The sequence below is a fragment of the Miniopterus natalensis genome, chromosome 2 (assembly GCF_054644295.1).
Source record: "Miniopterus natalensis isolate mMinNat1 chromosome 2, mMinNat1.hap1, whole genome shotgun sequence".
In the NCBI taxonomy this organism is placed as follows: domain Eukaryota; kingdom Metazoa; phylum Chordata; class Mammalia; order Chiroptera; family Miniopteridae; genus Miniopterus; species Miniopterus natalensis.
Window position 1 is genome coordinate 180,677,160 of NC_142082.1, and position 123,836 is coordinate 180,800,995.

Genomic DNA, 123,836 nt, shown 5'->3' on the forward strand with positions numbered 1-123,836 from the left:
TCATTTACTGGATCCTGTCCTCTCTCCCTGGGGTCACCTGGCCCAAAGTAGGTGCTCAAGACATGAGAAGTGGGATTTAATTCTCAGTCGGATGGAAGGGCCATCAGCAAACAGGCTGCAGCTGGGGAGGTGGGAAGGCGAGCTCCTCCACCCCCTTGCCACTAGTCACCTGCCTTGAAACTCCTCTGAAACCCGGTGAGAAACGGGATGGGTGGAGGCGGGGAAAGGTCGTGACCGGGGCAGGAGGTCAAGGCCAGTGCAACCCACCTCTCCCCGGTTCCTGGCATCAACCCAGACCTCGCCGCTCCGGACAGACGGAAAGACAGAGCTCGCCAGCTGCTGGGAATTCGCGGGAACCCGGTCGTGGACAAGGTGCTGAGCGCGCGGGGTCAAAGCAGCTGGCGCAGGACACACAGACTTCCGCGGAGCGGGACAGACGGGCGGACAGCGCCAGCGGAGGGCGCGGGCCAGGCTTACCGCGGGGCAGAGGTCCGGCGAGTGTCCGGGAGGCAGGGAGCCGGCGCTACATCCCACGGAGCGGTCGGGCGGCGTCCCCACCGGGAGGGGGAGTCCCGCAGCCCCCTCCCCGCAAGCCCGGCGGGCCGGGCCCGGCCCCTTCCCCGCCCGTCGGTGGGTACGTCCGTGGGCCTCCGGGCCTCCGGGTCGCGGCGCCGCCGCACGGTCCCGGGCCGCTCCCGCCGGCCGCCCAACTTTCAGCGCCGCCCCGCGCCGCGCCCTCGGCGCCGCCTGGCTGTCAGCATCGTCGGGCCCCGGGCCCGGGCTCAGAGCGCGGGGCTCCGGGGGCCCATGGCTCTCGTCGCCCGCGCTCGCCCCCCGCCCCGCCACGGGCGCCTGTCCCCCAGCTGTCCCCCAGCTGTCCTCCGCTCTCCGCGGCCCCTCGCCCCGCGCGCCACTCCCTGCCCCGCTGCGCTCGCCTTCGGCCCCGAGGCCCCCTCGGCCGACCGGCCGGGGCTCCGCCGCCGCCTGCCCCGCCCGCCCCCGGGTCTGCCCCTGTCGGTCTGTCCCTCCCGCCGTCCCTCCAGCCGGGTCTGTCTCCGTCCGCTCGTCCCCCCAGTCTCCCCTCCGCTCCCTCTCCCTCTGCCCCGCGTCTCTCCGCTGCGCGTCTCAAATCGTCTCCCGCCCCGTCTCTGTCCTTCTCCGTCGCTCTCTCCCCGCGCACCCTCGGTGCGGCCCCCGCTGTCTCGGACCCAGGCCCCCGCCCCGGCCGCGTCCCCGGCTCGCCCGGGAGCCCGAGCTCCCGCCGCCCGCGGCGCGCCGAGAACTCCCAACTCGGCTCACGCCGCCCCGCTTTGCGAGACTTTCGCCCCTCCTCACACGTGACCCGCGCCCCGCTGCGGGGGCCGCGCCGCCGGCTCCACCGCCGCGCCGCCGGCCCCGCAGCCCCGGGCGGCCCGCGGGGCCCAGACCGCCCCGTCCCCGCCGCGGCGCGGGGGCGTCGAACCCCCTCGCTCCAGCCGGTCGCGCGGGGCTGGGGGCTGCGTGGCCCCGCTCCTTCCCAGATCCTGCCCGGGTTTTCCTCGCGTCTCCAGGAGCGCTCCTCCCAGAACCCATTCCTGCACCCCGCGCCCGGGTTTTCCAGGCCCCCTGGGGCAGGTGGCCGGGGTTCCTCCGGCGGCGAGGGGAGTGGGTGCGAGAGGGTCGGTGCCGGGCTCCCTGGCGCCGGGCCGCTCCCTCCACCGCCCGCTTCCCCTCCCGAAGCACGGCGGTTAAGGACCCTGCGCACCAGCTCCTGCTGGAGGGACCCTCACAATCACCTAGGGCAGCGCCGTCCCATTTTACAGACTGGGAGACTGAGTACCGAGGGTCACAAGCCTGCCCGAAGTCACCCAGAGGTGGCAGAGATGGTCCAAACCCCACTCTCTTGTTTTCTGCATCCCTATTATTTCACAATGTCTTTATATGGGAGGGTCACGCTGTTCTTACTGCCCTGTGCCCCAGGTCTGGGCTCCACACACTCTGGACTGTGGGGGGAAGGCCCCAGCACCCCACGGCCCCTGGAGAGCCAGCTACTTCCGTGGCCATTGTGCCACCTCACCCCAACCCTCTGAAAAAGTAGGTGGGAAAGGGCTCCTCCTCCAGGGCAATAGGATGAAAGAACACCTGCAGTTAGACAGCCAGAAGGACTTCCCAGGGAGCCTGGCCATCTCTGATTACCCCCAGTTAAGAGAGGGAGAGGCTGAGGTTCCCCAAAGTCGGACTGAGAACTCATCACATATGAAATCTCCAGCTCCTTCAAGCTGATTCCCGGAACAGTGACTGCTTCCCTTCCCCTCAGACCCTCCCCACCTGAAAGGACCTAGTCCCAACTCCTTGGGGTGATGTACAGTCAGGCCCCACCTTACCCCACACCCCTTATACCTACACATACACCCTGATTCCCACAGATTCCAGAACACTCCAGATGCTTCCACACCTTTCTGCCTTTGCATGTGCTGTTCTTCCTGCATGAAATTCCCTTCTTCCTTCTCTGCCCAGAGATTTTCTGCTGTTCTTCAAGTCCAGCCTCCATGCTACCTCCCCTGGGAAGGTCTCCTGACACCCCCTGCAGAAGCCATTCATCACCCACTCATTCATTCATGCAGCACTGGGCACAAGTTTGGTTCTTGTTGAGTGAGCTTGGAGTCAGGCTAACCTGGGCTCAAAAACACTTAGGAACCACATGACCTTGAGCAAGTATTTTATTAACCTGTCTGTAAAATGGGGCCCTAACAGTCCCTCTCCTCACAGGAGCAGATCAAGTGAGGTAGATGCACAAGAATGCATAGCTCATAGTAGATGCTCGATAAGTGACTATCCCTCCTAGGTCCTCCCTTCACCACTGTGCAGACCTCCACAGTGCATGTCCCCTCCCATGCCTGTCTCCCTCATTACCCGGCTGTGCCCTCGCAGCCAGGCAGCCAGGACTGAAGTTCTGTTGCATAAATCTTGGTGTGTGAATGAACGGGGGAACTCAAGCCATCCGAATGCTGCTGGTTCAGCTGCAGACATGTGCCTGGTACCTACCACACCTTTCCATGGATTGAGAGTAGGAGGTTGCAGGTAAGGCAAATGACCTGTGGTCTCTTCACCTGGCCAGAGGCCTGGCTGGGTAGTGGCCCTGAGAGTGTTGGATGCAGGGGCAGGAGGAGGGGCAGGAAGAAGGGAGAGATAGAGCCAGGGGTGTCTGTAGACCCAGAGCATGTGTTCCTGATACTAGGTCAGTGGGCACAAGTTTAAAGAAGAGGTGGGGACTTGAGGCCAGTGACTTTTGGGAGAAGAGAAGAGGCCTGGTGGCTGTGATGTCACAGGGGTTGAGAAGAAAGGTGATGGCCACCTTGCTAGGCCTGGGGCTGCAGCCTGGCCCCCATTGCTCATCTCCTGTAAGGAGGGTCTTATGGAGGCCGAGGGTAGACTGGGAGTAGGTGGGGAGAGGCAAAAAGGGCAGTTCCAGGCAGGTAAAATATCATGGACCCCAGGAAAAAGAATCCCTTCTCCACCATCCAACACTTATGTGACTGGGCAGCTCACCTCTCCTCTTCCTCTCCGGGCCTCGGTTTCTTCATATGTAAAGTGAGAGGATAATACCCACTTTAAGGGGCTGTCCTGAGGATGATTAAAGTCTCAAAGGGGAATGCACATTGTTCATCCCACGTTCTAGTAGCTTCTAGTAGGCAGGGGTAGGGAAGTGAGACAGGTGTGCAGAGGCTGGGGGGGGTAGGGGTAGGCTTGGCTCTCAGAACCTGGGTGACCCCGGGAAAGTTGCTCATCCCCTCTGGGCCTCAGAGTAACATCTAACACAGAAGCACCCCCTGGATGGAGTCGGGGGACAAACACTCACTGAGTGCACAGCATCGCCCAGCACTATTCTAAGCTTTCACAGTCACTGTGTCCTTTCACCCTTACCAGAGCTCTGCAATACAGGAAATGTTGCCAATGGGAAACCGAGGCAAGGGTTGTTAATGTTACAAGTGGTGTGGCCTGGGTGGCCAAGGACAACTCTGTAAGGGTGAGACTTGCTCTGAAGGTTGATGGAGATCAACGGTAAAACCTTTGTCTCTTTGGCCAAGCATCCTGTTCATTCTTCATTCTCATCTGGGCCTCACAACAAGCCTGTGAGGCAGAGACTGTGACTAGCCCTAGTTCACAGGGGAGGACACTGAACCCAGACATGGAGAAAGGAAGTGCCTTGCCCAGGGTCACTCAGGAAGTAAGCACCTGTCTGACCCAGGATTTGAACCAGCTGCTAGTTTCTGGGGAAAGATCATTCCGGGCCAACAGAGCACTCGCTAATGGGCTCATTCTAAGAGCCCAGTCAGGCCTCTCTGGTCCTACAGGAGCCCTGGGAGCGTGTGCCAAGGGCTGGGAGGACTGGAGAAGAGAGGCCAGGAAGGTGGGACAACTGGGGAGGGAAGGGAAATGGCCTATTCAAAATGCCAGAGTCACAGGGTTTAAAGAGTTTTGGCCTAGAGGGTCCCTTAAAGTCCGGCCAGCCTATTCTACCGATGGGACAAACTGAGACAGCCCAGCTGCTTAGATTAGAAATCAGACCAGGACACAGCTGGCTTGTCTCAGGAGTCTAAAGTCTGAGCAGCCTTGAGGGGTGAGGACCAGAGGTAGGGAAAGGCGATGGGGGGTCCAGAGGGTCAGGATCCACCCCAGCAGACTGTGCCCTGGGGATAAAGGACTGTAGGGGTCTCTCCCACCCTCCGCTTCCACCCTCACCCACCCCCCAGTACTTAGTAGTCACCAGGGTGGAATATTTTAGCACCTATAGGAAAACTGCCACAGACGGCCTGTGGCAGCTGTTGCTAAGGAGACGCTCCCAAAATAGCCCCCCTCCGCCAACCTTTCCCGCTGCTGCTCCTGCTGCGGGGAGGGGAGGATGGCACACAAGTCCTGGCCCCAGATTCACCCACCCACCCTGGCCCCTGGTGCCTACATCTGCCAAAAACCTGGGCAAGCCAAAGACCTGGGCAGCCTCAGGACTGCAGGGGGGACAGGAGCTAGCCTGAGCATGCCTGTGGCCTCAGCCAGGGGAAGGTCACCCAATTGAAGGGAGATGGGAGAGAAAAGAGTCCTGCAACCAAGCCCCCCAGCACGTGCCTACACATGCACAATCAGACCTCACAATTTTACACATCCACTGTGCACACAAGTACAAACTCACAAATGCCCACCTAGATGTGCATATATACCATCAAAGATACAAATAGATGCAGGGGTAAACACATATGCCACAGATACACAACACAGACCTGCAAGCACATCACGCAGCCATAAACACACATATTTACATACACGTACACAAATATGTGTCTTAAGTACACACGCACATATACCCTCCAACATATGCATGCCTGGCACATACACACACTCCAGTGTATACACAGACTCAGCCCATGAACACACAGCGGTCCAGACATGCCCAGCATGTGGCATTCAAAGGGAATTAAGTGGTACTACCCATATGTCCGGGGTCATATCCTGGGTCTCCAGACATCCTCACTTAGTGGGGAACCTCTATGATCCAGCCACAGGGTGGCAGATTAGGAAGAGGTATACAGGAGGGTGTGTGTGTGGGGGGAGGGGTAATGTCCCTGTGAACCCCTCTAAGTGGATGGTCTCGGGACCAAAGGATCCCTGGTGCCCAGGAGAGCTGCCCTGGGCCCATTCCTTGGCAACTGAAAAGTGTGGGGGAGGGAATTCTCACCTGCAGACTGGAAACCTCTGGGCATGGAGAGTCTGAGCCCCAGGTTCACTGTGCAGCTGGTTGACAATGAGGCTGCAGTTGGGGCTGGGGTGATGCGGGCAAGAAGGCAACAGGGTGGCCACGGTGATGGTCCTTGACACGTGCAAAACACTTCACAGTTTGTAAGCCACTTTTACACGTTATTTCACATACTTGGTAAAAGCTACTCTGAGTGGTATTGTTCGCATCTCTGAGACCAAGACAGGAGAGGGGATTTTGAAGACCACACAGCAAATTACTAGCGGAGGCACCAGCACCCAGCCCCGCGTGCCTTCCGCGCGGCTGCGCTGTACCAGCTGGAGGGCTTTGCCCCTGATTCGCCCTGGGATATCGGCAGCCAAGCCAAGTCCTTCGTCTCCCCACCTGAAAAGCTGAGAGTGAATCCCCAGGGGGGTGTTCAAGCAGCAGTTTGTGGCCACAGGAGGGGCTGGGGGGGGGGTGCCTGCTGAATGCCCTCGGAATGCCCGCGCAAGGGCGCAGAGCGCCGAACCGCTCCCCTCCGCACTCGGCCAGCCGCCGTCTCTTCCAGCCCGGCTCCGCGGCTCCGGTTCGTGCATCCGCGTTCCGGGTCTTCGCTGGCGCCTCGTCACTGGGGAGACGCGGCCAGCGGCAAGCGGTTGCCGTGGGAACCTCGCCCGGAGCCCGCCGCCGAGCGCACCGCTCCCAGCGGAGGGCGCAGGGCCTGCGCCGCGCCCCGAGAGTGGCTTTTGGGATCTAGCAGACACCTGTGGCCAGCGGCCAGAGGAGGGGGCGCTGTGGTTAGGGTTGTTACGTTTTTCTATTTCTTTTAATTAAGGAGCAGCTTAATACATACATGTTGAGAGTACAGATGGATGATTTTTACGTCTAAATAAAACCCGCGTAACCACCACTCGAATCAAGATACAAAACACTTCCAGCGCCCCAGAAGGCTTCCTCGGGCCCAGAGGTTATTTTTAATTGTCTTTTTTGCACTTCTCCGGGAATAAACCGGCGAGGGAGTGATTGCCTTCCAAGGACACAAAATTTCCGTTTCTTCTCCAGCCTTCCATGGGCTTCGATGTCGCGAGGCTTACTCCTTGCAAAGCGCTTTAGATGCTGAGCTAACCTAATACCCTATGAAGTCAGCACGACTTGGTTTATATCCAGGTTTTCGATAAGAACACTATGACTTGGAGAGGTTGAATAAATTGCGTAAATGGTGGAGCCTGAGACTCCAACGAAGGTCTTCCCCACCTTGACGTCTATCTCCACGTCCCCTCCCTCCCCCTTTTCCCTGGTCGTTGGCCTCTTTTAAAGAGCTACACAAATAAAATGAACTGGGAGCCCTGGCCGGGTGGCTCAGTTGGTTGGAGCGTCCTCCCATGCAGCAAAAAGTTGAGGGTTTGATTCCTGGTCAGGGCACATACCTAGGTTACTGGTTCGATTCCCGGTGGGGGCGCGTGCAGGAGGCAACCAATGGATGTTTCTCTCTCACATCGATCTTCCTCTCTTTAAAAATCAATAAAGACATTTTTTGAAAAAAATAAACAGAAGCATATCCTCAGGTGAGGATCTAAGAAAACGCACTGGGAGAGTGGATCGTATCATATATCTGCACAGTTGTGTGTGTAATTCCTTTCACTTGGAACTCTACTCTCTTCCCCCAGGTTTTGTCCCTGAGGCAAGCAAGCTCCTAATCATCCTTCAAAACCCACACGGGCATCTCTGAAGGTTTACTAACTGAAATCCTCCCTCATCGCTCCCCCCAACCCAGGGTAAGACTCTCTCCACTGTGCTCCGTCCAACACATGCACAAGCACCTACCTCCCACAGCGGTCTCAAGGGTTCCTCGAGGCTGCCTCTAAGCTAAACCTGCGAGGAGCCAGGCACACAGCTGGTCTTCAACAAATGTGTTTGGAACTGAAAGTGGAGAAGAGGTTTTGGATCCTTGATTTTGCCGCTCTGCAAAAATGGGGCCTGCAGTGGCCCTGCCTCATGTCACTCAAAGGGTATTGATTGGGGAAAGAGCTTCACGACCACCTGGGGCAGAAAGAGAAAAGCTGGATTCAGTTACAGAATGGGCTCGTCTGCGCCTCCCAGGCCAGACCTCGGGGCTGCGTGGGAAGAGTTCATTCCTTCCACCGGGGAGCGTCCACTCGCCCAGGCCAGAAGAACCTATAGTGGCCCCTAGGGACCCGAAGGGAGCCCCAGGAGCCCCAGCCCATACCTCCACCTTCCCTCCAGGGCCCTGCCCAGCGAGAGAGACACCGATTAAGTGGTAGCGTGTCCTCAGGATGGTGATTTTTACGTTACATCCACACTTCCCTTCCACACAATTGGAGGCAGTTGACAGGATATTCGATACAGTGGGGAAATACACCAAAGGGCTACGACCAGGAAGGAAAAAAGATTACGTATGCTTCTCTGGGTTTTTATAGTTAAACAACTCCCCCATTCTCTGCTCCATAAGTCTGACTTTGAACATACGTTTTGCTTTGCTAATGACAAAAAAAAAGAATCCGTGCCTTTGAGCTGAAGGAAATTTCCCTCCTGGCTTCCCTTCAATCCCGTTTTTTACAGCAGACACATTTTAAGTGTCAGGAAAGTGAGGAGCTGACGGGTTAGGGACTTGCCTGGAACCACCTGGCACCAGGAAAGTGTCTGATGGTGCAGGTGGCCAGTGTGCTGGCATGGGCTACAGCCAAGGGTTTTTAATGAGTAGGATTTTCCCTCTTCTCCAACGGTGGGGTGGTGGGGGATGGGGGGTGGACGGGTGTTCAAAAAATGCTCCACCTTGGAGATGGGCTAGATATGAAAAAGGCAGGGCTGATTACTGAGGACAGAGTGGTTGAACTTTGGGGAGAGGAGATCCATGGGATCTGGGGAAGCAAGAGACAAGTCTGAGTTTCAGTTTCCTCATCTGTAAAACAGGGGAAATGAGCTCCCTGTCTTAAGACATAGGGAGTGTCAACTTCATAGGAAAGACTAGATACAAAGAAGGCCAAGTAACCAGTCAGCAATACTTCTGTCTTAATTATCCCCATTAACAGATGGGAAAGCTGAGGCCCAGACAGGGGACATGGCAGGCTCAAGGCCACTGTGGCGATGACAAGATCTTGACCCAGGAGTCATTCGGCCAGACTTCTTTCCCCTCCACTGATGTAGTGATCGCTCCTCAGACCTCCCCTTGCCTTGGCCAGTTCCCCGTGGCCCGCCTTGGAGAATCAGAGGGAAGAGGAGCCTTACTTCAGCCCCCACTGGCAGTTGGAATCGCTTCTCAGGACAGATGTTTCACCAAATGGCAAATGCACGTGCTTTTCCCTGGCTTGGGGAGGAGGTGGGCGCTGAGAAGGAGATGCCAGCTGGTTGGGCAGAGAGAACTATAGCCACACCTGAGGTATTTAAATAGCCACCGCCTTCTCTGGGCACCAGCTGGAGGGGAGACATCTGGGAGGGGAAGGGGGGTGCAGGGAACAGAGCAGCCCATTCACAACCTGTCACCCAGGCTGAGTGCCTGGCTCCTCCTCCCAGAGGGACCTGGACCACCCACCTCACCTCTTGAGGCCTCAATGGCCATCACCTGCAAGATAAGGATTTGAAGCCTGCTCACAGGGAGCCTGCTGAGGCTGAATGGAGAGAACCTGACTAACGTGTCTGACCTGGGCTGACACCCCGTAGATGCTCACTACCTGATCGCTATTGTTATCCCAGCCTCCGTGCCAGCGCAGGAGTCCCCACTGCAGCATCCCTGACAAATGGGCCCTCACCCCCTGCTCCCCCACTTCTCATGACAGGGAGCTCAGCACCTCTCATGAAAACCCACAGTGTAATGTAATGAGTTAATTGCATGAGCCCTGAAGTCAAACTATGCTCTACTATTTAGTGTCTGTGTGACCTTAAGCAAACTATTTAACCTCTTCATGCCTCAGTTTCCCCAGTGTAAAATGGGAATAATAACAGTACCTCCCTGGTAGTGTTGTTTAGATCAGTGCCTCTCGAGCTTTCATATGCACATGAATCACCCAGGGATCTTGTTTAACCAGAGATTCGGATTAAGTAGGTCTGAGGTGGGGCCTGGGATTCTGTGTTCCCAGCAGGTGAAGCAGATGCTGCTGGTGGTTGGAACACAGTTTGAGTCTCCAAGAACTGCCTTGTCCCGGAAGTCATGATGAGGGGGCCATGCAGGGTCATGAGTAGAGAGGATGGGGTGGGAGGCCAGGAATTTAGGGAGAGATTAAGGTCCCGAGGGGGAAAAGGGAAAAGGGGTGTGGTAAGGCCCCTTGGCTCAGGTGGTCCACTCCTACAGATGCAGAGACCAAGGCCCAGAGAGGGTGGCTGACCCTCTCAGGCCACACAGCACTGGGAGGACTCCTGCCCACCTGTGGCCCTTCACCCTTCCCTTCCTGCCTCCCAGCTTTCCCGCCAACAACCCCCAGCCTCCTGGAGTGTCTTCTGGCCTGTGCTCCAGTTTTACATCTTGTCATACCAAGAAGAGGGAAACATTAGCGAGGTCAACCTGACTCCAACCTAGGAGTCCTTAGATACCACTGTCCCCCTCCAACAGGTCAGGTTGGGACAGGGTGGCTATTTAAATAAACATGAGGCCGTGTGTGTGTGTGTGTGAGGCTCCAGCTGTTCTCACCCCATTAAGCCCAAGGAGGAGGCTTCAGACCCCCAGGATGACAATAGCAGTGGGTCACCATGCACAGGGCGCTTCCAACCTGCTAGGCTCATGCCACCAGTGGCAGGCAGGACTCCACCTCGGCACCGGGGTTATGAGGGGCCATTGGCTTGCCCAAGGCCACCCGCTGGAGGACCCCCGGTTCCGAGGAGGGGAGGCAGAGCCCAGACTCCGGCGGCCACCTCTGGGGGCACTGGCGGAGCTGGACCGCGAGCCCCTCCCCGGCCCCGGGGGCCCCGGGCGGCAGCCCCCCTCCCGCCAGGCCGCCCCCCGCGGGGGCCGCGGCTCGGGGGGCGGGGCCGGGGGCGGGCCCTGGGCGGCGGCGCTTCCCCGCTCGGGGCGGCGGCCCGCCCGCCACGTCACCCCGGCCGGGCGCGCGCCGGCGGCGTGCGGAGCGCGGGGGCGCGGACGGGGCGCGGACGCGGCCGGGCGGGGACGTGGCAGCCGCCGCGCCCGCCGGAAAGTTTCCCGGGAGTTGGCTGCGCGGAGCGGGAGCGGGCGGGCGCGCTGGACATGAACGTGTTCCGGATCCTCGGCGACCTGAGCCACCTCCTGGCCATGATCTTGCTGCTGGCCAAGATCTGGAGGTCCAAGTGCTGCGCAGGTGAGGGACCCCGAGGGGGGCGGAGCACCCGAGGGCCCGGGCCACCGGCCTCTGCTGGCCTGCCCCTGCCCCTGCCCCTGCCCCTGCCCCTGCCCCTGCCCCTGCCCCTGCCCCTGCCCCTGCCCCTGCCCCTGCCCCTGCCTGCAGGGCTCGGGGGGCCTCCTGGTGTCTGTTCGGGGTGGGGACATCCGCTGGGGGTGAAACAGTTTTCACAGCTCAGCTTGCAAAGAAAATAGAAAGTTGTGCTATATCAAAGAAGGAGACGCTGGAGACTAAGGAGGGCGGGCGGGCTCGGGCCTTTCACAGCCGCCCCCCTCGCCGCTGCTGATTGGGAGGGGAGGGGGGAGGGGGAGGTGACACCCCTCTTCCTCCGGGCATCCCCTCTGCTCCGCGGGGCGGCACCGACTGAGGCCCATTGTTCTCTGTACTCTCACCCAGGCCCAGGGGGGAAGGGGAGGTGGGGGGCAGAGGAGGTATGAACGCAGTGGCCCCCAACTCTGCCTTCTCTTTCCTTCCCCCTACTCCTGCTCCCTCCACCTACTCCAAGGATGCCCCCCTCGCCTCCCCCCCTTGCCTGTGTGTGGCACAGGCATCTGTGATGTGGCAGGAGGGGCCAAGCCCAGCCCAGGTGGGCATGGAACTGCCCCTGAGCAGAAGCCGGGGGAGGGCGGGAGGGGTGGGTCTTTTGCCCAGTAGTCTGGCTGCCCTGGTGGGGGTTTGGAGGAGTTTCAGGGCTTGACTGGTGGTGGTCAAACAGGCCCAGTGCCTTAAGAGGCTGCCCGGGCCTCCTGCGGCCATCTTTGTCTGCTGGGGTCCTGCAGGTGCCACCTTGTTCTTGGCACTGGGTTGAGGAGATACAGAGGTGAGTGTAGGCTTCTTGCGGGGGCCAAGGAGGCAGAGCGCCAGCCCCTGAAGGCTTCTTGAAGGGTGCAGCTCTGTGCTGGGTCCTGGAGGTGGGCAGGGTGTTACCCAGGAAGGTGTGCTGTGTGAGGACACGGGATGCAACAGTCCAGAGGTTATAGAGGGCAGGGCATGTCCCTGGAAGGGTGAGCAGCCCTATTTCGGGGTGGTCTGGAAGGGAAGTGAATCTGGGGAGAGGGCTGTCCAAATGTGACAGGAAGCTAGGGAGTTGGGACTGTAGAGCCATGGGAGGTTTGGGAGCAAGGGAGGGGGCTCAGAAGGGGACCTGAAAGCTGTGCGGAGGGTCCGAGAGTGGAGGCAGAGAGCAGTGTGGAGGCCACCAGCCGGGGAGGCTTGGTGGGGAGGAGGGGTAGGTGCTGATGAGAGGGTCATTGCAGAGGGAGTGCTTCTGGACTGGGAGGCCATTCGGGTTTGGGGTTTCTGGAGAGACATGCACTCACGGTTCCCACTCAGGGGAAGGGGGCCAGGGACGCTGAGCGGGGAGATTGGGGGCAGAAGGACCCTGGGCTGGGTGTGCAGCCATGACCAAGAGGGGACTCTGTTCCCCAGTCCATTCTGTCAGGCGCTGTACTAGACTCCTGGCATATAACACGGGCGGCACAGGCAGGATCCCGGGCTGCGGAAGCGGACTTTCTAGCAGTGGGACACCACCAACAAACAGTGGTAGCGACTGAGTAAATGACATAGTTTGAGGCCCTAGGTGCTGTGGGAAGAGAAAGGATAGCCTGTGAGTTCTTGCCATGCTGGTAGGAAAGCTGGCACAGGCCTGATTGGAGTGTGTGAGGGTGAGGTGCCTGGATGCCAGCCCCGTCGGCCCTAAGGAGCAGGGCCTGGTATGACCCTGCTGACTCAGCCCTGAAGGCAGCAGGAGACTGGAGCTTTGTTCTTGCTCTGCCCCTGACTCAATGTGTGACCTTGGACCTCAGTTTTCCCATCCGTCAATTGGGAGGAAGGGATGCACCTGGTCGGTGGTCCCATATGTTGCTTAGGAGCCCTCAAGGACTCTGGCCAGGTACTGACTCATGTTCTCTTCCATGCTCTGGGTCTCCATGCTCAGCTTGCTCTGGTGGAAATTATTCATTGCTTTCAAAGGAGTGTGAAAAACATTACACTCCAGATCCCCAGGGCTCCTCATCACTGAGTAAAGTGTAAGTAAAGCCCAGGAGCCTGGCAGACTGAGGATGGAGAGGGGAGGGGAGAGGTGGGGGAAGGCTGTGTGAGAGGGGTTGCCAGGCATCCCCCACCAGGGCTGCTTCCTGACCCTCCTAAATGGGGCTGAGGCCTCCCAGCAAGGCCTCCACGAGGGCTCAGTGAGATGGTGCAGCAACAGGCACAGCCCAGAGCTGGTCAGTATCACCTCCCCCAGGGGGCTCATTCCCATTCCTGCTGCAGTGCCAGACCCCCAGGGAGGCACTCACCTTCCCATTGAGTCCTCTTTAGCCCTCACATCAGTCCTGCCCCGTATGTGTGAAGAGGCCCATTTTACAGATGAGGACTGTGAGGCTCAGGCTTGCCATGCTGGTAGGAAAGCCGGCACACGGACCCAGCACTCTCCGGAATGTGAGAGGCTCCAGTGGTGTTCATCCTCAGTCATTAAATCTCTCTCTCTCCCCAAAATGTCTGTCACCAGAGGAATAGTCACATAAGGCACAGTTGAGGCGCATGAAGGAACCAGGCCCTGAATCAGATAATTCCACTTCTCAGTGCTCAACTCCCCAGTTGTTCCATTACATTTAGGATAAAATCCAGACGTGTCAATGGCTGGAGTGAGGGAGTGAGGAGAGTGATCTGACCCAGGCAGGCCCTCAGGAGCGTGATAAGGATTTGATTTTTTATTTTAAGGGTGCTTGGGAGCTGCTTAAGGGTTTTAAGCAGAATTTATTTTACAAATAGCCCATTGGTTGCTGGTGGTGGCTAATAGCCCGTTGGAGGAGTGGTGGGTGGGAAGCAAGGAGGAACTTGGGAAGACCTGCTGGGGATCGTTGAGGTGGGATGGCTCGGCCGAGTGGGAGCTGTGGAGCTGAGAAGCAGGTTGGGGGACTCCAGGATGGCTCTGGATTTTCTGGCTTGAGCACAGAGGGGATGTGGTGGCATTTGTGAAGGGGAGACAGAAGAAGAGGGTTTTAAGGGAGATGATGAACTTGGAGGGGAGTCCGAAGCTGGAGTGTCCCTGGCATGTGGGCTGAGATGGCAAAGGGACAGAGGGAGAAGAGAGGTTTAGGTGGCGAGGAGGACAGGAGCAGCCGGAGGAGGGGAGGAACCAGCGGTGTGGACAGTGGTTCATGGTAGACATGGTTCGGGATAGACTGGGAGAGCGAGGATAGACTTGACCTTTGGAGGCGGAAACGCGGGCGCATTGATGGGTATGGTTTGGCGGTCTCCAGACTGGTGTGGGCTTGAGGAAACGAGAAAACGGAGGCAGGGCCTCTGCTCCCCTCGTTCTGGAACCATCTCCATGACGTATCAGAAGTGGCCCACAGGAGACCAGGAAGCATGCCAGCTGAACGCAGCTTCAGTTCCTGGACTGGATCCTGGAACAGAGGAAGGGTGTCGGTGCGAAAAGTGCTGAAATCCAAATAAAGCCTGGAGTTTAGTCAGTAGTGCTATACTGATGTTAATTCTTAGTTTTGGTAGATGTTCTGTGCTTATGCAAGATGTAAATAGTGGAGGAAGCCGGGCGAAGGGTACATGGGAACTCTCTGCACTGTCTTTACAACTCTGTAAATCTAAAGATATTCTTAAAATAAAACGCTAAAAAGGTCAAAGCAGGTGAGGAAATAGCATAGAAAGTAGACTCTAGTTTTGTCATCTTGATGCATCCATACGTGTCATATGTGTGCACATGTGTCATGTGTCGGATGAGCCAACAAAGATTTGGAAGGATGCAGATTGAGGCTTTGGGATTCGGGTGATGGCTGCTTTCTAATTTACAGCTTTATGTATTTTCTGATTTTTGTTTTACAAAGAGTAAAAATAGTCATAATGTTTATGACTAGAAAAAAAGGCTTTTTTACTTTTTAAAATCTGGAAAAATAAAATAGAATGTTCCCCTGGCCCTGTGCCTTCCCCACCTGCTCTGGTCTCCCCAGTGAGTCAACCTCATCAAGTCAATGAGCTGTTCTCCAGAAGACCTAGCTTTGGGGATTGTCGGTGGGGCTCTGCGAGTGGAGCACAGAGAAGCCTCAGGGACACCCCCAGTCCCCATCATACCACCCGACACCCTTTCCAGAGCAAGAACTGAGGCGGGCACACGCGGGGTGCTGGGAACTCAGTGTTCCTTCTCTATTTGGAGACTGGGAGACAGATTGCAGCCTGGTGAAAGGAACAGACTCCAGTGACCATGAGGAGGGGTGTTTCCTGTTCCCCGGGAGCTACAGTGCCTGGACGGGGGTCTTCATTAAGGGCAGTTGGACACTTTAAAGCCTTTCCAGCTCAGGCTCGGGGGCCTGGGAGTCTGTGTTCTCATTGTCTCCTGTCCCCCTCTGGCCATAGGCATCTCTGGGAAGAGCCAGATCCTTTTCGCTCTCGTCTTCACCACCAGGTACCTGGACCTGTTCACCAACTTCATCTCCATCTACAACACAGTCATGAAGGTGGGTGAGGGGGATGGGAGCCCGTGGGGAGGGCCTGCTGAGGCCCCCACACCATGGGACATTACACTTGGGAACTCGGGCTGTGGAGCCAGGCACACCTGGTTTGAGTCCCGTCTTTAGGGAAGAAAGGCTGCATGGGAGGGAATCCTACCTATCTTGCAGGGCCAGCGAGGATTCCATGAGATAAGATATGTAAAGTGCCTAATACCCACAAGATATTTAACCAAAGCGAGCTCTCTTTCTTCTCCACATCAGAGATGTCCCTTTGAGACTCCAGGCGTCTTGTCTCTAGGGTTGGTGGGAGGGTGCTGTTGTTACCTGTGGGGTGTGAACTTCAGTCAGGTCCCAAAATCAGTCTAGTTAAATTCCACACGCAAGTGGCGCACAGCACCTGCTTGCTCAGCTCACTCCCTGCCCGAGGGCCTGGCTTGCGCACTGCAGACCCAGCCCCGGGCTTGATGGAAGGTCTAGGAACAGCCAAGAGGTCGGTTTCCACATCTTTCCACTTCGATTCACTCACTCATCGCTGGGCCCTGAGTTCGGGGCTGGGAATTCAGAAGTGAACAGAACATGGTCCCTCTTATAGGAATCCCCTCATCGGGGAGACATTATTACACAATTTACAGAACATGTGACCATGGGTAGCAGTGAGATTCTTACATAGGGCGCCATGGTGACAGAGTATGTGTGCCTCATTCTGGTGAGAAAAGACTTCGAGGAAATAATCTATAACTTGAGTTTTTAAGTACAAATAATTATTTAGGCCAGTGTAGACCCAGACCAGCAGCATTAGCATCACATAGAAACTTGCTAGAAATTTAAATCCTCAGGCCTGCTCAGACCTACTGCAGCAGAAACTGGGGGCAGGGCAAGCGGCAGTCACCTATGTGATTGTGATGCACATTCAAGTTTGAGAACCTCTGGCCTAGAAAGTGTGAGAGGCCAGATCTACAATCATACGCTGAAAGGCAGCTATTAATTAGAAAAAGAGAGCTTTTCTGAAGGAGCAGTGATCAACTGATTCAAGGGGTGTTAGTCCTTGCAGAAGGATGCTCACAAGTCACTGATGTGAACCTAGGAAATTGAGGTTTTAAAAGTGCCCTGGGTGCGGCCGGTGGTGCTCAGTGGTTGCGTGTGGATCCATTCATGGAAAGGTTGCTGGTTCATTTCCTGGTCAGGGCACATGCCCGGGTTGCGGGCTTGATCTCCAGTAGGGGGCGTACAGGAGGCAGACACTTGATGTTTCTCTCTCCCCCTTCTCCCTCTCCCTTCCTAAAAATCAATAAAAACATATTTTTAAAAATTAAATAAAGTGCCCTGGAATGCCACTGCTAAATCCTGCCACGAAGACTAAGCCTGGCCTTTTGCCTAATGCTTTACTGGGCACCTTTGAGTCCTCACGGCAGCACTATCATCCCAATTAGAAGCACAATTACTTAACAAAGGGGCATCAGCTTCAGGTTCTAGACTACTGGACCTAAGAGAAACTGCGAACACGGTTCACCTCTTCCCCCTTACGGCAGGCAGAGCACTAGCCATCAGGCTTGGTAGGTCCCAACTCAGGGTGGCTTTGAAGCCCAGTAAATAGGTTGGGAAAAGGCTTCATCAACTCCCAAGTGTCTGTCTTTTTAGGTGGTTTTTCTCCTCTGCGCCTATGTCACAGTGTACATGATCTACGGGAAATTTCGGAAAACGTTTGACAGTGAGAATGATACGTTCCGCCTGGAGTTTCTTCTGGTCCCAGTCATTGGCCTCTCCTTCCTTGAGAACTATAGTTTCACTCCCCTGGAGGTAAGGAAAGGGCCCCAGGAGACTAATTCTCAAAGGCGAACATGCTCCCTAACATCATGCCCTGTGGACCTCGTAATGTCTGGGCTTCTTTGTTACAACCGTGACTGCCACTCATATTGTTCAGCTAGTTTAGAAATGAGCAACAAGCTGTCCATGCTGCTCCAGTTGAAAACGGGCACACCTGAACAGTGATGTTCATGCGCAAAGTGTCACGGCACCACTTAGGCTCCTGAGACCTGTCCAACAGGTGATTAGCGGACACCAGAGCGCAGTCCAGGCTGATTTCAACTCGGTAGGTCTGAGCTGTGGCCCAACAGTCTGTGGGGCGACAAGCACCTCAGGAGATTCTGATGCTAGTGTTCTCGGACTGTATTTTGAAAAACCATGGCCTCAATTAAGGCGAGTTTATACAATAAAACTCTGCAATTAAAAATGCGTTGTAGAAATGTTCATGCTGTTGTGAAAATAGCATGCTTCTTTAGAGGTGGAATGATATTCAGATTAAAATAGTAAAAATTGCCTGGCCGAGTGTGGCTCAGCAGTTGAGCATCAACCTAGGATGCAGGCAATTGGGGTTCGATACCCTGTCAGGGCACATGCCCGGGTTGCAGGCCCGATCCCTTGTGGGGGACGTACAGGGAGCAGCTGATCGACGACTCTCTCATCATTGATGTCTCTCTCCCCCCATCTCCTTTCCTCTCTGAAGTCAATATATATTTTAAAATAAAATAAAAATTAAGAACATTTTTACTTCACTGTATTCTCTCCAGTGAACACGTTTTAGTGATTCTTTTAAACAAATGGACCCTTCTTGATCTTGACCAACCTCCTCTGACCACTTATCTCCTTGGCTCAGATCCTCTGGACTTTCTCCATCTACCTGGAATCAGTGGCCATCCTGCCCCAGCTCTTCATGATCAGCAAGACAGGAGAGGCCGAGACCATTACTACTCACTACCTGTTCTTTCTGGGGCTGTACCGGGCACTCTACCTAGCCAACTGGATCAGGCGGTACCAGACTGAGAATTTCTACGACCAAATTGCAGTGGTATCTGGAGTGGTACAAACCATCTTCTACTGTGACTTCTTCTACTTGTATGTGACCAAAGGTAGGTGCTGGGAGGACAGTGTTGTTGGCACCAGTCCAGAGGCACTTACCCGTTTAATATTTGAGGGCAAACGGCAGTGTGAACAAAGGCAAATCTCTGCCCCTCATGGGGCTTATTCTAATGGCAAAAGACAAACCCAAGTATTTTCAGGAAATGGTGCTATATAGTCCAAATGGGACGTACTATATGCACAATGCTCACATTGTGCACAGGGAAGGCCGATATGAGGTAACACAATTTAGGGAAATAGAAACCACTCCAGAGAAGGGCCTACATGTAAGCCCTAAGGCAGGCAGCAGCTTGGTGTGGACAAAAAGGCTGGCGTGGTCCACATCTATGAACAGATGCTGGAGGCCGAGCAGGGCGGTATAGGCCAGGGTGAGGGGTCTGCAGTGCGCTCTGATCGCAAGGGCTGCCGTTGGAAATCATTTATACAACAAACCCACCAACAGCCAAAGCGTAGTTACAGGGGAGTCGCAGTGGTTCGGAAGAGGTCATCAGTGGAGAGAGGTGGACAGATCTCTTGGGGGCAGAGTTGAGGGACTGCTGAAGGACTGCCTGAGGTGTGGGCTAAAGGAATCGGGTGCTAAACTTAAGGCCTAAGGGGGCCGTGGTGGTGATAGCAGCAACCAAGATGGGGTCAAGTGAGTCTGTAGTTAACTTGTGAAGTTTCCCCTTTGGCTTTTTCATCTGAACAGCTCTGAACTGGGCATTAAACTATTTGCACAAAGTTATAAAGGAGTCCTCTCTTCAGTACAGTTAACTTTTTTTTTTTCCTAAAGAATTTTAATATTCTGTATCTCTATTTTCTTCTAGTCCTAAAAGGAAAGAAGTTAAGTCTTCCAATGCCAATTTGAGGGCCCTCAGGGAACAAGGACATGAAGCCAACTGAGATGTTCTACTGAGCGGCTTATACGTGACTCAGACCAGTGTTAAAATTAAAGCCAGAAAAATGCTCAGTGTGGATGGATTTCGGCAAAGCACTGGTCATTTTATCTAGAAGACCTCACCAATATCTCCTTTATAGAGGTATTGAAAAATCCGGGCCAATTACACAAAAATGGTGCCATACAGCATCAACAGGAGCATTAAGAAACCTTAGGTGCCTAACTCACGAATGGGTCAAATAAACTACTGTTCCCTAAGGCCCTAGCGTGAGACTGCGCCAAAGCCAATCCCAGTTGGGAAGGATGTCCTTCTGAGTACAAGGCAAACAAGTCACCAGCTCCGGCAAGACTTAAGCAGTCTCACGCCTGACCTTTAAAATCAACTCGAGTCTTACTGTGGCTCAGAGTAGTTCCACACTCAGTACTTTAAGTAACAATCCTAGGTGAGTACCATTAGCATGATGACCATTTTACTGATGAGAAAACATACCCAAGCCTTTACCTACTAGGTCGTTTTACTGCTTTGTGACTTGATTTTTTTGTATTAACATCAATCAGTCCCAACTCCTTTTCACATTTTTAGGTGCTAACTAAGGCAATTTCCAACATCCCCAACCCTGATCTTGAAGCAAATAAGAACCTTATGTAAGAGGACTACCATTGGACTACAGTCAGAATTTTTAAGTAATAAAAAGCTCACACCTTATTGTCAACAGTGTTTATTTATACCTACAAAAGAAAACAAGATGGTATCAAAAAGGACAACTTACAAACTAAGAATAGTAACATAGCTCTTAGCATCCTGTGCCTGAACATCACACATCTACAAATCTTTCAAGTCTTAATGCAACAGGAATGTGTTCAGAGACCAGCAAGGACATGAATAGAGAGCACTGATCCCAAGCAAAAGCCACCAACCTTTCAGATGAGAGAAGTCCACACAATGAATTGTTGGGGAGGGACTGGGGTGAAGTAGCCCCATAGCTTAATATTGAAATCCTTTCCCTAAATGAGTTTTAACCATGACCGCAATACTTAGCATCAAATGAGATCTCATTTGCTCATGTTCTGAAGTAAAGACAGAACCTGAATTATGAGCGACAGACATGGAGGCAGAAGTGTTACTCTAGAGCTATAGAAAAAACTCTGCTAGATTCCAGCTGTGCTCAGGCCACAACAGCTTTTGAGATTTGGAACATGCTGTTATTTTGACTATGTGATTACAACATCCCTGGTGGAAAAAGGGAGGCAAGCAGCAAACTATTGCTTGCTTGCCCAGAGACCTTTCCTAAAAGGGGACGCTTCTCAGACCTGCAAGTGAGTATGACAGCCCCTCTGGTGGCACCTGTTTAAAAAAAATAAATAAATCAGAATTTTGGTGTAGAAGTGTCCACAATGGACTGGTCAGTACTTAAACAAAAAATAATTTTTCTGGGGGGAGAGAACACTTTGGTTTAAAAGCACAGAGCAGTTTTGCCACATTTTTCCTGTGCCTACTTTACTCTTTCAGCCTCAACTTCTATAAGGGGAAAAAAAGAAGTTAAGAAAGAAGAAGGGGGAGGATGTCAAAGTTCTCACATGCACATATTTCAACTTATGCTGACAACCTACCTGTATGTTGCACAGTCAACCATACTTTCAGAACCCCTCAGAAACAATCCCTTCTCTCTCCCTAAGAATTTCAAAAGGAAAACAAAAAAACCTCAAGTATTTAGATATTTGGATCTTACAAACCAGTAAACACCTTAGCCAAAGAATGCAGTGGAGCCTTCCCCCTTTAACTACATTGTGAATGAACAATACTGATGACATTAAGTCTCACACTAGATATGGCAGAAGTTTCTGAGTCTGTCTGATCTCCCTGTCCTGTTCCAGTGAACATGAGAGCAGAAAATCCTTTCGAGGCCTGTTATAGGTACAACAGTCAACATTACTATGAAGGGGACAAACTCACCTACCTTCAGATGGAGGAAAAGTAAAAGGACTTATGGTTTAGTCCTCTAACTTTTCTTAAGCACTACCTACCTGTAAAAAGCTGAGTGCAAAAGGATGCAGGAAAACTTGCACCCAAAAGCTGTTACAAAGCACTGCAGAGAACACAGTATGAAGAAAGAGGTCTTTCTTAATAAACCCTTAAGATTCTTTATTCAAGATAACTTGGCCAAAAGGGCTTAGCGGGCAGAGTTGCTTTTATTGACCTCTACAGAGTTAAAAAAAAAAAAATTGCCCATTGAGTATATTGCTTATAATTAAAGGTGGTTTTTACACTGCAGGTGAATGCAATTAACTGGTTAATAAAAGTAAATTTTCAGTGAGCATTTATGTTCATTCTGCTCACAGCTGTCCTATTGAAAAATGAATTTCACAGATGGTCCCTGTTTGTACGGGGAAGAAAAATAGGCAGCTTCCACCCAGATGCTGAGATGCTACATTTAACCATTGCAATAAACACTTGGGGTTTTCAATTTAAAATACTCAAACTTGGCAATTCAATTTCTAACCTGACACTAAAATGATTATTTTTCAGTCACTGGGAAGGGGGAGGGCAGAGTGTAAAGAAAACCAATAAGGAATTTTTCAAAACTGCGAATGCACTCAAAAAGCTAATCAGCCAAAACAACAATGGCAAAGCACTGTCTTAAAAACTCATCAGGCCTGTTCCAGCTTGGGAAACATTAGAAAAGCATTATAGAAAATGTGCAGGGAACTCCCTTGGTTTTCTAACTCAGTAATGAGAGCAACTGAAAGCACAGATGCCATCTTCTTCTGCAGAGTCCAACCCTTTACCCTCCCCACCCACTCCCAACTCAGGACAACGAAAGGGCTCCCCCATGGGGCCTAATACCTTGCTTTTCCTTTAAAGATGAAAAATAGCTCAAATATCCTCAACATGCAAGAAATCGGGGAGAGAAAAACCTCTGCCAGTCGGCTATATATATATTTTTTACAAAATCTATTATTACAGACTGGATCAATTTGGCGGGAAGAAGAAACCTGGCAGTGAATTCTAACTAATCTGCATAAAAGACAAACCACAATGGTTGGGGAGGGAAATTAAAAAAGAGGGGGGGAACAGAAAAAAAGGGAAAGACAGCGTTCCTTTAAATGTAGTAAGTCTGCACAAGTCACTACCACTCGAGTGGTTTCATTTACGTGAAGGGGGAGGGGGAGGGGGAGGAGGGGGGTATTGGTAGGCAGTCTGCCCCATGTAACCTATCATACTGGTAGCTCCGGGAGGCTGTGCAAACTGTTGTGACATCAGTGGCTGTGGTTGCTGCCCAGACCGGCCTATCCCACTAAACTGCTGGCTAGAGCTCTGTGAACTTCTCCCAGTTGAGGTGGTGCTACTAGCCCCGTAAGTGCCAGCGGCATATTCCTGGGCTGTATAGCCACTGGTGCCATAAGCAGCTGCACCATAGGTGCCTTGACCATAGGTGTATTGGCCTGCTTGTGCTCCAAAGGCAGAATTTGGACTTCCATAGCCACTGCCATTAGCGTAACCAGCTCTATCGGTTTCACTACGATCCCGATAGCTTGCAGAGTCTCTCCGGCCACCATCTTTGACTCCTCGAAGCCTCCGGTCACACTCATCCTGATACATCAGATTGGGATTATTGGCTGAAGAAGTGGTCCGGTATCGAGAACGACCTCCTGACAAAGGATACGATGAATTTTTAATGCCAGACTTATGATGCAAACATAACCAGCCATATGTAAATATTCTACTAGGTACAAAAGTATTCAATGTTCTTTCTCGATCAAAAAACATACCTATAATTTGAACCTTTAACAGAACTTATTCAAAAGAATGGTAAACATAAAGGATACTCAACTTCCTACCCACTTAGGACCTGTCTTGGCTAAGAGGTATGTGATTTAGCATAGGCTTTAAAAAAAAAAAAAAAAAAAGACAAGCGGCTAAACTCACAACATCGTGAAAGACCTACTAGTGCAAGTGGTACACAGGTGTTGCTTTGTGGTCCTAACTGCCTCAGAATCCTCCCACAAGCTTTAAGGAAAAATGTTCACGCTCCTAGCTCAATTCTAAACCCAAAAAACCTGTATATATAAAACCTCTCAGGTAATTCCACTGTAGAGCTTAAACATGCATGCAGTAAGTTGGAGAAAAGGAAATACCAAAATGGTAGTCAGGAGGTGTAGATCCTAGTGTATTTTGCAACTAATTTTTAGATCTAATAGCTGTGCCTGTTCTACTACCATAAAATGGTGTAAAATTAGGTATTAAAGTAACCATAATTCAGCTTAATTTTGAATATGCACCATGTACTTCAAAATACAAAGGTCAGTTTTACATTATCTACGGAAATAATATGCTGCAAAAGTAAGACAATCACATTGTCTTACTCAGAAGAGATTATGAAAACCATTAAGCACTGTCCTTTGTTACTAAGCAACATACTTAATAAAAGCCTACACAGAATTAAAAAATAAGGCACAATGAATACAAAGAGATACCTTGGCAGTACCTGGAAAACTCCAGGACTTACCCTTACCCCCTCCTCCGCCGCCTCCTCTGTGGTCCACCAGCTGCATCAGCTTGGGGTTGATAGCCTGATTGGCTTCTTCCAGCACTTTGATCAACTCTCTGGCCTGCTTGAGGTTTCCTGGGGTGAAGAAGGTGTAGGCGGTGCCCTTGTTGGTGCTACGGGCTGTTCGGCCAATGCGGTGCACATAATCCTCTGAGCTGTTTGGATAGTCATAGTTGATCACAAACTTGACATCTTCCACATCTTCAAAGCCAACGACGAGTCAGTGTGTAGGTTGACGTGGCAGGGAAAGAGAAGGTAAAGGACATGCCAACAACAGGTGGAAAGCACAAATGCAGATGACAGCAAGAGGAGAGAAGATTAAGTTAGTGACCACTCTGAACAGGAACAAAAAAAGACTCATCCCAACAGAGTAAAAGAGGATTAATGATTCCTGGGACATGCATAGGAAGTGCATCTTTATCAGCTGTAAAATCCTAAGGGAATCCCATCCAACCAGCCAAACTCCTGCCTCTTCTGTATTTTAACCAATATACTGACAGGAGTTATACCCAATTCCAGCTCTATCCTTTCCAAAACTGGAACGAAGAAAGCGGTAGCACCGTTACGTTATATGGCCAAATCACTTCTACTCTGTTGGGAGAAGCCTGGCAAGATCTACCAGAAATATAACAAACTTACCTTTAAACCAGTCACAGAGCAAAATGAAAAAAGAAACTCCATATACTTTATTACTACATTTTAAGGAGACTTAATCAAAACATTTAAATTTTGCTCTTATATTTTAAAAAACCATCCAGAGCCCAAGTACACATCTAATTTCCTTTGCAGAACATCCAAATTATCTCTCCCCTTTCAATTACAAGAGCACATTACACTAAAATTTCACTGTACTACCAAGCCCAGCTCTGCCAAATGAAGACTTTTGCTCAACTCAAGGTTATTTTAACTCAGTACTTGCTTCAATGATCAGATTGTCTATATAACCTGGGAAATTAAATAGCCAAAGAGTGTGGGAAAAACCATGAAACCTTGAGACACAAGTTTAATGTTCTGTCCACTGCTGGGAATAGGGTTGAATAACCTCCTAATGCTTAAAGTATGTAAATGTTAGTGTAATGCTTTCAGCTAAATGTATCTTTTTTACCTACTTAAACAAACAAATTTAAGAATATAACAAAGAATCCTAATGTTTTGTGGAAAAAAATCTGCATTTTACAAAGAATATTCAGAAAATATCCTAGATAAAACACAGATTTTTGTGATATAAAGAATTAAAAAACATTCTCTGTTTGTTACCAGACCGATGCACGCTCCCTCCTCCTTTGGGAAACCGCTGCAGCCGATCCCGTCTCTTTGCCTTTTATTTTTGGCGGCCTCCTTTCGAAAACTCCGCCTTCTGACACGGGACCACTGGAGCGCGGGGAGCATGCATCAAGGGTCCGTGGCAGTGAGAAGTCCCCACACACGCTCGCTCTGTGAACTGGCTTAGATGCTTCTCTGTAGCCCCATTTGGTTGCCAAGCGCCGGAGAACCTGGGTTCGGGTAAAAATTTCAGGTCCTCCAACGCCTCCCCCAAGGATAATTGGGGTGATTGTAGAAAAAAATAATTAATAAAAAAATATAAGTTACATCCAAAGGGTCAGACTGCATCTATTGCCCAGACTGGATTAATTTCAGGGGGAAAGGGGTGAAGATTAAAAAAAAAAAAAAAAAAAAAAATCAGCTATTGTTAACGGGCCTGCGAAGAAAGGGGCATTATGTCTGTTTCTTATTACAATAAAGGCTCCTCAGTCTTTACTGACCCCTAAAGTCCTGAAATCACACCAGAAAGACGAGAAGGCAGTCATCACAGGGGGCAGCGTGAGTCTCCGGCTAGGGTCGTTGATGCAATAAAGGAAAAACAAAAATTTACAGGGCCAGGATGGATGTGAGATGGGGGGATGGGAAATTATGTTCCATGATCACATCTTCAGAGATTGGATAATGCTCCTTAGTCAATCCCATTGTGTATGACCATGGGCAGCAGAGCAAGCTGAACCACTGCACTGGATGTCCAGACGTGTGCTTTCCTAGCAGAAAGCACTAGGGACCGAAGTCAACGGTTCAGATACTAATACTTGGGAGTATTTCTGGAGGGGCTCAATAGGGGCAGACATGGTGCAAGTTCTTCATACTAGAAAGGTGTCCTGTGTGTGCACACAGAGCTGGCTGAGGACACGTAAGAGCAAGCGCAGAATTTGATTTTCTCCAGTCAAGCCTGCCCTGATGTTACTTGTGCACGGCCACAGTATTATCTTGCTGCCTTTAGAGAAGATGCTGTAGCAGGGTGAGAAATTGAAAAGTTAATGTTTTGGCCAGCTGCCTAGGGTAACAACTTTTTGTCTGACAAGCCCTGTAACATGGCCTGAATCTCCAATCACTAATTGGGAGGGACAGACTAGCCAATAGGCTCATCTAGAGCTGCTTCGGGCCAATGTAGATTTGCCTCAGCCATGTACTGAGTGATCTGCAGCTGATATCAAAGCTTCTGTTAAAAAACAAAACAAAATAAATTCAATACTTTTAGCTTAACAGCATGTAGTTTAAACAAAAAAAATGGAAAAATCAAAAATATCCCAGTGGAAAGGGAGTAATAGTGATTTCCTAAGGGTGACTATTATAACATTACGGGAATCAAAAGAACTTACCTGAAGGGAACATTTAAGAGGCCATCGCTCGACAGGAAGTGAAAAAAGGCCTGGTGACTCAGCTGAAAATTGCACCCCTGTCTATGAGGTAGAAGCCTTCACTTTCCAGGATCTTGTAGGACCTTGGTCAGCATTCTGCCATTTTGGTGGGTTTTCCCCCTCCTTTTGATTTTTACAAGGCAGCAAACAAAGGGGCCCAAAACAAGCACTGATGTTGAGTAACAAGAAACAGACTCGGGTATCTTCCCTCTCCCCGCACTTGGATGAGTGGGGGTGGGATGAAGAGTCTTAAGTTATTCTAATGGTAGCCAATTGATTGGGTTTAGAAATGCAGGGGGCCATGGAACAAATATTTTTAATTGTCTAGGCAAGATGCACAAAGAAGCTACCAGCACATAGCAAGCCTGTTTAAAAACCACCATCACTGAAAGCTTTTATGTAAACTGCTTTCAGGCCTCAGCCTCTTCTCCCAACAGGCCCAAGTTCTAACTGCACAGATCCAGACATGACCTCAGAGGGCAGAGACAGTTTTCAGCCATGGCTGCAGGTCACCACCTCTGAAGGAGGGAATGATGAGTGCAATGTAGTCTTCGTTACATTTGTACTCCAGTTGTCTGAATAGTTGCTCTCTTTATGTCAAATATAAGAAAATATGGTACTTCTCATCTTACTGGGCAAGAAATTAAGTACCTGTCAATAATTTAAAGATCTCTGTGATAGAAATATCACCTTTTTAAATATAAGTTTTGACTTACCCCTGTTTAAGCTTAGAATAGGCTTAAGTACAACAAAGTATCTCTGTATATCTTAAATCATAAGTCAAAAACTCTAGAACACTACCAGCCTCAAATTAAGATTTTGAATTGGAAGATAGCATTTTGATGACATGAGTATGGGTAGAGGGGATGAATGAGTACCCATGATAATTTTACTTCAGTAAATAAAGTTGGGCAATGCAGACTTATTTGCAGAATGATACCGTGTCTATAGACTTATTAAATTGCAAGAATATATTGTCTGAGCATTCATGGCATTGGACCTCTCTCTATATATAGCACAGACTGGTATAAAGAAAAGAGTAACTGAAAAACTAGTTCCTAACAGCTAGGTGCAATCAGGCTCATTCTATCAAGACAGGTAATAGAAGTTGAGCTGTTTAACTGAAGGTCTCCTCTCCCTCTAACTGTATGAACAGTCATGCCTAGGCCTTGCTGCAGACCAAAGTCTGTCTGTTAGGAGCAGGAAGAGACTTTGAAAAAAAAATAAAAAAAAAATGTCAAGGTTAAAAAAAATTGTGGGGGGGTAAAACAAGAAAACAAAAACACACTTTGTATTCTTCTCTTTTAAATATTTACCTAAACACACATATGTAGAACTCTAATTTGAAATGACAAACAAATTTTTAAACCAAAAGATACGTATACCATGGACAGAGACACCTATCTATACAAACCTAGCCCACGGGAGGCTACATCTGTGGCAATGAGGATGGGAGCCTTTCCAGAACGGAACTCTGCAAAACAAGAGCGATACTATGAAAACCAAGCTATGCAAGGCTAAGTGGTATATCTTTAAAAAAAATGACCAAGTAAACATTCCTAGCCTTTACCACACCAAAGTAAAATTTCAAGTAATGGTATCAGAGCATGCCAAGGTCTTTTAAATTTAAGGGAAATAGTAACTCTTTTGAAAATCTTTATTATATTCTCTTTTAGCAGATGAGCCAGAGCAGCAATAGACAAAAAGGTACCTCTAATAAGGGATGGCGCGCGCGCGCGCACACACACACACACACACACACACACACACACCCACACACCCACCCACCCACCACCACCACCACCACCACCACCACCACCACCACCACCACCACCACCACCACCCCCCCCCGCCATGATTAGAAGCTTGGAACTCTCCCCCCCCACCTCCACCCCCCCCCCCAGCCCATCCTTGGAGAAGGGGAGAGAGGCTGGAGATTTGAGTCAATGATCAATCATGCCTACACAAAACCTCCATAAAAATCCAAAAAAATACGAGGTTTGGAAAGCTTCTGGGCTGCTAAGCATATCCATAAAGGCAAGAACTTATGTCCCACTGGCGTGGCTCAGCGGTTGAACATCAACCTAGGATCCAGGAGGTCACAGTTTGATTTCCGATCAGGGAATATGATCGGGTTTTGGGCTCGATCCCCGCAGGGGGCGTGTAGGAGGCAGCCTGTCAATGACTCTCTTTCATCATTGCTGTTTCTAGCTCTCTCCCTTTCCCTTCCTCTCTCTGAAATCAAGACATTAAAAAAAAAATTTAAAAAAAAGACAAGAACTTATTACTTAAAGGGTGGCGTGGTTTGCGAAAAAGTGTAAAGAGCCAGCATTACTGACCTTAAAGGACAACAGAGATATGCCAAAAATGCCCCCAATATATTCCATTAACTAAAGCAATGCTAGGCAAACTCCAGCTTGCAGGTCAAATCTGACACAATGCCTACTTTTACAAATAAAGTCTTGTTGGACACAGCCACGCTGTTTCTCTACATACTGTCCATGACCATTTTTGTGCTACAACAGCAGAATTGAACAGTTGTGACACAAACCACTATACAGCCTGCAAAGCCTAAAATATTTACTGCCTGGTCCTTTTATAGAAAGTGTGTCAATCCCTGAAATAGAGTATGAACAATGCTTAGTTGTGAACTCACCATTAAGTACCCAATCTCTTTCTGGTTGACTCTTGTCTCCATGGATACACATAGCTGGCCAACTGTAAGAAGTGACCAACATTTTAGAAATCTATTTTAACGAAGGAGGAAAACCAAGCTTTAAAAAGAAGTGCAGCCATATGGAATTATGAAGGTTTGTCATAGACTACACAAATGTATTACTGTCCATTTAAGAAGCAAAGGCATTATTGGCCATTATTAAAACATTATACAACATTCACAATACCAATTTAGAAATACCCACTGAACTATGAAACCTGAAACTAACCAATTCCTTCAGTGCTGCACTCACCCATCTCTGCGCATCCTTCGAGTGAGGTCATCACAGCGTCTTTTTGTCTCTACAAATATTATTGTCTTATTTTCCTTTTCAGCCATTATTTCCTCCATGAGCTGGATCAATCTGAAAACAAGACCAGCAACAATGCAACCATTCAGAGTCCTACACATTATGCAGAAGCTGTATCTGCAACATCAACTCCCCACAGCACTATCTTTTCACATTACTTTTCTATACAGCTGGTAATTATCAGAGCTGGAATTTAAATCCAAGGATCCAGAATCCTTTGTCTTTAACCACAATGTTCTGATAAATGATATGAAAGATGGATTGTTGGAAAGGTAGCAATGCTTTTAGTGTTTTCAGACCCCAAAAAAGGTAGTTTCTCCAATGCCTTAATTTTGGAGGATTATTAAGGAAAGGTTTATGAGCATTATCAAAACAGTGAAATCATTCATACTTGTGGTCTTTTTCACTTTCCATGCAGACATCCACAATCTGGAGGATGTTGTGGTTGGCACTCAACTCCAGATTGCCTACATTGATCTGGGTATAATCACGAAGGAAGTCCTCTGCAAGCTGTCTTACTTCTTTTGGCCAGGTTGCACTCCACATCAATGTCTGCCTATCAGGCTGTAAAGAAAGGAAAGGATTTCTTTTAGGCTAAGGAACTGCAACAGGCAAAGGGTATTATTTAGAGCATACTACCAGCTTTACATACCCTGATTTGGTCAACAATTTTACGGATCTGGGGTTCAAACCCCATATCAAGCATTCTGTCAGCCTCATCCAGCACAAGGTAAGTACATCGGCGAAGATTTGTCTTTCCTGATTCCAGGAAATCTATCAGGCGGCCAGGAGTAGCTATACAGATCTCAACACCTGTAAAACAAAACCGAAAATCTAGCAACTAAGAACTTTTTGTAAAAATATCCTCACCCAAGGATGCAACTGGGTTTTTAAAAATTGATTTTCAGAGAGGAGACTAGGGAGAAACATCAATGTGAGAAACACTGGTTGGTTGCCTCTGTAAGCGCCCCAACTGGGGATTAAACCTGAAACCTTTTGGTGTACGGCATGATGCACCGACTGTGTCATCTGACCAAGACAATTAAGAATCTTTACACACTGTCCAAGCCTCGTCACACTAAGAAGCACTGGCTCTGGTGGTTGAACTCCATGCTGCAGAGAACTAACTACATTTTAATACAGCACTTGGGAAAGCACGATGTAAGAACTTACACATAATCATCAAATCTTCACAGAGTATAAGTCTCTAGCCATGATGAACATTCTGAAAGTAGCATTTTAACCATACCTGAGAAATTTTTAAGCTGCTGTAATACTGAATTTTTTCACAAGAACCCATTATTTTCCTCTTAAATGTCATTCACAGAAATTGGCAAAATGAGATAATTCTTATAAGCTAATTTTAAAAAATTACCTCGCTCCAAGTCTCGAATCTGGGGACCTTTAGGAGCACCTCCATAAATGCAAGTACTCTTCAATCTTGAACACTTGCCATAGTCATCGGCCACCTGCTGTACCTGCTGGGCAAGCTCTCTCGTGGGAGCCAGAACTAGACACTGAAACAAAACACATATCCCAAGTTTTAAAACAAGTACAAAAGGCCATCTAATTATTTTTCTCCTGTCTAATTTGGTACTTCACACTTCTTTTGTATCCCCCAGAGAATCACTGAGCAATTAAGAACTGCACTTGAATTAATGCATATGAAGGTAGTATGCATAGTGGTTAACAGTAATACTGATTCCAATTCAAGCTCAGTTATTTAACAGCTGTATGACCTTAGGTAAGTCATTTAATTGCACTAAAATTTATTAGTAAGATGGGGATAATACCACTTCCAGAAATGAAAGATAGAGTTGACAGTGAAATCTGAAAAAGTATGTAAAGCACAGTGCCTAAAACACAGTAATCCTTAAACTGCAGTTATTCTTAGAATTCTAAGCAAACGGAAACACACTTACGATTGGACCATCTCCCCTTTCCAAGTATGGCTGGTGGTTAATATGAACAATTGCAGGCAGCAAATACTGAAGGGAAAAAACAATGACAATCTTATAAGAAAATTAAGTCATTATCTTAACAGTTATAAATTATCACAATAATTGATTATGACTAACTAGGAAAATGAAAAAGAGTACTCACAACTGTGACAAATACATGCAATGTGAATTTAAACATGAAATGTTTCCATCTATTTCATATAGGTAATAAAGCTAAAATATTACTTATACAACATGAATTAAAATTTTATAAAGAACTGAGGAATATATATGGATAATTAGAATAGCAAAATAAGTTACCAAAATGTTAAAAATCTTCCCATGCTGGTACATACCGCTAATGTCTTCCCAGAGCCAGTCTGGGCAATGCCCACCATATCACGGCCACTAAGAGCCAATGGAAATCCCTGGCACTGAATTGGAGTTGGTTCTGTGAAATGCTGATCCATCAACACGTCCATTACGTATTCTGTAAGAGAGTATTACTGCTTTTAAGTAAAGCTAAGAACACAGCCAGAATTCTAAAAAACTATTTTTGGCAGGATTTGCCCAGCTTTACCTCTCCATGAAAAGTGTGGTTTTTTTCTTTAGTTACTAAATCTCTGACTACCTCTCAGAGGACTGCTCCAATAGCCATTTACCCTTCCCTTCAAAAACCTGAAAACCACTGCACTCAAGTATCTAACAGGGCACTGGCACATGGTAGTCACTTACTGTTAACCAAATTCAAATTATATCCAGCTAGAAAGCAATTCCATTCTGCTGTTTTCTAAAAGATAGAGGCAAAACCCCTAGGGCAGTGATTTTCAATGAGTACGCAGCAAGAATTTTTAAAACATGCAATACCTGAGTATCTAGTCAGGGGCACTGAACTCTGTTCCCTTAGATTGTTAAATAAAAAATGGCAATAGCCAACACAATAATAACCATCCAGTGTGAATGAATCAAAATTCTACTTATTTTTTGGTGAGCTTGGCAAAAAATGTATTTTTTGGTGTGCCACAAAGTTTGAATAATTAGTTTGTGTGTGCCATGAGATGAAAAAGGTTGAAAATCACTGCCCTGGGGAAGAGGAAACACTCAAAAAAAAAAAAAAAGTTCTAAAACAGATGAGCATAAAAAAAAATCTTATGCAACAATATATTATTTACTTCTAGCCTCGAGTAAGTTTTTAAAAGTAAAAAAATTTACATAATTACCTTTGTGAAAGGTATTCTACTTGGGTTTTCAACAAAATCCTGAGTATAGTTCAGAACCTTTAAAAAGATCTATTACCCATTTTTATCATTCAGCCCAAATTAACAATGAAGATCCTGGTGAGAACGCTTACGTGGGAAGTTCGCATGATGGAAGGCAAACACAGGTTTAGGACAAACATCTCCCCCTCTCACTGTAATCTCCTTCTTACGGCGTAGTTCATCAACCTCATACTATGGGAGAAAATGAAGGAAGACAAATTAGTAAAAAGGTTATTTTAAACATGCAAAAAACCATATGTAGCAAGTCAGTTGAACAATTATTATCCAATCCAAAATTAAAATGGAAAACGTGCGAGGAGCCTCCCAACTTTGTGAGTCAATAAAGCAGGTGGTAAGAGTTCCATTATTCACAGAGAAAACAGATCCTCAGACATGTTAAGTAGCTTGTGCAAGGTCAGAACTATGAAGAGGGAGAAAATGTAGAACTTGGGACCAAGTGTTCTTTCCACTATACTTTCTTCTGAACAAGTAGAGTGCAAAATAATGAGGTTAAAAAACCAGGAGTACACAATGACAGTATTTTAAACTTATTTAACTTACTTCATAGATGAAAATACATGACCTCATAGAGTTAAAACCATATGACAAATTGACTGGAAGCATAAACAACAAATGAGAACCAAGCAATCAAAACATGAGGTATGTATTTAAACTGGTTCCTCTTATGAGTACTAGCAGTGTTAAGAATTGAAGTACCACAGCACTAGAGTAAAACATGTAACAGCAATAGCACTGTATGTGTAAATTCTGGCTATGTCTACTTGGTTCATTACTGTGTATTAAAAAGGTAAATAAATAAACACCACCCCCCCCTCACCGGAGTCAGCCTTGCCACTTCTGGATGTTCCACATAAAAGTTCTTCTCAAACTTGGGCAGCTCACTCAAATCCCACTTCTTTTTACGTAAACGCTCCCCAGGATTACCAAATTTCTTCGGGGGAAGGCCACCACCTCCTCTTGCTCCAAATCTAGAAATAGCAAAAATTTTAGCTATTAGTATTTTCTTATTTGAAGGTATGGAGAAGTTCATACAACTTTATTATCCAACAATACTGTTACAGGTATGGTTACACTAGGTGAAAAATAAAAACTCTTAATATATCATGAGGATTACAACCAGATTCTGGAATCCAAAAAGGTTTGAATTTTAATTCTGCCACTAACAGTATGATTTTGAGCAATTTCTTATGCAAAGTAGAAATAATATTATCACCTACTTCAGAAATCGTTGTAAAGATAAGATGAGTAGCCCTAGCTAGTTCTGATCAGTGGTCAGAGTGCAGCTGGAGGACTGAAGGGTCATGGGTTCAAATCTGACCAAGGGCAAGTATTTGTTGCAGGCTCAGTCCCGGATGCTGGTCAGGGCATGTGCAGGAAGCAACCAATTGATGTGTCTCTACATTGATATTTCTCTCTCTTTGAAAAGCAATGGAAAAAGTATCCTCCAGTTGAAGATTTAAAAAGAAAAAAGATGAAATGAGTATATGTAAAGTGCTTAAAACAGTATCTGGTATAGTAAGCAGTCAGTACAATTCAGCATTCGACAAATACTTCCTGGGTATCAACTATATACCAGGTACTGTTTTAAGTGGTCAAGACACTCAAGTGAATAAAAAAGAAGTCTCTACTCTTATGTAATTGATATTCACACAATTAGGTAATGGAAGACATTAATTTAAGCTTAAGGGCAAGACTGTGACAGGTAGAAAAATATACTTTAAGAGAGTAGCCCCATAGTTGGAATAACTTCCTAGACCCCTTTACCCCTTTATATAGTGGCAATCACTCCTTTGTCCGCTGATCTGCTAAGGAAAACTACTAGGACCCCTAAAAAAGCTAAGCAGTACTATTAACTGAACCATAACTTTAGCCAAGAAACCACAAGTAAGTCTTATCTAAGGTTTTTAAAACTCAGGTTTAAGACCTCTGATTTCGCTTTATCTTTCACAATGGACAAGTTCAGCTGGAACACAAATATGATCACCAGCAGAACCTGAAATGTTCTCCTAGAAGAGCCCTAATACTGAGATGGTCTACAGCATGTTTCCATTCTATTTCCTCACTCCTGACAACACTATACTGAACTTAATTTCCCTTTTCCATCCTAACCCACTCAAATCATGAACTTGCAGATGGTTCCACTTTATACTTGACAGGCAGTAGTTGTACTATTTTAAAGGACCTTAATTTCCTGGATTTCAAACCATTCTTAAAACTCTGGCTTAAAGACCTAGCTAGACATTTCTCTAAATACAAGCCAATTTAATTGATGACAAGAAATTTTCTTGGGATTACTGATAGGCAGAACTGATTCAATTTCATTTATGCTACTGCTCAACTAGTAAGAGAAATTAGGAACCAAAACAGGAAAAGCATACTGCATACAGATACATATATCAAAAATATAATATCCTTGACATTTTCAGTATGCCCTCAGGTCCAAAGCTCAATATTGACCCCACCAAAACCACCTCTCCCCCTCACTTATAAATGTATCAACCAACATCATTTTAGATTATGGAAAAGATACTGAAGTGAGTCTTGTAAAGAAAGTAAAAATGACCAAAGACCAATTTTTAGACTGTCAGTATAGTTCATATAAATTTACATGGTTCTTAGAAGGTGCCATTTCAATGCTGCTGCTGCATCCCAAAGCTGCCCAGACCTTAAACGATCTAAGAAAACAGAACTTTTCAAAGTAAGGTTCCTTTTTAAGATTTATGAAAAAGTAGCCCTTTTTTCAGTTTTCCTTTCTTCCTATTGCATTGGCAAATTATCCAAGATACAATTTGAAACATGCAGTTCTTTAAAGGATGCTGTCTTCCACCTTTAAAAGTAATGCTGATTTCAATATATATATATTCAAGAGAGCCTTTTACTCTTCCATAATTTCTTAGCACATTGGTACTACCCTTTAAAGATGCATGTGTCCTAATTCCCGTGGCATACTATGCTGCTCATTAAATGCTTTACTGAGCACAAAGTTTAATTTGGCTTTACACTAAATGCAGCTTTGAAGATTTATATACTAACATGCAAAATCATGCTAGTTTAAATGAACAATGCATACTTTGGACTGTACATGTACACTAACTTCACTCATTCCCTTTTCAAAATAATCCATCTCAGCTCTGTAACAGTTACGGACAAAATAGCAATTCAAAACAAAACAATTTTTTCATAGTAAATGTAGTTAGAGTACAGACTTCGAGTGTCACTTCGCTTGAATAATTTTTAAAGCTTTTTAAAAAAATGCTGATACTGAAGAGTTGATATGGGATAAACTAAATATGGATCAGTAATTCACTTTTTCCCCTTTTCAAGTTTTTATTATTAAAGCATGTATATGATGCAATGAACTATTAAGTCAAACACCCATGGTAAAGAAATGGATATGACCTGTACGTTGGTAGCTTCTATATACCTATTTCAAATTTACCACCCCTATCATAACTATCCCGAATTTTTAAAAATCCCTTGCTTTTTATAGTCTTATCATATTTGTAGGTATCCTTACATGCATTGTCTTACCACAACTTGGCTTTTTTACTGTTATATTCTACTGTATGAATACCCACAATTTATCCAGACATTTGAGTTGTTTCCAGTATTTTCGTGAATGATGCTGGTGTAAACATCTTCGTAGATGAATACTGGAGCATGTACAAGGGCTTCTCTAGACCTTAGAGTTTAGGGTATAAAGCTTGAGAGGAATTATTGGACCATTTAACTTTAGTAGGTAATGTTCTTTTTCCTAAGCGGTTGTACTGCAATTCACTTCCACGTTTAGCTATACTGTGAAACACACAGAAAACGGTCCACTTCTGGTCCTCCAAACTCAGATAAAATATATTTTCCTTCCTAACAACGTATAAATAAAAAGAATCCGTTTTTATTTTGTAAATTAAGTGATAACTGAGGTGCTTGTGACTAGTAGATCTGACCCTTGTGTATTGGAACCACAAAAGACAAGTTTGGAGAAAACAATTAACAGCACACCTACCACAGAGAGACAATTACATGCAATATTTCAATTCCCGAGAACAATGCAAAGTAAAGGCAACTTTTATTACAAAAAAGAAAAAGCACAAATCAGCATGGATTTATCTCTTACGCTACCTTTTTGTTTAGTCAACAGTAAGATTTGAATTTCGGTTATCTGGGAGGATTTTGGTTTTTACCCTGTTAACTTCCAACCCGGTAGCCGTGGCCTTACTACATGGAAAACTTTCTAGCTAGGCCGAGAAGCTAATGCTCCAGTCCAATTATAGAAAATAAGGCCAAAATATGGAAAAGTAAAAAAAAAACCTGCAAAGCTCCCTCTCCCCCAACCCTCCCTTCGAAAACACGGCCACCTAGATGGCAATTCCATTGCTTTATATTCCAATGTGAGTCCTTCCGATTACTTAAATACGACTAATGGTGATTCTTGAAAACTAGAAGGCAGCCTTTTTAGCCTCTAGTTTCAGACCAGGTTTCCAGTTCCGTTAACAGTTATCTCTGGCGACAGATAGCACAAGGGAAGCCATTTCGCGTTAAGATTTTCCTAGGCTGAACTTCGAGATCTCATTCTGTCCTCAACGAGAACATCCGTGTCGCACAGATGAACGCCGAGGCCCGGAGAGATCAAATGACTTGCCCAAATGGGTCGGGCTCGAAAGCCGGGAAGCGAGGCGAGGCCCGCGCAGGGTCTGCGACGGCCAGGCCGCCGCTCCCGTTCCCCGCGGGGCTGAGGCTGGGGCCGGGCCGCGCCACGACGGCGTCCGCAAGGAGTTGGGGCGCCGCCAAGCCACCGCCCCTTTGCCAGGTCATCAGCGACCCCGGGCCCAGGCCCACCCAGAGGCCCGTGCACCAAATCGCTATGTTCGAATGCCTCGCTTCCCGGAGTCGGGAGCGTTGCTCACAGGCCTGCAGTTCCTCTCAAAGTCTCCCGCTAGACCGCAGGCTGCGGTCTCCCAGGGAGGCAACCACCCCACCCCCACGGACACACAAGGCCTTCCCTCGTTTCCTCCCCCCTTACCCTCCACGGTCACGATCCCGGTCCCGGTCCCCAAAGCCGCCTCCGCGCATGGTCCCAAATGGGTAGAGATCTGGGAGCGGGGCACGGATGGCCGGGCTCGGGAGGGCCTGAGGCTCCGGTCTGGTGACGACCGATGGCGGCGGCGCCTCCGCTGTTGGGGCGGCGGCAGGCGCGGCGCTCTCTCGCTCCGACGCGCTGTCTCCCGTCGCAGACGCCACCGTCGCCGCCTCTCTCGTCGGAGACGGGAGCAAAACACAGAGAATCGGGGTTATAAAGTCAGTGGGTAGGTTTGGCTACGCTCAAACCCGGCAGCGCCGCGGTTTAGGCGTCTCCTTCCTTCCCGGCGACTGCACAAAATGGCGGCCGGCGCTGAGACTGCTCCGGCTCAATGCTACGTACGTCGGAGACGATACGTAAACAACGTGTCGGAATAGCCCCCGGGCTTCGTGGAGTACTACGGATATTCTTGGAAGCATTTTACGTCAGTTGCGGAGATGGACGCATTTTGCGGTCGGTAGCCGGAAAACAAAATACGGAGTGGGCGTAGCGTTCTCGCGCCGCCTGAACTAGAACGGGGGTGGGGGTGGGGAGGTGGGGGAAGAGCCTCCGGTGCGACGTAACATTCTTTGCGTCGTTAGCCGGCCCACTGTTGCGAAGATGCGCAGTGTGCGTAACACATTCTGTTTGAAGAATAGAGGCTTTTGCCGGGTTCGACCGCGGGAAGGAAGCCGGGCCTCCGTTTGCAAGTTGTTGTGCAGAGACAATAGCAGCCCTCCACATAAAGTCGTCAGGCTTCGGGGACTCGGGTGCCAGAAGCCCCGGAGGGCCTTCAGGGTCCCTGGCTGGCGCTCCTGCACCGCCCCGCGGCCCTGGGCCTGCCGAGACTGCCGCGCCTCCCGGCGCCATTTCCTTTCGGCTGCCTCTCGCCGAGCTGTCGCCGGCAGCCACGACGGAGGCGCCCCGTCCGTTCTTTCCGGCGGCGGTCGGGCAGCGACGGCCCAGCTGGGTTAAAGCACTTTCCGCTGCACTAGGGTCACGCCGAAGCTCAGGTCGTCAGGGGAATGTTTACACTGCCCGCGGCCGAGCGCAGCGACGAACAAAGAACCTGATGTGGGTGGAGCCCCTCTTAAGGCGGCCGCCAGGGTCCCTCGGCCGCCTCCAAATGGCGCTGCCTCCGAGCCGCCTCGGCCGCCGGTAGGCCGGCCCGCGGGCTGCTTCGGACGGACCATCTCCGGCCCTTCGCGCTCTCCCGAGGGGAGCGGTTTGCAAGCTGGTCTCACACACGCGCAGGGTGGAGGGATGTCCTGTTTCTAACCCGCCCGGGCCGCGGTCTCAGTTCCCTCCAGGCTGGCTTCCCTTTCCCTCCGGCTTCCTTCTCCCTCGGACTGCACTTGAAAGCCTCCCCCGCTTGGCCAGATACAGCCACAGAATTGTCGAGCTCTTATTTCTGTAGTTGGGTGCAAGTGGGGAGACTGAGGCCCCTGATTGTGGGGGCTGACTGATGTCTCTTACTCTGTTAAGTGTTTAATCTAAAGTTATTACGAGAGCAGCATGAGGAAAGGAGCTCCGTGACAAGCCGGCCAGATGTCTCCTGGGCCACGGGCGCAGATGAGTGATTGGATTCATTGGACGAGTGTTGGATGCCCAAAGGGCCAGCGCTGTGCCGGGAACTGGGGCGTAGCAGTGAGCAAGTGAGTTCCAGCACTCATGGAGTTACAGCGGGGGAGATGGACAAGGGTTTATGTCGGGGTGGCTAACTAAAAGAAAAAAAAAGCAGGGAAAAGGGATGGAGTGTCTGCTGGTGACATAGTGTTACATAGGGTGTCCTGGGAATGGCTGAAGTGACACTTGAGCAGAGACCTGAAGTGAAGGAGTTAGCCTTACTGACATAGAGGAAGGAGCAAGTGCCAAGGCCCTGAGGCACAATGTGGCCGGATTAGGACAAGGAGGAAAAACAGGAGAGAGCCAGATTATGAAGGGCTCCTTGGCTACCGTAAGGACTTTGTTTTTTCCTTTCAGTAAATTGGAAATCTCTATAAGGTTTTAAGCAGGTTGACGTAATAAAAGGACCCCTATGGCTGCAGTATGGGAAATAAATTGAGAGTAAGCTAGGGCACAAACAGGCAGATTAATTCATTAGGAGGCTGGTGTAGTAATCCAGGCAAAAGATGGTGGGGCTTAGTGCAGGTTAATAGCAACCAGTAAGGGAGAAATGGTCTGAGTGAAAAGTGAGCTAATGATTTGCTGATGGTTGGAGTATGAAAGAAGAGTCAAGGATGAGTCTTGTAGGAATTGGCCAACAATTAAGCTCCTACTGGGATTTACATTGTATAGGCACTGAAAGAGTTTTCTGGACAGGTTTGCCTATCATATATGCTGAGTAATTAAATCTGAGGCTCTCTATGTAATAATAAATAATTTATAAAGTAAGGTAGACCCAGTGAAATCCTCCCTACATTTTGCCAGGGGAAAAAATTCATATTTAGCTACTAGATCAGATCCTTTTTTTACAGCATGTCATAACTACTTTGTCTTCATAAAGCTTTTCACAGTATGTAACCATATATTTCTGCCATTTTTTTGCCCTCCAAAAAAATTAAACTTTTAGTCTTCCTCTGGCCGATAAATTTCTGATTATAAAGTGAATCCATAGCATGCATTTCTCATTCTTGATATATCTCTGTGTTTCTCTGCAAATGATAGTTGAAGCTTATTATGTTTTTCTAAATACAGAGGAAGATTTTCATTAAGTTGGACTGTCAGAGAACCTAGGAATTTCATCAGTAACAGGCAAGACCGTTGGTAAAAATTAAAATATGCTTTTCTTCATCCTCTTTTTGAAAACCTAAGCATACCTTACCATGCCATCCCATCCACCAATCACACTCATTGGCATTTACCAAAAGATTTGAAAACTTATGTCCACGCAAACACTTGCAGAAGGATGGTTATAGCAGCTTTATTCATAATTGCCAAAACTCGGAAGCAATCAAAATATCCTTTAGTCAGTGAATGGATAAACTGTGGTACATCCAGACAATGAAATATTATTTAGCGTTAAAAAGAAATTAGCTATTAAGCCATGAAAAGACATGGAGGAACCTTAAATGCATTGTTACTAAGTGAAAGGAGCCAATCTGAAAAGGCTACCTATTGTGTGATTCCAACTATATGACATTCTGGAAAAAGCAAAGCTATGGAGACAGTGAAAAGATCAATGGTTATCAGGAGTTGAAGGGAGGAAGGCAGGTAGAGCACAGAGGATTTTTAGGGCAGTGAAAACTATTTTGTATGGTATCATAATGGTAGATACATGTCATTATACATTTTCCAAACACATAGACTGTACACCACCAAGAGTGAACCCTAATGTAAACTATGGACTTTGGGTGATTATGTGTCAATGTAGTTTCATTGATTGAACCAATGGGATGTTGATAGTGGGGGAAGCTGTGCATGTGTGGAGGCAGAGGATATATGGAAACTCTGTACTTTCCACCCAATTTTGCTGTGAGCAAAAAATACTCTTAAAAAAATACCTAAGAACTGACAGATGCTGCATGCTCATGCTCACTGTGTTCCAGGCCTGTGCTATGAGCTTATATCCTCATCTGTAAGTGAGATACCAGTAAAAATAAAGATATGCATGGAACTGTTTGACAACAAATTCAGAAAAATGAATAATTCAGTAAGAAAGGAAAGAGATTCAATCCTAGATGATATTCGGGGATTTTCAATTTATTGGTAATGTTTCATTTCTCAAGAATTGATTGTATTATTGTTATACCTTTTTATCTTAAATACTTCATGATACATTTAAAATATGAATGAATGAGAATAAATGCAATTTGAGCTTCACATGAACTTGCTTACTGAGAAACTGGTTGTTAGATCACTCTTTACATCTGGTCTGCTTGACAGTGTATTTTATTCCTCAGTGTTACTGGTGTCCAGTTATACTCTCCTTGTGTAGTTAGTCACACTAAGGCATCTTTCTAGAAATTAATCAATACTGGGGGGCTAAACATATTGAAGACCAAGGCTGAAGGCCTGACCCTGAGGCATGGACCATTCACACCATATGAGACCTTTTGAGGAAAATCCAACTAGCCTTCCCAAGCTGAACCTGTCTCTTTGCCTGCATTCAGACTTAGTCTTAAAAATATTAAATACAGTGGTACCTCGGTTTTCGAATGTGATGTGTTCTGGAAGCCCGTTTGAGTTTTGAAACATTCGAAAACTGAGGGATCCGCAGCTGACAGCTAGGCCTCATGATCTTGCCCTCAGCGGAAGCCACGTGGCATGTTTGAATTCCGAGGCATGTTCGAAAACCAAAGCATTTCCTTCAGGGTTTACGGCGTTCGTAAATCGAAATGTTCGTCAATGGACACATTTGAAAACTGAGGTACCACTGTATTTAAATCTTGTGTTGCTATTTTACTTCCCAAAAGTTTGTGTCTCATATCCCTGACCATATCCTAAGCTCTTGAAGATAAACTCTTCCTACCCCAAAGGTCCCAACATAGAAGACGCTCATACTGATGACCTCCAAGGAACCATGCCTCCTGGTATACAAAAGCCTGTGTAATCGCCTCCCACAATGACTCTGGGCTTAGTGCCTGACTTGCTTTGGCCAATAGGGCATTAGCAAAGCATGAGGCAAGTAGAGGCTTGATAAGCACTTGCCCTTTTGGAACCCAGTTGCCACATAAAGAATCTCAGGCTAGACTACTGAATGATGACAGAGAAGTCCTAGCCTTGCAATGATCCCTGCCAAGACCCAAGATACATGGGTGAAGCCATCTTAAACCCACCAGCTAACCCACGAGTTGCATGAGAGCTGTTTCCTTGCTCTGAAAGGAATGCTTCATCTTTTTCTAGGTGTTGTCATGTTAGGATGTGAAGGTAGAATTGCTATAGCCATCTTTCGACCATGAGTGGAACTTCTGGAGAAACAAAACCAGCACACTGAGGATGGGAAAGTGGAGAGAAAGAACCTGGGTCCATGATGACATTATAGGGTTGCTGAATTAACTATGGAGCTAGTTGACCTCTGGACTTTTTATTATATAAGAGAGCATATTTCCTCCTCTTTTTTTTTTTTTTAAAAGAGAGAGTCCAAGGGAGAGAGAGACAGAGACAGAGACAGAAATATCCATGTGAGACACATTGATAGGTTGCCTCCCTCATGGACTGGGGCCCCAGCCCACGTATGTGCCTTAACCTGAATCAAACCCCAGACCCTTCAGTCCCAGGGCCTATGCTCTAGCCCGTGAGCAAGAAGCTATATCTTAAATGGCCTTGCAGAATATAGAAAATTTGCTCCTAGATGATATCATCTTTGTTTATTCAAAGAAGCAGTTCTGTGGTTTAAGAAACGTAAAATGAAGGGCGGAAAAAAAGCTCTCATTTCTCAGTACCCCGCGCTGTGAACAGTTCCGGTTGGTCTCTTCTTTGCAAATCACAGCTTCTAAACTTTGCACAAGCCGTCCTGCGGGTTACGCTTGCCTCTCCCAGTTTTGGAGCCCTGCAGTCCAAGACCACACTACTGACTAATCATTTGCCCTCTTATTCTTTCATAAATATTAGTCTTTTCTCTTAACTAGTGTACACATACTTTGAGAGCAGAAATCATAGTCTTCCTGTATATTGTTTATCACTTGACATTCAATATCCAATTAGTGAGTGAATGACTTAATGATCAATTATCTTTTGTAACAAATGGTACTCTCAATGCTTGGATTTTTATAAAAGTTGTTGCAATATAAGATTAAATCTTTTTGAAGTTTATAAAGATCGTCATTGTAAATATTTTAATTTTTAAATATTTTTATGTACACATTTTGAAAACTAAATTTTATTTTTGCTTAATTAGAAAAAATAATACACTTACACATTTGTAAATTAGTATTTGGAAAATTTTACATTCGAATTAACTTTAACATTTAAAAAGATTTTGAATTCTCTACCCAAAACTTTAAAAAGTCATGCTAACTTTAATCACCCCAAATTGTAAAGTTCCTTATTACTGTCCTCTTTATCTTTCCGATAAAATATGTATATTTCAAAATTACACTCTTTAAAAGTATTTCAACTTGTCAAAAAGTCAAATGATTTAAAATCTAGCTTAATGTTTCTTTTCTGTTGCTATAAAGCTGAGTGTACTGTTTGATACTGTAAGTTAAAAAAAAGCTTTTTGTGTGTGTCCTGTAAATTTTTCTTCCTCAGATGTCTCCCTCCTTTGGAAATGTACCCTCTGTAAGTGTTCGAGGGGAACCTGCAAGAGAGGAACAGTTCTGAGCTCTCAGCCTTCCCTTCCGCCCAGCGGTTCACTTTAAAAAGCTAAAAGGAGAGGGGGTGGGGCGGGCGGGGCGGGGCGCCTGCGCCTGCGCGTCTTCTAGTAGTCGACGTCACGGCGCCGGCGTCGGCGGACTGTACGTGCGCTACGGCCGCCGCAGCCATTTACTCAACCGGGCTGCTGTCTCTGTAGTCGCTGCTGCCGCTGCTGCCGCGTCTGCCGCCATGGCTCAGTACAAGGGCGCCGCGAGCGAGGCGGGCCGCGCCATGCACCTGATGAAGAAGCGGGAGAAGCAGCGCGAGCAGATGGAGCAGATGAAGCAGCGGATCGCGGAGGAGAACATAATGAAATCCAACATCGACAAGAAGTTCTCGGCACACTATGATGCCGTGGAGGCGGAGCTCAAGTCCAGCACCGTGGGCCTTGTGACCCTGAATGACATGAAGGCCAAGCAGGAGGCACTGGTGAAGGAGCGGGAGAAGCAGCTGGCCAAGAAGGAGCAGTCGAAGGAGCTGCAGCTGAAGCTGGAGAAGCTGCGAGAGAAGGAGCGCAAGAAGGAGGCCAAGCGGAAGATCTCCTGTCTTTCCTTCACGGTGGGTGAGGAGGAGGAGGCGGGCGAGGAGCAGGAGGAGGCGGCCACGTTTGAGGAGGAGTTGGAAAGGGAAGAGATGGCCGCGAAGAGGAGGAAATTGGGGAAGAACCCAGATGTGGACACGAGCTTTTTGCCTGACCGGGACCGCGAGGAGGAGGAGAATCGGCTCCGGGAAGAGCTGCGGCAAGAGTGGGAGGCCAAGCAGGAGAAGATCAAGAGCGAGGAGATTGAAATCACCTTCAGTTACTGGGATGGCTCCGGGCACCGGCGGACAGTCAAGATGAAAAAAGGTAACACCATGCAGCAGTTCCTGCAGAAGGCGCTTGAGATCCTGCGCAAAGACTTCAGTGAGCTCAGGTCAGCGGGGGTGGAGCAGCTCATGTACATCAAGGAGGACCTAATCATACCCCACCACCACAGCTTCTATGATTTCATCGTCACCAAGGCACGAGGGAAGAGTGGGCCCCTCTTTAATTTCGACGTTCACGATGATGTGCGGCTGCTCAGTGACGCCACTGTGGAGAAGGATGAGTCGCATGCGGGCAAGGTGGTGCTGAGGAGCTGGTACGAGAAGAACAAGCACATCTTCCCCGCCAGCCGCTGGGAACCCTATGACCCCGAGAAGAAGTGGGACAAGTACACAATCCGGTGAATGCAGAGCTGGAGTAGGCTTGCTCCCCGGTTCCTTCCAGGCTCCCCACTCCCCGCATCTCCAGGATTCCAGACGCCCGGCTTCACCCCTCCTGTGATGTGACTGATCATCCCCTGCCCCTGATGCTGTCATTTACTGCTTTTTTCTTTTACATAAAGAAATGCACATGTTAGAGTCAGAGCGTTGTGTTTTATTGTAAAAAATATTTTTGAGATAAAATTCACATAAGAAAGTTCACCGTTTTGGCCATATGCAAGTGTACAAATTCAGGGGTATTTAGTACATTGAAAATGTTGTGCAACCATCACCTCTATCTAGTTCCAGAGTATTTCCAGTACCCCAAAAGGAAACCTCTATACCCATTAGCAGTCTCTCCCTCAGGCCCTGGCACCCTCTAGCTTCCTTTCTGTCTATATGGATTTGCCTATTCTGGGATTTTCACATAAATGGAATTATACAATTGAAAAACAGCTAAAGTGAGAGACTCAGGTACCCCTTCCCCAACTATTTTCAATAGGTTCATTCATTCATTCATATACATAGATATATTCCTGAATTTACATACAATGTCAAGTTATAAATCAGGGACTTTTAAGATAAATAAAAGATTTAAATCTCTGCCAACTTTCCTTTAATAACATGGGGGAAAAATAAACTCTTAAGATCTGAAATGTGAGACTTTTTCTATTTTTTCATCCCCTAATAAGCACTAACAAGCAATTTGCATCAATTCACCACCTACTCCTTGGCATCCCCAATTCCTCCAGCAGTTATTGCGAAGGTGGCTTCATTTTCAGGCATCTCAGGGCTAACAGAATGCAAGGGAACAGAAGTTTATAAAAAGCTCTATTTCTAAAAATACTATATTCATGCCACAGGCATCATATTCCTATTGAGTTTCCAGAGACATCTCAGAGTTGGTACAGCTAAATGTGGACTACAGAATTTACAAGTATCAACCCTCACAAACATTGAACAACTTTTTTTCTTTAATTCTTAAAAAGTTTATTTGAACCAAACTGAGGATATGCTGGGAAGCAAGATATCAAATGCTCCTGAACAACTATATGCAAGATTCTGAATGTCAAGAAAAACTTAGAAATAGGCACAAAGAATAACTGTTTTGTGTAGCAGTCCCTAGGGGCTTATCTGATTCTAAAGGGGTGTGCACTTTTATTGACTAGACCAATGTAGGGAGAAACTGAAAGACTGAAATGAACTAAAAGATTACTAAAGTACCTTCAGTGGAAATACAGGTTGGCTAGCACATCTTTCCAGGTTATCCAACTCTTATGAGGACTCTGTGCTTTTCATTGTCTTTGAGCTATTATTTATAACTATAAGTTGTATAAAACTATGAGTAATATAAATTATTCTTGTCCACAGAAATGTAAATTGTGTGAGGAGGCATGTAACTGATTATTGTTCTATGGATACCGTGACCTGTTTTTGATCAGTTTATAATTCATTTCAGCATTCCTTATCTGACTACATATGTGTGGTAATCTGATTTTTCTTTTCATCTAGTTACAAAATCTTATTGGTTACTGCATTAATGAGTTGAATAAACTCTTTGACATTTTATATTTGTACATGAGTCTTTATATGCTCTTTAAAATTTTAGCTTTTAATTCTACAACTCTGTAGAGTTAATTTGTAGGACACTAATAGCAATGCAGATTATTCCAGTCTATAGCAATGGAAATGAACTTCATTTCCATTAAATTGTGTAGAGAAGCTACTGATTTCCCTTCAGTAGAAAAGACAAGTTCATTTATTGATTTATTGATTTTTTTAGAAAAAGGGAAATATCAATTTGTTGTTCCACTTATGTATGCATTCCTTGGTTATTCTTGTACATGCTCTGACTGGAGATCGAACCCACAGCCTTGGTGTATCTGGACAACACTAACCGACAGAGCTACCCAGCAAGGATCAAAAAAGACAACTTCAAATATTACAATTTATTGCCTGGTAGGATATTAACCAATTCTGCATTTACTAGCAAATTTATTTCAGCATTCCTTTGACTGACTACATAAACCTCTCAAATTATCCTTTGAATTGGTGGTTTCCTCATTAATTGCTTAGTTGAATAAAATCTATGATGACTTTCATTTTATATTTATTTGCAATAAAGTAATGTTTTTAACTTTTTGAGAATCATACTTTAGCATATACTAGACCCTACAGATTTTACAAAAATGAGACAGAGTCCTTCCTCTCAAGTCAACAGGTGAGCTATGACATATGACAAATAAGCTGTTCAATAAAGTCAGTATATATGTTATAGAATTCTAAAGAAAGGAGACATTATGCCAGGTAGGTTGATTAAGAAACATTTGAAGGGCCTTTGAGGCAGAAATGGGAGTAATCCAGGTAGAGGAAATAGCATAAATTAAAAACTGGAAATAGAGAGCTTGTTTCATGTATAGGAAAGGGGAGAAGAACAAGTTATGCTTAGATATGTTGCACTTGAGGTACTTCTGGAACATTCATGCAGAAGAGTTCTGCAAGCAGTTAAGAGAAAAATGTACACTTGAGGGCCAGCTATAGCTGCTTACAGGAGCAGTTGCTATGGTGACATTTTAGGAAATGGGCTGGGTTCCTTTTTGTAGTCATTCCTGTACACCTGGGAATTCTGAGAATCCTTTTCTGCTCAATTCTTGGGGAATTCTTTGTTTTCTTTTAGCAAATGTCTTACCTGTGTATAATGTGATAGTTGAAGACATGAGGGTAGCTATGGTAGACTAGCTATGACTACCCTAAAAAGATCATCCCTAATACACTAAGAAATAGTGTAATGATTGAAAGTGCAGACCCTAGGTTTAGACAGCATCGATTCTAATCCTGATTCCATACTTTATTAGTTGTGTGGTTTAGGCAAGTCCATTCATTTACTCATTAAGAAAATATTTATTGAGCATCTGTTATATCCCTGTTGTACAGACTTGAGATCTGTAAGTGAAAAAAATAAATACTCCTGCCCTTGTGGAATTTACATTTGGGGAGAAGGAGAGACAGACAATAAATAATGGACATAATAAATATATTATGCAATATGTTGGAAAATGATGTGAGGTAAGAAAAAGTAGAGCTGGATAAGGGAAACTGGAAGTATGGAAACTGGAAGGAGGCTAGTTGCAATTTTAAATAGGCAGATCACGATAAGCATTGTTGAAAAGGGAACATTTGATCAAATTCTTGAAGTAGGTGAGGGAGATAACCAGAGGAAGGGTAACGGGAAAGATTAGTCCACTCGGGGAACAATAAGCGCAAGAGCCCTCAGGTAGGTGTGTGCCTGAGGTGTGTATAGAACACCAAGGTGCCCACTGAGGTCGCAGCACTGTGAGCAAGGGGAGAGCAGGAGGAACAGGAACAAGGCGATTCATGCAGTGCTCTGTAAGCCACTGTAGAGACCTGGGCTTTTATTATGAGTTAAGATGGGGAGCCGCTGGAAGATTTTAAGCAGAGAATAAATATGATCTTAATTTCATAAAGGATTGCTCTGACTTCAGTGTTTAAAATAGACTATAGAGGAGCAATGGTTACCTAACTGCTTGGGGCCTTGGTTTCTTCGTGTGTAAAATGGGGATAATGACCTCTATCTCTTAGGGTTGTTGTTATAAACAATGAAATACATTAAAGCACTTGGTGTAGGCCTAGCACATAGTGGCACTCAATTGGTGTTAGCTCTCACTATTAGCAGCAGCATCTTCTCTACCAAAAGTTGACATCAAGGAGAACTCTTTGTGAGAGATCTTTAGGGACCAGAAAGAAGAGAGTATGTGCTACGCACACTAGAAACTTAGAAAACTAAGTTTTGACATTTTAAACTCTGACCTAGTTTTGCTGTTTTTATTCAAATTTATGAAACCATGACATAACTGATCTCTGTGATAACTTTATCCTTTATTGAGTCTGCAGAACCCTAGTATTCTCTTAGGACTGTAAGAAATGCAAAAGCTGTCTGTTCACGCACAGTTTGGAGGGCTTGATGAAATATACAAATGATTGAACATGGAAGTCCATTCATTTGTTAATTTTACAAATAGTGACTGAGTTCCTACCATGTGCCAAATAGCTTGCTAGGTACTAGGGACATTAAAGAAACAAACAGTCCCTGTTGTGGGGGAGATGTACGTGTAATCAGTTGATTACAATTCAGAGTGAAAAGTATTCAGAAAGTTCTAAGCAAGCAATCTGTCCAAGATATAGACAAATTTTAGTAAAAATATGAAACAATTCTACTATCTATTTAACAAAAAAACATTTGTAGCAAATTTCTAGAGCTTGTTGAAGCTCCATAAAACACAGCATTTGAATATTATAGTCTTCTACAGGACAGGTAATGGAAAGCAAAATGGTCTGAATGAAAACCATACAGATGTGGGAACTGATTACTTAATATTTATTCAATGACAATATATAATAAGTACTGTGATTCATTAAAAAAAACAGATTAAGCACTTGTCTGATTTCTTTTTCACTGATTCTTCCCTCCCTAGAGTAAAGAGTTATTATACATCTTTGCCTTGTTGCTCAGGGTTGGCTAATCAATCAGTCACAAATATTGCACATCTATGATATCCCAGGCAGTGTCCCTTAAGGATTTTAATGTCCAGCAAGGATGACATATGCTATACTATAAATCGATACCAATGGATTTAAGCTCCATGAGGACAGGGCCTTGTTTTTCTGTTTTGTTCACTGATCTATCCCTAGAACCAAGACCAGCTGATATGTAGTAGGTTCTCTTTAAAATTTATTGTTTATAATTCTTAATTATAAATTAAAGTACTGTGAAAATATATAAGGTGTGACATAGGGTACAGCCTAGGCTGCAAGGGTCAGGGGAAGTGACGTTTAAACTGAAACCTGAAAAGAAAACTGGCAGAAAGAAAGGAGGAGAACATATCCCTGCCATGCCCTATACTTCTCCTGCACTTACCACACTTCAGCTGGAATTGATTATTTCAGCATCTAGCTTCAGTATAAGCTTTGGAAGGTCAAGGACCAAGCCTGTTTGTCAACAGAATCTCTGAATCCCTACTAGTACACAGTAAGAACTTCTCAATTTCTTGACTAATTTTTGAGAAGGAAATTTGAACAATGTAGTCCATTCCAGTGACATAATTACAGCCTTTCAGGAGAGGCAAGTTTATTTAATACCATATGTACAAGAATCTGATTAAGAATAAGAAAATATTTACCTGTCATAAATCTTGGCAATTCTCAGTTCCCCTCTTCCCTTCCGCAAGCTTATCCTTGTTGTTGAAGCATGCGCCAGGATGTGTCCCCCGATGGGTTTTTTGGGGTCTGCCTGAAAACTGAATTAAAAACACCTTTTCAGGTTACATTATACAGACTATATAGAGCAATATCTGCAATTTCAAGGCAACCTCTCTGTGGAGGATGGCAGGGGATGGAATAGGTGTGTATGTATCCTGAACAAGCAGAGTTTATTAACTTTGGAGTGAGGTAGGGTTTGGAGCCATCCAGCTCAGGTTTCTGAGATTCCTGTGATAAACAGTTCATGTTTTTTGTTTGTTTGTTTTTTTAATAGAAAAAAACGCAAATAAAACATTACTCACTATCTTAAGATAACTCTTGGGGTTAAGCAATTATTCTTCTTTGCAAAATACAATTTATTTATTCATGCATATATTTATTGGAAATTTTATTAACAGCCTACTATGTGCCAAGTACTACTGTAGCCTAATGAGTAAGAAACACTCAGCCCTCCTTCAGGATGCCATGATGTAAACGAGAGCAGACGGAGAACATCCTTCTTATGCGTTAACTGTATGTTGGAAGCCCTCAATATTGTACAGGTTATGAACTTGCCATGAGAATAATCTCAGATATGGAAGTTATAAAATATCAAGGAGAATATTGGGCTGTAGAAAGACTGAAGCTACCACAGAAGGTAGACCAGTTAGAAGGTTCTATCAAGGGGAGACAAAAGAGGGTAGTCAGAGTTAGCTACATGGGCAGAGAAGTTTTCACAGCTGTGTTGCAGATGGCCTCTCAATACTGCCTGGTACTTCTCCTATATGAGCAGAGTTAGCTTCACCTCCCCTTTGCAAAACGTCAGCAGTCTCCTTAAGTCCCCTTCTGTATTCTTGTCCCCTCATCTTTGACACCACCACCTGCTTCTTCACAAAGAAAATGAGGGCTCAGGAAGAAGCTCCCTCAACTCCACCTTCTTTCTATCTGCCACCCACGTGCTTATTTACAGTTGTAGTCATTCTTCCTCCCTCCCTCTCAAACTTTTTTCTTATTTCGCAACTCTTTCACCTCGATGCCTTTGCACACAGGGTTCCCTCTGAAACGGAAGCCTCTTTCCCACTGTTGTCAACCCTTCTTGGGAGCCTTGCCTGATACCCTGAAATATTGTGTAGAGCCTGCCCCCTCTGTGCTCTCAAACTACTGTAGTAGTATTCTTCTGTTAAAGCACACTACATTGTAATTTTTTTTAATTCTCCCCTGAGGATACTTTTTCCACTGCTTTTCAGAGAGAGTGGAAGGGAGAGAGAGAGAAAAACATCGATGTGAGAGAGAGACATCAATTGGTTGCCTCCCACACGTGCCCCAACCAGGGCCCAGGATCGAGCCTGCAACCGAGGAACATACCCTTGGCTGAATCAAACCCGGGACCCTTCAGTCCGAGGCCCGAAGCTCTAACCACTAAGCCAAACTGGCCAGGGCTACATTGTAATTTTTAATTCATGGGTTTCACTCCCCCTATATTCTAAATCCTTGTTTGTCTTTGTAACTCCAGTGCTTAGAAAAGTGCCTATATATTATAGAAGGTACTCAATAATATTGTTGAATGAATAAAGAGAATTTGGGTCTCCTTGGTCCAGATAATTTTGGACACAGATTTGTGTCATATCTTTGAAGAATCTATAATTCAAGGAACTTTTGAAGGGTATTCTGACAGAAAGGCAAATGTAAAAGGAGATAGAATTTCTCCCTAATTGAAGTAATCTCTCCCAACCCCGGTGCAGATAATTGAAAGAAAAGCAGGAAGCTAGAGCTTCTAGATGTATAGCCATGGTGTTTTCTTAGCAAATTATTTGCAGTTTCCACTGTAGTACCCTGTGCACAAAGAGAATAGGTATTACTGCTCGTTCTTGATTATTCTAGGTGAAGAGCCTGAATGTTAAGAATTCATCTCCAAAGGGAGATGATTTTGAATGAACTAAATAGGGAGATATATGATAGGATTTGCAAACGTACTAAGAAAATATCTAGGAAGATATGGGGAGAAAAAAAGAAATGAGTCTTCAACTACGAGGTTATGCTTAATCAAATAAATTGCAACACAGCATAAAGCCTTAGCTCTGGGAGAACAGTAAGTCAATTCAAATTTCACCTGCTCCTTCAAGGTATTTGGGATTCTGTGTAGAATTTGGGGATGAATTTATGGCTCTTAACCTTTTTTTTTGAATCCTCATCTGAGGATCCCCCTCCCCCCCATTGCTTTTCAGAGAGAGTGGAAGGGAGAGAGAAAGAGAGACAGAGACAGAGACATCAACTGGTTGCCTCCCCACATGCACCCCAACAGGGGCCAGGGATCAAGACTGCAACCCTGGTACATGCCCTTGGCTGGAATCAAACCCGGGACCCCTCAGTCCAAGGGCTGATGCTCTAACCTCTGAGCCAAACCAGCCAGGGCATCTTAACCCTTTTTATAGGTCACTAACATGTTGATAATTTAATAAAAGATATAGACTATCTCCCAGAAAAATGTACATGTGTACATATATGTTTAGGAAATTCATGGTTTATTTCCCCTCTGGTATAGATAGGTATTAATAATAATAACAACCAAGCCCAGCCAGGAGTGGCTCAGCGGTTGAGCGTCGACCTAGGATCCAGGAGATCAGGGTTCAATTCCCGGTCAGGGCACATGCCCGGGTTGCCGGCTGCAGCCAATCAATGACTCTCTCATCATTGATGTTTCTGTCTCTCTCTCTCCCTTTCCCTTCCTCTCTCTGAAATCAATAAAGATATATTTTAAAAATAATAATAAAAAGAAATAACAACCAAGATTTATTGGGCCCTTACTATGTGGCAGCCCTTACTCTTCTGACTCATCTAATTATTTCCCTTTGCTTGGATTCCATGTTTAGTAAATAACTTTGGATTAAAATTTGGATTCCTACAGAGGTCTGCCTACACTGAGAGGATGTGCTGGTTATAAGAACCTCAAATGTAGTTACATTTTTCAATATCAGTAAATGGCCCTCTGAACTTTGAGTCTCATGAGCTCGATTAACGTGAGCCTGCCCCTGAGAGATGGACTAGTTCTTGGCAGGCTGACCAAATCAAATCTCTGCCTGCAAGCCTGAGGGCCCTGAACTCCGGTCAGCTCACCAGGGTCATGGACATATCTCTGCAAAGCCTCTCAGATGACAGCATGCCAACCTTTCCCGTCATATACAGCCCTGATGTACTACTGTGTGGTATATCAACTTTGGAGTTGGACCTGGGTTCAAAACTTGACTTATCAGCCAGACATGTGACCTTGGGAAAATTGTTTAATCATTTTAAGTGTGTTTCTTCATTTTAAATGGGGGATAACGAAATGTGCCTAACTAGCAGGGTAGTTTTGAGAATAAAATGAAATCATTTAGGTAAGGCATTAGCTCAGTGACTACAATTATTACTTGCTTTCTTAATCCTGACTCAAACATGTAATCTATGTTACCTTGGGCTACTTAGCTTTATGACTCTCAGTTTCTTTAACTGTAAAATGAGAACAAAAAGACCTTATGCCTTAGGGCTGTTGTGAGGATCCAAGATATATTTAGCATAACTCATTGGGAGCCTACTATATGCCAGGAACTGTGCCAATTAGTTCCACCCTTACAGTAATCTTGGCGCATAAGAGATAATCAATCAATGATAATAATTATTATTTAACTAAACAATCCAGATAAAACATGTAGACCAAGAAAATCTTAAAGTTTCTTTGAACTTCCTTTGAACCAAGTCTAGAGGTAAAGTACAAGAAGGGGTTACAGGATTGCACATTCTTTTAGGGGACTTCAATTTACTTCTATTTCTGACCAAGTAAAAACAGCTTCAGAAAAACACCCACATCCCTCCTCTAACCTGTTCTCTTATTTCCCCCCCTTTTGTACTTCCCTCTCCTCTTCTTTCCTCCTTGTCTTGGGGGGTGGGGGGGTGTGATGAGAAAGAGGAACAGATGGGGGTGGATATTATAAATAAAGAGGGGCAAAGAAAGATTGTTTTATTTATGCCCCTCTGGTTGAACAGAATACAGCCTATCATTTCACCGAGGGTAAAACCGGAATAGCCTGACCTTCCAACTTCAAATATGAGTGATGGGGTCACGAAGCATCAGTTGCGGCGATGGTAGGGCAGGCGGTAGCTTCCTGGGAGTGGGATGGGAGGGCAGCACAGTGAGGCTAAGAAAGCATACTTTCGAAGTCAGAGATGCCAGGGTTAAAGCCCTAGCTGTTTTTTAATAGTGCAATTGAGTAAGTATGAAATACTCTGAGCCTCTGTTTCCTCCTTTATAGATTAGGAATAATAACAGTGTACATATACCTGAAATACTTGTTGGAGTGGGGGCCTTGAGGGGCCTGGGCAAGGGCAAGCTTGAGGGACGGTGGGTCCTCCTGGTACTTTTGACTTGCTAAGGGGTAAGCTTACAGATGGAGTGTTTGAGCAGGGGTCCACCGAGGAGAAGACTGAGTGAGCATGCCCAAGAATAAGGGGGATGCTTTGAGATTAGGGGAGACAGGGAGAAAGAATACTTCCAAAAGAGGAATGTGGGAGGAAGAGGGGATAGTTTCAAAACAGGAGTATGTTTAACAAGTTTTGTTAGCTAATCTGCCCCTTTTGTTTCCTCCCAAAGTATGCAGAAAGATCTACACTTTTTTCCAACATTTTGAGGTGGAATTCTAGAGTGATGGGGAGCAGGAGAAGGGTGGAGCAACATACTGAGACCAACTCATAGAAAGGACAGGGAGGCCAAGGAGGCTGAGTGAATGACAGAAGGTAACGCGTGGAAGCACCTGGCACGTGGAGGGCGATCAGTAACTGTAAGCCCTCTTTGTTGCGATGGGGAAGACTGTAAGTTCAAGCGCCTTGGACAAGGGCACCATGCTGGTGGCCCTGGTTTAATGTTTGTATCAGACCACATTCCCTCTTCATTCATGCTCATGATGTTGAATCAGTGGGAGACATCCCTAGAGAATAAACTGACTCCACATTTACAAGACTGCAAGTGTCCTACAATGACTTTATGCTCTAGGAAGACAGATACACAAATGAAGTAGGCGGCGTGCTGGTCTTATCCATGGCTCATCTCATCATTTGCCCTGGTGTGGAGCTTTATAGCCTGATACTCTGACTTTTATCTCCAGACCTTCATCAACATCATTCGAGTTCTAAAGTCCGTATCCGTAAGCCTTGTCTAGGAGCTGCTGCTACTGCTCTGCTGTATCATCATATGGCAGCTCCTAGCCTCTATAATTTTGTTTCTTTTTAATACAGTGTGGTATCAAGTACAATGCATGGTATATAAGCCTCAATTATTGTCAGCATACTTGGGGACTCATACCAATTATAGTGATACTTCTCTGGCAGGCCCCAGGCAAGCTGTGGCTTGGAATTCCTCAGCACTGAGAAACAAAGGTATTTTCTTTATGGGAGGTTTTCTAAAAGCATTTAAAATCCTTTAGTTTAAAACTGTCCTGTTTTGTTTTGTTTTTTCATTTAGTGTGGTAATTTATGTGTCTAATATAAAGACATGCATTGAATTTGCATTGTTGTAATTTTAAAATACTTTAGAATACACTAATTATGGTGAGCCTTGTTTCCTTACAACTTGGCTAGGTGGAGGAGATGATGTTCCAGAGCAGATTCACCCAGCAAAAATACCAGCCTCTGTTACCTTCTCTGGCTCTTTACTTAGCTCATTTCATTATAAATCTCCTCCCCTCTCCTACTCCTTCAATTATTTCCTTTCTGTCACCTCTCTATTTCTCTTGTCATTGTCTTGCTGGAGTATACACAAAATGGCTTTACTCTTTTTGGAACTTTCTACAAATATGAGAAAAAAAATCCCTATCTGTGACCTAATTTCCACTGATTTCCTTTGCCTTCTAACTCCAGATAGCCAGTGTTGGCCTCTCCTATGTTCCCTCCCCACACCTGAAGAAAGAACACTGCTCTTTAACTTGAACTGTTCTATTTAAATGCAACCCACTGAGCCAATGAGTCATTTTCTCTTTTTAAAGTAAGCCTTAGAAATCTTCCATCTATCTTCAGTTTAAAATTACTCTGTGAAGTGCTTCACATCCTATGTATAAAGACACCCTATAAAACAGAGACGATGGCCTCAACCACTCCAAGATGAACAGCAAAGCGTGCCCTACCAAGACTAAAATTTTGAGTTCAATGTCCATCACTTATTTGTCTTTTTTTATGGAGGCAAGGCACATAGGCTCTTTTGTTGACTAGTGAATTTTCAGAATCTTGATACATACATTTTCAATAAATATTTATTGAATGAATTCAATGATTGATTTTCCCATCCTCAATTTTTTTTAACTTGCCTTCTATCATTTGTATAATTAGTCCTTTCATATTGGAATCTCCTGTGATTAAGTAGAAAATACTCATAAAAGAGTATTGAAAAATGGGAGATATGCAGAAGGTGCAGCAACACTCTTAGGGTTAACTTAGAAAATGCCTAACAAGAGACACATTCATTTCAATACAATTTGCAGAATATACACTAGCATATCAAATATCTTCTAATATATATGTCAATCTCATGACTTTTTATTTTATAATTGGAAGTTTAGGGAATGTAATGTACAGCAGAGTGACTGCAGTTAATAATAATAAAAAATAACATGTCAATGACTCATTTATCTTCTACGCTTTGATGTACTGACTCAGTTTTAGAGTAATATCACTATGTATTGAAACCATTAGAGTGATAATTGATGGAAGCAAGAATCTTCAATGAATGTTATTATAGAAAAAGGTATTTATACCAGCCTCCAAGTATCACCTCACAAATTGCTTATTGATTACAAAGGGGAAAAAGTCTTTTACAATGCAGAAATTTTGTGACCACCATCTTAATCACATGATCAAACTTAACATCCCTAATAATGGGACAAACTGCCTTATAGTTTTCCTGGGAAAAGTGTTTAGCATTTCAGATTTATTTATTTATTTATTTATTAAAATATATCTTTATTGATTTCAGAGAGAGGAAGGGATGGGGAGAAAGAGAGCTGAAACATCAATGATGACAGTCGTCATTGATCGGCTGCCTCCTGCACGCCCCTGACTGGGGATCAAGCCCACAACCGGGGCATGTGCCCTGACAGGGAATTGAACCTTGATCTCCCAGATCCTTGGTCGATGTTCAACCGCTGAGCCATGCCGGCTGGGCTGTTTAGCACTTTAAATAATGAGAAAAAAGCACCCCCAATTTGAGGGACATTCTGAAAAACAGTTGTATTGTGCTCTTCAAAAATGTCAGTGTCATAAAAAGTCTAACAAAGGTTGAGGAACTGTTCTGATTAAAGGAGTCTGAAGAGATATGAAAATTACATGCAACACATGATCCTCCCTTAATCTTAAGTCTAAAACAAAACAAAAAAATGCAAACAATTATAAAGGAAATTATTGGCGTAATTGGAGACACTTGAATACAACTGCATATTCGATAACATGAGTATGCCAATATTAAATTTCCTGAGTGCAATGATTTTGCAGGAAAATGTTCCTGTTCTTAAAAGAGATATGCTGAAGTATTACAAGGTGAAGTGTCATGATGTATACAAATAATTCGCAGTGGTTCAGAGGAAAAAAACCTCAAATGGTTCACCAAAATATACACACATACACACATTTTATATGAGTGCGTGCACACACGAGAGAAAAAAATGTGGCAAAATGTTAACAATTTGATGAACCTCGGTGAAAGATATATGTGTATTCATTATACTAGTTTTGTAACTTTTCTCTGGTTAAAAAATTTTCTAAATAAAAAGTTGCAGAAAAGACCTTTAAAAAGCAATATCATGGATTGAGGATTATTTTGATTGCTTCTTCAGATACATAATCTTCAGAATTTTTCATGGTAGCAACTAACCTTTCTTCAAATTTTCGGTTTTCATTACCCTCTATCATCTCTGCTTGTGTTTCCCTTCACTGCCATCTTTCAAACAGAGCCATCAATAGGTGCGTTATGTGTACAAATAGTTCAACAAATTCTACATATGTCTGATACGGACTGAAATTGTTCCTTCAAACAGTAGACTTCTCTCATAGGACCTCTTATAAATATATATATCCTGTAAAGAGCCAGCTTTTTTTGTTTTAGGCTAACAGCTTATCAGTGAAATAAAGCTATTCATACATCTGGAATATGTTTTAATTTCTCTGGGATCTTTTTCTTATCCTTTAATATCCTTTTAGTCCCAGACAAAAGCAGAACCCAAAGTACCTCTGACGATAGTTAAACTATTGCTTTATTTTATAAAGAACTAGAGAAAAATAGGTTCTGGAAAACAAATAAATGATATTTGCAATTATAAAGTAATATGCACTGTGTAATAAAGAAATTTGTGATGTATATGTTCCCACATCAGGACTGATTATATTGGAATTATTTTCTGTTCTACACTTGAACTCTCTGTTATTAACCTTTGTGAAATACAAAAGCAGAATATTGGGGCTTACGTCATGGTTGCTCCTGGATCGGCAGTCATTTGGTTGGTCACAAACACAGCCACATTATATTCTGCATCAAGAAATAAAATTAAGAAACTAAGATAATGGCAAAGTAAATATAAACAATTCTTTGCTTAGATTTCAGAGCTTAGGAATATTGTGTCATGAGTTTATTTTATAAACAAAATTATATTCCTATCTTTTCTTTAAAAACGTAAGTTGATTTAAAGCTATTATTGTTATTATTTAGGTACCTTATTACATTAGAATCAATACTTTTGATTTTTTTCAAAAGAGTGGTATACCCATGAAGGTAATTTTATTTTTTAAAAATGTATCACCTCCTGACATTATCCTGAGCTTCTCTGCAAAGTCTACTCAGCAAACTGCCACAGGTGCTATTCTGTTAGTGCCATTTTATTTTCAAAATCTACCTTCTGAGATTTTTTGGAGTCGTGATAACATCTGGGCCAGTTTTTGTTGTCGTTCAGCCAACTCCCCACGACCACTGAAATCCACTCGAAAAAGTGCCATTATTGAATCAATGATCTGTAGAGTTCATGTAAAAATAAATATGCATTTGAAAAGGAAGAAGTTAATATGAATCAGAATCAACAGAAGAAAAAAAATATACTAAATAGCTCTGTGAGTGAGGAATATTTAAAAGCTTGTACCAATAGCTTGAAGATGCCAGCTTCTTCGTGGAACTTGGCTGCTACATAGTCAAGTAGCTCCATCTGATGTTCACCTAGTGGGAAATGCAGTGAGAAAATGTTATAAAAGCTGGAAGATGCAGAGTCTCAGATCAGTTATGTCCTTGAGAGTCAGGCAGAAGAGAATCCTGGAAGGGTTTTCTTAATTATTTGTAACTTTATTAAATATGATTCATATTCTGCCTTAGCATACATGCCAAATGCTACATTACCCATGTTACTCTCCATTTCAAAGACAAAGAATAAGAAATAATTTGAGGACATTTTAATATCTAAGGACTTGCCAGATGATACAATTTGTGAACTGACTAAATTAATTTGGAGAAAAGTAAAATAAAAAAAGATAACAGTGTCAAAGTGTCATAAGTATCACTCATATAGTAAATCAGTGCTGCCAACCTGAAAACAGCCTAAGCATCCAACTGCATGGGGTTCTTACTAGTATATGCACGTGCATAAAGGACATTGTCCAGTACTGCATCATGGTCTACATTGAAGCGATCAGCAATATCTCGGAGGCGATCTGGACGGCTGGAAGGCGCCAAAATTAAGGAACTAATAAAGCAATTCCAAAAAAGTTTAGACAACAACTACAAAAAATAATACTGTAAGGAAAGCAACAAAGAGGTAAAACAATGTACCTGTAAAGGTAATCTGGAGGATGCTAATAATCACTTCAAATCTATACCAGATTTTATTTTTCATAAGTGCCTCATGAACACCTTGGGTAATGGTTAAAGAAATGATGAGGCAGTAATGCATTTAAATATTAAATTATCTAATCTTTACAATAATCATGGAAACCAGTTGTTATGGCCTATGTTACATTTTACAAATAAGGACAATGACGGAATAGGCAAATGACTCAGGATTATGCAGCAAATCAGTTACGAGAGAAAAACTAGATGCTAAGATTTGTGAATCTCTTTCGTTTTCATGTCTATAAAAATAGATGTATTCTAGGAAGATAACATCACTGAATTACAATTCAAGTTACTTCAAAGTGAATTAATTCATTCTCTTCACACTCCTCACTTGTTCAATATGAAATAGTTTATCGTATCATTAATCATGTTTTGCCAGTGAATAATAAATTTCACTATATGAACTTAAAGGATCAGAAAAGTAACTTCAAAGATCAGAAGGGAATTACTGACCTTCTTCTAAAGGAATTGTGTTAGCTTTCTGAAATTAGTACATTCATAGGGAGGTGAGTTCAGTGTACCTGTAAAGGTATTCTGGAAGATGCTAATAATCACTTAGATCTATCTAAACTATAAAGGAGTAAAAACATTTTTAGGTCTTTGGTGATCCCAACAATATGTCTACAGTATATTCTCTAAAGTGAAGTGAGGTAAAATAAAATGCACGTCTGGGGTCTCATTTCACTTTGCATTCATATAACACTGATCATACTGTAAGTAATTGTAAAGCAAGAACCATTTATAATCTAATTTGTGGCACTTGCAACTAGTTCAGTAAATACTGAATTGAATTGGCTTTTCCTAGCCATCTATATCCTAACGCACTATGTATGTTCAGTTCTTCAGAGCTTCAATGACAGCCACTAAAATCTTCCATTGCTACTGATATATCCACTAGATGTTTTTGGTGGACAAGTCAAAGAAGACAAGGAATTAGAAGAGGCAGTAAAACCATTTTTCACCATGTCAGTGTTTACAAAACTTGGTTACTGTGTGACCAGAGTATAAAAATTGTGTTGATGCTGAAGAAAGTTCAAATCAATCTACAAATATTTATTAACTGAATACCATATGGAATCAATTACCATAATAATAAATCACCAGTGCAAGGCATTATGGAGGCTATAAGGAGTCATAAGATAATTCACACCAAAAGGTAAGCATAAAACACAATTAGGCAAAATATAAACATATAAAATGAAAAATATCAAGAGAGAACAGAATATGTGTAAGAGACACTGAAAGAATGAGAGCATTCTGCTGAGGCCCTCAAGTGTCCTTGTCCCTCCCTAGTCGCTCTTGTATAGGACTTGGCTTCTAAGTGTTCCTCTCCACCATTCTTGATAAAATCCAAATTGCCCAAACAGTGGTTTCTAATCTGTAAGAACACTTCCTCCCCCTCCAAGAACCATCCTTAAACAGCTCTTTCTGAAACTAGCTGAACTCCAGCTGAACTCCTCTTGCTACAGCCCTACACAGCATTCCACCCTCCTTCCCCAACTTAGAAGTTTCCTTCAGAGTCTTCTTAAGCCCAGTATTCCCAAATAAAGTATTCTGCAAACAGTTCTCTGGTGTTTCTTCTACTGGGGTATTGGAGTCTTTTGGACAGTAAATTTAGGGGATTGTATGATTCAGAAAGATTGTGAGGTCATTACCATGCAAATTTGTCTTGACAGGCCAGATGAACATTCAAGAGTGAGAGCAAAATAACGCATTTTCAGAAATGCCAGGGCTCAAGTTTACCACCTGCACCACTTTTCTGAAAAAATGATTTGAGTAGGTACTCCAGGAAAACAGAAATACAGGAAAGAAGATGATTTGGGATGCAAGAAACAATAATGAATAAAGAAAACAAAAACCTTAATAGTTAAGTCCAAATAACTGCTGATGGACAATGTTTTCAAATTTTAATAGCAAAGCATGTTTTAGGGGCAGTCTGACTGAACTAGAACAGACTGATCTTTTTACCTCTAATAGTGGCAATTGTGAGTAATGAGCTTGGAGAATTAGGCTGGGGCTGCCTTGTGAATGGCCTTATGAACTCATACATGTCTTCCCTCTTGTTAATAAGTTTCCTCTGAACCTAATACCTCCTCAAATTACTGTATTTCTTCTTCTACCCACTGATTAACACACTGCCTCAGTTCCTTACTGCTTATCTACAAGCAGCTTCCATCATCTCACTTTACTGCCAGTGCTCTCTTGGGCTTCTGATTTCAAACCTCAGTGACCTTTCTCAGTTTGCACTTTCAGTCTGTCTGCCCGTCTGTCTGTCTGACTCTCGCTTCATGGAACATTGCTGACTACACTTTCTTCTTGAAACTCTTTTTGCTCGTCCTTCACATCCAGATTTCCTCCTACTTCCTCTGCTTCTGTAGGTTCCTCCTTTCAGTCCTTTCTAAGCACCGGCACACCCCAACGTTGTGTTCTCAGTTCTCCTCTCCTCTCCCTAAGCTCTCGTGCCCCCGTGGCTATGACATCCGTGTCTCTGGGCCCCATCCCTTTCTCAAGCTGAGTCCAACATTTCCACCTGCCATATGGATATCTTCCTATACCTCACATTCGACACATTAAAATGAAACATCACCTTTTCTCTGAAAGATGACCTGCCTGATTCTGTCATTACCATCATGATTCTCCCAGAACACAGGCAAAAAACCTGTGTGGTTTCTCAAAGCTCTTTCCTGTCTACCAAGTTCTGTCATCGAGTCCTATCAGTTTTCCTCCCTCATGTTTCTTGTCCTTTTCATTCCTACTGCTTCCAACCTAGATCAAGTTCTCACTACTGGCCCAGAACATGGCAAAAGTATCTAATTTACATCCACCAAAAACATCGATGTGAGAGAGACACGTCGATTGGTTGCTTCCCACACGCACCCCAAAGGGGCTGGGGATGGAGCCTGCAACAGCGCTACATGCCCTTGGCTGGAATCTAACCCGGGACCCTTCAGTCCACAGGCAATGCTCTAACCACTGAGCCAAACCTGTCAGGGCTGAACTGCGTTCTTTGTCACCCAGACAGGCGCTGCCCTCTTCCGTTCTGCGCTCGTTCTTTCACCCTTCTCCACCCTCCCCTACTCCCCCACCCTGAGCAAGTCAGTACCTTCTGTCTCCTTGTAAGTACAGTTTCTGGAGAAGAGGGTTAAACATGAATAAAATGTCATTTCCTCCCGTGTATTTGTTTTGTCAATTTCACACTAAATCCATTCAAAAATGAAAACTTTTTAAATAAAAACTGATTTGAGACCTTGACCAGCAATTATTTTTCCCTTGGCTTTCTCATTATTGCTGGTTTAGGGGATGATTATAAAAATTATGTATTTCAAACAAACTCTTTTGTAGTAACATTACTATGTCACACCGCTATGTTAGCAACTTGTTTAAGTAAAAAGGTTACAAAGTATTTTCTGTATCAATGAAGATAATCTTTCCTCCTGAGTAGCCACCTGCTCCTGGAAGTTGAGCTGTCACTAGGAAGCAATGAAAAGTTAATGTTAGTAGGAATCTTTATACAGATGAATGTATACATTCACATGGGATTTATGCTGGTTGCAGTTCTTTAGTCAAGCTAACAAAGAATCATGATTCCTTAGTTTCTAAACAGCATATTCTATTTTTATAGTACTAACCAAAGGCAAAATTAAAAGTATTCTGCCAGCAGAGTAGTAATTCAACAAAGAATGTCAACATCTCTCAACAATGGGAGATACTCATGAAAGCCAGTTCTCCTAAAGAATAGAGGTAGAATTTACTAACTTTCTTCTTATAAGAAATAATCACAAATATAATTTATGCTATATAATTCATTTTAGTAACCTTTGATTAATTTATGACAAATTTTAAATGTTTCTTTATATGTAGCAGTAGTTCATATTAAGGAATTACTTTATATGAGGAACATGCATTATTTCATTTATTTTTCAAGACAACCCTAAATTTGGTACTATCATTATTCCTATTTTGCTGATGGGGATAATTAGAACAGTAAAGCAACTTGCCCAAGTCACACAGCTATTAATGGTAGAGCCAAGACTGAAGCCAGGGATTTTGATTCCAGAATCCCTTTCTTAATCATTTTGCCATGCTCCTTCTACTTAAGTCAAAGAAATGCACAGTAACATCTTTGTGCAAAAGGAGGTTTCTCCCCCTTACTTTGTTTTAGAAAAATTTGTTTTTTAAGTTTTTCTTAGGGCCAACCTTACTCCATGGAAAGTAAGGGATTCAAGGCCTCAACAGATTTTATGACATTCTTGAAGATACGACATAGAAAAGATGGAATGGAAAAAACTGAGACAGTGACAGCTCCTCCCCACCAACACACTCATATACCCATTTACTTCATCCCTGTTTCCATTCAGGTGTTCAGAGCGCAGCACATCGCCTCAAGCATCACGCGTTCAAAGACTAGCTCTGGTATTTGTAATATGGGCAGTTAACCTCTTTGAAATTTAGTTTCCTTGTAAATCTGTTCAGATTACATGAGATTATATAAAGTACCAGGCACAAATTAGATTAGTAAGTGATAGCTATGATCGTTATTATTGTTGCTGTTATGTATCCTTACCACAGAGGGTATGAGAGAGTTGGGTTTTTCCAGTACGAAATTCTGTGAAATACAGAAAACAAAAACAAAAAGCACATAGTTTTTAAATATTTCCATAAAGAATAAAATATAGCCTCAGTGTACAGTTTTCTTTTCCAACTGTCAAATCTTACACATAAAGCACCACCACATCATGAATGGATTCTACGTATATGGATACCAACAATAAAAATAACTTGTAAAGGTATTTTTTTCACAGAACTGTCCTTTAGATAAAAATTAAGTAAAACTAAGTTTTCCTTAGAAATAGTCATATAAATGAGAGTTTAAGACCCTTCCATAGGAAGGAGAGCCTGGGGTTCTCCCACTGAACTGAGATTCTCAAAGGGGAGCGGAAGGAGTCTCAAACTGGTGGGAAGATGCCCCAGCTACCAAAAAAGCGAATTCTCTCTAGAGGAAAACTTGCCCACTCACCAATTTAGGCCCTCTGAACTCCCACAGCTTAAAATCAGATAATAACTTCACAAATATCAATAAATATACAAGATGATAAGCCACTGAGACTGAGATAATGAAACCAGATTTCTCTAAGTCAACAAAAACATAAATAAAACAACAGATTTAATCCCCAAGGGCTTCAAATACTGGAATTGTCAGGCACAGTATGTAATATAGCTATGCATGAATTGTTTTGAAAAAAAATAGAGGATATAAACAGGGAAGAGAAAATCTACTGTGTTTATTCAATATGCATTTCTTAGAAATAAGATGTTTCATTATTCAACTACCTTTTGAAAGAATGTGAAAACAATTCTATCTTCTATAGAAGTCAGAGATAAAACAATGAAAAATGCCAATAAGGCCCATCTATTAATGTTGGAATATATTTTAACTGTAGCTTAGAATAATCGTGTATTATAATTGATATTTCATCATAAGTTCCAAATTAGGTACAATTTACTATTGGTTGTTTATTTAATTATATATGTATGTGTGTGTATATATGTGTATATATATAATTTTTTCCAATAACAAAATATTAAGGTTCTGCCTACCTCCAAAAGCTTCTGTGATCGCCATGCTTTCAATTCCACCTCCTAGCAACTTACTAGAAATAGAAAGCAAGCATTACTAACAGGAACAGAAACAGAGATATCAAGAAAGGCGAAAATGTTAATATAATTTCTTTCTACATCTATCTATCTATCTATCTATCTATCTATCTATCTATCTATCTATCTATCTATCTATCTATCTATTGAACATGAACAGGAATTCTTGGCTGAACAAATGTAACTCCATCTGCTTAGATCACAGGTTCTACTGTGTGAGGGCTGGTGGATCAACAAAACAACTTGTAAGCCCTGCTGTTCTGGGTACCAATAGGAAATGGGCTATACAGGTTTTATGTCTCAGTTCTGTTCTTTAGAACTGAATAGGAATTTGAATAAATGGTCTTATTATTAACTGAGTTTTTCATATTGTACTGGGACTATGTTTCTAAAAGTCAACAAAATATTCAATTTTTAAAAAATATCCTGAGAGCCCGGCTGGGCGTGGCTCAGCTGTTGTCAACCCTAGGATCCAGGCGATCAGGGTTTGATTCCCTGTCGGGGCACATGCCTGGGTTGTGGGCTTGATCAATGACTCTCTCATCATTGATGTTTCTGTCTCTTTCTCCCTCTCCTTTCCTCTCTCTGAAATCAATAAAGATACATTAAAAATATATATATATATATACTGAGAAACATGAAAAATAGATACTAGGAGAAAGGAAATGATAAACTAATTTTAAAAAATGATTTGTAGATTAATACAGGCTGATTCAGAAACTATATTTTTGTTCTGAATTTCTTTTAAGAAATTTAATACTGTTTCTACAAGTAGTTTAAAATTTATTTGCTTCAGTTGCTTTTTGAGGGGGGGAAAAAAAAAACTTCAAAAGAAGGAGCTATTTTTTACTACTTCTGGTAGAAACAACAACCAGATAGAGAAAAAGAAATATAGTATTTCAAAGATTGTGCTTAGTGATTATAAAATATATGAGATACACACTCAAATTCCTGGCTCCCAGTGGTGATATGGAAAACCATTTTCCTCTTCTCACTGTACTCAAATGCAGTCAAAAATCCTGGTTCCTACAGAAAGACAAAAGGAAAGGTTTAAAAAGGGTATAAGATGATGGCTTTAATTTCAAATGCTGCTGAAAATTATAGACCTGGTTATCAGAATCATTATTTGATATAAGCTCAGTTCATTTGTCTTTGAAGGCAGCACAAGGTCATGGTTAAGAACATAGGCTCTTGAGCCACCTTACTCAGGTTCAAAGGCCCAAAAAGCTCTACAGAAAAGCTTGAATCAAAGCATATGGTTTTGCTTGGAGCCTGTCAGCAGCATGATCTCTCATAGTCTGTGGGCCCAACTATAAGGTATGGGTTTGGCTCAGCTTTAGCTCAGCTACCACAGTGAGCATATTCTTGGTCATATCTATCTCAACTGCACACATAAAGACCCAATCACTGTCAGTCTTTTTCTAAGCCAAAGCTCTCTTATCAATTGGTCTATACCAGGAGAAAGTAACTTCTTTAGTGTAACAGCCATAGATATATTTGAGGAGACAAAACAAAAATAAGAGGAATGTAAAAAAATTAAAAGGAGAAGGAAAGGCAGAGAAAAAGAAAGTAAAAGAAATATAAAGGGAGACAAAAAGAAAAGTTTAGTAAAAATAATTACCGTCATAGTGTCTCAGGTCTCTTAATCCCTGCCTCAATCTTTCAGAAATTAACTGTTGCATTTTATCACTGAAGTGATAAAAAGTTAACATGGAGAGAATAGTATACAGGATCTACAGGAAATTAGAGTTCCCACAATAGTTTCTAGTGTAATGAGAAAGGCTACAGAGACTCACAGGGCCCTTCTAAGCTAAAACAAAGAAAGGATTTTGCTTACAATGAGTTTATTGGCTGCCTCTTTAATCTTGTCTACTTTTGCTTCTGAGAGCCCTTTGACATTGCATAGGGCTCTTCTTGTTGTCATTTGTATCCCTTTGATAGTACAGATTCCTACTGACTTCAGTTTCTTAATGTCAGCCACATTCTGTAAATAAAAGAATGGAGCAGATTGATAAAATACCAGCCTGAAAAACTCCCATACTATGTCATGTGCTTTTGTGTCCATCTCCTTCCACCACGATGCCAATTTTATACAAGCAACCAGGTGGAACCCACCCACCATGTAGCCAAATGTTCTCAAAATATCTGAGTAGAACATACCCAGCACGCAGCCAAATGTTCTGGCTGTGCCCTGATTTCCCAAGAATGTTAGTGAGACCATGGCAATGGAACAAGGACTTAAAAAGAAAAGTCTGTTGGTAGAAAAGCTAGCAAATTTATCACACATTCACCCCCTCAGTTCAGTTCCTTCCTTCTAGAGAACTTCATTGCCAGTATGTTCTTTTATATTTTTTAAAGATTTTCCCCCCTCTACCCTTAGAGAATGCAAATAGCTACATCACCAAAGGACCAGAATTTTCTCTTGCTCCTATTTTCTAAATCTAACTGAAAGAGATAAAATATGAGGCTTCAAAAGATAATGTCAGAGGAGTTTTACTATCAACTGCTGTTGAAATTCATTTAGCTTATTTGGAGTCTGGATTTCTATAAACATCATTTACTCTAATCACCTGACACAGAACTGAATTTTCTTCTGTTGAAGACAATAGATGTAGATAGCTCTGAATACCCCCAGTTGAATCAGTGGTTCTCAAACAGGGGCAATTTTGTCCCCTAGGGACACTTGACAACGTCTGGACAAACTTTAGTTGTCACAACTAGAGGTGTGCTACTGGCATATAGTGAGGGATGTTGCTAAACACCCTACAATGCACAGTACAGCTCCCCACAACAAAGAATCGCCCGGTCCCAAATGGTCAATAGGGTCAAGGCCGAGAAACCCTGAACTGGATAATTTCACACAGCACTGAAAAAATACTTACAATTCCATGTTTTTGTAACAGGTCAATGTCTTGAAACAAAGATTCCTAAGGGAGATGGAACAGAAAAAAAATGGAGCTTTAATTCTTCATACCTAACAGTTTAGCATCTTTTAAAGAGTTAACTCAATATTATGGTCACTCCAACTTCCTCAAAGTCCACTTCTCCAGACAGACAGAGCTAGGATCAACAATGCTTTTACAAAAACATTGTTACATACTTAGAAAAGCCAAGATCAAAAGGGGCTGGGAAGTCCAATACTTTTGTCACGGCTTCTTCAAATTTTAAAGATCTTAACCCAAAGGAGTGGAACAACATTTAACCTATTTTAAAATACGGTTTCTCAACCTTCTTTCCCACCAGACCTTGCTCTCCTTCCTCTGCTGTTCATTACCAGAATGCACAGGAACCAGAATGGCCATACCAGTTGTTATTAGCATGATTTCATGCCAGTTGCTAAGTAGCTAATCTTAGCGCCCCTTGCTAAACAAGTCGTTACATACTTGTAATATTGCCTCTCTAGAACTGTTTTATTTATATCCAGTTTCTAACTATAGCAGCTAACAGAGAAGGAACCTCATTTTTGCGGCATGACTGCATGTCTACACACCTTTCACTATTCTTGCCATACCTCTTCATCTTGGAACCCTGGCTCCTCCAGCACAACCTGATCCTCCTTCATACTGAAAGGCCAGCACCAGGGAAAAAACAACAAACAGCTCTGGGAAAACAAGAAATACTATTTAAGAAGTAGTCATAGATTATATAGTACAAATTCCTTTGCCCGGAGACCTCCTTGATTTTATTTCAAAGTCACCAAGGACCGGAAGGACGACTAGAGAAACATGTAGCTTGGAATGACTGGCTGGCCTCTGCTCTTTCCACTGAGACCAGGCAGTATTTCTCCTGTGAGTGTAAGTACGTGGGGGTGGAGGGCTTAGTTTCTTCTCTCTCTCTCTTCAAAACTGGTCATTTTTTATATCTTTTGATTTCCTACAGCACAGCTCATTATGACTGTCTGACATCTTTTTTATTATCTTGGAATGCTATTCAGAATTGCATATTGCTATTTAACCTTTCATGTTTATGTTAACAACAATCTTGGACCTGATAGCTCTTCCTGTACCCTCCCTGCTCCTAGGACTTAGTCTACCCTCAATAAATAGATTTTATTTTTCTCCTAAAATACAAATACCTTCCTGCTTGCTAATTATGAATGGGCTCTCTTGTAACATATCTTTTTGCTTCCCAGAACATTAGATGTATTTTGTATTTACTAGTTTTGTGAAGATTTAAAATTATAGTGGCTACCCAATACTATAATATTAAGGCCAAGAAAACAGAACCCAACACTCTTATTTAACACCGCAGCTGTTGTATTAAGACCTCAGGAATCTGCAAGCCATGGCTGCATTCATTATGATAAAATACGGTCCAAGTAATTCAGGTTTTTGGGGCCTATTCCATCTCCTCACTTGATACTAAAGTTGGGGCCCAGCAGAAGCGGGGCGCGCAGTTAAGATGGAGGTGGGGTTGCTACCCCTATGCTTCTAAACAGCCAAGTGCGGAGGCCAGCGAGAAGGCCGCGCAAGCGGGATCGCCTAGAATACTGTTCCTCGGTCACCCACGCACGTGGCGGCCCAGCGTCCGCACTGACGTCCCCGTGGACCGAAAAATCATACATTTCTCCCCCCTTGAAAAAGCTAAAGTGTTTTTCTCTATCTCACTCAAGTAGCAATTGCTGGACCGGACAGTGGGAGGGCTCCCAGGACCCCCAGGCTGTGCCCCCGCCGGGCAGCCGGGCGCGTCACCCTCAGCAGGAGGCCTGGTCCCCGTCCGCAGCCGGACTTTTTCCTGACACGGGATTCCCTCAGGAGGAGGCTGAGGGGGCTCCTCCGCGCTTGGGCCCGGCTGGATTTAACGTCGGGATGCTGCTGGGAATCCCTCGAGATCACTGAGGTTCCCTCCCGGGGGGGGGGGGGGGTGAGGGCGGGACCCCGAGGTCCCAGCGACGACCACCAAGTGTTACCAGAGAGAAGGGAACCTGGCGTTTCCCCTCAGGTTCTTCACACGCTTCCCTTTTTGCTACAACCCCGCTGGTACCCACAGCCTCCGAGGTTTTCAAAGTGAATCCCTTCCGCCCCCCAATCGAGCTTTCCAGTCAGTCCTCAGGGATTCTGACTCCGAACCAGAACTCGGGGGCCCGCGCCTCGCGCGTCACCGACCACGTTCAGCGCAGCCCGCGGCAGTTGGACAAGCGCAGAGGGGGGCGGGCCCAGGGTGGGCGGGGCGGAGGCTGAGGGGCGGGGCAAGGGAGCGGTGAATGGGGGTGGGCGGGGCCGTGGGCGGGGCGGGGACCGAGGGCGGGGCGGGGCCCCAGGGCACCGAGGACAAGTGTTGAAATCAGGGGGTGCAGGTACCGAGGCGGGAGCGGAGGTGAAGACAGGCAGCTGTGCGAAAGAAGGCCTAAGGCGGGGGCTGTTCCGAGAGGAAGAGATCCCTGGGAAGGGGACGGGAAGGGGAAGCCCTGGAGGCGGAGGAGGGCTGCTGAGGGGCGGTGGCTGAGTGGCGGCGGGCGATGTGCAGAAGGGGTCGGGAGAACCAAAATGAGGCTCTTCCCCTCCTGCTCAAGGCTTTTTCCGCTCCCGGTTCTTCACACCTGGCTGCACTAGCCCCTCAGCGTTCCTAATTTCTTTCTTCTGACTCACCACTTGCCACTCTCTAGCCTGCGAGTGAGGCACCCAAGACCCACTCAGGATGGAGAGTGACTGTTCTTCGTCTCAACTTGAAATTGTATTTATTTATTTTAAGATGGGGCAGTCTGTTATTATTAGACACTTTCACAAAGAGGTTGTCAGTACATACACTTTCCAGGGGAGAAGGAACGCGCGGAGCGGCCTCCCGCCGGGGGGCTCGCTCGGGCCCTGGGGGTGGGGTGGAGACGCTCCTTCCTCATGCGTTAGCTCCTCCCGCGCCTCCCGACGCCACTCAGACGGTCACCGTTTTCCGCCCCAGCAAGCACCCTACGAAATCATCACGTTCCCCCTCTCTCTGCGCGGATGCCGGTTCCACGCGCACGTTCTCTCCACTCTTTTTCGAGAGCACGGCGCCCCGGCGGAACCTGCGGGGCGGCGCAGCGCGTTGCCACCCGGCCGTCTCGGTCGCGGCCCGGCCTTTCCGGTGCCTCAGGGGCCGCGTGGCGTCCGGCCGCCGCGCCCTCGTCCCTCCGCCGGTCCGGTCGCCGGTACTGGATGATACGCTGGCCGCGCGAAGACCTGCCACAAAGTTAACTTGGAATTTTAAATAGACAACAGAAGCCAAACCTATTTTGGGCCCAAGCTTTTAAACAGAAACTTTAGGCCCGCTTTCGCGCCCTCCTCCCCCCGAAAGGCGGACTGAGAGTCATGACACATCTGAAAGAGCATCTGTCGAGGTGGAGGCTGTGATGATGGATCTTGGATGAATCTCTGTGCAAACAGCTTTTGGGTTCCAGACCTAGTACAGGGCGACCCTTTGTCTTCAGTGTCTGAATCATTTGCTGGAATAAATAGCAAAAAAAATTCCCACAATAGCGGTTGGCATTTTGTAGGGCACCCCCCCCCCCAGGTGGATTGTTCAAAGAGCCAACTGCCGTAGCTCTTCACAATCTGTTATTTCCCAGAAACATATCCTGTCCTTCACGTTAAGTGGAAATTAATGCTCATTTTGGGGATGAACTGGATAGTGATAATAGGCTTTCACTTTGAGGCCTCACCTAAAATAATGATAGCGATTTTTGAGCAACTTGTTAGATGGAGACATCAACTGTACAGAAGAGCTGCAAAGAGCACAGCAAGATGATTTAGGGAAACATAACATATGTAGCTTGGTGTAGTGACAGCTGGGAGAGAGAAATGTTCATAATATTTGAAGGTTGTGTGCAGTACATTCAAAGAAACTGAAATGAACTTGGTAATAAATTTGTAAAGTGAGGGTAAAAATCTTGTTTGAATATGACATTGATGGTTATATACAACTTTTTGTTTTTCTTTTAAAAAACAACAAAAACCCTGGGGTAGTTAAACAGTAGACATGAAGACCTTTCCATCCAAATCAGAAAAAAAAGATGTATTTCCTATCACACAAAAACCCTGAATGTGACGGTGCCATTTCAAGTGAGTGGGGAAATGATGAATCCAACGAATGGTGTTGGGACAACTAGGCAGTCATCTGGAAGAAAAATGAAATTGGAACCATACTTCACACCTTACCAGAATAAATTCCAGATGGATCAAGATTTTCTTGCCCTCGATCTGGAACCAGACACTTCCTCAAAGATCCCTGGATCCTTTCAGTGCAAATAGCATTTTAAGACCACAGTCTGGCCCGGCCAGGCGTGGCTCAGCAGTTGAGTGTAGACCTAGGATCCAGGTGATCAGGGTTCGATTCCCGGTCAGGGCACGTGCCGGGGTTGCGGGCTCAATCCCCAGTTGGGGATGTGCAGGAGGCAGCCGATCAATGACTCTCATCATTGATGTTTCTCTCTCCCTCTCCTTTCCTCTCTCTGAAATCAATAAAGATATATTTAAAAAAAACAAAAAAAAACAAAAAAAAATCACAGTCTGGGTCACTGCCACTGGGTCAGTATTTCTAGGTCATTTCAATGGCTAGCATTAGGAAATACTTCTTTTTAAAATAGCTCTATTGAGCCCGGCCAGGCGTGGCTCAGTGGTTGAGCGTCAACCTGGGATTCAGGCGATTGGGGTCCGATTCCCGGTCAGGGCACATGCCCAGTTGCAGGCTTGATCAATGACTCACTCATCATTGATGTTTCTGGCTCTTTCTCCCTCTCCATTCCTCTCTGAAATCAATAAAGATATATTTAAAAAAGTAATAAAATAAAATAGCTCTATTGAGGTATAAATGACATAAAAGAAACTGCGCATATTTAAAGTGGGGTATAGTGTGTCTATATCTGTGAATCTTTCCCTACATTTAAGATAGTGAACATATCCCTCACCCCAAAAGTTTCTTTGGGCCTCTTTGTAATTCCTTCTATCCTCTCCTTCCCTGCCCTCTCTTAACAACCCCCTCACCCCTGTTCCTTAAGAAATTGTTTATTTTTAAAGACAAAATATATCCTCAATTCATAATCAATTAAAAGTAAGGACTACAGGATGTTAACTTCATCTTTTCAATTTAATATCCGAATTTCCTTTATTCCACGCTGAGAATACTGGTTCACAGCAACACTGGGAATGACTGAGTATCACCCAATTACTCATTTGCTTTATCACACGTTATAGTAAATGCTTTTTAAATGTTAGTTCCCTTTGACGCTCTACTCCCCTCCCCTTATAAAGGGCAAAGAATTCTTCCCCATGATTTTCTCTTCTAATATTTACAAAGAGCAAAGATAGGTCTTTTCATCTTGACCTTTCTGAGAGGCCTATGGTTATGAGTCCTCAGTAATTTCTGGAAGGATGATCTTGGACCCAAGCACTATGCCAAGGATTGTCTTGAAGGAGAGCGATGCAATTTACCCTGGTGTAGAAAACCAGGAGACCTTCCCTCTGAGGGGGGAATAGTGGTAGAGATGGGTAAACGGGTAATTACATCTAAACGGTACCTGCTCGTAATGGGAGTGCATGAAAGGCTCTGGGAGCATGCAGGAGGGGCACATGTCAACCTTGCTGGTGGGGTTTCAGGGAAGACTTCCCATCTACACGGGGTCCTGAAGGAGGGGCAGGAATTAGCAATGTTGGAAGTTAACAGGGAAGAGGGAGAAGGGATATCCAGGTACAGAAGCAGCAAGAGGCAAAAGCTGCAGAAATAGGAGAGAGCGCTCCTAAGAAGAAAACTACAAATAAAGAGTTGACTGTGGCTTAGGTAACAAAGGGAAGGTGACAGCGCTCTGGTTATCTGAGCTACACGGCACCTTATGCATGGCCGGTGCTCAATGTGTCCTGGTTTCAGAAAAAGACTATACTTTTTCACAGCTGATAACAATAACAATAATAGTTGGTAGCAATTACCAAGTGAAATATGCTGTTCCAGGAACTTTGCATAAGTTGTATCATGTAATCATCACAACAACACTGCCCTGCTGGGCAGGCATTCCTTTCCATATTTAAGAAAACAAGTTCAGAAAAGTCAAGTCACACAGCTACTAGGCCTAAAGTAATACATCTATTATGAAGCAAGGCAGGGCCAAAGCTTGAGCTCCTCCTCTATCACCCTTTCTGCACCCCTTTACCTGGGCAATATTCTCTAAGGGGGGGTCACCAAGAGTTATACTCAGGGTTCAAATGAAGATGCATATCCCTGGGAGACACCGTAGGTCCCAAGATTGCGCTTATTTGCTTCTTGGTTCAGGCAAACACCCCTCTGCATGATTTCTTCACCATTGGCTGTGCCGAGCAGACCGATCTAACACAGAATAGGTCACTCTTTGTGCACTGAGCCCCAAATGATACCAGCTAAGCCTCTCAGCCCTGCTGCGCCTCCTTCTGCAGACTGGCCCCTGTACCTCTGGGCCTCAATGAAGTCTCTCTCTACTTAGTTTTCTTGGATTCCACACAGATCTCTAGCAAAGCACTAATGCATTTTGATCTACACATCCTACCCCCTCTTCTAGACTGTAAGCTCCCTAAGGTCAGAGACTGCGTCCTTATTCATTTCTGTATCCACAGGCACGACACAGAAAAGACACCTAGTGAATCAACTTCTCCAAGCCCCAGTGTCCTCCAGGAGAAATGGAGGGAGCAGTACCATCTCCGGGAGGGTGGCGGTGGGGGGACAGGAGGATTAACAGAGATGATGTCTAAAAAGGTTTTAATGGAGCACTCAAGACATAGTAAGTGCTCAATAAATGATGTCTCCTACACTTACTATGTTACATAATACATATTTCATTGTGTTATTAATAAGTGAATGAAAAAGTTAGTAAGTAAATGCATGAATGAATGAGGTGAATTGATTAAATCTAAATCCTGATTTTGGCCCAGGGTAGGAGTGAACTTTAGTATTCTTTGTCCTGTGGACTGGGAATGACTAGATGTGTTGCAGTATTATTTTTTGTCTGTCTTGTTTCTATTTTAGATAAACTCAACAACATGCGCAGGCTTCATTCCTAACATTCTCCCAGTGCTTGGACGAGGGTTCCTCCAGGTGAGCTGGAAGATAAGGGGCCAAGCAAGAACACTTCCTTTTCCTGCGTTACTTTTGACTTCTTGGTGACTCTCTGTGGATGAACCATAAAGACACAAACAAACAATAAAAAACCAGTATGATCAAAAAAATGAAGAGGGGAGTCCCCAGGATTATATAAACAACTAGAAATCAACCACCCAGAGAGAAGGTCAGAAGCTGAGACTGAGAGATTATGTAAAGTGTCTGGATGTACTGGGAGGAGGTTTATATAACCAAGGGAGAATTTGGAGATAAATTATAGTAAGTACATAAGAAAAAAAAGAGAAAACAGGCAGATTTAAAAAGAAAGAGACTTAGTTCCAGGGATAGCAAATAGTTTTGCAAGAAAAGAAAAATAACCGCAGTACACTCGGTGCCTCACGGCAATGGTATTGATGGTACAATAATGCTGATTAATGATCCAGCCACAATCACAACAGAAACACACTGGGCGGGTGGGGGATGGGAGGCGTGCACATGTGAGAGAGCTCAGTCCTCACCTTTTCAGTGAGAACTCCGTAAAGCCCAACACGGAAAAATCAAGGAGCAGGGCAGCATGGTATTTAGACATCGAGGGGAAAACAAGTATAGGGTACGAAACAATCAGTTATGAAGGTGCAGGCGTTGCTTCTGGGGAATGGGAAAGGGGCTCGGGGGTGCGATATTTTGGAACAAGCTTTGTAGAACTATTAATTACGTTTATTTTGTACCAGGCACTATTTATTCTAAGTGTCTAAAAAATGTTAACCAATTTAATCCTCATAACAACTTTATGCTATACATACTATTATCATCACCATTTCACAAATTTGCTGAATCCCTACTATGTGCCAGTCACAGGAGCAGGTGCAAGATAGTCAATGCTGAATGAGACTAAGTGTCTGACCTTAGGAGACTTATAGCACAGAGAGGAAGACACACATCCCTGGACATATTCAGTGGAGTATGTTTGGAAAAGCACAGACTACAGAATAGGTAGTGATGCCTGAGCTGGGCTTTAAGGGTCAAGTACGAATTAGCCAGATAAAAAAAAAAGTGTATATAAAGAGCAATGAATGCTTTTTAAAATGAACTGAATTGGCAGGTCTCCTCTTCCACTGTAAAATGGATGTTAAAAACAATAGTATTTATAAGCTACTCCTAACCTGGCAGTTTCCATAACTCAAACATGCTGCTAGGTATATAAGCCAGTATCAGTGGTTGTTTCTTTAATTTAAAAAAATTAATAAAACTGTCTCCATATAAGTTTTTCTCTTAAGCCTTCTCTTAAGAATAGTTAGACTCGCCCTGGCCGGGTGGCTCAGTTAGCTGGAGCATCCTCCCACGCACCAAAAGGTTGGGGGTTTGATTCCTGGCCAGGGCACATGTCTAGGTTGTGGCTTCAATCCTGGTCCGGGCAGATACAGGATGCAACCGACAGATGTTTCTCTCTCTCTAAAATCAATAAATATATCCTTGGGTGAATATTAACAAATAAGTAAGTCAATAAAAAAATATTTAGGCCACAACTCAGGCCCTGGAGCCTAACTGCTCACCAAATGTGAGCACACAACTCAGGCCCTAGAGCCTAAGGAAGGCACTAAATCTTGGCTGCCTCAGTAGTAAAACGAGGGTAATATATTCCGTATCTCACAGGAATGCTGTGAGAATTAAATAAGACAGGGATCACGCTCAGAACAGAACGAGGACCTGGCAGGGACAAGCCCCGGGTAAGTTTTAGCTATGGAGAACTGCTGTGGGCCACTGCTCAAGGTCATACTAACTAATGAACAAGTAAAAGTAATAAGAAAAACATTAGCTGTGATTGCTTAACATTATGTGGCATTTTAAGATACCAAACTTTGCAAATATACTAAAAATTCAGATTTTATGTTAGTCAGTTGTCCTTTACTGGGTGCCAGAATTTAAAATGAGATTTCTATGGGCTTCTATGACTCCTGGCTGTCTTATCCCCAACAGATGGCAGGATGAGGGCTGTGAGTTCAGGAAAATGCCCTGAATGTGGCAGCGTCTGCTCCTTCACCCTATTCCACATGCACTTGGAGCCTGCCTCTTCTCGACCCTAGAGCAGTAACCTGGTGAAACAACCGCTGGACTGCTTTCTCCAAAATGGGTCTGCTCTAAGTCTCCCAACCCAGAATGTTCCAACTTAGTTCCTTGCACTGCTTTGGGCTCAGTGAGTTTTCAGGTTATAAAAAGTCTGAGAGCTCAGAGAAGAAGCATTTAACCTTGATCTTCTGGGTGTGTATCAGGGAAAGCTTCCTGGAGGAGGAAACATCATCTGCACTGACTCTGAAGCAGCAGCAGGAGCTGGCTGGGGAAGGAGGGCCGAGGTGGGAGGGGGAATGGCATTTCCTGAAGAGGAAGATGCTTGTGACAAGCAAGGCCTAGAGGCAGGAGGAGCTTGGCCTCCTAGGGCAGCTGCAGGGGCTCAGTGTGGCTTGAGAGGCAGGGGCTGGAGAGAGAGGAGAGAGCAGAGGTGAGCAGGAGGCACCTCATGAAGGTCTCATGTCTAAGAGTTTGGATTTTATCCCTACGTTCCTTCGGGGAATGAGGAGAAGCTGCAGGTTTTAAGCAAAAGAGTAGCATGATGAGATGTGGATTTTTTTTTTTTTTTTAGGCAAATGAAAAATGTATTACTATTGAGTTTTCACCAAGAAAACTTATGATCTTGGTCTTTCCTTCCTGCCTTTGTACAAGGCCAAAAGAGAGACACTGGCTACTTTGACAACCTTAAAGAGAACTCCAGAAATGTCACCAACAGCATGACCTTTGCGACCAAACCCAGCAACCAGCACTTCATCATTTGCCTCAATAAAATTCAAACCACCATCGTTGGGTACAAAGGCTGTGATTTTTTTGCCATTCTTGATCAGCTGGACCCTGACACACTTCCTGATGGCAGAATTTGGCTGTTTGGCTTCAACCCCTACTTTTTCCAGCACAATTCCCTTTGCACGGGAAGCGCCTCCAAAAGGGTTGGCCTTCAGTGCTGTGCCCAAGTGAGCTTTCTTGTACTGTTTATCATGCCACTTCTGATCTTGTCGGTGGCTCCGGAGCTTCCTGGCAATACGGAGACCGTGACATTTGCCCATCCTGCTGGCGCCAAGGGCCTGAGCGAAAGAGAGAGAGATGGATTTTTGAAAGAGACTCATGAGGAGCCTGTGTCCTGACTCATGTGAGCCTCAGTTGCCTCCTTTGAAAAACAGGGACAATAACATTTACCTCAGAGGACTGATCTGAGACTTTAACGAGATAATTGATGGAATATGCTCATCACGGGAAAGACCACTTCTCAATTTTCTCCTGGTATCTGTAACAGGAAGAGCAAATCTGCTCTTCTTCAGGCTCCTAAAAGTCTGGGGTCATCAGTCCTTAGTGACTTCCAATGGGGTGTCTAGGAGGATGTTTTTGGGCCCTGGCTGTGCCCTGTCTGAATGTGAAACTCTTGGAGCCTGGAGGCTCTTCCCTGTGGGCAAGAACTTGCGCATTTTCTGGAGCTTCACCATTTCAGTTCCGTGGTGAGTGAGCAGGGGATGGGCTGCCCTGATTGGAAAGCTGGCAGCGGGCACACAGCCCAGAAAACCAGGGAGTCAGGCTGGACTGGACTAGTGCTCTCAATCAGGCATGCTCGAAGTCTTCCTGAATTAAGGGATGTAAAAAGTTTTAGGGGAAAAAACAATATAATGACTATTAATTATTGGCAGTTTCTGTGCCAGTCTCTTTATATGGGTTAGCTCTTTTATACATAAGAGCCATCCACATTTTTTATGGCCAAGGAAATAGGCCAAGAGAACTTAGGTAACTTGACCTAAAGTCATAGAGGGGCACAACGCAGATTCAAAACCCTAGATCTTTTTAGAGTTAAAGCTCCGTCTACTGCTTCATCGTCTACTGCTTCATCTTTTCCTGTGGGGGAAACTAAAAGGTAACTCCTTTACCTGGGGCTTGTCCAGGGTAGTCATCGCTACCACAAAACAGATCCACAATGGAGCCATTATAAAGGAGACAATATTGGAATTTCTACTTATATATTATATATTTCTATTCATCCTTTTTAATTTCTATTTTTCTCTATGTTTTACAGTATACATATTAGTATAGAAATATATATTTACATATACTTATATGTATATAAGTATATATCTATGGTTCATAAATAATTAATGTATTAATTAGGGGCTGAGTTCTCATAAATGTTTTACTGAGACAGACAAGATCAAGAAAACTTGGGGACTACTGATCAAGAGGTATAGCCAGGGTTCCACACAGAGGTAAATATTTGTGGGAGACTTTGCAAATTCCCCCCAAATACATATAGCCTCCCTTTGTGAAGACCACCATCTGCCATCAGGACTTTTAAAGTCCAAATATGACCACACGGTTTCCCTGTTTAATATCTTTCGTGGCTCTCCATGACTTAAGACACAAAATGCTTCATGGAAATCCCTTCATAACTTGTCCTGGGCTCTTCTCCAGGCACCTCTCCTGGAAGGCCCTCACACACTTTCTTGACCGCCTGGCCCCGAGCCTTTACCTCCGCTGCTCCACCCACTGGGAAGGCTGGCTTCTTTCCTCATCCACTGCCCTCTGCCTGGCAAACGCCGGCTTGGGCCAAGCATCTGTGTGGCTCCAGGCTGCTGCCTGCTTTGCCGCCTCTGTCTGATAGCCCCTCTGGAACTTTAGGCATTTATTTCTTGCTCTGTCTGCCTTCTCTCACCAGCCTGTGAGCCCCTTGAAAATAGGAGCTGTCTCTTAGCTACTGTTATTTACCCAGTGTCAATCTGAAACCTCTCCAAACCTGGGCTTGCTGCTGTGGGAAACACAGTGGAGAATCCCTACTTCATATGGCTGTTATAAAGGGTAAAGTGAGGTCACGTTCCTAACCCATTTAGCTTAATGCTTGGCACAGAGTTACCAGTTAACAAATGATTGCCATTACTATCGTATTATAATTTAATATTGTTAGTTATAATATTTTATTTTATTCATTGTATCCCTTCCCATTTCAAGAGAATAAAACTTGATGACATATGTAATCTGATCAAATTTTTCACTGTAAACTTGTAGGAACTTTAAGTTCAATACTGAGATGATCTTTAGTAAATATCTGAAGCCAACAGGGTGCACTTAGGGAGGGAATTCTGCCTACTGACTGTCACCTGCAGAAGCTGGGCTGCGCTGTCAGCTCTGAATTACTTCTGTTGATGCTCAAGGCTTGAGTTTGCCAAAGCTGAGTAACGGCAAGGCCACCTACGGCCCAAGTGGTGAGACGTATCACTTGCAAAAAGAAACAGCTGGATTTACCTGGGGTCTGACTATGGGCTCATCATTCCAATAAAATTAGAGTGTCAGAGTCTATGAACAGAATAAACACACCTGTGGAAATTGCCTAGATCCAGGTGAAAATGGAGTAAAATAAAAATGTGAATGACAGTGGCTGGAGACCCTCTTCCAGAAAGGTGGTCATGGTGCAGGTAATAGGCTTCCTCCACAGAAGCGCCTAAGTGTCAATCTGGACTCCCCTCCCATCAATCGAGCCATTTTGACTTGATTTCACTTCTTTTCAATGTCAGGAGTGTGACTAAAGCCACGTCATCTTCCATGGCTACACTCTATAGTCAACTGGCGTAACCTTAGAAACAGGGGTCATGCGTTCCCCCGCACCCCTCACACCTAGTTGCTTGCTGTTCAGTTAGAATATTTTAAATAAAATAATGGGTAAAAGAGCCAATGCCATGAATAAATGGAGTCACTCGAGCAAAAAACTCCACATTCCTGTTTTTCACTCAGCCTAGGAAAAACTATAATGAACTCTCTTCTCTACCTAGGGAATCGTTATTGTTATTTTTCAGCCTTTGGCCAGTTTTTTCTCCTACTGTTGTTCTACCTACCTGAAATTAGAGCCATCAGACCCTCTGCAGGAGCTCCCTAGGTCCAGCGGAGAGAATTCATCAGGCCTGGAAACTGGGGGGGGAGAGGAGTCCAACTTCTGTCTCTCCTCCTCCTCCTTTTTCCTCCTGTGGGGAAACAAAGGAGACATCAAAAAAATCGGTCAGAAGTTCAGTGTGATTTCTTCAAAGTGTTCACTGGAATCTTGATAGGTGTTGAAAGAAAAAGTTTACAAATCAATCAATCAATCAATCAATCAATAACACTGGTAACAGCAAACAACTGAAGTAGAGTGCTGAACATATTCATTTTTTTTAAGATCTTTATTGTAATCTCAGAGAGAGGAAGGGAGAGGGAGAGAGAGAAACATCAATGATGAGAGAGTCGCTTATCGGCTGCCTCCTGCTTGCCCCCCACTGGGGATCGAGCCCACAACCCGGGCATGTGCCCTGACTAGGATCTAACTGGCAACAGGCTTTTAGTGCACTGGACAATGCCCAACCAAACGAGCCACACCAGCTAGGGCTAAAATATATATTTTTAAAGAGGGAAAGAGAGACAGACAGACAGAGAATGGGGTTAGCCCTCTTCTTCCCTTCCTCCTTAGAGCTGCTGGCCTGGTAAACAGTAAGCTGGAACTCCAGGAGCCCTCTTGATGGACTATGAGGGTCTCTGAGAAAGAGTGCCAAGGGCAAGGAAGATTTTGTTTTGCTTTTGTTTTCTGGAGAAATTAAAATAAATTGACTTCAGGGTTGGAGATACTAGATTAGTAGAAAAGAAAGAAAGTTAAGTGGAAGTCTGTCTAGTAAATGCAGGATCCCTACCCCCATTTCTTTCCTGTTTCCAGAATGCCATTAGCCAGGTATATGCCCCACAGGCAAATGACTGGAGGATCCTTCTTCTAAGAAAATAAATTGCTTCTGAGGAAAGACACGCAGATGCTGATATCTGAGGGTTTCTCAGTGAGAAAGCTGGCTTGCTTTCCTATTGCTAAAAAGAGAGAGAACCCACCAACTGAAAAGCCATGCCTCTGCTACTTACACCCACTGTCAGTTTTTCAGAGCTTCACTCTTAATGTATAAAGACAGTCCAGGATCATAAATAATTTAAGGAAAAACTCAAGGTGAAAGAGAGAGTTCAAAACAAGCAAATAAGTAGAAAAACAGAAGAAGGAACCCAAGAAAGATACCCACAAAAATAATATGGGGGTCAGAAGAAACTTAAAAAACAAAGATCAATATTCTCAGCTATAGATGAAAATATCACATCTATGAAAAAGAAGAGAATGCTATAAAAAGGAACAGCCAAAATACAAGAAAGAGCTTACTCCAGGAAATTAAGAATACTATATTAGAATTTTTAAATTAAAACAAGTGTTGGAAGATAGAATATAGAGATTCTCCTAGAAAGTAGGACAGAAATTCATATAGATTCCAACAGGTCAATAAAAATAAGAAAATTAAAAAATCAGTCCAGGAGGTCCACCAACTGAGTATAATCCAAAAAAACAGAGCTAGGGAAATGAAGAGAAGGAAATTATTAAATAATAAACATTCTCAGAACTGGAGGATACTACTCCAGTCTGAGACAGTTCCCAATCCTATTGAAACATATTAAGATATGATAGCAAGGCACCTGATTGTGAAACTTCAGACTACTAGGGATAAAGGCAATATCCTAAAACCTTCCACCAAAAAAAAGGTAACATATAACATTCAAGGCCATAGGAATCAGAATGGTACCAGACTTTTCAACAGCAAAACTAGAAATTAGGGGAAATTTTTTTCTCAAAATTCTGTGGCAAATTGACTTTTAATTTAGAATTTTATTCCCAGCAAAACATCTGTCAAATATTAATCAAGAAAAAAGTCATGTAAAGGCTAAAAAAAACTTCCCATGTACCTTGTCTTGGAGAGCTACTAGAAGATGTGCTCCAGCAAAATGAGGAAGTAAAATAAGAAAGAAAAAGACATCTGACCTGGGAAACAGAGACTCCAACAAAGTAAAGTTGACAAAGGGAAGTCCTAGGATGATGGTGAAAAAAGCCCCAAGAGGGTCACTGTGAGCAGACCTAGAGGACACCAGTTTAAATGGGGAGAATAAGGGACTGAGAAGGAGAACTCCAAAATTAAAAAAAGAAGTAAATGGCATGTATCCTGACTTTTAGGATCTTCTGCCACGACTTTTTCTTAACCCTTTGGAGTGTGCACCTGCTTGCAATGGAGAGAAAAGAACAAGAAACTGCATCTGTCCTTGTTATGACCACATTATCTAGTAGAACATACATATAATATATATGATATATTTGAGAATGTGGAAAACAATACTGCTTAGTTTTTGATAGTTCTTAACAATCTAGAAAAAATTACCAACAGATAATGTCTTAGAAGAAAAAAATATCAAGAAATAACATATGTAAGCATGTTATTTAGAATAATGGATGCAAGTTCCAGAGTTGAATATTGTTATTTCTGTACAGTAGACTCCTGGATGGCTACCTATGGGCACTAAGACAGCAGAATTCAGGTGTGTCGTGTAAGACCTCTGATGCCCCTCCATTCCTTCCTCATCTCTCCCTGACCAGCCAGACCCAATGGCAGGCTGATAAGCTTTAGCTCTACAAACTGGATTGAGCAGCTCTCTGCTTAGAGTAACCAGCCCATTCTTCCCCTCCCCATAGCAAACAACTGTGTTCCCTTCTGAAGTGTTCTCTTAGGACCTATGCAACTTGTGGCATGTTACCTATTCACATATCTTTTTCCTCCTAGACTGCAGGGACTTTAATTTACTTATTTCTTTGTATCCTTAGTGCCTGGCATAGAAGGTCTTTAGTCAATGCTTACTTGGCATGTCTGTGCCTCTGTTTTCTATTCAGTAAAATGGGAGTAATGTTATTTAATAGGATTTAGTAAGATACAAATATAATAAAGTGGGCATGTTGTCTTTGTCCGATGGCATGTCACCCATTGTACCCCATGTCATTGACTGCGCCCTCCTATCTCAGGCCACATGGACACTCGGGCCTGGCTAATCATAGCACTGCTTCTTCCTGAACACAGTGTTGGTCCAGGTAGGATGGGTGGGGCCATGACCCAAGCAGAGCAATCAGAGACTTCAGCGAGGTTGGGTGTATGGAGGTTGGGAAAGGATGTATCTCTTTCTTTTAGGTCATGTGCTATAAAAACATAGGCTTGTCTCTGGCCCTTCTTCTTTCTCTGAGAAAAAAGGTAGCTTGAAAAACAAACCAGATAAAATTAAGCATTTTATATTGGCAATATGCATTAAAAAAAAAAAAAGAAAAACAAGCCAGCACACGGAGTGTTGATGGAGGGAGAGAGGCGCTGAAAATATCATTGAGCCCTTAGGAACAACGCACCTGCACCCAGCTTGTCTGTGGGCTGCCTGGTCACTGAAGCCACTAGATTTTCCTTCTGCTCAAGCTAATTTGAGCTGGTTTCCTGGCACTTGCAACCAAAGAGCTCTGACTCACACAGTTCATAAAGTATAAACGCTTGGTACAGAGGAAGTACAAAGTCATTGGTAGCTCTTTCTGCTACCATTAACAATAATTTAAAAAAATGAGCCCTGGCTGGTTTGGCTCAGTGGTTAGAGTGTTGGCCTGAGGACTGAAGGATCTCCGGTTCGATTCCAGTCAAGCTCATACCTATCTCGATTGCAGGCTCCATGCCCAGCCTCTGCCCCGCCAGGGGAGTGTGGTAGGCAACCAATTGATGTGTTTCACTTACATGGATGTTTCTCTCCACCCCCACCCCCACCCCTTCCACTCTCTGAAAAGCAATGGAAAAAATATCCTCTAGTGAAGATTAAAAAAAAAAAAGAGAATTGAGTGACACATAAAAGTGAGTGAACTTTTGTGTATTCTTTTTCTGTGTATTAAGGATTCTTACACTGCTCACATTTCTACTTTTCCCATGGTCTTTTTTTGAACAAACCTTAAAAGAAATGCAGCCTCCCTCGGAAGGCTTCCTCTAGGTTTCTTTCCCAGGGATTCCTCACTGAAGACTGAAGGGTGGATGAACGTGTGCTTTGCCCTTTTATTTTGTGCTTCTCTTTGGTCTACACTCTTCATGTCCCTGTGGGAAAGGACACAGCAGGGGGGGGAAATGACTGCAGAGCCAGTACGATCTTGGCTCTCCTATCTTCCTATGTAAAGAGGCAAGTGTTTACAAATTCATTCACGACATCTGTCAAGAGAAACTGACTGAGCAGGGAGCTGACCACACAGCAGCAGCTCAGCCCTTGCTGTGCGCCTGAGGTCACATCAGCCCTGGGGACAGAGAGGAATACGGGTAGTCCTTGAACTCAAGGACCACCTACTTGGATTAGGAAGAGAGGTGAGGAAATCCACAATCCGAAGGAAAACTGAAGTGTGAGCTTTGAGGGCAAGTGGAATCCAAGTTGGGATTCTGCCACTTGCTGTGTGACCTTGGGCAAATTAATTTACCTTTCCATGCCAATGTACTCAACTCGACATGGTAATAACAGAACCTAGGGTTGTGGAGGATCCAGTTACCACAGGCCAGGTGCTTAGCACAGTGCTGGTACACAGGAAGTGCTTGATGTTGGCAGCGGCTGGTGTTATTATAGGAGGTTTTCCGTGGAATGTCTTTAGATAAGCTTGGGGTACACAATAGGAATGCTGAGTTGGGTAATTAATATACCAGCTGACTTTTGAAATTTGAGTGGACATTTGTTTGATGAAGCAGTAGGTTATGGGTGTTCAAGGTAGACAAAATAGCAATAAATATATATTTGAGTGAAGTTAAGATGCTTTCACCTACTTCTCTGCTATGGTAGGATAGATGTAGAAAGACTGATATTTAAAAACTAGCATTGAGCCCAGCCAGTCGTGGCTCAGTGGTTAAGCATCAACCTAGGATCCAGGCGATCAGGGTTCGATTCCCGGTCAGGGCTCATGCCCGGGTGGGGGCCTGATCCCCAGTAGGGGGCATGCAGGAGGCAGCCGGTTGATGACTCTCTCATCATTGATGTTTCTATCTCTCTCTCCCTCTCCCTTCCTCTCTCTGAAATCATGTTTAAAGACATGTTTAAAATATAAAATAATAAAGTAAATCAAATTAAATATAAAAACTAGCATTGAACTTGTCCTAAACCAGTAGTTATTCCAACGATGGGGCTCTTTTCCCAAGGCAAAGGAAAAAATTGTGTTGACACAACATTCTCACTTTTGTGATCTTCTGCCACAACCTTAACCCTCTGGGGCCTGCTTCTGCTTGCAATGGAGAAAGAGAAGTCAGCAGCAAACTGTCCTTGTCCTGATTACCTTTCCTAACAAAAACCTGGATGTAAATCCTTGATCTTTTCTGTGTTGTCATGTCTTGAGATGTTGCAGCCTGCATAGGTCTCAGGCTCCTACTTCCCACTAGTAAAAGCATCTTTAGCTTGTATGACAGAATCACATATTGAAACATTTCAGAGAGTTCTGCAAAAAGCATTTTGAATTGTGGATGTTTTGCCCCCAGACAAGTGTGAGATGGGAGCTCTGGACTCAAAAGAAAGGGGATTTTTCAGCAGCAGCTGACCCTTCTCCCTCGCTGCAGAGCTCCATCTGCATGTGCAAACGAGGCTCTTCCTCCTTCGCAGCAGAGAACCCTGCAAAATACTTGCTGGATTGCCTTTGCTCAGGGGACTGCTCCAGGCCTCCCCACTGCAAACTCTCCTCTGGACCCCGCAGTTTCCATGGTATGGGCTCACGTGTAATATCTCTAAGAGCCATCATTTACTGAGCACTTCCCTGGAGCCAGGCACTGAGCTAGACATCTCCTTTCACTCACACCACTGATGGACCTAATTCACACAGAGAATGAGAGAGCTTAACTAGAGCTTCAGTCTGTCCAACTTCAATGCCAGTGCTCCTAATCGATGTGGTCTGTTAGGGAAGTAAGTGGCAACTCATATCCAAAAGGGCCCTGGGCCATCTACAAGTAATATTCCACAATGACATTTGTTACCTTTGTTCTTGTTATATCCACTATTTAAAAAAAACACAAAAAACTTACTTAAAATTTTATAACATATAAAACTTATATATAAAAGTAAAGAAAGTAGTATAATGCACACCATCTACCCATTCTCTAACTTCAACAGTTACCAACATAAGGTCAATCTTGACTCATCTATTACTCCCTTTGCTGCCCCCCTATACCCACCCCAAATGGGTTATTTTAAAATAAATCTTAGATACCATGTCATTTCATCCATAAACACTTCATCATGTACCTCTTTAAGATGTGACTCTTAAAAAAGTAACAACTACAAAACTATAATATCTTTTTAAAAGGAACACACCAATAAAAGGGATTCCTGGACATCATCTAAAACTAAGTCAATGTTCAAATAAAATAAAAATCTGGTTTCTGTTATTGTGGAGTTTACATTCTGATCATAAGAAAGCTGAATGTGCTTAAGATGTTATAGGGCTAGTTCCCAATTGAAAGTTATTCTGATGTGCCTTGGCTGGTGTGGCTCAGTGGTTGGAGCATCAGCCCACATCACAGGTTTGATTCCCAGTCAAGGGCATGTACCTGGGTTGCAGGTTTGATCCCCGGCCCCAGGCAGGTCAGGTGCCAGAGGCAACCAACTGGTGTCTCTATTCCTCCCTTCCTTCATCCTTCCCTCCTCTAAAAAAAAAAAAAAATCAATGGAAAAATTTCCTCAAGTGAGGATTAACAACAAAAATTACTCTGATGTGCTACAATAGATAAATGCTGAAACACTGCCACTTCCCAAAGCCCCTTGAATACCTGAGGAAGTTGTTGTGCAGTTCTCTTAGGTACTTGTCAAAGAAAGTCCATTCACTCCAGTGGAGACGGTTCAACTGCCGGAGGATATCCTTTCTCTTCTTCATGTTAGACAGAGTCAGGCTGATGACATCAGCGTAGGTCAGGCTGGACTCAGTGGATTTCAGGGTCAAGGAAAACCCCTCATTGTCAGTTGGTATTGACTCTGGGCATTATTAGTAGGATGTGCCTAGGGCATGGGAAGGAGGGACGGTAAGATGGGAGAGAGGGGAAACTTTGCGGATGAGATCACTGAAACCTGAGCAGGAAAGACTCTTTCTGCTCTTTGACGGTGGCCTGCTTTGGAAAGAGGCTATCCTCTCCATGGCTAGGCCACCCCCTATCTTTTAATAAAGCTCCTCTCTCTTCCTGCTGATGGAAGGGCTAGGCAATGCTTTTTTTAGACTGTCATCTAAAATTCTTACTCTTATCACAGTGGTGAATAGGAAGGAATTCCAACTTTTCTTTCCTTTCAGGCCCAAGGTCTCATTCCCTTGCTCATGTTTGTATGTCAGTAATTTTTCTTTGCTCCCTCTAGCCCTCCACCCCTGCTGGATTGGTCAGAATCTCAGCTACACTCATCACTTGTTGTGGGCGCTCAGGCAAGATATGTCACCCTCTATGTCTCCAGTTCCTTATCTATAAATAGGGATAATAACACCGGCCTTAGATGATGTTAATAATGATGACAGTTCTTATTTACTTAGTACTGGGTATGTGCCATTCAGTCCCGGTCACACTACTGGTTTGGTGTCACCACCCTTACTTTAGGATGGAGATGATACAGATATTGAGTACCAAGGGTAAACTGTGTACATGAGATCTGAAGGCCAGTGGGCTGCTGGGCTGCGGACTCAAATCCAGGGCTGTGTACCCCCAGTCCAGGCTCTTCCCATTACACTAGACTGTCTTTACAGAACAAGAGGTGATAGAAAGAAAAGCATTTTATGAACAATAAAGCACCATGAATTGTGACAGAGATAGGTTTGTGGATAAGAAGTGCTACAGGGCAGCAGTTATAAGTCCCATCCAGTTCACTATGAAAGCTTCTCCTGATGCGGAGCTATATGCAGATAGGTACCATTCACGCAACGTTACCTGCTAGGCACCAGGCTAAGCCTTCACTTCTATTGTGCTCATTCTGTGCAAAACAGTCCCATGAGGCAGCTGCTGTCACCCCCACTTTATAGATGAAAACTGAGGCTCAGAGAGAAGCTGGAACTTGACTAAGGTCACTCAGCAGGTAGGACGCTGCGCAGCTCCCTGAGTCCAGGACTATTTGATTCCGTCTTCTGACCCGCCCTCTATGGTAAACTGCTAGGACTCAGGACACCAGCACATATCAGGCCTGCTTTCTTAAGATCTGAGCTTTTTACCAAATCTTTAAATGCCATTGGGGCCAGGAATTTGCTGATGTGTCTGGGGGAGGGGTGTGTGTGAGGAGAGTGTTAGAAAAAACACACACCCAGACACCAAAATTCCTGATCAATATATACACCAGGGTCAGTGGGCACCTGGAGGCATGACTGAGTTGTGAAGTCTGTTAAGAGTATCTAGTTAGCCCATCCATCCTGGTAGATGGGAGGAAATTTTGCACACAAGGTGATTCGACTTGCCCCAGGGTCCCACAGAATCATTTCATGAGGCAGATGTGGAACCAAAATGAGCAAGATTCTGACCCTTAGGCTTATATCTGGCCACCCTTGACAGGCACCTACTAGGTGCCAGGCACTGAATTAAGGACTGGATGCCTCTCCCCCACTCTCACTTCTGGGAAGAGGAAGCAGGGGCCTGGAGGAACATGTAGGATATGGGATGGTCTTAGTTTTTTCCCTCCTGCCCACCAACACGTCTTTGCCACACTGCCGCAGGGTGAAGTAGTTCAGGAGGAAGTACACGATCAGAGGGCTCTTCCCATAAATGTTGAATAGGTTTGAAGTTAGCTCAGGACTTTTGCAGACAGGGTGAGACTGAGCAGGAAAGAGAGAGGGGGAAAAAAAGGGTACTGTCAGTTATATAGCATGCATTAAGAAATGTAAAGGCACTCATGTCCTTTGATCTGGTAACTCCAGTTTTAGGACACTATCCTATGGAAGTCACCCAAAATAAAGGAAAATAAATTAGGCACAAAGATGTTGACTGCAGAGAATTTTACTATAACAAAAGATTAGAATAATGTTCAGGAAGATATTAATATCACTACCCAAAGGGATAGTATGCCACTATTAAAATGTTTATGAAGAGTTGGTACTAAAATATAGTTTCCAATAAAATAGGTTAAAATAATCAAGATGCAAAATTGAGTAGACAATATTAATTTTATATGAAGTAACCATAATTATATGAAACAATTTGGTAAAAAAATAGATGAAAGACTAGAAGCATAGTTACGAAAATGTTAACAATTCATTCAACAAGTATTTGTTGGGTGACACTATGTATTCACTGTTCTAGGCCCTGGAGATTCAGCTGAAAATAACACAAATTCCAGCCCTTGTGGAGCCTGCACTACAGTTGAGAGAAAAACGATAAACAAATCAAGAAATAAAAGAATAAATACCATGATATTGTGGAATATGTGCTTCAGATAAGAATCAAACAGGGAGCCTGGCCGGCATGGCTCAGTGGCTGAGCATCGAACTAGGATCCAGGAGACTGCAGTTCGATTCCCAGTCAGGGTACATGCCCGGGTTGGGAGCTCAATTCCCAGTGGGGTGTGCAGGAGGCAGCCAATCAATGAATCTCTCTCACTGATGTTTCTATCTCTGTCTCTCCTTTTCCCTTCCTCTCTCTGAAATCAATAAAAATATATTTTAAAAGAATCAGACAGAGCAAGGGGTGAAGGGTAGTGCAATGGGAGACTGGGGAGGAAAAGAATCTTCCATGGTGGTCAGAGAGGGCTGCCCTGAGGAGGAGCAATCCTGAATGATGGAAGATCTGTGCGATGTTCCAGGCAAAGGGGACAGCAAGTATGAGAGACTCTAAAGCAGATGAGGGCTTTGTGTAGCAGGGGGACAAAAACAAGGCTTGTGTGGCTCAAATGGAGAATATATGATGAAGCTGAAAAGAAAGCAGTGGCTCTGGGTCCCAGGAAGGAGTTAAGATCTTCTCTCCATGTGATGGAAGCCACTGGAAGGATCTGATCAGGGTACAACATAATCTGATTAATTTTTTCTAAAGATCCCTTTGACTGATGTGTGGAGAAATGACTGCAGTGGGTAAGAGTGGATGTGAGAAGGACAGTTGGGAAGCCTCTGAAGTGGTTGGGGGAGCTGATGAAGCTGGGACTGGGTAGTTGGAAGAGGGTGAGAAGTGATTAAATTTGCAATATATTATGAAAGCAGAACTGGCAGGAATTGCTGATGGACTCAAAGTGAGTGTGAGAAAGAGAAGAGGCAAGGATGACTCCAAAGGTTTAGGTGCCAGCTGCTGAGGGGGGAAGACCTGGGGAGGAACAGGTTAGCAGAGTGGGAAAATCAAGAGATTTGCTTTAGACGTGTTCTATTTGAGACGCTAACAGACAACCAAGAGGAAATGGATCAGGGAAGAGAACAGGCTGGGGCGGAGGGTGATTTGCTTTCCACCCTTATATTCCTCTGCCTTTTTCCAAAAATGTCAATGATTATGTACTACTTTTGTATTTAAAAAAGCAATATTTTCCATCGAAAAAGTGGTTATAATTTAACCGAACAGGAATTCTGTCTCATGAACAAGGCTGCAACAGCACCTAGCCACACTATTCTCTAACCACGTCTGTTTTAATCACTAATGAGATTACTTCTATCTATAGCAGGGTCTCTCAGCCTCGGCACTTGGACATTCTGGGCCAGATAACTCTTTGACGTGGGAAACTATCCTGTGCATTGTAGGATGCTGAGCGACATCCCTGGTCTCCACCTGCTAGATGGCAGTACTACTCCACCCCCACCCCCATTGTGACAACCAGAAATATCTTTGGACATGGCCAAATGTCTCTGAGGGGGCAAAATCACTCCCAGCTGGGAAGCACCATTCTATAGCACGATCCCACTGGAATCACAGAAACCTGGGGTTAGTAGGGAACCTACAGACCATTTAGTCTAAAGAGTCCTAAAACCCATTTCCAAATGGGGACAGTACATGTTCATTGGTCTCCAGTGAAATGAGGGAAACAAGGAAAAATACATCATAATACATCTGACATGAAGTAAATTTACTCACTTTAAGGACTCTCTTTTATCCTGAGACTGTCTTCTCTACTTTTTCATATTAATGACCCTTCTTTTATGAAATGATGGAGATGGCAGATAGCAGCCTTTTTTTTGGTATTTTATTTTATTAACAACTTTTACTTTTATTTTTTTATGTTTTAATCTCAGCCATTTGGTTTTAATGAGCTTATTCAGAAAAACAAAGTTTTCCAAAGTCTAGAAAAATCTAAAGTGGATCTAGGATCCTCTAAGCTTATCAGAGGTGTTCTTTTGGCTGCCAGTATCCATTCTCCTTTCCTAACAGCCCCGAGTTCTCTGTGTTTGGGGAGTTTACCTGCTCTCTACTGCATTCGGGCTTGAGGGAGCTTTAAATAAAAAATAAAAATGGAGCCCTGGCCGATGTGGCTCAGTTGCTTGGAGCGTGATCCCCTGCACCAAAAAGTTGTGGGTTTCATTCCCAGTCAGGGCACAGACCTAAGTTCAGGTTCGTTCCCAGTCTGGGCCCTTATGAGAAGCAACCAATCAATGTTTCTCTCTCACATCAGTGTTTCTCTCTCTCCTTCTCCTTTCCTCTCTCTCTAATATCAATAAACATGTCCTCGATGAGGTTTTTAAAAAATAATAAAAATTTAAAAATAAAAAAATAAAAATGAAACCATAACAACACTGCTGGGCTTCAATTTCTCAATTTTATAAAAGAAGGTTGGAAAAGTTAAATAACTTGCTCAAGTAGCACAGCTGATGAGATGCGGCACCAAGATTTGAACCTATGTCTGTCTGTTTTTTTCACCACGCCCTGCTACTTCTCAAAAGTTTCATGCTAAATGCTGATGGCAAATAGGCAGTGGTAATAAACATGGAGAAATGAAGAAGGTTCAGGAAATCTCCGACCGTACTTGCTGTACTTGGCCCAAACTCTAGGGCATGACTCCTTTGCTAGTTGGTGTTTTGGGAAAGCCCCCAAAACCTCTTGCCCTGTTCAGGGTCCTAAGGGCCTCTTCCTACTACACAGGGCTGAAGGTAACATTGTTATAAACTACCAGGCACTGAGGTTTATGGGGAACATTTGGGGCAGGGGAGGAGAAGACAAGAGAACACACGTGATCCGGGGAGTCTTGGTTCCGGGGACTGTGCTGGTGGCAAGGCTCCGTTGCTAGAAGCTCAAGCTCAGAGCCAGACAGATCTGCACGCAAGTCTTGGCTTTATCACTTGGACAAATTAGTTACTTGCTCTGAGCATCATTTTCCTCACTAATAAACTAAAGAAAAGCAGAAGTAATTATCTCAGAGGACTGTGGCAGTTAAACAAAAGGTACTGCATGCACAGGTTTGGTATAGTGCCTGACATGTAGTTTTATTACATGATAATTATCACAGCCATCTCAGGTAAATCTCTTAACACCATGACTTAGGAATTACTATCTCTATTTTATAGAGTAGAAAACAGAGGCTCAGTGCTCTCTTTCTGTTCCACCCAGGCTCCTAAATTTCAAGCAAGTAATTTAAATCTCTGGAGAAATCCAGACAAAACACTTATTCAACTTGTGCTTACCTCAGCCAGAAATTACCCTTAGGAGAGTTCCTGACTGATACCCGAGTCTACAATGAGAAAACCCCAGTTCTTAGTCTGACATCTCAACAGTGCTAGCTTTTGCAGCCATATCTCCTAGCCCCTCTTAAATCATCTCTACTATTAAATTTCCAATTCTGTGCTTACCTTCTTAGGAAGCTTATTCTCATATACTCTTGCTTCTGATCTCCTCTTGACTTGTTGTGTAACTTTCCTTGAGAACTGAGTCTCAGAATAATGATCTGTCAATGCAATATCAGAAAAAAAAAAAATCACTGGAGTTGGTCGGCTTGGGTAGATCTGTTTCCTATTAGTGTGAAAATACCTGGGTGTATTCAGATCATCAGGAGATACTAGAGGAAGTAGACCAGGTAAGTTCATACATTTTCACTTACATTTTATCCAGATATACACCTATGGCCACAGATCTGTTCCTTTATTAATCTATCCACCCATCCAACAAACACTGAGCATCTACTATGTGCTGGGAGTACGCTAGGTGCGGGTAGTAGACTTTCTTTAAGAAACTCACATTTTAGCGAGAAAAATGACATGCAAATAGTAAGTGTAACACTAATTCAGGTGCCATAATAGAATTAAATAGAATACAGGTTAAAGTATGGTCACAGAACAAGGGGAGACTAAAAGCTTTTTTTAAAAGCTAAGTAGAATCAGGAAAGGTATAATTAAAAGAGAAAAAATATCCAACTCTTGCACAAAGTTATGGTTTTTCTGTAGGACAAAGTTAACAGAGAACATCTTAAAGATGGGCAGAGAAAAACAACAGGTCATTTATAAATGAATAATCAGAATTACTGCAAAGTTTTCAACAGTAGCACTGGAAGCTAGAAGACAGTGGAATAAAATCACCAGAGCACTGAGGTATCCTTCTGCATCCAGCAAATCTATCCTTTCAGAACAAAGATGAACTAAAGACATGAATAGAAAAAGAAAAACAAGCATACCAAAAAACCTGTGATAAAGACACTGCTAAAAAGTATATGTTTCTCTCCCTCTCTCTGTTTCCTATCTATAAAATGAAGACAATAATTCCTAGGTCATGGTGTTATGAGGTTTACCTGAAGTAGTGATGATAATTATCATGTAGTAAACACTACACAGGGTGGGGCAAAAGTAGGTTTACAGTTGTTTGTATGGAAAACAAATTAACAATAATTAATAAATAAGATAAATTCTGTGTTTGTGTACTCACAACTGTAACCTTACTTTTGCCCCACCCTGCATTTACTATATATTTTATATATTTCCTATTCGCATTATATATTTCCTATTACATTATATTTCCTACATATAATCAGATATTTACACTTTCTGTTGCTTTTTTGGTCCTTTCTGAAGTTCCAAGTTTCCCTCTGGTAACATCCCTCCTTTAGTTGGGCCTGCTGGCAATGAATTCTCTTAGTTTTCTTTCATCTAAGAATGTCTTTATTTCACTTTGATTACTGAAGGGTGTTTTTTCTGGGTATAGAATTTGGGGTTGACAATTCTTTTCTCTCAGCAATTTAAAATGTTGTTCCACAGCCATCTGGACTTACTGGTCTGATGAGAAATGCACAGTTATTAAAATTGTTCCCCTTCCATGTTATGCATTTTTCTCTGGCTGCCCTCAGGATATTTACTCTTTGTCTTTCATCTGGTTGACGATGGTGTGTATGGGAATGGATTTCTTTGAATTTAACTTGTTACAGTTTACAGAGCTTCCTGAGTCTGTAAATTTGTCTTTAGCCAAATTTGGGGTGTTTTCAGACATTATTCTGGCAAACAACCTTTTTGTACCATACCCTTTCTGCTTTCTACTCAAGAGTTTGACAGCATAAATGTTAGAATTGTTGCTACTGTGCCGTAAGTTCCTGAGGCTCTGTTCATTTTTTCCAGTCTTTTGTGCCCACACTGTTCAGATCATGTACTATAATAAAAATATAGATTTGGTCTTTGTCCCCAGTTCCTGGCACAGAGTGTCTTTTGTTACTCATAATCAGCCTCCTGACACTGAGAAAAAGCATATTGTAGAACTCAGCTTCTATTAATGTGAAAATGCATGAGTGTATCAGATCATTGGGAGATACTAGTGGAGGTAGCTCAGGTAAATTCACACAATTTCTCTGGCATTTTATCCCATGGGCCTGCAGAGCAAGTCAGGCCTCTTGTTCCCAGGAAAGCTGTGAATAACAAACTTCTCTTTCAATGGCATTGACCTCTCTGGGTAGTCACCTTTATAAATTAACACCCAGGCACAAAACAGTTCCTACCTCAATAAATGCTGGTTTCTGGTGGGGAGAGGAGCAGTAATCATGTCTTAGACTTATTTTCTTCCATTGCCAACCACCTCTCTTCCCCACAGACATTAGTGCTGTGCTGGACTCATCACTACGTAAGCAGAACTTAATCAGTGCTTGTTGAACTGAAAAGACAATTCCGTCCTCTTATAAGATATCACTGGGTGCCAGGGCCCAGGGCCCCAGCTAGAACTGGGTGTAAACTAGGGTGACAAATTATGTTGAAACAAAGCCAAGAAATAAGGGTTTTGGAGATAACTGAGTCGAAAGCTGACACTTCCCTTTCAGGTAGTTACTGTACCTTTCATGGTATTCTGTGTTTGTGTGCTGCTATCCTTTGGATTCTTCCTGGATAAAAAGTCTCTCTGGCTGTTTGAATTTCCACTAGTATACTCCAGGGGAGAGGAAAAAAAACAAATTTAGTAAAACTGGTAGTGAGAGGAACACAAGAGTATACATGCTATTTCCTAGCTATTTCTGATTGCTCTTGAAGAGGAAGGGCTTTTAGGCACAGCTTGACAACTCAGCCCTCCATCCTAGGAGCATGGTGGAGAGAAGGGGCTGATGGAGAACATGCATGGGCTGGGGACTGAGGCCGACTGGGGTTCCAGTCGCAGACGTGCTGCACAACAACTGGTGATCCTGGGCAAGTCATCGTACTTCTCGATTGCCTTGGTTTCCCCATGGGGTTCTTACGAGATGAAGGCAGCTAAAGCTTGCACAGTGCGAAGTGGCTGGCTGCTCATGGGAGTGCTCCGTGAAAACTGCTACTGTTGTCCACACACTCACCACACCCCCTTCAGTAAACATCTCACTGAGCCACTGCTAATGTGTCTGGCCCTGGGAAGGCCCTGAACCCTAGTCCCTGCCCAGAGGAGCTCCCGGTCTAGCAGGGGAGATAATAGTAAATAGACAATTATGGTAAAGTGTGGAAAGTATCACATATTAGAGAGGCAATATAAGTTAGGATTAGGTTTGTATGTGAGTGACAGAGACTCAAAATAACAGTGGCTCAAACTAGGTAGAAATTTCTTTCCCTGGCGAGTGTGGCTCAGTTGGTTGGAGTGTCATCTCCTACACTGAAAGGATGTAGGCTTGATTCCCAATCAGGGCACATACCCAGGTTGCAGGCTCAATTCCCAGTCTGACTGTTTCCCTCCCTCCCTCCCTCCCTCCCTCCCTCCCTCCCTCCCTCCCTCCCTCCCTCCGTCCCTCTCTCCCTCTCTCCCTCTCTCCCTCTTTCTCTCTCTCAAATCAATAAAAGCATACCCTCCAGTGAGGATTACAAAAAAAAAAAAAGAAATTTCTTTCCCACATAACAGTCTGAAGGTAGACAATTCAGGGCTTATATGGTATTTCTGCTGGGGTAAGACCTTAGGGCTCCTGACTTCTTCCAGCTCATGGTTCCACCTTTCCTAAGATAGAAATCTTGTTTTTAGGGTCCAAAATGGTAGCTAGAGTTCCAGTCATCACACTCACATTCCAGGCAGCAGACTGGAGAGAACAGCAAAGAGGCAAAGGATTCATATGAGCTCTTTCCTTAAGGCTCCTGGAAACTGGCACATCCACCTATATCTCATTAACTGATCTTAGTCACATGGCTACACATGGGTGTAGGGGAGGCTAGGAAATGTAATCTTGCATCTGGCTGTGTACGTGCCCAGATAAAAATCAGAGGTTCTCTTTCTGTAGAGGAAGGGAACAACAGGCACTGGCACACAACTAATAGTGGGCCAGAAGCGGTACGAGCTGAGTAGCATAGAAGGCAGAGTGGGGAATGCTTGATTCTGTCTGGGGGAGAGCTGGAGGGTTTCCAAGGAGAGAAGACACTTTGGTTCTGTCTTTAAGGATGAGTGGGAGTTTAGTGATGCTAAACAGATGGCCCACCAAGTGGCAGACAAGCAGTCCACCAGCCCCAACCACTACGCTGCTTTTACATAAATATGATATTTAACTAGGAAGAAGAAAGCTGAATGGACTTTCCATCCACCATGCAGCTGGTTGTCCGACCGCTACTGTTTGCAGTGCTGAAGTGGTGACTGGGATTCGTTAGAGAGAAAACACCCCCTGGGCTCAATGAAGCATCACGTTCATTCTTAACAGGCCTCAGGGAGCTCTACACTAGAGCAGAGAGTAAATGCAGAGACTGGCTTGGCTTGCGTTACTAGACTCTCCTATCTGCTGGAGAGGCAGCATAATGATGCAGAAAACGCTCAGACTGACAGCAGAAATGTAAGGATGAGAGAGGATATGTGCAGAGAAAATTTGCACACAGTGGACTTTTCCATCTGTTCTTATGTTGTGACCAGCAACCACCTGAGTGCACAAGGCTAGGTAACTATGGTTGGGGTGGAGGTAAAATAAGACTTTCTGAGGCCTCCTCCCCACCATGGCACAGAGGTGGAACCATTCTACCCCAAGGGGTAACTCTGCTGCTCAGATTCCACATACTGAGAGCTCAGCTGTGAAGGGACAGAGCACCAGGAGAGCCTGTTTTTGAGCCAATGTGAGATTCAACCTGGGGATGCCCAGAAATATCTGAGTGGAATGGGCTTTGAGATCTAGTATTAGCAGGTATGAGCACAAACTGGAGGAATTTGGGTCGATACTGTTATTGACCCTCACTGTACCTATGTTCTGGAACTTGGGAAAATTCAGGGCCTCTCCTCAAGATGATGGGGTAGGGAGGGCAGAGATGTGGGACTGACCAGAAGTCAGTGAAGCTTATGGGGCTCCAAGGGGTCTGGGTTTGTGCCTCCCCACTTACCCGAGGACTGGGGACTTTCCTGATCTGGACAGACTTTTGGGAAGAGCCTGTCTTAGAAATGAGGGAGAACATCTTTTTTCCTAGGGGAGAGAAAAAGTTGCTTTTCAGTTCCTTCATGCCCTGGGGTGACACTGCAGACCAGGGGCTTTGAGGCAGCCCCTCCCTGGAGGCAACGACAGCAGCAAGAGAAACCGCCTCAGGCAACGAGAACCACTTACTGAGTCACCTTGGGAAAGCTGCCTAACCTCTCTGATCCCGATAGAGATGTGAATACTAACTACCTCACAGGCTGATGAACAGATTAAAGGAGTACACTAGACGAGCACTTAATGTACATTAAAAAAAAAAAGGCCTTCAAAAGAAAAACAAAAAACTCAGAACCCAGTGCAACTGAAATGAATAAATGTTGGATTGGATTAAATGCTTTAAAAAGTAACAATCTATCAGTCTCATAAGGTGCTAAATTTAGTATTCACTGAAACTCATTAAATTTGAAGACAATTTTTTTGCAGGTTAGATTTTTTCACTTTGAAATTCCTGTGTGTCCATGATGACAGCTGAGAAAGCAAACCTATTAAGTGGATCAATAACTGCAAACATGTAGAAAAGTAGCACAGAAGCACCTGGCTCCGAATAAGCGGTGGCTGTTCTGCCTGCCAGGGTCGCCGCAGCCACACTCCTTTCTCAGACTGTCAGGTGTTCTCTTCCCTGTGCCCTGCACCAGGGCTTCTCAAACGAACGTGTTTATAGATCACTGCGGATCTTGGTGAACTGCATCTGATTCAGTCCATCTAGAGATGCTGATGCTGCCGGCTCCTGGACCACACTGCAGTCCTGAGTTTGAATCCTGCTTGAGGCACCCACAGGCTGGTTATCCATCACAATCCTCCCGCTGCTGCCTTAAGGAATGAATGCCTCTCTGTTCCCCTCATGCCTCCTGTTCTGTCTGGAACAGCAGTCCTCCCCCTTACCAGCCTAAAACACAATCCTTTGAATCTCAGCCTACCTGCTCCTTCTTGACCCTCTCAGGGCTGGACTGGGTACCCCTTCCCATGCTGCTCAGCACCTGTATTCCCCGTCATAGCGCCCAGTCCACTGCAGTATAATTGTGTTGCCTGTATTTCCCATTAGACGGCACGGCGGGGACTGTGCTTGCCTCTACACGTGATCCCAGTATTTATATAGCACAGTGCCTGGCACACGGTGCTCTTTACGTGTCTGTTGAATGCAACAAGAAAGTTGGCCTTGGGGAAGTTGCTTCTCTGAACTCTAGTGTCCCTATGTGTGGATTTAGTGTGTACTTTGGCTCATTGTTGTGAGGACTGAATAAGAAGGAAGAAGAGCTGAGCACGGTGCCTGGCACACAGCAGACGCTCGATAACTGGCATCTGTTATAATATAAAATACCGCCCTCCTGAAGTTATGCTGTGCTGACTCCAACTATGGTTCATAAATTAACAGTCATTTTGGTGGCTAGTTTGGGGATACAAGAGAGAGAACCTGGCCTGAGGATTTCAATACTAACGCCTTTCTGTGCCCCATTGAGATGGTGGCTGGGCGTGACCTGGGCAAAGGGGAAAGAAGTCCATAATTGGTACCTTACCCTTTATCAGTGTTGCTCTCCGCAACATTAACTCTTCTCTCCAGAACCTCTCTGGATCCAGTTTTGAGTAGTCCCAACTGTCATAGCTCTGTGGGCAAGGAGATATACCTAAGAGGAAGTCAAAAGTGATAATGAAGCCCTGCAGGTGTAGCTCAGTAGTTGAGGGTTGACCCATGCACCAAGAGTTGCAAATTTGATTCCGGGTCAGGGCACATGCCTGGGTTGTGGGCTGGATCCCCAGCAGGGGGTGTGCAGGAGGCAGCCAATTGATGTTGATGTTTCTCTCTCATTGTTGTTTATCTCTCTTTCTCCCTTCCTCTCTCTCTAAAATCAATAAAAACATATATATTTTAAAACAGAAGGCAGAGCCCTCTGAGATGCCCCCTGCTGGTCCTGGGGAGGCTGGGCTTCCAGCAAGCATTATTCCTATCCCACACCAGCCTAGTGGTCTTGGGTGTGACTTCCTCTCTAAGAGGCTTTGGTTTCTTCAACTGGAAAATGCAGGTGGTGATGCCCACCCTTCCTTCCTGACAGCATGGCTGTGAGGATCAGATCACACCACAGACGAATGAACCTGTGACTTGCTAAACAGATGTGAAAGCACTGTAATTCTTTGTTTTCCTATCTCCTCTGCTTCTATTAGATTTTGAGCTCTCTGAGGGCAGGTCTTATTTATCTTTCCATCTCCAGGGCTTAGTATTGGACCTGGAACATAATAAATAGGTACTTAGTAAATTTTGTTCAACATATTATCACACTTAGCTAAGTACCAGAAATGGGTTCACCCTAGTATTTGATGGTGATGTTTACAGGACTAATGCTTTTCTTTTAAGGAAACCATGTATTTCAGAGTCTTGGTTTCTTGGAACCTGAACCCTCATGCATTAGAGGGACTCCACTGTCTCCCTCGGTTCTTTGGTTTAGGAAAGAAAAGACCAAGGATTGAGAAATTTGAAGCTCTATGCAAAGCTGTTGTCTCTGTTGGACAAAGCAAGTAGAAAGGAGGTTTGTTACTGGGGATGTGTCAAGAAAAGGAGGCACAGCCTTGGACAAAAAGGGGAATAGGAAGGAGGGACAGAAAGAGTCAGAGAACAGGAGGCAGAGCTGCATATCAGAGACCTGGCTCTCCCATGGTACTGAACCTGAATGCCTGGATCTTAATGACTGCTCCCCCATTTGTTTGCTGTTGAATTTCTTTGATCCTGCATATGTTAAGAGGATTAAACAGGTATATAGAAAAGAGATAATATAGTAGACTATTGTCCTTAGAAGGGCTTGCTTGCAAGATTGGCCCTTAGATGGCATCTGAGACCTTGGCTAGTAAACATCTCCTTGTACTGATATGAAACTTTTCCTAACTGCCTAGAAGAAATGGATAAATTCCTAGAAACATACATCCTACCAAGACTAAATCATGGAAGAAATAGGAAACCTGAACAGACAAATGAGTAAGGAGATTGAGTCAGTAATCAAACCCCTCACCCCCAACAAGAAAAGCCCAAGACCAGATGGCTTCACAGATAAATTCTAATAAAATTTAAAGAATTAACTTCAATCCTTCTCGAGTTCTTCCAAAAAAATTGAAGAGGAGAGAATACTCCCCAACCCATTGTAGAAGACTAGCAATATCCTGATACCAAAGCCAGATAAGGATACCATAAGAAAAGAAAATTGCAGGCCAATATCCCTGATGAATATAGAAGAAAAAATTACCAACAAAATACTAGCAAACAGAATTCAACAACACATTAAAGGGATCATACACCATGATGAAGTGGGATTTATCCTTGTGATGCAAGGATAGTATGATATACACAAATCAATAAATGTGATACATCATATTAATAGAATGAAAAGTGAAATAAAATATGTTCATCTCAATAAATGCAAAAAATCCTCTGACAAAATTCAACATCCTTTCATGATAAAAACTCTAAAAAAAGTGGGTATAGAAGGAACATATCTCAACATAATAAAGGCCATATATGACAAGCCCACAGCTACATCATACTCAACAGTGAAAGGTTGAAATACTTTCATCTAAGATCAGGAACAAAACTAAGGTACCCACTCTCACCACTCCTATTCAACATAGTACTAGAAGTCCTAGCCAGAGCAATTAGGCAAGAAGAAGAAATAAAAGATATCCAAATCAGAAAGGAAGAAGTAAAATTGTCTCTTTTTGCTGATGACTTGGTATTATATATAGAAAACCCTCGAAAACTGTTAGAACTAATAAATGAATTCAGTAAAGTTGCAGGATACAAAATCAACACACAAAAATCAATTGTGTTTTTAAACACCAACAAAGAACTATCTAAAAATGAAACAAATAAAACAACCCCACTTACAATAACATTAAAAACAATAAAATACTTAGGAATAAAATTAGTCACGGAATTAAAATATCTATACATGGAAAACTGTAAGACACTGATGAAAGAAACTGAAGACACAAATAAATAGAAAGATATCCCATGTTCATGGATCAGGAGAATTAATATTGTTAAAATGTGCATACTACCCAAATCCATCTATAGATTCAATGCAATCTCTATAAAAATTCCAAAGGCATTTTTCACAGAAATAGGAAGAAACCATCCTAAAATTTGTATGGATCCACAAAAGACCCTGAACAGCTAAAACAATCTTGAAAAGAACAAAGCTGGAGGCATCATAACTCTGATTTTAAACTATATTACAAAGCTATAGAAATCAAAACAGTACGGTACTGGCAAAACCAAAAACAGACATATAGATCAATGAAACAGAATTGAAAGCCTAGAATAAACCCACACATACAGAGTCAACTATTATTGGAAAAGGGAGCCAAGAATACTCAATGGGGAAATAATAGTCTCTTTAAAAAAATGGTGCTGGGAAAACTGGATATTCAGATGCAAAAAAATTAAACTGAATCCCTATCTTACACCACTTACAAAAGTCAATTCAAAATGGATTGAAGACTAAAGTGTAAGACCTAAAACCATAAAACTCCTGGAATAAAACCTAGGAGGAAAGCTCTTTGACATTAATCCTGGCAATGAATTTTCTTTTTTTTTTTTTGACATTACACCAAAAGCACAAAGGCAAAAATAAACAAGTGGGACTATATCCAACTAAAAAGCTTCTACATAGCAAAGAAACAACAAAATGAAAAGGCAACCTACTGAATGGGAGAAAATATTTGCAAATCATATATCTGATGAGGGGTTAATATTTAAAGTATAAAAGAACAACTCAATAGCAAAATAAACAATCCAATTAGGAAATGGACAGGGGGCATGAATAGGCATTTTTCCAAAACATAAAATGGCCAATAAGTACATGCCAAAGCGCTCAACATCACTAATCATCAAGGAAACATAAATCAAAACCACACCCATTAGATGTCACCTTATACCCATTAGAGTGGCTATCATAAAAAAGACAAGAAATAACAAATGCTGTCTAGGATGTGGAAAAAAGGGAACTTTTGTGAATTGTTGGTGAGAATGTAAATTGGCACAACCATTAGGGAAAACAGTATGGAAGTTCCTAAAAAAATTAAAAATAGAATTACCATATAATCCAGGCATCTCACTTCTGGATACACACCCAAAGGAAATAAAATTACTATCTTGAAGAGATGTCTGCACTCCCATGCTCCTTGCAGCACTATTTACCATAGCCAACACATGGAACCTAAGTGTTCACTGACCAATGAATGGGTAAAGAAAATGTGGAATATACACACAATGGAATATTATTCAGCCATGAAAAGAAGAAAATCATGCCATTTGTGACAACATGGACAGACCTTGAGGACATCATGCTAAGTGAAATAAGTCAGACCAAGACAAATACTGTATGATTTCACTTATGTTTAGAATCTGGGTGGGGGAAATGGGGAGCTGTTGGTCAAAGGATACAAACTTCCAGTTATGAGAGGAACAAGTTCTTAGGATTTGATGTACAGCATGGTGACTATAGTTAACAATACCATATTGTCTACTTGAAAGTTTCTATGAGAGTAAATCCTCAATGTTTTCATCATGACAACTACAGAAAATGTGACTTATGTAAGGTGAAGGATGTGTTAGTTAACCTTGTTATGGTAAACATTTAGCAATACCTACGTGTATCAAATCATCACATTGTACCTTAAACTTACACAATGTTATATGTCAATTACATCTCAATAAAGCTGGAGGAAAACATTTTCCCCAGTGGATAAGAGTGGTTCACTGTGCCAAGACTGCTTTTAAAACAGTGTGCTTTATGCTGAACACCTGCTCTTCTGGGTTTTGGGTACATGTAGACAGAAGTGTCTATATTACCAGCTCCCCAAAACCTTGTTGCTGTTTCTCTAGTGGGATTCTGGGCAGAAACATCACACACATGTTGCTACATTTTTGTTGCAGAAGGAGAGGGTTCTGCATTACTCCTCATGGGAGTGAGAGAGCACAAGGAAGCCTGCACAGAAACTCCTCACAACTCTGCCAGTCTTCTCCCCTATGATCTGGCTGTGTATCCTTACCACATTGTTCTAATAAATCTTAGCTATGAATGCACCTGTGAGTTCTCATAGCAAAATCTCCTAATGTGGGAGTAATCCTGGAGACCGCCAATACAGCAGGATATGTAAAAAGTGCTTACTTAGCAGAGTACCTAGGACACAGGAACCTCTCAATAAATGGTAGCTTTTAGTGACCTTAAAAATGTCTGGGTTAAGCCCTGGCTGGTGTCAGTTGGTTGAGTGTCATCCGTGCATGGAAGTGTTGCCAGTTCCATTCCAGGTCAGGGCACATGCCTAGGCTGTGGGTTTGATCCCCAGTAGGGGGAGTGCAGCAGGCAGTCGATGGGTGTTTCTCTCTCCCCCTCTCCCTTTTTCTCTCTAATCAATAAAAACAGCCCTAGTCGGTTTGACTCAGTGGTTAGAGCATTGGCCCACGGACTGAAGGGTCCCAGATTCGATCCTGGCCAAGAGCACGTACCTCAGGTGCAGTCTCGATGCCCAGCCCCAGTCAGGGCATGTGCAGGAGGCAACCAATCGCTGGGTCTCTCTCACATCAATGTTTCTCTCTCTCCCTCTCCCCCTTCTACTCTCTGAAAAGCAATGGAAAAATATCCTTGAGTGAGGATTTAAAAAAAAATCAATAAAAACATATCTGAAAAAATTTTTTAAAAGTCTGAGTTGAGATGGGGGAAGGGGGCAAGGAGACAGAAAACAGTTGAAAAGCAAACAACACACTGGCATTTTGTGCTGCAGATGGAGGGAGACTACACAGTTGGGCCACCTGCCATTACATGGGGAGGGAGTGTGGAAGGGTGGGATGCTCTAACTGGCATACTCTTTTGGGTTCCTGAGTTCTGGGTCCATCAGCTCACAGCACAAGGTTAACTTCTGCACAGCAAATGGGCTATGCTCAAACCTGCTACCTGCAGATGCAGCTGGACACAAAAAGGGGACAAGGAATGTATCAAAACTGTTTTGAGGAAGCAGGAAAATTGGTACTTTTGGCTCTAACTGTACACTTTCCTTTCTTTAATGCCAAGGAGAGAAAAGGACAACTGCCTCAATGAAGGAGTGTGATGGCAGATAGCATACTCAGGTGGAAAAGGTATTTCCAGAACTGCTTTCCCCAGTAGAAAGCAGCCACCTCTTACCTGAAATCCACAGGCTCATGGTGTTACAGATATCAGACTTGAATTCATTTGTGTTGAACCAGGACTGTGGGAAGCAGCAACAGAAGCTGGTGTACAGGGCTTTACTCAGAAGTGATGGCAACCTCTGGGGGGCAAGCAGAGCTCAGGCAACATTCTGGACATTTCTACACCCAGAAAAGAGCCCCTGACATCAGAAAGGTCCTGTGATAAAATTGTCGACCTGATACCATGCTGCTTTTCTGGTTACAAGCAGAGCAATTTCAGTCTGCAGTGCCCGAAGGCTCGGTGGACTCCTTCCCCTATCTGGGGAGCACTTCTCAAACATCATGCTATGCTAGGCCACCAACCCCTCCTCCAGCTCCTCTCTACTGCTGAACCACGCCGGCCGGACCCTATATTCTTTTAATCTACGCTAACCGGTAAAAAAGCGTATTGAGTTATTATTGTTTTAATTCATATTTTTTATTATGAAGGATGAATTTTTTCCCATTTGTATTTCTTCCCCGGTGAATTTCTAGTTTATGTACTTTTTTCATTGGTCTATGAGGTGTTTCATTTCTTTCTTAATGATTTATAAGAATTTATGTTGTGTGACATATATGGTACTGGTATTTTTACATAGTTTCTCATTTGCCTTTTAACTTTGCAGTAATTTTTTTAAACGCATGTAATTAAATCAATCAGTCTTTTCCTTTACGGTTATTTGGGGTCATATTTAAAAAGTCCTCCCCCACCCAGCCAGCGTGGCACAGTGTTTGAGCATCAACCTATGATCCACAAGTTCGAGGTTCGATTCCAGGTCAGGGCACATGCCCAGGTTTCGGGCTCGATCCCCAGTTGGGGACGTGGAGGCAGCCGATCAATGACTCATCACTGATGTTTCTATCTCTCTCTCTCCCTCTCCCTTCCTCTCTCTGAAATCAATAAAGACATATTTAAAAAAAAGAAGAAAAAAAAAATTAAATAAATATAAAGTCCTCCCCCACCCCCAAATCAGGTAAATATTCATTTATATTTTCTTCTAGCAACTCATTTAGTACATATATACATATACTCATATATAAAAAGTAAATATGTATGTTCTACTTTTAATTTTCAAATTATTGCTTATTTAAATACTACAGAAATATACAGAATAGAAAAGAAAGTCTCTTATAACCTTATTTCCCAGAATGTAACCATTGCTAAGAGTTTGGTAAATATTTTTCCAGATTTTTTTCTGTTCATAGGTACACATAAGTATATATACATATGCATATATATTTTTAACACAGAATTGTATAAATTGCTTTGTTTTTCACTTAAGACATATCATTATATCTTTCCCAATCAGTACAGGGTGGGGGAAAGTAGGTTTACAGTTGTGAGTATGCACTGAAACATTTATTCTTCTATTATTATTTATTAATTATTGTACTATTTTCCACTCAAACAACTGTAAACCTGCTTTTGCCCCATCCTGCATACACGACCTACCTCATTTTTGTAACTGCTACATTACAAATCAGTGTATGAATACATAACAACTTACTAATTACTCCCCTATGGAAAGAAAGTTAAAGGCATTCCATCAGAATTAGAAGGGAACAGCTATCTCAGGTGATTTTTTTTTTTTTCTAAACAGTGGTTGATACTCACTTTTAAAATAGACTCTTCATGCTGGGACCTGGATTCATGAAACAAAAGAAAGGCGTAGTGAAGGGATATCCGGTCGAATAGCTTATTCTGGACCTCTTTATTTGGCTAAGGGGAATAAAAATAGAGAAGGAATTATAAGAGTCCCTTGTTGAAACAGCCAAGGGCTGAGATTCTTAAATGATAATTTCTCTCATTCTTAGGAATCTCATTCTCAAGATATTTAAGCTCATTAATTATGTACAGTAATTTTATAGGATTTATAAAACATGCACAGAGGGACAGAGTGTTGAAGAAAGCACCCTAACTCTGGACCAGGAGGTCCTGACTTTCCTCTTGGCTCTGCCCTTGACCAGCCATGTGACAGGAAATAGTTACTAAAGCTCGCGGTAGCTGCAAGACATTAGGGTAGTGACCAAAGCACAGGGTATAAGGGCAAGGCATGGGTGGGGAAGGGGTGGGGTGATGAATGAGGCTGCAGAGGCAGCCCATGGAATCAGAGGGCTTATGGCCCACGTGAAGAGGTCAGGATTTGTGCCATAGGAAAATGACATAAGCAAGGGAGAGAAGCAATCAGATTTGCATTTACCTGGTACCTTTCATGAAAGATCCACCAGAAGCTATCCAGCCATATGGCTCTTAGAGAAGGAGAAGAGAGAAACTTCTCTAAATCTCTACCTGAACAGAAATACTTGAAAAGAAACAAAATTCACATTATTTTTGTTGCTGATACACAGTGTAGTAATGGACAACAGAACATGTATATCGTATTTTAAAAAGCATATATCATGAGAGTGTGTACTCAACATTTTTTGCTAATGGAATACATGATCAAAATGATCTGGGGGGTAGAAAAAAGATGGTGGTGTAGGTAACAGCTGCACCCACCGCCTCCTGCAACCACATCAAAATTACAACTAAAATACAGAACCACCACCATCACTCAGAACCTCCTGAAATCTGGATAAACAGAAGCCCTACAACCAGGGAACTGAAGAAGCATCCAGAGACCAGTAGGAGTGGCGGAGACGCGGGCGGATCGGGGCTGAATTGGAGACTCGCCTCGGGCACACACCCGGTGCCACGGGTTAAACCTGGGAGGGAATCTCAGCCATGAGGGTTTCCTGGAGGAGCGAGGGGTCCCAGCCCCACAGCAGGCCCCCAGCCCAGGGCTCCAGGGCTGGGAAGAGACGTCCCTACAACTCTGGGCCGTGAAACCAGCGGGGACTGTTGCTGAGGGTCTCAGAGGCTGCGGGAGCCCCAGCAGCTCCCCTTAAAGGGCGTGGCGCGGACTCACTCGGACGCTCCCTCTGAGCCCAGCGCCGGGCAGCAGCTTGAAAGGACCTGGGACACTCGGGGAGGAACTAACCTGCCTGAAGTCGGGGCGAGAGGTGGAGGGCGGCTTCCTCCCAGACAGAAGGGCTGGCAGAGGCCACTGCTTCTTTGGCGAGTCCTCCCCGCACACAGCTGGGAGGGCAGGCGCCACATTTGAATTGCCAGCACCTGACTCACACCTTTGGCCCCGCCCCATGGTTCCCGGAGGCCCCGCCCCTCTGCACCTGCCGCTCATCCAGGCCATTTCCAGGGGCTTTTCTGTGCAAGTGGCCTCTCAAGTCTCATGCTTAGGACTTTCCTAAAATCTCTCAAACAAGCAGCAGCGGGCCCCATATAGTTTGAAAAGCGGCCCCAGGCCTGGCCCTAGTGGCAGCCTGCACTGGCTCATAGCTTGGCTTCTCCTGGACAACGCCAAGCCCAACACAAGTAGCAGCCAACTACGGTTTGCTGTGTAGCTCATGCTGGGTGGCCCTGGGCAAGGCACCGGCAGAGGCTGACTTTGCACCTCCCGGGAGGCCCCAGAGACAGTGCACCTGGTGGTCAGACTCGACCACGCTGGATTACAACCCTACCACATCCACGAGTGACACTCAAGGGGCGCACTTGGTGAACACCAAAGCTCCACTGAAGTAAATCCTGCTCCATAGGGGTGTCTCCAGCACAGCAGCTCTCTGGCTGTAGTTGCAGCTGGTCCTCACAGCTGATTGGCCTGGGGGTCAATTCCTCCCAGGGACACCGACAGCAACCAAGGCTCAACTACAACAGGACAGTGCACACAGCCCACACAGGGGAGCACCTAGAAGGCCCAGCTCAGGTGACTGGGGAGACTCAGCCACCGGACCCTACAGGACACCTACTACACAAAGCCACTCTACAAATTCCAGGAAACATAGCAGCTCTACCTAATACATAGAAACAAACACCTGGAAACAGCCAAAATATAGAGGCAAAGAAACATGTCACAAAGGAAAGAACAGAAGAAATCTCTAGAAGAGGAACTAAATGAAATAGATCCAAGCAAGCTAACAGATACGGAGTTCAGAATTTTGTTTATAAGGATGTTTAAGCAGACTATTAGGGAAATAACTGAGAAAATCGATAACATAATAAAGTACCAATTTGAAATGAAGGCTACAGGAACTGAAATGAAGAATAATTTGCGGGTAATCAACAGTAGAGTAGAGGACGCTGAGAATCAAATCAGCAACTTGGAACATGAGGAAACAAAAAACACCCAACCAGAAGAGCAAAAAGAAAAAAGAATCCAGAAATATGAAGATAGTATAAGGAGCCTCTGGGATAATTTCAAGAGGCCCAACATTCGTATTATTGGGGTGCCAGAAGGGGAAGAAAGAGACCAAGAAATTGAAAACCTATTTAAAAAATAATTACAGAAAACTTCCCCTACCTGGGGAAAGAAATAGACTTACAAGTCCAGGAAGCACAGAGGGTCCCAAACAAGAGGAACCCAAAGAGGCCCACAGCAAGACACATTATAATTAAAATGCCAAAGGTTAAAGACAAAGAGAATCTTAAAAGCAGCAAGAGAAAGGCAGTTAGTTACCTACAAGGGAGCACCCATACGGCTGTCAGCTGATTTCTCAACAGAAACTTTGCAGGCCAGAAGGGAGTGGCAAGAAATATTCAAAGTGATAAAAAATATGGAACTACAACCAAGATTGCTCTACCCAGCAAAGCTATCATTTAGAATTGAAGGTCAAATAAAGAGCTTCACAGATAAGAAAAAGCTAAAGGAATTCATCACCACCAGACCAGCACTATAGGAAAAGTTGAAGGGTCTTCTTTAAGAAGCTAATGAACAAAAGAATCTGACAAACTAAATAGATCCAGAGACATTGACACATGCAACAGACAATCATATTTCAGAGGAAAGAGGGAAGAGGGGTGGAGAGTGAGAAGAGATTAACCAAAGAAGTTATATGCATATATGCATAACCCATGGACACAGTCAATAACAGGGTGAAGGCCTGGGGAGGGGGTGGGAGCGAAGTGGAAGGGGTCAATTGGGGGGGAAAATGGGACAGCTGTAATACTCTCAACAATAAAGATAAATTAAATAAATAAATAAATAAATAAATAAATAAATAAATAAATAAATAAATAGAAAAATTTTTAAAAAGATCTGGGGCCCATTGCTCTGGTAGACAGAATCTAGGATTTGGAGGGAACGTGGGCTTGGGGTCTATCTCAGCTAAGTCACTTGCAAACAGTGTGGCCCTCAGCGACTTATTCAAATGTCCTGTTTCCTGGGGTGTAAATCAGGGACAGCTGTGTCTGCCACAGGGGTAGTTGTAAAGTTGGGGTATAGCCAGGTGCACGGCTGGATGGCACAGAGGTAAGCTGCATGCTCCTTCTTACCTTGCCACTAAGGGGGTTTTTCTCAGACTGGACCACATTGGCCACCATGTCACAGAAGTCCACCCCATTCGGAAGCTCATTCGGCATAGAGTTGTTAAAATGTGGGTGCTGGTACAGCTCCACCAGGAGATTTTTATTTGCTGTGTTCTGAAATTTAAAAAAGCAGTATATAAAAATGGGGGGCATCATCTTGACAGTTTAAGACAATAAAGTATCTTCCCCTTTATATCATGAAGACAATAAAACAACCTTGTAGAACGTTGAAAAATATGAGGGCACATTCATGATCCCAGCACCCCTCACTAAACACCCATTCACATTATTTCTACTTTCCCTTTCAGGCTCTGAGCACTTGTATACAAATATGGTATATGAAACTTCATTTTACAATACAACACACATACACACTTTTTATTTTATTTTTCATCACCATTTATCCCCTCTATGCCCTCTTCCACCCCTAACCTCCCCACTCCTTCCACCACACACATACTTTTATGTCCTGCTCTGTCAACTTAACTTTAGATCTTTCAAATTACTACACTGTCTTCAAATTTCTCATCTAAAATAAGATATCCTATTAATAACATGGGCTATAATTTAATTAACAGTTAATTACAATTACTTCCAATTACTATTACCGCTGTTATATTGTTAAAAGTTTATAACTTGGAACGTATAGTTTTCCTTACCCTTGGGTTATTTATTTAGTAGGATTTTCTCAAAATGGCAATATTAGATCAATGAATATGACTATCCTTATGGTTACCTTTTTTTTTTTTTTTTAATCCTCAGCAGAGAATATTTTTTCCATTGCTTTTCAGAGGGTAGGGGGAGAGAAAGAGAGAAACATCGATGTCAGAGAGGCACATCAATTAGTTGCCTCCTGAACTCGTCCTGACCGGGGCCAGGGATCAAGCCTGAACTGAGGTACATGCCTTGGCTGGAATTGAACCCCGGGACCCCTCAGTCTGAGGGCCGATGATCTCACCACTTTGCAAAACCGGCCAGGGCTGGTTCTTAATATTTATCATTAAGTGGATTTTTAGAATAAAAATAAAATATGACTATAAAAAAATATAAAAGTACAGAAAAGTAGAAAAAGGAAACCAATTACCATCACCCAGCCCTGACCACGTAGCTCAGCTGGTTAGAGCATCATCCCAATATGCCCAAAGGGGTGGGTTCGATCCCCAGTTAAGGCGTGTACAAGAAGAAACTAATGAATGCATAAATAAGTGAAACAACAAACTGATGTCTCTCTCTCTAAAAATCAATATACAAAAATTTGTTAAAAAAATTACCGTTACCCAAAGGCATCTACTGGAAACATTTTGAGGGACTGAGTTACTCTCTAACTGGGCTATGGCATTGACAGTGGGGGAACTCAGTGAGTAAATGCACCGACTCTGAGTCAGACAACCTGGGGTCAGACATCAGCTCCACCATTTAGTAGCTGTGCCACCTTGGGCAGGACATTGAAACCCACTTGGCCACCATCGTGGGTCACATGACAGTTTTGATGCTGACTCTCAGCTGTTGGACTTGATGCTGTGTGGGAATGTCCTAGGCTAAAAAGTAAAAACAGGGTAACACTACCATATTGTAGTTCATATTCCCCAGCATTGAAGGGTTTGAATACATATGACCTATGTAGTTTAAAGAGCGGGCTTAGGAGAATCTTAACTGGGGCAGTGGCTAGAGAGGGCAGAGAGAGTCTGGCCATGGGTCTGAGGATCTGAGCAGGAAGTGGGGCTCTGCCATCCGCCACGCATGGTCTGGACAGGTCATCTAATTACTCCTGAATCTCAGCTTCTACAGGGACAGACAGACTACCCCTGCTGTGTGAACGGCCCCTTGGAGCTGTGGGACACAGGGGCTTTGTGTGAGCCGAATCTGAACTCATTGTTTCTAAGGGAAAACACCTATGTTCTACAAATGAACAGACAAATGACTCCCCATCCTACCCCTTCCAGGCTGTTATGAGAAATTCTAGCATTATTTAAAAACTTTAAAATCCTCTATAAAAGGAATTCTGCGATCTTCGTGCACAATCACCATCCAGGTGCAATTATTTCCCCCACTCCCAGGAATAAAATCGATTTCATGAAGGAACCAGTCAGGCCCAGGCCCAGGCCCAGGATCCCTTACCCTTTTAATAGTGAAAGATCTGACATTCTTGGATTCTGAGCCACTGCAAGTATACTGTGATTTTCCTTGACTCTTGTCTGCAGAAGAATGGAAGAAGAGAAATGGGATGTGAGTAACCGTGGGGAGTGTCCACCACTGTGCTGTAATTATAAGTGATTTTTCATTCAACCTGAACTGCCTGATGACACATTATTACACTCACTAAATCCCACCCGTGTTGCTGACTTATTAAGCTCTCCCTTCCCCCAAGCCTGTTCCGCATCTGTAAAACATAGTCAATGGCACCAAGCCCACAGATTGGGGCATTATGAAGATTTAACAGGGGAATGAATCTGAAACCACCTGGTGCAATGTGGCACATAGTAAGTGGTCTCTGAATGGTATTGTCCTTCCCTCCTTTGTTGCCCAATGTCAAGAAGTCAGATTTAAGGCTCCTTCAGAAGATTACAAAAATATCCTCATCTGAAACTCTGGATTCCTACTGAATGCATTTTAGATACTAAAAATCCAAACCCCACAAAAACACCATCAAGGCAATGAGAAAGGATTTTTGCCTCTGTCTCCCGAGCTGCCGTGACTTTTCTCTCTTAAGGCCTTCTTCTCCAACTCAAATCTCTCAATTGCCTTCAAAAACCAAAAAGAAATGGGGCATTAGGGATTGATGCAAATCTTGGTGGAGGGCAGGATGGGGGACTGGGCCATTTTTCCTGTTGGTGTGCAAAAGGCCCGGTGCAAAGTTTGTGACAGTGCTTTGCTGTCTTCCCTCTAGGTGGTAGGATCTTGGTGGCCACTGACCTCAACCCCCTGAGTGTAACCACTAATACGGGTCCCCCAACCCTGCCCTCTCTCATGATGCTCCTCCTCCTGACCATACCTCTGGGCTACACCTCTGAGGAGCACAGGATTTGGAGCAGTTCCAATCGTGGCTCCACAGGTTACAAGCTACTGTTTATTTTCTCTGTAAAAGGGGGATAGTAATACCTACCTTTCAGGCTTCTTACAAGGACCAGATATAAAGTATTTAATGCATCTTAAAACAAGCACAGAGGCTATCACATAAGAACTGTTCAGTAAAGCTATTATTATTATTGATATCATACCCTTGACCTCTCAAGAAAATTCTCTTGATCTCTGACTCCTCCTCTCCTCCCCCCACCCCCTGAAAAGGAAAGAAAGAAAAATGAATGTCAGTGACCCAACAAGTTGTATTGATTGTCAGCCCTGTACCCACAGTGCCCGGATAGCAAAGTTAACAAAGAAGTATGATTCTGTGTCCTTGCTCTCAAGGAACTTAAAGTCTATTCAGAGAGCCAAATCAATACCTGTGGGACAATTAAACTGCTCAATTTAAGATTCAACCAAGTGTGAGCTCGAACAGTCACAAAGGACTGCCTCAAAGAGGTAGGACATAAGCGTTGGGGGAAATGATGAGGTATCTGTAGCCCTAGCTTGCTTGCTAAACTGCGAAATGCCCCTCCTGGCACTGTACTAGGTGCCATCCAGTAGGACAGGACAGAGGCTAGAGAAACCAATCTGGCCATAAGTGCTGACTCAGGAGAAGTGGCCACACAGTCAAGGCCTGGTGTATAAAGGGCAGGGCAAACCATGGCCAAAAGAGATTGGGCAGGGTAGCCCAGGGATGGGCTCTAGTGGCTATAGGCAGTCCGCATCTGACAGATCTGACCAGCTGTCTGGGCACAGGAGCAGAAAGGATAGGCAAGGGGTCCCTTCCTCCAGGTCATGTGAGGACCAAGATTGCTCTTGCCAGCCCCATCCTGGTTTTGACAGGCATCTTGAGGGAGGTATGCCAATGCTGGGCAGTCTTGAAAAGCCACCAGAACTTACTTCTGGGAGGATAGTGTCATTCTTTTTCCTGCTTTTAAAAATTATCATTAAAAAATCACAGAGGTGACATATAAATACATGCTTGTTGTAAAATCAAAATTCCAGCAAGTTACTTTCTGGATGTTGACAAACTAACTCTAACCTTGGTATGGAGAGGCAAAAAACCCAGAAAAGCAAACACAATATTGAAGGAGAACTGACAATAGTCGACTTCCAGACTTACTATAAAACTATAGTAATCAATACATTGTGGTATTGGCACAAGAATAGACAAATACCACAAGAATAGACAAATAAATCAATGGACAGAGAGCCCAGAAATAGATCCACATAAATATAGTCACTGAACTTGGACAAAGGAGTAAAGGCAGTACAATGGAGCAAAGACAGTCTTTTCAACAAAAGGTGCTGAAACGACATAGTGTGCCAAAAAAAATGAACTAAGACATAGACCTTACACTCTTCACAAAAATTAGCTCAAAATGGATCACAGACTAAATATAAAATGCAAAACTATAAAACTCCTAGAAGATGACATAGGAGAAAACCTAAATGACCTTGGGTATGGAGATGATTTTTTAGATACAACACCAAAGACACGAAAGAAACAATTGATCGTTGGACTTCATTAAAATTAAAAACTTTTGCTCTGCAAAAGACAATGTCAAGAAAATGAGAACACAAGCCACAAACTGGGAGAACATATTTGCAGAAGACACACATGGTAAAGGACTGTTATCCAACATATACAAAGAACTCTGAAAACCCAACAATAAGAAAACAAACAATTCAATTAAAAAATAGGGCAAAGATCTTAAGAGACACCTAACTAAAGAAGAAGTACAGACGGCTAGTAAGCATATGAAAAGATGTTTACTATCCCATATCATTAGAGAATTTCAAATCAAAACAATGAGATATCATTATATACCAATTAGAATGGCCAAAATCAAGAGCACTGACACCACCAAATGCTGACAAGGATGTGGAGCAACAAGAATTTTCCTTCATTACTGGTAGGAATGAAAAATGGTGCCACTTTGGGAGACAGTTTGACAGTTTCTTACAACCTAAATATACTCAACATATGGTCCAGGAATCATGTTCCTTGGTATTTACCCATATGAACCGAAAACCATGTCCACACAAAACCTTGCAGATGGTTGTTTACTGCAACTTTACTCACGATTGCCCAAACCTGGAAGCAACCATGATGTCCTTCAGTAGGTGACTGGATAAGTAAACTGCGGTACATCCACACGATGGAATATTATTCAGTACTAAAAAGAAATGACCTATCGAGCCATGAAAAGACATGGAAGGAACCTTAAACACATACTACTAAGTGAAAGAAGCCAGTGTGAAAAGGCTACATGCCGTATGATTTCAACTATATGACATTCTGGAAAAGGCAAAGCCACGGAGACCATAAAAAGATCAGTGGTAGCCAGGAGTTCAGGGGAGGAAGGGATGAACAGGAGCACAAAGGGTTTCTAGGGCAGTGAAGCTATCCTGTACAATACTGCAAAGGTAGATGCAAGTTGATCCACATATGTCCAAACTCACAGAATGTACAGCACAAAGAGAAAATCCTAATGTAAAGGAAGGACTTTGGGTGACAATGATGTACCAATCTGTGTTCCTCAGTTATAACAAATGCACCACTGTGGTGATGGGAGGTTGTGCATGTGTGGGGGGACCTGGGTATGCGACAACTCTGTACTTTCAGCTCAATTTTGCTGTGAACCCGAATATGCTCTAAAAATAAAATGTATTAATTAAAAATATATCTTTGAGACCTCTACTGGGCAAATGTGCTTTAAAAATAAATGGAAGGGCCTCTAGAGCCCTTCCTTCCTGGAAGCCTGGCCTCAGCCCCAACACCCATAACTCACCAAGCTGTTGTCCAACAGGTTGGAGCTTAGATCTAGTTCGGCAATCTTTTGGTTCACCTGGTGGATGGAGCCAATGAGACATGCTGGGAGGTAAGTCCGCTAAGAAAACTCTCTGGGTGGTAATTATACACAGACAGGATGGCAAGGACAGAGACTCACTCCCTTTCTGTGCTGTCTCTCCACTTAATTTTTTCTTTTCAAACATTCAACACTTCTTTTATCTTGTTTTAAATGAGTTGCTTTATAAATTATAAATGAAAATTATATTTTAAATACCTTAAAAAATAGAAAAAGAATCGTCCATTATGCTACTACCCTAATAACTCTGGTTAGGATTTGGTGAGATTTCCTTCCAGTATTTTTCACATACACTTTTACATAATTATAATCTCAGTGTATGCCTATTTTACAACAATGACTTCTCTTTCACTCATTAATATGATCATTTTCCATAAATAATCTTCCTAATATTTTAAATGGCATTATATGAATCCATGTAGAGGATGCACCTTAATACACTTAACTGTTTCTTGGTTATTGAATATTTAAATTGTTCAGAACTTTTTGCAATTATAAAATAATCCACATAATCACACAGAGTTCTGTTTCCATATTCTGGATTATTCCTTTAAGAGAGATTTATAGGTGACAGATGGCTGGATCAAAGTGTATCTCAACCTTGTTTGTCACTGTTGAAATCTCTGCTCAGTTCAGTAGCCCATTTGTTACCCTCTCTACGTGTGAATTTCTTTCTGTCTTAGCTTCAACTGATCTAGGATATATCCTCTGTAAAATCCCCATAATCCTCTCACTCCTCTCACCACCTTCACATAAGGCAAGGCTCACGCTTTCTTTCATTATCCTCAAGTGTTCTCACAAATTGGAGGATACTTGACAAATGAAGATGACAAGGAGGGATGTGGCAAATCGAATGGGTTAGTTAGGCTGGTATGAGTGTGGGATTAAGAGGAAAGAGGGAACATTAGAAAAGGCCCAGAGAAGCAAGACCCTGAAACAGATCCTGATGGGATCACAGGTGCTTATCTGGAGGAGGGTTTCTGAGAGGCGAGGGAGAGATGGGGACACGGAGGGGTACAGGCAGTTTGACTGGCAGCAGCATGACTTGAAGGTAAGTGAGTTCTGTCTGAGATGGAAAGACCTGAGGTTATTTATAACCTGAGAGGGCTCTTTGCTGGACAAACTCTAAGTGCTCCAGAGCCAGGATTCTCTGGGTCCCTGGGATGCAGTTCAGGGTCAGGAGTGAGAGGATCAACGAAGGCAGCCCTAGGGAAGTAAGATGCTGGCAGAGCCTGGGTGGCGCCAGAAGGGCGAACTCTGAGGCCAGGCAAAAGGGCTGGCCGGTGAGGAGAGGTGAGGTCAACTGGAGTAAAAAAAAACAATCTTTTAAATTGGGTCTTAAGTTCACTTGTCTGACGGTAGAGGGCCTGACACTGACTTTTTAACTGCCAGCTATAATTGTAATCCTTTGGCAAGTAAAAGGGAAAGGAGACAATGAAAAAACTGAGCTTTTTTTCTTCTCCCTCATTCTTTCAACAAATATCCCCAGTACTTCTTCCTCTTGAGCTCTTTCTGATCATCTTAGTAAAACAAATTCAAGTCAAACAATCCTTCACAGGCTCAAATTCTTTTAGAGGCTAGGGAGAACTTAGAAAGTAATGAACGCAGAAGGAACGAGCTAGTGAGTCATGCTTGTTATAAACTCGGCACAGGTTACACCTCCGCAGCAGGTGTATTTGGTCTTGATTGTAAACAGCACCACAGAAGGATACAGCGCAAACTGTGTTCCAGATTCTTCCTCACGGCATTCTGTATCGCATTCTGTGTTCTGCCTGAGAAAGCCAGAGAATCATCCACTGGCACCATTGGTAAGGTGGTGGCATTGATGACATCCATCTTCCTGAAATAAGCCTTTGTCCAGCTTCTTGTAAACTGATAGTGAGTTTCCACTGTTAAAAGCTTCTCACTTCTCACTCTGATCTTGTTCTCTGTTCAATCAGCATCCTGGAAATCACAAATAGCATAGAGCTATCTTAGAAAACACAAGCAGGGCTGATGGAATAAAGGCTTTTGTCTGAGAAGCCCATTGTCAACTGAGGATTTCAGGACATATATACTTTTTCTTTCTGCCTGCTGATGCCCACCCCCAGCCCCGATGAAAACTATTGTACAGTTAACCCTTGAACAATATGGGGACAGTTGAAAATCCACACACAACTTTTGACTACTGAAATTAACTACTGATAGCCTAATGTTGACTGGAAGCTTTACCAATAACATCAACAGTCAATTAACACATACTTTGTATGTTATATGGATTATATACTGTACTCTTACAACAAAGTAAGCTAGAGAAAAGAAAATATTATTTAAAAATCGTAGAAAGAGAAGGCAAACAAGTTTCCAAATTAGAAATGAAATCAAATCTTTTTTTTTAACCCTCACCTGAGGATACTTTTTCCATTACTTCTCAGACAGTGGAAGGTTGGGGGGGGGGAGGTGCATCGGTTGGTTGCCTCCTGCACGGATTGAGCCTGTAACTGAGGTGCATGCCCTTGGCCGGAATCAAACCACTGAGGCACACTGGCCAGGGCTCAAACTTTTTTTGCCTCCTTGAGCTTGCCCTGGAAATCTGAGATATGAATGAGGTTCCTAAGATGCTTTTCAGCTCTCAGATGCTATGATTCTATGGTATGTGTGCATCTCCTCAGCATGAGGGTCCTAATCTCCCCAAGGCTTCTGCTCCTTCTCAGAAAACTAGCCCCATCACTTCCCTTCCTCCTGGGTTTAGAACACTATGGCAGGCTGCTGTCCTGGGCCCTTGCTTTTGGTTCATCACTACCATCTGTGGGTCTTCCATGCCCAAAGCCTGGTGGTAGAAGCTGGTTATAATGAAGTAAAAACACGGAGATCTGCCCTCAATAAGTTCAGACATAATGGAAGCAGAGAGAAAAGGTAGAATTTGGTGGAAAACTTAATTAACCAAGGTGCCCTTTTACCACAGCCTCCTTTCCTCTCCTGTTCATGCCTTCTGCTCGGCCCTCTTCTCCTCAGCAGTGTGTCCTATTATGCCTGCCCCACTGAACTACTTTCTGGTCCCTGCAATGCTATATTTTGTGTCTCTATGCCTTTGCATGTGCTGCTCCCTGTACTCAAAGCTCAGCCCAGGTCACGCATCTTTTGGAAAACCTTCTTGAATTACTCCAGGCAGTTAGTACCACCTGCTCTCCATGAAACCTAGAATTCTGTTTATAGCACTTAGAATACTACCTGGAATTACCTGCTTCTACAGCTTTCTCCATTAGGCAAATTACTCCTTAGGGACTAGGTTCACTCAATATGTCTCCATTTTAGACTTCTTTCTAGTCCAGAGAGGCTATCCATTTTGGGCTATCCCAAGTAAGCTGGATTACAAGAAGGGCTAGCCCAGGCCCAGGTCAATACTCTTTCCTCCCTCCTGCGCTTAGCCTTTAGCTAAACAGGCAAGGGAGGAGAGGGGGTAGTGAGGAGGCAGGTGCATTGTAGGGCTTCTCACTCTCCTCCTACCCACTCCCCAGCATGACTGGCAAACTACATATTCTCTGAGAAGCCAGACTTAGGGTGACCCTGTCATGAAGCCTCTAGCTTTAGCTTAACATTACTACTCATGCCTAATGGGAGAAGTGAGTATTATGCTTTTTAAGAGCAATGTTTAAAATACACACACTGTTCCCTTCTAATTTTTCATCTTACCATTTTAGGATAAGTATTCTCTGAAGCATGGTAAGTTTTTCCTGTCAAGTGCTTAAGGAGGAAAAAAGGACAGGGGAGGGAACTAACTCAATTGAATAACCACCCTGAACCCAGCACTGTGCTATGTGTTGGGGGTAGATGAGTAGAAGAAAAAAAAACTTCCTAGCCTCATGGAGCACATATTCTGGCAACCAAGACTGGAATGTCCCAGTTTAAAGTTAACATGCTTTGCCCTGGCCCGGGTGGCTCAGCTGATTGAAGTGTCATCCCGTACACCGAAATGTCCTAGGTTCAATCCCAGTTAGGGCGCGCACCCAGGTTGGGGGTTCCATCCCAGTCAGGGCGCATGCGGGAGGCAACCAGTCCATGTTTCACTCTCACATTCATGTTTCTCTCTCTCCCTTCCTCTCTCTCTCAAATCAATAAAAGCATGTCCAAGGGTGAGGATTGAAAAATAATAAAGTTAACATGTTTTAAAAAAAATTTTTTTAAATCCTCAGCCAAGGATATTTTTCTACTACTTTTTTTTCAGAGAGAGTAAGAGAGGGAGAGAGAGAGAAAAACATGGACGTGAGAGGGACACATTGATTGGTTGCCTTCTGCACAGGCCCTGGGACGGCGGGGGAAGGGGGGGGCAATATCAAGCCTGCAACTGAGGCAGATGCCCTTGACTGGAATCAAACCCAGGACCCTTCTGTCAAACAGCCGACTTATATTAATTGTGAATGACAACTCTGACCACTTCTTCGAAGGGAAATACACAGTGCTACAAGGTGACATAATAGTCGGCACTGACCTAGTCAGCAGGGCCAAGACTTGAAGGAAGAGCAGGAGTTAATTAGATAAAGGGGGAGGGGAAACACCATCTAAGCAGAGGCAAGGGGAGAAAGGTAGGAAAAGGCTAGACCTGTGCATCACAGTAGCCACTAACCACAAGTGACAAGTAAGCCCTTGGAATTTGGTTAATGACTGAAAAACTAAACTTTTTCTTTTAATTTAAAAATGAAGCAGTACAAAATCGAATATGTTAATTATACATTAAAATGATCATATTCGAGACATTTGGAGTTAAATATCATTCAAATTAATATCACCTGATTTGTTGTTGTTTTTTACTTTTAAAAATATGGCTACTAAGAAATTCTAAATTACGTATGTGGCCCACATTCTGTTTCCATTGGGCAGTGCCGGGCTAGACCGTGCAGACTGTGGTTCTAGGACATGGAAGTCTCCCTTTTCAATGCAGTGAGCTATAGTTGGAAGAAAATTACAACTGGAGGCGGAGACCCACGGGTCCTGCCAGTGCACCCACTAGGCACCTAGTAAACATCCACTGAATGACCCCGAGTTTCTTCACTTATCAGATGCACCTAATAATACACCGTGTGGGGACTTCGGGAGACCCAGAGTTGATTCTCGAGCAGCTCTCTGCCCCTTGCTCACTGTGACACCTTGAAGCGGCCCTGGGCCTGTTTCGCCTCCTTGTAGAAACAGGTGAGAGTCGGGCGTGGGGAGGCGGGCGGGTGGGTCGCCGTCCTTCTGTCTGTCTTACCCGAAGACCTCGGCGGAATCCGACGAACTCGGGGCCGGTTCCGCCACGGGTCTCTCAGGCGACCCTGCAAAGTTCTGGATGAGACAGCTGACCCCCGTTGTCCCCACACCCACCAGGAGGGGTCCCGGGGGAGGAAGAGGAGGCGGGGCAAACAGGGAGACGCCCATTTTGCTACTGTGAGTCCTGGCGCTCCCCAGGCGACGCCGGGCGCGACCTCCCTGTCTCCACGTCGCACAACAATGGAACGTGAGGGAGCCTCGCGGGACGCGGTTACCAAAGGGACGGCCAGTGTAGGTTGGGGAG

General features: G+C 44.0%; 4 protein-coding genes and 2 pseudogenes across 6 annotated transcripts; 2 read left to right on the top strand and 4 right to left on the bottom strand.

The window, feature by feature from the left end:
• The first annotated feature begins 10,851 nt into the window (after positions 1-10,851).
• Positions 10,852-20,002, top strand: KDELR3 (KDEL endoplasmic reticulum protein retention receptor 3). 2 transcript variants are annotated; one of them, XR_015714084.1, is made up of 6 exons: positions 10,852-10,995; positions 15,409-15,509; positions 17,142-17,300; positions 18,157-18,409; positions 19,226-19,739; positions 19,880-20,002. XR_015714084.1 is itself a non-coding variant. In XM_087814927.1 (5 exons), the coding sequence occupies exons 1-5, from the start codon at positions 10,905-10,907 to the stop codon at positions 19,264-19,266; spliced, it is 645 nt and encodes a 214-aa protein (XP_087671053.1). In that variant the 5' UTR covers positions 10,852-10,904; the 3' UTR covers positions 19,267-20,002. The 2 variants fall into 2 exon arrangements, 1 of the variants encoding a protein (XP_087671053.1); XM_087814927.1 differs by having other exon boundaries at positions 19,226-20,002.
• A 2,348-nt stretch (positions 20,003-22,350) lies between these two features.
• DDX17 (DEAD-box helicase 17) lies at positions 22,351-38,089 on the bottom strand. Its single transcript, XM_016205278.2, has 13 exons — positions 37,800-38,089; positions 33,597-33,747; positions 32,851-32,950; positions 31,856-31,989; positions 31,482-31,547; positions 30,935-31,076; positions 30,212-30,372; positions 29,951-30,123; positions 29,503-29,613; positions 29,190-29,251; positions 27,948-28,007; positions 23,805-24,047; positions 22,351-22,947 (listed from the first exon to the last, which is right to left on the bottom strand). Exons 1-13 carry the CDS (start codon positions 37,847-37,849, stop codon positions 22,442-22,444), a joined length of 1,959 nt encoding a protein of 652 aa, XP_016060764.2. The 5' UTR covers positions 37,850-38,089; the 3' UTR covers positions 22,351-22,441.
• Positions 38,090-44,190: 6,101 nt separating this feature from the next.
• LOC107531246 (protein FAM50A pseudogene) lies at positions 44,191-46,925 on the top strand (annotated as a pseudogene).
• Positions 46,080-69,715, bottom strand: DMC1 (DNA meiotic recombinase 1). Its single transcript, XM_016205279.2, has 13 exons — positions 69,665-69,715; positions 69,036-69,080; positions 67,991-68,137; positions 67,097-67,179; positions 66,097-66,149; positions 65,063-65,104; positions 63,896-63,968; positions 60,234-60,325; positions 59,756-59,829; positions 59,516-59,630; positions 59,091-59,151; positions 50,555-50,671; positions 46,080-46,149 (listed from the first exon to the last, which is right to left on the bottom strand). The coding sequence occupies exons 1-13, from the start codon at positions 69,713-69,715 to the stop codon at positions 46,080-46,082; spliced, it is 1,023 nt and encodes a 340-aa protein (XP_016060765.1).
• An 8,056-nt stretch (positions 69,716-77,771) lies between these two features.
• On the bottom strand, positions 77,772-82,180 carry LOC107531249 (small ribosomal subunit protein uS12 pseudogene; annotated as a pseudogene). The gene is made up of 2 exons (XR_015714085.1): positions 82,098-82,180; positions 77,772-79,316 (listed from the first exon to the last, which is right to left on the bottom strand). The product of XR_015714085.1 is annotated as a small ribosomal subunit protein uS12 pseudogene (transcript).
• Positions 79,825-119,247, bottom strand: FAM227A (family with sequence similarity 227 member A). The gene is given in 15 exon segments (XM_087813807.1): positions 79,825-79,845; positions 86,049-86,060; positions 86,063-86,189; positions 88,881-89,033; positions 90,729-90,886; positions 94,823-94,917; positions 97,274-97,364; positions 99,740-99,819; positions 101,265-101,450; positions 106,992-107,115; positions 108,630-108,734; positions 109,216-109,317; positions 112,341-112,487; positions 114,492-114,568; positions 118,232-119,247. Coding segments are annotated over 15 exon segments (1,683 nt in total). The 5' UTR covers positions 118,437-119,247.
• Positions 119,248-123,836: the final 4,589 nt, after the last annotated feature.

Bases quoted from the DNA above. Each gene is read 5' to 3' on its own strand.
- KDELR3 (XM_087814927.1), top strand. From the start codon at position 10,905: ATGAACGTGTTCCGGATCCTCGGCGACCTGAGCCACCTCCTGGCCATG. The intron at 15,510-17,141 runs GTGGGTGAGGGG...CTGTCTTTTTAG, and splicing joins TCTACAACACAGTCATGAAG to GTGGTTTTTCTCCTCTGCGC. The intron at 17,301-18,156 runs GTAAGGAAAGGG...TCCTTGGCTCAG, and splicing joins ATAGTTTCACTCCCCTGGAG to ATCCTCTGGACTTTCTCCAT.
- DDX17 (XM_016205278.2), bottom strand. From the start codon at position 37,849: ATGCGCGGAGGCGGCTTTGGGGACCGGGACCGGGATCGTGACCGTGGA. The intron at 31,548-31,855 runs GTATGTACCAGC...TTTTCCCTTCAG, and splicing joins GCTCTGGGAAGACATTAGCG to TATTTGCTGCCTGCAATTGT. The intron at 28,008-29,189 runs GTGAGTTCACAA...CTTGTTTTGCAG, and splicing joins AAGAGATTGGGTACTTAATG to AGTTCCGTTCTGGAAAGGCT.
- DMC1 (XM_016205279.2), bottom strand. From the start codon at position 69,715: ATGAAGGAGGATCAGGTTGTGCTGGAGGAGCCAGGGTTCCAAGATGAA. The intron at 60,326-63,895 runs GTAACCTTTTTA...GGCGCCTTCCAG, and splicing joins ATTGATACAGAAAATACTTT to CCGTCCAGATCGCCTCCGAG. The intron at 59,152-59,515 runs GTAGATTTTGAA...TTCTTGATGCAG, and splicing joins ACTCCAAAAAATCTCAGAAG to AATATAATGTGGCTGTGTTT.